Genomic DNA, 144,179 nt, shown 5'->3' with positions numbered 1-144,179 from the left:
ACACGCCTAGCATGGAAGATACTGATAGCCCCCTGGCACCACATGAGCGGTTCGGGCATGCAAAACAGATCATTTCTTGAAGATTTAGAGAGTGGCACATGCAAATTTACTTGGAACGACAGGTAGGTACCACATATAGGTAGGTATGGTGGAATCATATGTAACAACTTTGGGTTTATGGAAATGGATGCACAAACAGTATTCCCGCTTAGTACAAGTGAAGGCTAGCAAAAGACTGGGAATCGACCAACTAGAGAGCGACAACAGTCATCAAAATGCATTGAGATTGACCAACATTGAGTGCAAGCATGAGTATGACATAAATCACCATGAACATGAATGTCATAGAGGCTATGTTGATTTGGTTTCAACTACATGCGTAAACATGCGCCAAGTCAAGCCACTTGAATCCTTCAAAGGAAGATACCATCCTATCATACTACATCATAGTCATCTCAAGATTCATGTTGGCATCCAAGACAAACCATTATAAGATCCTAGCTAATTAAGCATGGCGTCAGAAACTATGATCTCTAAGTTGTCGTTGCAAACATGTTTCTCTCTCAACAAACCTGAATCAGGAACGATGAGCTAGTCATATTTACAAAAAAAAGACCGAGTTCATACCAACTTTTCCAGGCTCAATCACTGCATCATATATCGTCATTATTGCCTTTCACTTGCACGACCGAATGATGTGAACAATAATAAGAGTGCTCGTGCATTGGACTAAGCTGGAATCTGCAGGCAAACACAAAGGAGAAGAAAAAGTAATATGGTCTTTGACAAATAAACATATATGCATGCGAGAGCCACTAAATATTGTAACCACAATCTTCTACCTTGACCCAAAGAAAAAGAAAACTATTTACACGGGAAAGCTCCCAACAAGCAAAAGAAGAACAATAAATATTTTTGGGTTTTCTCAAACTAGACAAACACACGAGAAGAAAACAAGAAAAAGAAAGTAAACTAGCATGGATGATACAGTGGCAAAGTGTAAACACCGACTATCAAAGTGAAAGTGTAAGCATGAATATAAAGTCGGTGAGAAACACGTACTCCCCCAAGCTTAGGCTCTTTGCCTAAGTTGGTCTACTCCCAAGGAGGGAAATAAAAAGCTCCGGGGTACTCCGGAGTGTACTGAGGGTACCACTGTGCTAGTTTTCATCATGTTCATATGATTCGCGTTCGTTACTTTGATAGTTTGATATGTGGGTGGACCGGCGCTTGGGTACTGCCCTTACTTGGACAAGCATCCCACTTATGATTAACCCCTCTCGCAAGCATCCGAAACTACGAAAGAAGAATTAAGACAAAGTCAAACCATAGCATTAAACTAGTGGATCCAAATCAACCCCTTACGAAGTAACGCATAAACTAGGGTTTAAGCTTTGGTCACTCTAGCAACCCATCATCGACTTAATACTTCCCAATGCCTTCCTCTAGGACCAAATAATGGTGAAGTGTTATGTAGTCGACGTTCACGTAACACCACTAGAGGAAAAACAACATACAACATATCAAATTACCGAACGAATACCAAATTCACATGACTACTATTAGCATGACTTATCCCATGTCCTCGGGAACAAAAGTAACAACTCACAAAGCATAATATTATTCATGACCAGAGAGGTAATGAGTAGCATCAAGGATCTGAACATAAACTCTTCCACCATACAATCTAACTAGCATCAACTACAAAGAGTAATCAACACTACTAGCAACCTTACAAGTACCAATCGGAGTCGCGAGACGGAGATTGGTTACAGGTGATGAACTAGGGTTTGGAGATGAGATAGTGCTGATGAAGATGTTGATGGTGATGAGTCCCCTCCAATGAGAGGAGTGTTGGTGATGTCTATGGCGATGATTTCACCCTCCGGGAGGGAAGTTTCCCCGGCAGGATCGTCCTGCCGGAGCTCTAGATTGGTTCTGCTCAAGTTCCGCCTCGTGGCGGCGGCGAAACCACGAAAAAGCTCGTCCCTGATTTTTTCCTGGACGAAACCCTCCATATAGCAAAAGAGGGGGGCAAGTGGGACAGCAGTGTGCCCACAAGCCCCCATGGCGCGACCTGGGGGTGGCTGCGCCGTGCAGGCTTGTGGCCACCCCCTGGCGCTCCTCTGGCACTTCTTCGGCCCAGTATTTTTGATAAATCGGGAAAAAAATCCTCGTTGATTTTTACAGCGTTTGGGGTTGCGCTGAATAGGTATCTGAAACTTGCTCCACTTTCAGGCCAGAATTCCAGTTGCCGGTATTCTCCCTCTTCATGTAAACCTTGCAAAATAAGAGAGAAAATGCATAAGAATTGTACCGTGAAGTGAAATAACAGCCCAAGAAGCGATAAATATCAACATGAAAATATGATGCAAAATGGATGTATCAACTCGCCCAAGCTTAGACCTCGCTTGTCCTCAAGCGAAAGCCTAGCTCAATAAATATGTCCACATGTTTAGGGAGAGAGGTGTCGACAAAACAAGATACGAACATGCATGCATCATGATCATGATGAGAACAGAATTACCAACATATAATCTCTCATGCTAAAGTGATAATTCCTTCACAAAGTAAAGCATGAATCAAGAACCTTACCGAGAAGTAACAACCAATAGCCTTTAGTCATGGAAGAAATTGCAATTTATCACAACATAAAAAAGAGTCAAATAAGAGCTTGTAAAGCAAATCCACATACTCAATCATTATTTCGTTCTCTACAATTGCTACAACTCACGTGGTACTCATGAGATCAAAGTTTCAGCTGGACACAAAGAAAGATAGGGGCTTATAGTTTTGACTCCCAACTGCTTACCTCAAGGGTAATGTCAACAATAATAATTCATGAGTACTTACTTCCAAGTTGACATATGAATATAGATCTTTCCCAAGCATATGCCGTTAGCCAAGATAAAGGTGAGATAAGGAATTGGTGAAGATCACCATGACTCTTTCAAGGGCAAAAAGTAAAGGTACAAGATAGGCCCTTCACAGAGGGAAGCAGAGGTTGTCATGTGCTTTTAAGGTTTGGATGCGTGTCCTCTTAGTGTGGAGGAACGTCACTTTATATTGCCCCCTGTGATAAGGAACTTTATTATACAGTCTGTCGCTTTTATGTCTTCCTCATCACAGGTTCGTACAAAGCTTATTTTCCACACACTAATAGATCATACAAATTAGAGAGCAATTTTTATTGCTTGCACCGATGACAACTTACTTGAGGGATCTTATTCAATCCATAGGTAGGTATGGTGGACACTCATGGCAAAACTGGTTTGAAGGTTTATGGATGCACAAGTAGTATGTCTACTTGGTGCGGGAGTTTTCTCTAATGTGAGGTGGAAGCAATCGTCACATGCTAAGGGATCTCTAACCATATAACATTTTTCAGAACGAAGCAATCACAATTCATTATGTTGTGTTCCTTGTCCAACATCTACTTCTAGGCATGCAATTGTTTAGTGAGTGTTCACAATCATAGATGGTGTGAGAGATGATATATTTATATGTGAACCTCTCCTTGTTTATCACTTCCTATTAATTGCAACCATGACCAAGATCTACGTTTTGCTACCCTCAACAAGTTTCAATCCTCATTCTTTTTATATGTGAAGCCATCACTCCCCATAAGACCATTACATGATCTTTCATGCTTTTGTTCTATTCTCACTCTTTTGATCATGGCAAAAGGCAAAGCCCTTCAACTAAGACACTCTTTATTATATGGCTCACGAGCAAGAATACATCGGGGGTGACACAAAGCAAAACTCAAGATTAAAACACTAAGAATTTTAATCTACTAGAGAAAGAGAAAACTGAAAAGGAAAACTAAAACAAAGGTAAAGGCCAAAGATGTGATGGTGATACGATACCACGGCAACTCCCCCAAGATTGGCACAAGCCAAGGGGATTTCCCATACGAATGCTCAGTTGTATTCCTTTGGCGGTGATGGTGGAGTTGTTGCAACCTTTGATTCCAAGAGGGCCATCACTCTTTGATTTATACCTTGGAGATCTGTGATATGTTTCTCCAGCAAAATAACTTCACGAGTGAGACAAGTATTGCGAGCACGAGTTGTTTCACAAAGCCTCAAGAGTTCAATCAAAGATGGAGACAGTAGGTGGAGGTAGGGTTGGATGAATTCCACTTCTTCAACTTCATCCTTGTTGAGCACAGATTGCACTTCGTCCCATGCCTGATCCTTCTTCTTAGCTTTTCCCTTGGTTTCTTTAGGTAGCCTCTCCTTAGCCTCCATGACCTCCATCCTTTTTAGATCAACATGAACTTCTCCATAGATTTGACGGAGGTTGTTCTCCCGCACAGATTCCTGGGACGACATCTTGACCTAGATCTGCGGCAGAAAACAGGCTCGAAACGAAAAACAGAAGAAATCTGCTTGATGCAGGGGTCACACCAAACAGGAGTATATACAATGATTTTTTCTAGACCAGAAGGAGTACCCTGCATGAAAACGGAGTCCGGGAGGCGCACGAGGTGGCCATAAGCCCTCACGGCGCGGCCAAGGGGTGGGCCCGCGCCGTGCAGGCTTGTCGGCTCCTTGCGCACTTTCCGGACTACTTCCATTTTTTGTATTGTTTCAAATATTCCAAAACAGAGAAAATTTTCTACTGGAAAAGTTTTGGACTCTGTTTTCTTACCGAATCACGTACCTCTTCATTTTCGGAGTCTGAAATAGGCTGATAAATGTCCCTTAGGTATTCTTCTGGAGTTATGGTATTGATAATATTGCTCTCAACATTTATGGGAGTACGTGAGATATAATGCTTGATTGTCTACCCATTTACCACTCTCGGACAATTACCTTCCGTGTTGTTGGTCTTGATAGCACCGGAACAATATACTTCTAAAACAACATAGGGACCTTCCCATTTAGAGAGAAGCTTACCTGCAAAGAATCTTAAACGAGAGTTATATAGCAAGACATAAACACCTACATTGAACTCACGCTTTTGTATCCTCTTATCATGCCACCTCTTAACCTTTTATTTGAACAACTTGGCATTGTCATATGCCTGAGTTCTCCACTCATCAAGCGAGGTAATATCAAATAACCTCTTCTCACTGGCAAGTTTGAAATCAAAGTTGAGCTCTTTGATTGCCCAATAAGCTTTATGCTCTATCTCAAGAGGTAAATGACATGCTTTACTGTACACCATTTTGTAGAGAGACATGCCCATGGGATTCTTATAGGCAGTTCTATAAGCCCACAGTGCATCATCGAGCTTCTTAGACCAATTCTTTCTAGACCTGTTGACAGTCTTTTGCAGAATCAGTTTAATCTCTCTATTACTTAGCTCTACTTGACCACTGGACTGAGGGTGATAGGGAGACGCAATTCTATGGTTGACATCGTACTTAGCACGCGTTTTAAGGAAAGCACCATGAATGAAGTGTGAACCACCGTCGGTCATTAGATATCTAGGGACTCCAAATCTAGGGAAGATAACTTCTTTCAGCATCTTGATAGAGGTGTTGTGATCAGCACTACTAGTGGGGATAGCTTCTACCCACTTAGTAACGTAATCAACAACAACTAAGATGTGAGTATACCCATTGGATTTTGGAAAAGGACCCATATAATCAAAGCCCCAAACATCAAATGGTTCAATGACAAGTGAATAGTTCATAGGCATTTCCTGACGTTTGCTAATATTACCTATTCTTTGACATTCGTCACAAGACAAGACAAACTTACGAGCATCCTTGAAGAGAGTGGGCCAATAGAAACCTGATCGCAATAACTTGTTGCAGTTCTATCTCCCGCATGGTGTCCTCCGTAGGCCTCGGAGTGACACTTCTGTAGGATCTGTCCCTGTTCATGTTCAGGTACACAACGTCTAATAACACCATCTACTCCCTTATAAAGGTGAGGATCATCCCAAAAGTAGTGTGTCAAGTCAAAGAAGAATTTCTTCTTTTGCTGGTACGTGAAACTAGGTGGTATGTATTTGGCAACAATATAGTTTGCATAATCAGCATACCACGGTGCACTACGTGAAGCATTGATGACATTCAATTGCTCATCGGGAAAGCTATCATCAATAGGTTTTGGGTCACCAAGAACATTCTCCAACCTAGACAAGTTATCTGCTACTGGGTTATCAGCACCCCTTCTGTCGACAACGTGCAAATGAAATTCTTGTAGCAAGAGAACCCATCTGATAAGTCTAGGTTTAGCGTCCTTCTTCTCCACGAGGTACTTAATAGCAGCATGATCAGTGTGAATAATGACTTTGGAATCAACTATGTAAGACCTAAATTTTTCACATGCAAACACGACTCCTAAAAACTCCTTCTCCATAGTAGCATAGTTTCTCTGGGCACTGTCTAGAGTTTTACTAGCATAGTGAATAACATTCAACTTCTTATCAACTCTTTGCCCTAGAACAACACCAACAGCATAATCACTAGTGTCACACATGATCTCAAAAGGTAAGTTCCAATCAGGTGGTTGAACAATAGGTGCAGTTATCAAAGCCCTCTTAAGTATTTCGAAGGCTTCCTCACAATCATCGTCAAAAACAAAAGGAATATCCTTTTGCAAGAGATTGGTAAGAGGGCTAGAAATCTTAAAGAAGTCTTTAATGAACCTTCTGTAGAAAGCAGCATGACCAAGGAAACTTATTATACCTTTGATATCTATGGGGTATGGCATTTTATCGATTGCATCAACCTTAGCCTTATCGACTTGAATACCTCTTTCAAAAATTTTATGTCCTAAGAAGATGCCTTCATTGACCATAAAGTGGCACTTCTCCCAATTCAAGACAAGATTGGTGTCTTTACATCTCTGCAAGACTCGATCAAGGTTGTTGAGGCAATCATCAACGGAAGACCCCTAAACGGAGAAGTCATCCATGAAAACCTCAACAATCTTTTCACAAAAGTCAGAGAATATAGCCATCATACATCTTTGAAAGGTTGCAGGTGCATTACATAAACCAAAAGGCATACGTCTATAAGAAAAGGTACCGAAAGGACAAGTGAAAGTGGTTTTCTCCTAATCAGATTGTGCAACTGGTATTTGGGAGAAACCAGAATAACCGTCGAGAAAGCAGAAGTTTGTGTGTTTAGACAGCCTTTCTAGCATTTGGTCGATAAACGACAAAGGGTAATGATCTTTCCTAGTGGCTTTATTCAATTTCCTAAAATCGATCACCATCCTATAGCCAGTAATAATCCTCTGTGGGACCAATTCATCCTTGTCATTAGGGACAACGGTAATGCCTCCTTTCTTAGGGACACAATGCACCGGACTCACCCAATCACTATGAGCAACATGATAGATGATACCTGCTTCCAGGAGCTTTAGTATTTCTTTTCTCACTACTTCTTTCATCTTAGGATTTAATCTCCTTTGATGATCAGCAACTGGTTTGAAATCAGGATTAGTTTTAATCTTGTCCTGGCATAGAGTAGGACTTAATGCCCTTAAGATCATCAAGAGTATATCCAATAGCAACACGATGCTTCCTCAGAGTTTTTAGCAACTCCTTTTCTTCATGCTCTTAGAGGCTATCACTAATAATAACAGGATATACCTCCTTTTCATCCAGATAAGCATACTTAAGAGTATCTGGCAACTGTTTAAGCTTGAACACAGGATCACCCTTTGGTGGGGGTGGATCCCCAAGCAATTCAACAGGCAGATTATTCTTAAGGATAGGATATTGTTCTAACACAACTCTATCTATTTCATCCCTTTGAGCCATATGCATATCATTTTCATGATCAAGCAAGTATTGCTCTAAGAGATGAGTAGGATGCACGGCAATAGAAGCTAATGCAATAGTTTCATCCTTACTAGGCAACTCCTTTTCATGAGGTTGTCTACCAAACTTGGAGAAATTGAACTCATGTGACACACCTTCCAAGCCAACAGTAATAGTTTGCTTCTCACAATCAATATGGGCATTGACAGTGTTGAGAAAAGGTCTACCAAATATGATGGGACAGAAGCTATCTTGTGCGGTAGCAGGAACGAGGAAATCAACAGGATACTTCGTTTTACCACACAAGACTTCAACACCCCTAACAATTCCCACACGGTAGATAGTATCTCTATTGGCAAGCTGAATAGTGACATCAATAGGCTCTATCTCAACAAGTGCAATCTCATCTTTGATTTCATCATGTAAGGATTGAGGTATTGCACTAAGACTAGCACCCACGTCACATAAACCATGGTAACAATGATCTCCTATCTTAACATAAACCACAGGCATGCCAACAACAGGCCTATGTTTGTCTCTAACGTGAGGTTTAGTAAAAACTAGCAGCATCTTCACAGAAGTGAATATTATGTCCCTCAACTTCTTCAGACATAAGATCTTTGATAATAGCAATGCTCTAATTTTCTCAGGGAGTGTAGGTGTTCTAATATAGCTTCTACTATCACAGTTGAAGCTTTAGAATGATCCTTTATCCTAAGAGGTAAAGGTGGTTTCTCAATGTAAGCACTGGGAACAACATGATCATTATAGGCAATGACTTTCTCTTCAACTAGAGTTGGTTTAACTACATTGAGTTCTAAAGTAGGATGATATTGAAACCACTTCTCTTTGGGAGATCAATATGAGCAGCAAAGGATTCACATAGTGAAGCTACTATCTCAGAGTCAAGTCCATACTTAGTGCTAAAGTCACAAAAAGTATTTGTCTCAACAAAGGATTTCATGCAATCAAACGTGAAATTCATACCTGACTCCTTACCTTCTTCAAGCTCCCAATCTTCAGAGTTGCGTTTAATTGTCTCCAATAAATTCCATCTGAAGTCAATATCTCTCTTCATAAAAGAACTGGTACAAGAAGTGTCAAGTACGGTGCAATCATCATAAGAAAGCCGAGCATAGAAGTTCTGAATGATAATTTCCCTCGAGAGCTCATGATTGGGGCATGAATATAGCATTGATTTAAGCCTCCCCCAAGCTTGAGCGATGCTTTCTCTGTCACGAGGCCAAAAATTGTAAATGTAATTCCGATCACGATGTACGAAATGCATAGGATAAAACTTTTGATGAAATTCCAATTTCAACCGATTGTAGTCCCATGATCCAGTATCATCACATAGCTATACCAAGTCAACGCCTTATCCTTCAAAGATAAAGGAAATACCTTATTCTTGACCTCAGCCTCGGGCACACCTGCAAGCTTAAATAAACCACAAACCTCATCTACATAGATTAGATGCAAGTATGGATGTGATGTTCCATCTCCTGTAAAAGGATTAGCTAGCAGTTTCTCAAGCATACACGAAGGAAATTCAAAGCAAATATTTTCAGTAGGTGCAGCAGGTTGAGGAGAAACTCTTTGTGCTTCCGTTCGAGGTGAAGATACCCCGAACAAGCCCCTCAAAGGATTAGTATCCATAGTGACAAGTGACAAAAAATTTCAGCACACTATATGAATGTTTCCTTACCAAGTTCCACTTACCAAAGGCGCTTTACTCCTCGGCAACGGCGCCAGAAAAGAGTCTTGATGACCCACAAGTATAGGGGATCAATCGTAGTCCTTTCGATAAGTAAGAGTGTCGAACCCAACGAGGAGCAGAAGGATCAGACAAGTGGTTTTTCAGCATGGTAAAATCTGGAGGCACTGAAATTGTCGGTAACAAGTGATTGTGTGGTGAGATGATTCATAGCAAGCAACAAGTAACAAAAGTAGCAACGGTACAGCAAAGTGGACCAAGCCCTTTTGTAGCAACGGACAAGCCTGGACAAAGTCTTATAGGAGGGAAAACGCTCCCGAGGAGACACGGGAATTTCTGTCATGTTAGTTTTCATCATGTTCATATGATTCGCGTTCGTTACTTTTATAGTTTGATATGTGGGTGGACCGGCGCTTGGGTACTGCCCTTACTTCGACAAACATCCCACATATGATTAACCCCTCTCGAAAGCGTCCGCAACTACGAAAAAATAATTAAGACAAAGTCTAACCATAGCATTAAACTAGTGGATGATCCAAATCAGCCCATTACGAAGTAACGCATAAACTAGGGTTTAAGCTTCTGTCACTCTAGTAACCCATCATCTACTTACTACTTCCCAATGCCTTCCTCTAGGCCCAAATAATGGTGAAGTGTTATGTAGTCGACGTTCACATAACACCACTAGAGGAAAAAAACAACATACAACATATCAAATTACCGAACGAATACCAAATTCACATGACTACTATTAGCATGACTTATCCCATGTCCTCGGGAACAAAAGTAACTACTCACAAAGCATAATCATATTCATGACTAGAGAGGTAATGAGTAGCATCAAGGATCTGAACATAAACTCTTCCACCAAACAATCCAACTAGCATCAACTACAAAGAGTAATCAACACTACTAGCAACCTTACAAGTACCAATCGGAGTCGCGAGACGGAGATTGGTTACAAGTGATGAACTAGGGTTTGAAGATGAGATGGTGCTGATGAAGATGTTGATGGTGACGAGTCCCCTCCGATGAGAGGAGTGTTGGTGATGACGATGGCGATGATTTCCCCCTCCGGGAGGGAAGTTTCCCCGACAGGATCGTCCTGTCGGAGCTCTAGATTGGTTCTGCTCAAGTTCTGCCTCATGGCGGCGGCCAAACCACGAAAAAGCTCCTCCCTAATTTCTTCCTGGACGAAACCCTCCATATAGAAAAAGAGGGGGGCAAGTGGGCCGGCAGGGTGCCCACAAGCCCCCATGGCGCGACCTGGGGGGTGGCCGCGCCGTGCAGGCTTGTGGCCACCCCCTGGCGCTCCTTTGACACTTCTTCGGCCCAGTATTTTTGCTAAATCGGGAAAAAAATCCTCGTTGATTCTTACGGCGTTTGGAGTTGCGCAGAATAGGTATCTCAAACTTGCTCCACTTTCAGGCTAGAATTCCAGTTGTCGGTATTCTCCCTCTTCATGTAAACCTTGCGAAATAAGAGAGAAAAGGCATAAGAATTGTACTGTGAAGTGAAATAACAGCCCAAGAAGCGATAAAATCCACATGAAAACATGATGCAAAATGGACGTATCACACTGTTGTCTGAGCTCCTCTGGCTCCCACTGATAAACTAGCGTCTGGTACTCGACTGGTAGCTCGGGAACGGGCGCCTGTGGTTGGGCTATGCCCCAATATGTGTAGATGTCCGAGGGCATAATAATGTACCTGCATGTATGAAGATTGAACAAAGAAGGAGCAGGCAAAGTAATAGTCTCACGAGTACCATGACTAAATACCAGGTTATAAATCATCCTTCTATTTATATCTCTATCAAGAAGTCATGGCGAACTATACTATCATAATCTAGATATCTCTCAGGAAGAAGAATCTCTTCTTCCTCGTCCAGTCTAATAGGTATCTCAAAATGTCTAGCAAGACGGGTAGCATAGATACCTCCATAGACAACGCCTTTAGAACAGTTCGTGTTCAACCATTGAGCTACTATAGCGCCCAAGCTATAAGTTTTATCATTATAAAGGGCTTCGCGCAAAACCGCAAGATCTGGGGAGCTAAGGGCCCCCGCTTTCCCACGGCCAATCAAACATTTTCCAATGAATAATGAGAAGTACCGAAGCACGGGAAAATGTATGCTAGCAGATCTAGCACAAGACACTCCTCTCTCCTCTCCTACAGCAATAGTATCGATGAAAGACTCCAAGTCCCGTGGACGAGGATCATGAATATCCCCAACATAAGGTAATTTGCAAACATTGCAAAAATCCTGAAGCGACATGCGTTGGGCGATATCATATAATTTGAACTCAACCAAAGGAGGATTCTTCCTTGGATAGATGTTAAAACTTTGCACGAAAATATTAGTGAGGAGGAGGTATTGCGGACACTTATCTTCAACGAAGGCGGTAAGGCATGCGTTCTCCACCAAGTAATAAAAGTCCTCATAAAGTCTGGCAGCGCGTAAGAACACATCGCTTGGCCACTCGCACGCTCGAACTTCTGCAACACGGGGGACCGGATACTTGGGTTTCTTCTTCTCACTTTCATCATCCTTGGGGTCACGGCTTGAAGAGCCTCTTAAGAGCCTCCTCATCTTTTCCCTTTTCTATCTGTGAAAATTTCTGAAATTTTTAGTGACTATAAGGAAAAGTGAACAAGGCCCAAAGAAACTCGTAGCAACTACTCCCAGAAGTGCCTAGAGGCCATATCACGCATCAAAACTACTTGGGACCAGCTAAAATTAGCATGCCAAGCTCAAGAACATGATCACCAAGGCAGCAAAAATACGCGATGTATAAGGCACTAGAGCAAAAACTAATTGGACCAATGGAGAAGTCACATACCAAGGAGCAATTTCCCCAAAATAGTTTGGTGAATGGTGCTTTGCACAAGGAGATCCAAAATCGCAGCAAGAAGAGCAAGAACACGGGTTTGAGCTGTGAAACGATTTTTTGTGGAGGTAGGAGAAACAGATGGGATCTAGAATGAGTGGAGGGGGTAAACATGAGCCCCACAAGCCTGGTAGGCGCGGCGAGGGGGGTGCCTGCGCTTGTGGCCCACTGGTGCAGCCCCTGACTAGCTCTTCGTCTCAGTATTTTTCAAAAATTCCAGAAAAAATCATACTTGATTTTCACGGCATTCGGAGAACTTTTATTTTCGGGGTACTTTTCTACGGGACGCTAAAAGCAGAAAACAGGGAAAACTAAACTAAATCTATCATTTTTCTTCTAAGCAACCGAAGGTGAAAGCTTGGAACAGAGGTTTGTGGCTCCTCGATTCATCCATCCCATGGTCATCGAAAGAAATCCGTCAATGAGGTTGATCAAGTCTCATTGACAAACTTTTTCGAATCCCATAAAAAGGAACAGAGAATTTTCGAATAGTCACTAGGTTACCTCAACGGGGATGTGCATATCCCCAACAAGCAAGTCATACTTCATCTTAACAGTAGTTATAGGGCATTCAAAGCTCCCAATAAGAATCGATGAAGTTTTTTCGATAGCATTGATGCAATGTACTCGATATTGTTTCTTCGGAAAGTGCACCATATGCTCATTACCATTGACATGGAAAGTGAAATTGCCTTTGTTGCAATCTATAACAGCCCCTGCAGTGTTTAAAAAGGGTCTTCCAAGGATGACCGCCATGGCATCATCCTCGGGAATATCCAGGATAACAAAGTCTGTTAAGATAGTGAGTTAGCAACCAAAACAGTCACATCCTCGCAAATGCCGATAGGGAAAGCAGTTGATTTGTCGGCCATTTGGAGAGAGATTTCAGTGGGTTTCAACTTATCCAGGTCAAGTCTATGATAAAGAGAGAAAGGCCTAACACAAACACCGGCTCCAAGGTTGCATAAAGCAGTTCTAAAGTAATCGCCTTTAATGGAGCAAGGTATAGTGGTCACTACGGGATCACCTAGTTTCTTAGGAGTTCCACCCTTGAAGGTATAATTAGCAAGCATGGTGGAAATCTTAACCTCAGGTATCCTCCTCTTATTAGTCACAATATCCTTCATGTACTTAGCATACGGAGACATTTTGAGCATATCTGTCAAACACATTTGCAGAAAGACACGTCTAATCATTTCAACAAAGCGCTCAAAATCCTCATCATCCTTTTTCTTGGATTGTTTGGGAGGAAAGAGCATGGGTTTCTGAACCCATGGTTTCCTTTCTTTACCATGCTTCCTAGAAACGAAGTTGTTCTTATCATATCTCTAATTCTTAGGCTGTGGGTTATCAAGATCAGCAGGTTCAATCTCCACATCCTTATCATTGCTAGGTTGAGCATCAACATGAACATCACTATCGATATCATCGTTAGCCTCGTGTTCATCACCAGATTGTGTTTCAGCATCAGAAACAGAGACATCATTTGGTCTCTCAGGTGTAACAACAATAGGGTTGCTAGCGTGCAGGTTCCTATCATATTTCTTCTTCTTCCTAGGATGACTAGGTGCATCAGTGCTAACTCCTTGAGAATGTTGTTCAATTCTCTTAGGATGACCCTCAGGATACAAAGGTTCCTGGGTCATTCTACCGCCTCTATTGACGACTCTAATAGAATTGTCATTCAACTCATTGGGCAAGTCATTTTGAGCCTTAAGTACTTGTTCTACTTAAGTAGTAACCATAGAGGCATGTTTACTCAAGAGCTTAAGATCATTGACATTTCTGTCTACACAAGCACTTAAATGACTAAGCATACGAGTATTCTGTTCCAATTGTCTGCTAACATAATCATTGAAACTCTGTTGTTTGGCAACAAAGTTACCAAATTCATCCAGGCATAAGCTAGCGGGTTTATCAAAAGGAATATCACTCTCATTGAATCTAAGCAGAGAATTTACTTCTACTACCTGTATCGGGTTATCAAGACCATGGATCTCTTTGATAGGTGGTAGATTTTTGACATCTTCAGATTTAATGCCTTTCTTTTTCATAGATTTCTTAGCTTCTTGCATATCTTCAGGACTGAGGAATAGAATACCTCTTTTCTTCGGAGTTGGCTTTGGAGGTGGTTCGGGAATAGTCCAAGCATTCTCATTGGACAAGATATTATTCAATAGGATCTCAACTTGTTCTATGTTTCGTTCCCTAAAAACACAACCAGCACAACTATCTAGGTGGTCCTTAAAAGCATCGGTAAGTCCATTATAGAAGATATCAAGTATTTCATTCTTGTCAAGAGGGTGATCAGGCAAAGCATTCAGCAGCTGGACGAGCCTCCCAAGCATGTGGGAGACTCTCTTCTTCAACTTGCGCAAAGATGTATATTTCCTGCAAGGCAGCTTGCTTCTTATGGGCAGGGAAATATTTCTCACAGAAGTAGTGGATTATATCCTGGGGGCTATGCACACAACCAGGAGCAAGAGAAGTGAACAAAGTCTTAGCATCATCCTTTAGCAAGAAAGGAAACAGCTTGAGGATATAGTAGTGGCGAATCTTTTCCTCACTCGTGAATAGGGTGGCTATATCGTGCAGTTTGGTAAGATGTGCTACAACCGTTCCAGACTCATAACCGTGAATAGGATCGGATTCGACCAGAGTGATTAACTCAGGGTCGACAGAGAATTCATAATCCTTGTCGGTCACAAAGATAGGCGAAGTAGCAAACTTCGGCTCGTATTTCATCCTAGCGTTCAAAGATTTTTCTTTCCACTTGCGCAATAATTTCTCAACATCATAACCATCCTTACAAGCAAGAAAGTCATCAGCTATCTCTCCCGCCATAACATAACACTCAGGCATATCAGGCAATGCATATCTAGGAGAGCTAATTCTAACAGGCAAAATAGCAGGTTCTGCTTCAATAGTATCAGCAGTTTCAGAAGTATCATCACATCTAGCAGCAACTCTAGCAATTTGTGCATCAAGGAATGCACCTAGTGGAAAAGAAGTATCAAGCATAGCATCATCACAAGCATCATGAACAGCAGAAGTAGCATCATCAAGCAGAGGCGACATATCAAGATTTCTAGCAGGAGGTGGTGTCACAAACTTACTCATAACTGAAGGTGAATCAAGTGTAGAGCTAGATGGAAGTTCCTTACCTGTCCTCGTAGTTGCGGGCAAGACTTTGGTTTTTGGATCTTTTGGATTCCTCATAGTGATCAGCAGACATAAATCCCAAGTGACTCAGAGAATATTGCTATGCCTCCCCCGACAACGGTGCTAGAAAATAGTCTTGATAAACCACAAGTATAGGGTATCACAAGAGTTTTCGAGGGTAGCGTATTCAACCCAAATTTATTGATTCGACACAAGGGGAAGCCAAAGAATATCCTCAAGTATTAGCAGTTGAGTTGTCAATTCAACCACACCTGAATAACATAGTATCTGCAGAAAAGTATCAGTAGCAAGGTAGTGTGATAGCAACAGTAGCAACAGTAACCAGTAGCAATAGTGACAGCAGTAGCAGCAAAGTAACGTAGCAAGGACCAGTAGTAAAAGACTCGTAGGCATTGTATCGGTGATGGATGATTATGCCGGATGCTATTCATCATGAACAGTCATAACACAGAGAGATATGTAACTAGCTCCAGTTCGTCAATGTAATGTAGGCATGTATTCCGTATGTAGTCATACGTGCTTAGGGAAAAGAACTTGCATGACATCTATTGTCCATCCCTCCCGTTGCAACGGGGTCCTAATGGAAACTACGGGATATTAAGGTTCTCCTTTTCATAAAGAACCGGACCAACGCATTAACACTTAGTGAATACATGAACTCCTCATACTATGGTCATCTCCGGAAGTAGTTCCGGCTATTGCCACTCCGGGATTGCCGGGTCATAACACATAGTAGGTGAATACAACTTGCAAGAGAGGATCAAGAACACACATATATTGGCGACAATGTAATAGGTTCAGATCTGAAATCATGGCACTCGGGCCCTAGTGACAAGCATTAAGAATGGCAAAGTAGTAGCTACATCAATCTCAGAACATAGTGGATACTAGGGATCAGTCCCCGTCCAAACTAACTCGATTACATGATAGATCTCATCCAACCCATCACCGTCCAGCAAGCCTACGATGAGATTACTCACGAACGATGAAGAGCATCATGGAATTGGCAATGAAGGAAGGTTGGTGAGGACGATGGCGACGATCTCCCCTCTCCGGAGTCTAGAACGGACTCCAGATATGCCCTCCAGAGGAAGAACAGGAGGTGGCGGCACCTCCGTATCGTAAAACGCGATAAACTCTTCTCCTTGATTTTTTTCGGACGAAAGGGTCTAAATAGAGCTGAGATTGGAGACGGTGGAGCAACGTTGTCCCCACAAGCTTGCCAGGCGCATCCAGGGGGGGCGCCTGGTCGGCTTGTGGGATCTCAACTCCACCCCTCCGGTTGATTCTTGCGCCAGTATTTTTTATATATTCCACAAAATCCTCGTAAATTTCCAGGTCATTCCGAGAACTTTTATTTCTACCCAAAAACAACACCATGGCAATTCTGCTGAAAACAACGTTAGTCCGCGTTAGTTCCATTCAAATCATGAAAATTAGAGTCCAAAACAAGATCAAAAGAGTTTGGAAAAGTAGATACGATGGAGAAGTATCAACGTACTCAGAGAATCTGAACTAGAAGTTTAGAATCTCATATTTGCAACTCATTGCAAATCTGCCACATACGTTTACTGATGATAAAGGTGTCACTCAATTTTATGTTCCTACACTAAAGTGTCATAAAGAGTGGAGGTGCCTGATAAACCACTCTTCTCCCAAAATGAGAGCAATAGGGGGAGAAATCTGACCACACGAGATATAATCTTGGATCTGCTTCCGCGGAAATAGAGGAAATCAAATCCTCAACTAGTAAATGTAATTCAACATCAAGTTGAAAGACACCTCACTTGATGCTTATCATCCAAAGCCGACATAAATATGCACAAATGTTTTTGTGTCCAGACATCCAAACACCTTGACTCCATTGTTGTAGGAAATCACAAGGAGTTAACAGGAATAAATACATTTCTGCAAATTTCATCAATTCCATCAGAATCATATAAAATAAAGACTACATTTGTCGACATATATTTCTTCTCAAAATTGCTAAAACCTTTTGGGCCCTGAACCAAAATCCAGGGTAGAGTGCCTCTTGCACTCATATTGGTTCACATAAAAGTAAGCAAGTAATGAAGAATTGCCTCGCTCTGTAAATGAGTGGTCTTTACCACAGTAATACCTACTCCTCATAAGTATCTTCCGTATGGAATACTAAAAACTTCTCATTCATAGACAAAGTCAATGAGGTGGTGAGAAAGCAAGGCTTGTAGCAAAAGGGTTCACACAGAGACCCGACATCAAATTATGATGTAACATACCCTCTTGGTATGAGTGAAATTAAGTTTCGATAATAAATACCATTGGCAGTACAAATAATGTTATCCATGCAGTAAATGTATGCAGTGAGTACATACTCATATGCGTTCCTTGTTTCGAAAATTTATAACAAAGTGCCTGAAGGGCTTACAATTACGAATCCAAAATAAATCGCAACATATTTGTGTAAAACTTTAGAAGCTACTCTATTGGTCGAAATAGTTGAAAATCATATGGTACTACCGACTAAATGATTTTCTTCTTCGAAGGATTGCTCAAAGAATGATGATTGTTATGAGTGAATTAATGAATCCCAAATTTGAATTCCTTATATCACCTTAGTTCATATCGATGATTTCGTCATCAATATCTCTACAAGACATAAACATACACAAAATCATCTCAAGATGGAAAATTTGGATTTAACCAAATTTAGCTTAAGTTTATAATTTGAGCATTCTCTCAAGAATACATACCAGTCTACATATGTGCAAAACATATACTAGAAGTTCTATTTGGATATATCATATCAATAAATGACCTGTATGGACATACTGCCCTGATCAGGTACAAATATATTCTTACCTAGGGGTGATAATGAAGTGACATAAAGACCTGAAGTTTAATCTCACTTATATCAAAGCACTCGTATGATTGCAAACTATGTCAGGCCTGACACCATATTTGCTATGTTTGTTTAGAGTGCAACCTCTAATAAAAAGTACATGCTTGATATATGGAATATTATCCTATATCTCAAGCTCACAAAATATCTTGGACAATTCCATCAGAAAATACAGGTTATGACCATGATATGATGTAACGATTTTGGATTTTTATTTGATCCCCAAAATGCCATATGAATGACTAAATTTGCTGGAATAGCCTTCATATGCAAGTCGTCTAAATGGACTTTAATGGTTATTTCCACTTATCATTCTGACATAACTGCTTTATCTAAAAGCACTAAAAAATATGCATGATTTGGCAGAATGATTAACCACACTCAAAATCATGTGGTTGAGATTCACCACAATCACATAAACTTTATTTATCAAGATGCTATAACTTGTGTTACTCAGTTCCTGTAGGTTAGATGAAGAGCAATATCGTAAGGCACATTGCTCAAAGAAATTACTTATCCTCATGAATTATAGAAAAGTCAGGAATGTAAATAATATATTATGAATTATTTGCAATGTCATGATAATGTCAATAGACTAGGTATGACACATCCTCCATATATGGAAAGTTCAGGGGGAGTAATCTCCCAAACTATAACATGTTAGCAATCATCTGATTGCATATATTGTACTCTTTTTCCCTTGATGAGTTTTTCCCTAATGGTTTGTCATAAAATGTTTTTAAGGAGACAATATAAACACTAATGTCTATACATGCCATATCATTTTCTCCTTATATTTTCCCACCGGGTTTTAAAGGACTATTGATTGGCATATCAGATCGCACTTTTTTCCCTTATGAGTTTTCTCTGAAAGTTTCTCATAATGGCTTTTAATGAGGCAATATCTTCTCAAAGATCATGTGTCATACTTTCTATCTTCCCTATTGTGGTTTTTAAAGGAAGTACACAAGACATATCAATTGTTCTGTGAACTCACCAATGAGTTCTCTCCTTCTTCAAAGCTTTTGGTCATATGAGTTAACAAGAGACAATACTCATTATGTGTTGCATCATTTTATCCTTATTATTTTTCCCACTCGGTTTAAAGGAGTTTTAGCAACATATCTGCACAATTCTCCTCATATTTTTCCCACAGGGTTTTTGGAGGAGACTTTCAAGAATATTCAAAGAATTTATCAAGATGATGCATATACACAAGAAGAGTCGTTGTACAAGGGGGGTGTTAAGAATATATTAGTTGCTTATTAATTAAGCTAATTAGGATGAACTTAATTCTTAGACAGGTTACTTAGTCCTCAATAAACCATGCACTACCTTGACTCTCAAGGAAACTATGTAATAACTTGGCCCTTAAGTAACTTCAAGTTACTTGACTCCGAAGCAACATGTGTACTTCTGCTGAGGTATTAATACCCCATTGCTATCATCAACAGAGTCTAATGAATCATCTTTCATTCATCCCTCTCGCTCTTTACTTTTTACTTCAAACAATCCATACCTAGTTCACGTATACATCAACTCCTCCCTCTCTTTATAGAAAAAAATAACCCACCCATCGATCTCGTTTTCTCCTTCACAAAAGCAAACGAGCAGCGCACCATCGCACGTATCGGCGGGCACCATCGCCAGTGGGCAACCCGCGCCGGCCAGGCAACCAGGCGGGTTCCTTCAACCGCCGCCGCCATAGAAGGGCGGCTCCTCATCCGTGTGCGGCCACCCATTATCGGAATACTCCCTCTCTGCCCCTCGTCGGAATCAGCCCTAGCCCCTCCTCGCCGGAACCCAGCCTCCCCACCCCCCTCTTCCCCCCCCCTCTCCGGACCTAGTGCTCCCCACCCACCACTTCTCTCACCTCGTCGTACCCCGACCCTCCTCGTTGGACCCCTGCCGCCACACCCTCCTCTTCTAAACACTCGCCGGACCCCGGCCTCTCCACCCTCCTCTTCTCACCCTCGCTGGACCCCGATCGCTCCTTGCCAGACCCCGGCCTCCCCATTCTTCTCTTCTATGCCCTCACCGGACCCCGGTCTCTCCAACATGCTCTTCACCCCCTCGCCAGACCCCGGCGTGGCCGACCCTCACCAGACTCGTTGTGCGTGAGCCTCCCAAGCCTCCTCCCTTCTGCCCCGAGCGCCAGATCTCTAACCAGGTTTGTATGGCATTCACATTGGATTCATTCAAAGATTATATGATAAACTCTTCGAGGCATGAAAAAACAAAGAGGGATGAGAATTCTTGAACAGGAATTATGAGGAAAAACACAAGTGGTCACGTGCTTACGACGAAGGAGGTTGGAGATACGACGACATGACTAGCAACATGGTTGAATGCTGCAATAATGTGCTTAAGGTTGTTTGTTCTTTGCCAATGAATGCAATATTGAAATATACCTTCTTAAGTTGAACAAGTATTTCCTTAGGCAATCCATGTCAACCGCCAACTAGATAGGTGGGAAATGTAGTATCCAAAGAAGGTTCATGATTGACTAAAATTTCAAGCAGGCAAGTCTTCGCATTAACAAATAATAAGATTTAACGACAAATAAATGATATATCAAGTCGATGAGCCACGTGTCACAAGATGAGATGGTGTTACCAACAGTGGTCTTGCTTATAAGGTGCACCTCAAGAATCGGTGGTGTGCATGTGAGAGGCCTCACGTGTCTCATTGGTCATGCTCACATTTCATGATGACTGGAAAGGCAAGGAACTTACCTGTTACGGATAGAAGGATCGTTCAATTGCGTGAGTTCAGGATGGAATCCACGAGGTTGACATGGGCACCTCGATTCCATATCCTTTCCTTTTGCAGTCTCAATGGATTGAGTACGATGGCCCACATTTCGTGCCTGATCCTGAACTGATGGTACCAACAAAGCGAAGAACAAGAAAGAATGGGTTAAGAGGTCACATAGATGATCTAGCCGGATATACAGGCATGAAATTTTTTGGCAACGGTCATTTCATGGAGCCTCCTCACACCAACAATTGTGGTCAATGTGACATCCCAGGACAAAATAACAGGACATGTAGTACCAGGATAAGAATGACCGATGCCAACACTAGCATGAGTTAGTGAGGTGGCCGTAGAGGCTGGTTTGGTGGTCAACGCGGGGTTAGGAATAGTGGTTGTGGAGGATGGACTAGTGTTATAGGTAGTGCACGAGGAGTCGCTAGATGTGGCCGTGAAAGTCCTCCGAGTGTTAGAGTTACCGGCGATGGTGGTCGTGGTTCCTCTGGTAGTAAGAGACGAAGGATTGATAGAGGACAGACCATTGAGGTTTTTCTCAACCCAAATGATTGATACAATATAAATGGTATATTCCATGCTTTATTTTGTGAACAGTTGCATTTATAGTTATGTATATTGTATTTACATACTAATTTGTTGATACATGTCACTAACAGTTTGCAATGTTTGTAGGCATGGCTTCATCCGATTCCATCCCCAGGCCGTCGTGCGCTAACCAAGAGGACATGCCAAAGAAGTGGAAGGAGGCAACCTATGAAAAGATGAAGGACGAAGATTTGAAAATCCCACCTTGTTGGTGTGGAGGTGTTTTCAAGGTGAAGGTGTCCACTGACCAGAAGAAGTCATGAATGACTAACACATAGGACATCCCCCGTATGTTAATTACGTAAGTTTTTATCATCAAAATTCATTCGTATTAGTAACGAGCAAACATGTTTATACGCAGTCACCCCCTCCTCTTTGCAAGTATTTCACATGGATAGATCATGAAGTGTGAGAAGATGTTCAAAAGGACCAATATTAAGACTTTCTTTGGTGGGAGCGGTTGTTTGAAGAATGTCTTTTGCTACGGTAACAGACAACAGCGCCAGAGATTGACACGTTGACAGAGACTAGGCTTGCATTAGTTTTTCCCTTAAAGAGGAAAGGGTGATGCAACACAGGAGCAGTAAGTATTTCCCTCAGTTTGAGAACCAAGGTATCAATCCAGTAGGAGAATCTTGTCAAGTCCAGGGTACCTACGCAAACACAAAAGAGCTTGCACCCAACGCTATAAAGGGGTTGTCAATCCCTTCAAGATTTATTGCAAAGTGAGATCTGAAGGCGAAAGTGCAACGAAGTAAAAGAGTAAGGCTGAAAATATGATGTGAAGTAGACCCGGGGGCCATAGTGTTCACCAGAGTCTTCTCTCAAAATAGCAAATATTACGGTGGGTGAACTAATTACAGTCGAGCAATTGATAGAACCGCGCAAAGTCATGACGACATACATATAGGCATCACGTCCGAGACAAGTAGACCGATACTTTCTGCATCTACTACTATTACTCCACACATCGACCGCTATCCAGCATGCATCTAGTGTATTGAGTTCATGACGGACAGAGTAACGCCTTAAGCAAGATGACATGATGTAGAGGGATAAACTCAAACCAATGATGAAAACCCCATCTTTTTACCCTTGATGGCAAGAACAAGATGCGTGCGTCGCTACCCCTTCTGTCACTGGGTGAGGTCACCGCACGGTATGAACCCAAAACCAAGGACTTCTCCCATTGCAAGAATCATAGATCAAGCTGGCCAATCAAAACCCACAAATCGAAGAGAATTACAAGGATATGAAATCATGCATAAGAGAGATCAAAAGAAACTCAAATAAGATTCATAGATAATCAGATCATAAATCCACAATTCATCGTATCTCGACAAACACACCGCAAAAGAAGATTAAATCAGATAGATCTCCATGAAGATCATGGAGAACTTTGTATTGAAGATCCAAGAGAGAGAAGAAGCCATCTAGCTACTAGCTATGGACCCGTAGGTCTATGGTGAACTACTCACGCCTCATCGGAGAGGTCATGGTGTTGATGAACAAGCCCTCCGTATCCGAATCCCCCCTCCGGCAGGGCACCAGAACGTGTCCCAGATGGGATCTTGCGGAGACAGAAGCTTGCGGCGGCGGAAAAGGACTTTCGATGATCTCTTGAATTTTTCTGGATTTTTTGGGAATATATAGGCGAAAGACCTAGGGCAGAGGTGGCCCACGGAACCCACAAGCCTGGTGTCGGGACCCCGATCCTAAGCCATAGGAATCTAGCTTGTAACACATCGCATCCCTTTGCGGTGTCACGCACAGTTAACCCCACGGCTCCAGCCTTACCTTAGCCGGGACCGTTTGCGCCTTTTGACTCACGTATGCAATTGTGTCGCTAGCAATCCAATGACAGAGAACCCGGAGCGACATGTCTAGTTATAAACCAAAGTGGCAGTTCTGCACAGGGACAGGCATACATGACCCAGCCAAGCAGGTGTCGGTCACCAGCGAATGTAGATGGGTCGTAGCAAGCTACAAGGACTCCATTACATCGCGTGACATTTCCCCAGAGGGGACAGACACAGCAGCTAAGAAGGACACACGCCGGTCAACCAATGTGTCCGGAGCAGTAGCGCACTACCATGGCCCGATGGATCACAAAGGGGCATTTCCCCGTAAGGAGTGCTACTAAAGTTTTCGGCTAGGTAATCGAACCCCATACATATCAAGTACGACACACGTACGCATGGCATACCGATATGTATAGATACATCGATGGCATCACATAACCATAAACATACAATCTTTATTTAAAAGGCTCGGAAGAGCCACACACATAATATTACACAGTAAGGGTCTCACGACCCATCATAGCAGTCATTCAGTTACAAACCAGCGGAAGTGTTTAAAACTGTCTGAGTACAGACATGTGAAACTAGAAGGCACATGGCCCGACTATACTACAGACCCATCCTAGGGCGAGATCGCAGCTGGGACACCAGCTACTCGTCATCGTCGATGTCTAGGAAGAACCCTCCATTAGGGTCATTAACAACCTCTGCAACAATTATTAAGCAAACATGAGGACGGAGGTACTCAGCAAGAGTTTAGGATAACTATCTACTCATGCAATGTATCTATAAGGAATTGTGGGGTTTCATGCGGAAAGCCAACATTTGACTCATGGCTAGACGACTTACATTTTAAAACAATTTTTAACAACTTGATTTCTCGCACACCAGTCCACTAACACCACAACAGTACTCCATCGTGGAATCATTTCGTCTCCATACGGAAATGCCGTCCACGACACTTACTCTTATCTTGACAATTTTATGAGTAGCCATTGAAGTTATCTATGAACAACATATGTCTCCAAGTAGTCCATATCCGCGGACGCGGCTTTTCGAATAGATCATAACCCTCCAGGGGTGTACTTCATCACACAAGCTCTCGCCACTTATCGCCATGTGCACGTCATGCACCTCCGCAACCTTCAAGCGGAAGCCCAGCGAGGGAGTCGTCCACGACCGTTAATCACACTAGTACCTAGTCCAGGTTTATCGCCTATCTGAGAGTAACCCGCACGGATGTCCGGCCGAGGTTTCCGCCACGGCCTCAAACGATGTGCGCAGCATTCCCAAGCCCACCATCCGGGTGCCACTTGGTACACCGTGCCACTACCTACCGCATCACAGCCCACCTCTCAGGTCAGCGCTATGCACGGCCTCCAGCATGAATATAAACACCAGAAACTACTTGCAACTCCTGGACCGAGTACTAAGCGATTAATAAGTCGAGAGGGTCAATTAAGTATCCCAACGTGTGGTAGTATCTAGTCTTGGATTACATACACGGAACTCAGTTCCTAAGGACGGTTCCAATGAAACAACCCGCCATGTACTCCTACATAGCATTTCACCGGTACCTTTACCAAATCAGGTTCAACACACACCCTTTACTTACTGAACACATTCTCACAATTCGGTTCATCTCCCAGATGACAGACCATACACAACTCTAAGCATAGCATGCATAGCAGGATAAGGCACATCATGGCTCTAGCAACTACTAGGTATGCTAGGTTGCAAGGTTCAGCTATTTACTGTGACAAGGATAGGTCATGCAAAGGAAGTGGGTTTAACTAACGTGGCAAAAGCACTTGAAGCATTTGATCCTAATGTAGTAAGTAAGTGCAGGAGCGAGAACATGGGATTTATCGGGATGACCAAAATGGTTGCTTGCCTTGTTGCTCAGAGGAGGGACAATATCCGTCAGTCGGATATTCGATGGAATCCGGAGGAGCGGAGCCTACCGAAAGGAATGACAACAATCAATAACAAACATATGCAACAAGATGATGCATGAGCATGGCATGAGGATGCAAGGTGGTATATTATTATAGTTAACATTTAGTAGGTTTGAAGTTGATTTGAATCAAACTCAAATATCACTTCAAACGAGGTATTCTCGAATACCATTTTAATTGATTCGACCTGATGCTCAGATCAACTTATTTTTAACATGCATGTTGTGACATGTTAGGTTGCTGTTTGTGATTTGGACAATGTTTGATCATATAATTAGTAGTGAAATTTAAATAATTTCCAAATTCCATCTCCAAAGTATTTATAAGAATTAACTTATTCATTAATCTACATGTTTGGGTTCAGTAACATTTCCAAACATGTTTGAAAATGACATATTCAGATTCCTTGAATATTTCTGATACTTTTTCATATATAAATTATTTTCATTGGAGTTACAGATTAATTTCTATGACTTTTAGAAGTTTTGGCATTTTTCTGGAATTCTTTTAAATCAGAAAACTCTTTACTACATCAGCATGACATCAGCAGGTCCAACTGGCCGTTGAAAGTCAAACCTGACCAGTGGGACCCACTGGTCAGTTTTAGATTAGTTTCAATCTTAATTAGCTAATTAACCTTACTGGACCCACATGTGTGTGACTTATTAGTTTATTTTATTTTATTTTATTTTTATTAGTCCAAATTATCCAGAGGCTGGCCCCACACGTTAGTGGCTCAGGCCAGCCGAGATCCACCGGCGGCGAGGTTGTCCTCGCCGGCGGGGAGCCTCCGGCGACCACCAGTACGGCGGAGGGCATCGGAAACTCACCTCCGATGACCAAACGCACAGCGGAGACCACGGGGAGAACGGTCACTCGACGGCGCGCACGATGGGGCAAACCCGAGGGGCTGGGGTGGCCGGAATCGACGCCGGCGATGAGCTCGGCGGCGACCAAGTTCGGCCATCGTTGAAGTCATCGAACACAGGGTCAAATCGCGCGGGGCTGGGCTCCTAAAGCATTTACGTGCCGTCCTGAGGCTGCTGGTGGCCTCAGACGGACCAACCCTTCACCGGAGGGCTACCGGCGACGAGCTGCAGCAGCGGTCCTCGTCGGGCTCCGGTGGAACTAGGCCTAGAGGAGGAGATCGACGGGGAAAACTTAGGGGAAAGCTGCGGAAGCTCACGAGGAGTGCACAGGAGGGCTTAAACGGCTCGGGAAGCGCTGAGGGCGACGAATCGAGCAGAGCTCGCCGGCGGCCGAAGGTTGAAGATGACGGTGCCGTAGGCGTTGCAGGGCTCGAGGAGGCTTCGGCTTCTGCAGGGATGACCAGCTCGTCTGGGCGGAGCTAATGGCACACTCGGGAGGAAGATCATGTGGCTAGGGGCACGGGCAGCTCGAGCTCGAGCTCCTGTCAATGGCGGCAGTGGGGATCGGAAGAACCGAGAGGAGAGGGGGGAGATGGAGCACGGGAATGGATAGATACGTGCTCGGGGAGGTTATCCCCGTGCTCGCTAGCGCGAAGCGACGGCCAGGCAGGCAGAGAGCTGCGTGGAGGCGCGCGGCATCGCGGCGGCCACCTCCTGCTCCTACTGGCGAGGACGAAGACGACAGCGCGACTGGGCCTGGGCTGAGGTGAGCGACAGGTAATTCTTTCCTCCTTTTTTTCTGTTTTGTTTCTGTTTTGCTAACTATTTGATTTGGTATTTATTTCAGCTCCAAAATAGTTTGTAAAAAGTATTTTGAACACACCAGAATATTTGTTGAAATATATCCAACCATTCCTGGAGTTTTCAACATTTTTGAAAACTTAAAGTTTTTTAATTCAAATTTTAAACTTGAAACCAGTAGCTTTTTGCATTTATATAAATGCCAAAAGTGTTATGAAAATGGTTTTCTTCATTGCTTATTTGCTTCCATGATTTATCAGAAAAGTTGAACTTTTATTGAGGCCATTTTGGGTTCAGTGATTTGAAAAAAATTTATAATTCCTTTGAATTAAGAAGTGGCTATGGTTTTGTGTTTCCCTTCACCACTTACTTTGATCTTGTTGCTATTTTCTTGGATGCAATGCAAAGAAAATATAAGCACAATGCTAAACCTTGGCTAGGATTCCAGGGATGTGACACCTGGGAGGCACGGGCTCCCTTGTACGCGGCTAGGGGGCTTGTGGGGTCCCTGGTGGCCCCCTGCCTTGGTTCTCAAGTACCCCGATCTTCTTCTGTTTTGGAAAAAATATTTTTGCAAGTTTCGTTCTGTTTGGACTCCGTTTAAAATGCTCCTCTAAAAAGGGTCAAAAACATGGAAAAAACAGGAACTGGCACTTGGCACTGAGTTAATAAGTTAGTCCCAAAAAATATATAAAAGGCATACAAAACATCCAAAGTTTGACAAGATAATAGCATGAAACCATCAAAACTATAGATACGTTGGAGACGTAACAGTCTGCAATGTATCGACGACGAGGATCGTCGTGAGAAGGAGAAGAAGGAGCAAAAGGGCGATGTGGAGAGGGCTCGCCAAGAGAAGGAGGCTCATGATTAGGAGAGGGCAAGGAAGCTTGCAAGGGCTTGTGAAGCTTACAAGGAGGATATGGGAAGTTACAACAAGGGAAAGGGTCCCATGTTTCCTTAATGATCTTGTCATTCATCTACAATTCGATTCTAGATAGTATGTTGGACTATTTTATGATCGTGTTGTGCTTTGAACTATTTTATGCTTAAGTTGAAATTATGTATTGAGAGAGACCAATGTTGAACTATTTATGACTATCTATGTTGAATTGTTGGCTTATGCATTATCTTGCAATGTGAATATATATGTATATGTTTACCTTTTTAGCTTTTTCACTGGTTTAAAAAGATTTAGGGATAGGGGTAGCATTGAGAAGGCTACCACCACTAGCAATGGTGGTAGGGAGTGCGCAGCATCAGACACATATATGGCCACTCGCATAATAGTTTGATAGCCTATAGCCATTGCTATTAGAGGAAGGTTATGGTGGGCTACCACCATTGCCAATGGTTGTAGGGAGTGTCGCGTAGCTTCACACATATAGTGAACACATGTCTGTCCGAGCGTGTAAGAATTCAAATGCCTACCGCCATAGACGACGGCAATAGGTTTTGCTATCCTTCCACCACCCCTTAGCGGTAGGGTACGGGAAATGACTATTTTCGATTGTTTACACATCAAGTAGTTCAAATGAAAATTACACATCAATAGTCCAAATGAAAATTACACAACAAGTAGTCCAAATGAATATTAAACATCAAGTTGTACAAATCAAAACTACACATCAAGTAGTCCAAATGAATTCCGCTTGTTCGAAAGACATACAACAACCGATAGTTCAAATGACAAACATGAGCTAATTATGCTTCAAATGATGAAAGACCCCTAAAATGTCTAATGCGTGCAATTTGTTGATCACGCAATGGCATTGGATTCATTCGAAAATCGTTGGATCTTTCCCAATGAATAAGAACTTTCTTCATCTTGCTTACCTAGGCCCAACGAGTAACGTGGCTTGGTATAGATGAGTTTCCTTATTAGATAGCCCAACCAATGACCTGTCCAGGACTTTTTAAGTCAAGCTCAGGGAATTCATTGATGCTGAAAGAAATTGCAATCTCCATTGCTAGGTCATGTCTACATTTCTCTTCATTCTCTTGTAGTTCGTAAAGTTTCCTCCCCCTTTCTTCTTCTACTTTCTCAGCGTCCTTCAGAAAGGGGTACGAATTAAACTCCCTCATAGCTGCATTTGCCTCTTCGCAGATCCTAATCCATCGAACGAACCGATTTGTCATATTACAGTGATGATCTTCTTCGACCCGTTCATATGCTTCGCGAAGGTTGGCAGGTTGGTACACACTACATGATTTTAGTTGATGTACAAGAACACGACGCACTTGGTGATGCAAGTACCAAGTTGATGATGCTAGTACCAAGTTCATGACTTATATATATCAAAGTCACAATATCGTATATAAATTAATGTCAATAATAGTACCAAGTTCAACTTTCACCATTAAACATCGAGTACAAGGACAACTATCGATAAATAATAAGGATCCATGCCATTGTATCTCAAATAACATATATGATAAATATAACATAACAATGCCGTCAATTTCAACCCCTCTTATTTTTCCTGTATTCAAACTTCCTGTGATGTTTTTTTCTTGAAAGAGCTTCTCGCGGTGCATCCAGTATCTTGGCCAACAAAGCTTCACTAGGATCTAGTTCAATATCTGTCACGTCCAAGATGCGACACTTTCCATATTTTGGGGAGAGGCCTTAATATGGAAACAGGTGCATCTTAGCATTTTGCAGGTACAGAAATCATCACAATACCTACATGAAGAGATGAGTATATGGAATGGCTTACACTCGCCACAAGTTAAGTTACAAGCTACATAACATTATTCAATCATCCATAACACAGAATCAGGCTACAGACAAGATAAATGGAAAAAGCAATGAGTCTGTCTCGCTAGCCTAGGAGACAACCAATGTCCTCTAATCATTCGGGTACATCACATACATGCAGCCACTTCATTCATCGAACTCCCACTAAAGCTGTGTAGCGTCAAATGCCTCTGGATCTTCGGTATCTGGACCTATGGTGTTGTACTAATCTATGTGCCATAGGGACTCCGCAATCTTTCAACCATGATACTGGAACTAATCAAGTTATTTGGTGAGGAAGGTTAAGTGTTGAGGTTGTAGACGCACTAAGAATATATGGTGGCTAACTTACGACTTGTCCTCCTGGAAAGTTCGGGTGAAAAAAGCGGTTGGGAATAATGAACCGTTGTCCAAGATTCATGCTGATAATCTGACAATAAAAGAAGAGAACTTTGCAAAATTCCTTTTGAATTGCGAAAAAGAAGAGGTCAAGGCAAAGTCGGAGAAAATGAAGACGCTCCAGGCCGGGAACACGCCTCCCCACCGCCTCGGAAGCCGTGGTTACAAGTGGAAGAGGCACATATGAGCTAAGGAGGACGCCGAACGTGAAAGTCTCAGGATCCCATACCCCTGGGCGGAGTTCATCGTCCCGCTGGAGCGTGACTGGATCAGGGCCTGATACAAGTTGGACAAAGTCAAAAAGATCTTTTACATGGACCTGAACACGAGGGAGTTCATGAGACGTCTGGTAATTGTTATATTACCACATTATCATATTAGCTTCCAATCAATTTGACTGCAAGTTTTGTCACATTAGTAAACCATCCACGTTCCTTTTGCAGAAAGAGCAGCACCAAAAGGCAGCCGGAAGCGACGCATCATCACACTCGTCGGCGAGGCCCATGTGGGACACCCCATTCAACTGGGCCCTGAACATACTGAAAAATGTCCCTGTGGACAAGTTGCCGTCCTATGGACGTGTGCACGGCATCGGAGATGGTGCCTCGTGGAAGACGTGCTACCCCGAGGGTCCAGAGGATAGAAGGAAGAGACGGTTGGTCGTCACTCAGGAGAGCATCGATGAGAAGGTCGCGATTGCGGTCAATAAGACCAAAGCTGAGACCAAAGAAGAGTTGGTCGACGTAGTAAGTGGGTTGGTCACTGACGCGGTGGCTAGCTTGATTCCGGCAATTTTCAATTGGTCAAAGAGCAATCCAAATGCACGGCCGAAGGACTACCCAATTCCTAGCTTTGGCACGAGCAACTCGGCGAACACCACAACACCAACACGTGCCCAAGCAACCGCAAAAGGTCCCGTTCCTATTCATAGCAGCCCGACCTCCGTCTCTGGCATGCTTGGCGGGCCTTCCTCGCTGGCTGAGCTCGACGCCCTCACGATAATTATGCTTCATACCCTTTTCACCAGCATGTCTATAGCCTTCCATTTCGGTTGCCTTTCAGATGTATGATGTCGCAGACATGTCTCCTTCGTAGGCCGACGACAGCACGTGCACCCTACTCTACGACATCAAGGGCCAGAAGGTGGCTGTGGGAAAGGCAACCATCATGAAATCGAAGGACCCCATGTTCCACAACCACAGATGCCCGATGGCGTCTTCAAGGTTAACGTGGCCAACATCTTAGAGGGCTTCGAGAATTTGCCTCCTTCGATACCAGCCGACAATGATGAGACCCCTACGCTTATTAGCGGATGCAAGAACTAGTTCTTGGCTTGGCCGAAGTATCTTATTTGTGTCGAGCAGCCCAGTATCACGCCAATGCAAAGTTCTCAAGAAGGTATGAAGACCAACCCACCTACCAAATTACCTACACCTGTCGTGGAAGATGATGGTAGTGTACGACGCGAGGAAGAGCCTCCATTAGTGCCAGATCATGTCGCCCCCGCTGTCAAAGAAGCAAATGTTGATGATGACACGGAGGAGGATGATGAGGACCCGAAACGGTATTTCAATACCGCCTATGATGGATTGATGGCTCAGGACACCAAAGACTCACGCTATGACCGTGGAGATAATGACTTTATGTTGTCTAATTTGTCGGAGCCGAACTTCCTAAGGCGGAATGCAAAAAGTCCCTCTTCAAGCCATCCTCGCACGAGACGCCTCCAGATGCCGCCTCTACCCAGCAACCCCCCGAGGCCCGTCCATTGTTTAGCCCGAGGACACTTGGGGTGGTGGTTAGGGAAGGTATGGTGGGCTCACTACTGCCACCCTCCAAGAAGCAAAGGAAGAGACCGACCAAGAGACCTAAAGGCGCCATAGGTGCTTCAAGCAGCCAGCCGCCTCTAAAACCGCTGGTGGTAGACAGAATACCTGTCAAATGTAAGCCACGTGTCCACATCGCCGTCGAGTCGATCCTACCTGCCAAAGTGCTAGATCACATACTGAACAATGATCTAAAGAGACTCCATGAAGATGTGCTGGCCAGAGAGAAAAACCTTCTCGACGCAAAACATCCAGGATACCCGCTTTACGCGGCTCATGTGCCGGGTGGGAAGATGTACGTCGATACCTGGCCCGCGAATCACTTCCTCCTACGATTTGACTACATCTACAACATGTTCCACATGACCAAGCTGGATTTCCAATTCATCCGCATGTATGCGTTGTATCTCAACTCCAGCATCAATATGGGGAGAATCAAATATATCTACGTCGCGGACCCATACTATATGCACGAGAACTTCTTGGGATTTTGCAAAGAGCACCTTGACTATGCGAGCAAGTACCTCGGTGATTTCATGATCGCTAATAATGACAAGGGAGAGATTCTCGTGCCTTATCATCCCTCGTAAGTTATCCGCGCATATCCTTTCGTACATGTTTCATTCCTTTGCAAGCATGGAGGCTAATTTGAGGTGTACTTAATTTGGGCAGCGGGGGCGGCGCCGTCCTCATCGTTTTGTACCCGTAATACTCCCATGCTATCTACTTGGACTCGTCGAAGAACCTCAAGAAAAAGGATTACATGCACGTAAAGAGTATTCTCGACTCTTCCCTCTGGACCTTCGGCCTGACTTGTGGATATATCAAGGTGAAAAAGACAAGGAATAAAGCACCGGCTTTTGGCCATAAGACCGACTGCTGCTGCATCCAGCAACCGAACAACAATACGGGTGATGGGTTCTACCTCAGGCATCACCTGATGGAGTTCAGAAGGGATAATCAATGCCTTCACATGTCAGCTACTACCGAAGATGCCGAGATTGTTAGCTGGGCCACAAGCATAGGAATGACACCGGATCATCGAATCCGAGCTTAGTTTTATCACGTACAGTGTGAACTAGCCCAAGTGATCATGAAGCAAGTCCTCGAACCAACTGGGATGTTCTACAATGGGGCAATCACGCGGGTTGATGTCCGATCACTATTAGTCACTCTGTGTCCGGACATGAACCCTTTCACGAAGCTCGGGTGCGTCCTCGCTGACTATGAAGATTGGAAGAGGACCTGAACGACTTATTGTCAATGACAATGTGATGTAACTAAACCGTGGTCCGGAACTAGCGTGCCTTATCACTACTGTCTTTCTATGGCAAATCTTTGAAATCATGCACGGCGAAACTATGTGATGTAACTAAACCGTGGTCCTGAACTAGCGTAGATCGTTCTAGTTAATTAGTTTGGGTATGAGGAACTTCGTCATTTATGTTTACTATCGGTGGCTTTTATTTTGCTAATCATGCCTCTTTGTTTTCTTAAGTACATTATGTTGCATATTATCATTCAAATCAACAACTCACGATGCAGGTACCTACATCAGATAGGGTGAAGGACAACTACGTCGTGTACATTGGGAGGGTTCCAGGAGTCTACGACCACTGGACATCCGCTCAGGCCCAGGTGCACAGGTACCCGGGTGCTACCCATAGAGGGTTCGACAGCAGAGCCGAAGCGGAAAGTAGTTACTTCATGTGGACACTCTAGCATGAGCAGGGGCGGGACCATCGGTACTACATAGTCGCGCTCTTCCTCCTGCTGATCGCTCTTCTCTTGTACATCATGTTGTAGATAGAGATGATGAAACTTGTGGGTGTGCCATGACCATGCAGTTGCACTTATTCGAGACATGACATGATCACACTTATGTATCGCTATTTTCGTGATTGTGTGATGATATTTTGTGTTGAATGATGATGATCATGATGGTATGACGAGACTATTGTATGTCAATGATATGTGAGAATGGTGTATGTCTAATATGATGCAAATTTGTATAGAATCTGTATAAATACATCGCAAACACAAATCTGTGAAAGCAGTAAAAGTTAGAAGTAGCGCTGGTAAATACTTACCTGTAGCGCTGCTTAGCAGCAACACTTACTATGGGAAAGCGCTACTACTATAGTTAGCAGTAGCGCTGGGCAGGCAAGCGCTACTGCTAATACTACTTACCAGTAGCGGTGCCATACCTGTGCTACTACTAGGGTTTAGCTATAGCGCGATAGCAGTAGCGCTCGACCCAGCGCTACTAGTAAGGTTTTCCCTAGTAGTGTTGATATGGTCTCTAATTTTGTTGTGCTTAGATGACTCGTTACCATTGCTATTTATCGTTGTCTACCGCCTGAATATAAGCCTCCAAAGATTGCCATGAAAAGCCTCTAACCCCTCCACAACCTAGAAAATATTGATTGGCTAAGATAGCGCTTGCTCAACCCTCTTATAGCATTGCTAGTTGCAGGTGCAGGCTGATCCATGTGCTAATATGGACTTTTGAATATCACCTTATTACTATTATTTAATTTAATGCACCTATATAGTTGGTACAGGACGGCAGGCTTGGCCTTTTCCTAAGTGTTTTGTTCCACTTTTTCTGCCTTAGTTTCGGCTACCGGTCTTAAGTTCCATAATAAAGCCATCCTAACACGCTTGGGGTGTTATGGGGACCCCCTTGATAACATGTTTTGGTTAAGACTTGTCTGGCAAGACCCAACTTTGGTACTCAATTTGCTAAACAACTTAATAATAAAAAGCATAGGGAAGAGCTACCCCAAGGATAATCAATCAACCTCCAGGGCAGTTCTGCTCATGAATGTTGGTCTAAACAGAGCCACTTGTGGGGCCACTCGTGGCAACTCAAAGGATTTCTATTTGGCCACCGTACGTAGTGCTCATCCTCCGTGTCCTGAGAATGAGACACGCGGCTCCTATCGGGTTCGTCTACACATCGGCCGTTCTTGATGGATTTGTCTTCACCTCCTTGAGGTGTTTTGTGCATTGCGATTCCGGGGATACCTTGGGCTATCTCAAGGTTAAGGTTTTCCACTAAGCAATCCAAAGAGAACACGTGTCTTCTGTGGTCGTGGCTTCCTATGGAGCTTGTGGTGGTTTGTGATAGACTAGTGGGAGCACCCCTGCAGTGTTAATATCTTTTGGGAAGCAGTGTCTGCGGTTATGTGGCAAATTGGGAACTTTGTCTAACATCCGGTTCTAGATAACTTGAAGTTAACATAACTAAAACCTACCAAATGTGTGCGTAACCATGACTTTCTCTTTCACGAGTTCCTTCTCCGACTAAGGACAGAGTGGGTTATGTCTAACGCAAGTAGGTGTTCAGGATCACTTTGTGATCATTATTTAATTCATGACTGTCATGCATAGACCACTCACTTTACTTTATGTTATCGTAAGTTAGCCACCATATACGCTTAGTGCAGATGCAACCTCAACACTTAACCTTCCGCACCCAATAACTAGATTAGTTCCGGTATCATGGTCGCAAAATTGCTGAGTCCCTGTGGCTAACAGATTACTACAACACCACAGGTCCAGGTACCGCAGATCCAGATGCGTTTGATGCTACGAAGCTTCAGTGGGATTTCGATGAAGGCAGTGGCCACATGTACGTGACGTACCCCGATGATTAGAGGACCTTGGTCGTCTTCTAGGCTAGCAAGACAGAGTCATTGCTTTTTCTGTTTACCTTTTCCGTAGACGGACCCTGTGTTATGGATCATTGAATAATGTTATGTGGCTTGTAACTTAACTTGTGGCGACTATAAGCCATTCCATATACTCATCTCTTCATGTATGTATTGCGATGATTTTGGTACTTGCAAAACGGTAAGATGGGCCTCTTTCCATATTAAGACCTCGTCCGCAAATATGGAAAGTGTCGCATCTTGGACGTGAAAAGTAGGTAATCAGAGCGATATGACCACAGGAGCCTTTGATTGATCGAACTTGGCTGAGTCGTGTCTAGCGAAAACTATCTTGAGTATTAGTTATATTGGAGAGTAGGTTTATTTTTACACCTCATCCTTGCTATCGTGAGGTTCACGCCTTCAGAATTTTAATTCTACTCCTGTTCTCGCTCAAAATTTGTTTTAGGACTACGTAGATATTTTGGAATCTATGTGATACCGATGTGACGAAGTTCTGACTTGGTGCTTCCTGTCTGACTTGATTTCTTCTGGGGAGTTGAGCTCCGGGGGACTCTTGAGCACATTGTTATCGTTTAGATTTCTTATTATCTCAGAATGGAGGATGTTCGAAATTGCTTCAATACTAGTAGTGGCAAGAGGAGTCCAGCATCTCCAGTACTTGTGGAGAGAGTTCAGATGTACTACCATACTTGGAATCATTATGATTACGAAGGTTCGAGATAGATGAGTTTCCGAGACTGTGGTTATGTGTTGAAGGATGTTCTACATTGGAGCGTAGTGTCATGTTAGGAGTTGTGTGATGTTTTTCTCCTGGTGTCCATGGGCCCGATTGCATAACTGAATGTTTCGGGAGTTCTCGCGTGGGAATTCCATTAGTCACGTCGAAAATTCTTTCATCGGATGTATGTTGGGATATACATTTGTTCCGAGGAATTCTAGCTTAAACTTGACAATTGCAAGTGTCTTTCAAATCATATGTTGTCGACAATAATTTTGTGGAAGCATTCTGTAACATCCCAAATTTTGGAATGTTAATATAATTATTAGATTGATTGTTTGTTTGTTTGAGTGATTGTAACTTGAGTGAAATTTGAAACTTTTTAAAACTTTTGAAGGAGAGGGAATAAAATGACTTTCCCAAAATTTTCTATTTTGAATCCCTATTCAATTTTTGAGTTTGAATATTTTCAAAACCCTCTGATAAAAAAATCAAATGAGAGGAGAAAAATGACACTCCAAAATCAGAGGCAATGTCTTGATTCGAATCTAAGTATTTGCAATTTATTTGAAATTCAAATTCCTTTTTATTTTAAAGTTATTGCAAAAAAATAATTTTTTAAAAAGTATTTTATTTGGTCTTGAAAATACGTGCATGTGATAGGAAATTTTATTCTGAAAATTTTGATATATAATATGCCTATATAAAATATTCTCTTAATTTTGTTTACATATTTTTCTTCACAATTTTTTTTCAAAAAAGAAACACTATTCATTTGAAATTTTAAAAAAATCAAGGCTCGGCCGAATGGCCTCATGCAGCCGACCGAAGCTTATTGCCCATGCGGTGCTTGCTTCTTTTCTTTTTTCTCCACATTACGTATATGTTTAGTCCCACATTGCCTATCTATTGACCTTTAGACCTTCTTTCCACCTATAAATATAGACCCATAGGAGCATCGAAAAATCATCTATCTCGGGTTAAGTCAATCTTTTGGTCCTATACTAGTATTCCTACACTAGTATTCCTACACTAGTATACGGTAGAGTAATTAGATTTATCAATTAATCTCTGTATTTACACATTAGTCCTAGAATTCTTTTAGACATAGCACTTTTCTTGTGTAAAACAGCTTGACCCTAATTTTTCAAATAGCCATAACTTTTTACTCGTTTATCCGAATAAGATGAACCCAACGCCTAGAGTTTCGTCTTGATCCCACCTATCCGGTGAACCTATCATATCAGCTTTTTGAATTTTCAAATTTCGAAATTTGTTCGCACTCATATTCAAACTTCATCTGATCATATCTTTTTATCCGTAGCTCCGTTTTAGATGAATCCAATTGCGTCGGATTCGTATCAAACTAATCTTCCCGTTTGTATTATTAGTTTTAACTTTTCAACTTATAATTTTGATCAAATCAGATTTATCTATTAGTGCCCAAAATTGTTCACATCGTTCTAAGCTAATTCAATGTTATATTGAAGTATTTGAATCTTTTGATCCCCTATTTCAAATCTAGTAATTCTTTTTTTCTACATGCTCATATTGATCTCCTATATCCAGTAGCATCATTAGTTTCGACCTTTGAACCTTACAAATTTGAGCGATTCGAATTTGTATTCGAACATTCATTTGATCTTACCTTGCAAACAGTAGCACCTTTTGCATTGATTTCCTTTGCCCCTAAACACTCGTGTTATGTACTTTCTATTCATAACAACCATGCTCCAATTCAAATACTTTTGACCTTTATGGAATTGAAATTCTATTCATACTTCAATTCGCCATAAATTGTGTTGTAGTTGTAGTGCTCCATTTCAAGAAATTCTTTCTAGACATAAATTGTTATGTCTTATACTATTTGTCAAACAACATTCATGTTGTTTTCTCAATATTTTTGATCATCTCCCATAGTGTATGCAAGTCGAGCTTATATAGCCATAGTTGATCATCCTTTGGCTCTTTTGAGTTGACCCCTTTCACCTTTCCTTTTACAACACCATAAGGCCCTATCTTTTCTTATTAAATCTTGGTATGTTATTATTTTGCACCAAGACATGTTTTGTTCTTATGTTCTTTTGGTTCTTCCTTTTGGCATGAATGTTTATTGAATGCTATTCGTTTACGATAGATTGCTCGGAGTGTGGCGAGTAGAAATATCAGGATTATGAGAGCGACTATCTTCATCAAGTAATACCAGACAAGTCACGTTGATCATATTATTACCTATGTTTTATATGCATTGTAGTTCTACCTTTCTTCACCCAATTGCATGCAAAGTAGGTACTTGGAAATTTTGGATCTTGTCGTAGTATCATGTGGTAGGAACCCATCACCCTTGTTACTTTGGCCGGGACGTTATTGTGCTATGATTCTGGTAGACGAGGTTTGGTTGAGTGTTTATCATGAGTGTTGTGAGAACTTAATATTCAAGACCTGAAGACTCCAAGACTTGCAAGACCTCAAAACGAAATATACCTCTGGGTGAAGGACGGTTTAGATGGGCTCCCTGGGGAAACTAGTGGATGACCCGGGATGCATGGAGAAGCGCCATGGCATCTTGCGGAAAGCTTTACCCAGGCACGAAGAGATGGATGGATACTTCAAGACCCAAGGCTTACCTACACAGCCACAAGTCATTATGGGATCTGGCTTGGTTGGACAACGTGGTGACTCTGGACACGCGGTGCTACGAGATGTAGAAGAACGGTAGGATAGGATGGGCACCGTCATAGTCTCAAAGGAACCCGTTGAAAGACCATGTTTTGATCATCCGGTTCTCAAACACCCTGAAGTACGAGGACTTCAACGGAAGCGATCAAATCTTGTCGGGAACGTGTGCAAAACTCTGCAGAGTACTCAAACATAATTGATTAGCCGTGTCCGCGGTCATGGACAACTTGAGCCGAAGGAACTGAAACTATCAGGAATTCTCAACACCATTTATTATTGATGTGGGTAATGTTGCTAACTTGGGTATGAGAACTGGTTGGTGGAACCATCTCATTAACAACCAACAATGTAGTAATATTTTGCTTTTAGCCCCTCTCTTGTTGTAGGAGAAAACCTTGCTTTCCGCTAAAAAAACTTATAGCCTCAGCTGCCATATATGCATATAGTATAGATGATATTTTTACCCCTCTCTTTTGTGACTTGCCGACATATTCAATATGCTGACCTACATGGCTGCAACGTCTTATGTTGTAGATACTTTCTTCGACGAGTAAGAGTATGATTCAGGGTTACGGTTTGCACTCAACTTGCAGTTGGTGTTTATTGGGACTCCACTCCCTTGACTGTTTCCGCTGAGATTTTTGAAGTATATATCAGTTTTATGTTATTTACATGTGATTGCACTTTGATATATACATTCATGCACTATGTGTGCTAGCATACTGATCCAGGGATGGCACAGATACACAGAAGCTTGACTTGTTTTGAATCGGGTCGCTACAGATATGGTATCAGAGCACATGTTGACTGTAGGACGTGACCCTAGAAACTGGAAATTTCTTAGGATTGGATCTCTCTAAAATTTAATTTCAAAGAACATCCTTTACTTCTCATCCCTTCCGATTTCATCAAATGTTCTCTCTCACCTCAAATAGTTAGACAATACCCTTATCCCTTTGATCGCATGAAGGATCAACTGAGTCCCACTTCAAAGTAAAGAGGATTTCATCATGCATTTGAAGAATTGAAGTTGTGCCAATTGAAGACTCTCAAGACCAGAAGAATTCGAAGACCCTGAAGCGTTCGAATATTTATATGACCATTAGAAGTCCAAACCCCTGTTATATACCCACGTTAGATACGATGATTTGTGAGCCATCATTGGTGTGTGTTTTCCGACAGCCACAAATAAAACCTATGCTCAAAAATATTGTTTCTATTGTGTGTATCTCCCTATCACTCTTACCCATCTCATACCCAAAACCTCAACCCTAGCAGATGGAGTATGAAGTTGGACTTGTAATCTTTGGACCAATGACCCAGCTGGAGGCTAGTATATGGATTCAGAACATGGAGAACCACTTCGGGAGCAATTTCATGTCAAGGAAGTATGAAGTGGCACACACTCTTCAGTACTTTACCCAAGGTGCTACTATCTGGTGGAAAATCCATCATGCCATACAAGTATTTAGTGGAGCAAAAACCTGGGACAAATTCAAGAAGACACTATTGAGATCCCTTCTCATTCAAAAGTGCTATGATAGCCCGATGAACAAGCCTTGTGCATGCATGATCTGTGGAGAAATAGGACACACCCCGGAAGAACAGAAGGATGGATGCCCTCATTGTGAAGAAAATCACCCAGCGGAGGAATGCCCAACTAGTGAGGTGACTTGTTTCTTGTGTGAAGGAACCACCCACTACCCAGTCCAGTGTTTCATTTACCCCAAGGCGCAACAAGTTGTCAAGCAGCGGGAAGAAGCAATAAAGGAAACACTCAAGAAGAAGATTTTAGAAGAACATGTGATGAAGGAAAATATTGAAGACCCTGATGGACAAAGCCTAAGCAGATTTTTCTCCAATGCCTCCTACTCATGTGGAGAAGTATGACATTTTTCACAGGATTGCATGAAGGAAAGCCAAGAGTGTTTGAGAAACTTCCCAACGGAGAAAGTAGAGTTGGATCCACTTGAAATAGAAGAACTAGCCAGAATGAAGGAGTCCGGAAAGAAGAGAAAGTACACCATCCAGAGTCAAATCCCGACGTATAAAGACCTGAGTCATATCAGATGTTTCAACTGTAAGGATTTGGGCCACTACAACAATATGTGCCCAAGAAGGAAGCCGGAAACCCAAGGGATAAAACCAAACACCAAGAAGCCCCGAGACTTGTCAGAACTCATTTGTTTTCGTTGCAAGGAAGCAGGACATTATGCTAGTAATTGCCCATAGGGGAAGAAAGCTAAAATGGTGTAGTTGATGTTTTGACAATGGCCATAAGTGTAACATGAAGCCCTCTTGTTATCATGAGATTATGGAGTTAAATTCTGTAACAGACGCCTCAGAGATTGTAATAACTTCATGAATCAATGGAATTTTTTGTTATATGATTTCCTATGTTGAGATTGTATGCGTTGTTTCTCTATGAACAAAGACCTCTGACCATTTTCGAGGATATGAGAAAACATGGTGTGTGCAGGCATGACTATATTTCATTTTAAGGGTGGTAGTAATCGATAAACCCACATGATCCAAGGAGTAGGAATGTACCATCCATACCAAGGAGCCATACCCACTCAATACAATTGAAGGAAATACTGGACCATATCAAACTATGGGGGTGACAACAGTTGAATAATGTACCTCGGAATTGGAAATTTGAGGAGAGATTTGAAATGAGGAACAAACACTTTTATTGGTACATGGACCAATGGTAAGGAAAATGAGTTCAAGGAATACAACCGATACCAAGGATGCATCTCAAGATTTCATGAAGGTTGCCCCAAGAGCATGGAGGAATAAGCTATGATGGATTAGCAAACGTTTCTTAGGAGCATACGAAAACCTGAGAGTGGTGAAGGACACGATAGATGTTTTTGTTCAGCTTGCAGAACCAAAGGATTCTTACGAACTTCATTCTTGTACAAGAAAGATTCTGCAAGGCTTGAGAGGATGACCAAGTGTTAGAATGCGAGATTCGCCTTATACAGAGTAATGATTTGGGTGCAGAATGGATTGGTCACTGTCGTGGGTATAAGTCTGACAGTAGAAGTATGAGGTACAAAAGTATGGGCAGAGCCTTAGCTACCGCGAGAATGTATGAGTTCAGGCCACTCTACGGTGGAGGTAAAATCCCTACGTCTCAGTGCTCTTGGGATCTTTGTGTCGCGTGAATTGTAGGATTACACCAAGTGCCAACCCTAGTACGAGTGGTGAAGGGCGGCTTATATAGAGTGCGCTGCCCTTCATAATGGCCCGATGGACTAGGGTGGAGTATTGGCGAGTAAATGCTTACGTTACAAGTAACGTAAGCTTTAAATGCTAATAATGGTGTATGAAAATGTATGACCGTTCCCCTCCTGGGAGGTTACAATGTACAGAGTGGATTCCAGTCGGTACGTTAGATATGCGCCGAGTGGATCGTCACCCACTGGATGATGCGGGCGCCCTCAGTTCAATCGGAACTGTCTAAGGGCCTTGTCTTATATGAAGGGTAGTCCTTGGGTAGGACCTATAGGGCAGACCTATGACCCTACCCTGGGACTATAACCCCATCATTAGTCCCCGAATGGATCAGGGTTGGAACGATGAAGTGATGTCTAGAGTTTGGAACCAACTGGTATTGAGGTGACTTTAGCGTTGTTTGCCTCGATCCATTTTATCCTTTCAGCTAGTGATCCGAGTGAATATGCCAGTGAAACGAACCGTGAGGGACCGAATGCTTCCGCGGAATCTTTCGACGTGACTGGTCGTACTGGCAACGCCGGATTTTCCGAGATCCTCAAATTTCGGTTGCCGCGCGCTTAGCGGGGATGACGACATCGCCATCGAGTAGGTTTCGCCTCCTCGATTACTGCGCCGTTATCTTCTCCACTGATCTTGCAGCGGCTGGTTGGGGGGATTAGATCCTGGGCCCACCTATAGGTGACTCAGTCGGAGGCCTATTAAAGCTTCCCCGGCGGACTTTCCTGTTGCGCTGCTCATACTACTCCCATTAATCTCGCTCCTCCCGCAACTCTCTGCACACCTCCAGCCACCTCCTTCCCCTCCTCCTCTACGGATCCGTCGCCATCGCCATAACGAAGGGGTAGACCAGCAAGCTCGAGGCACAGAAGAAGAAGAAGAAGAAGAAGGGGGCGGCCTCCACTCAGCGGTGGCAGCGGGCGTTGCCGACGGGCTGGCTCCAGGGGGATTTCCTCCCCTCCTCGGTGACGGAGAACGACGTGCTGGAGCTAGTGGAGCATGGCATGGTCGTCAACAAGTCCTGGAGGCTGCCGGAAGGCGGGACGGAGCCGGCGCCGAAGGAGGGGGAGCGCGTTCTGCTGCTCAGCCATGTGGCCACAGCTTTCTCCTTGCCCCCCATCCCTTCTTCCGAGGTTTCATGAATTACTTCGGGGCGCAGCTCCATCATTTTCCTCCGAATGCGATAGCTCACCTTTCCGCATTCATCACCCTCTGCGAGTGCTTCATAGGATGTCCTCCCCACTGGGGGCTGTTTAAATATGTCTTCTCCGCTAGATCACAAACTGTTATGAAGCTTAGCCAGTCGGATGATAAGACACACATCCTCCAGCTCTGCGGGGTTTAGGCTTTCAGAAGAAAACAAAGAGTAGCTATCCTCTCTTCAGCTATCCGAGTCAGTTAGGAACTGGCAATCCTCCGGGTTCTATTGCTAGGACATTGCTTGTCCGAATGCTTCGAGCGGGCTGCCGTCTTTCATTTTAGACCGTCCGGGCCCTCCCAGGAAGCTAGCGCTCTCTAAGGGAGAAAGAACCCAGATCCAGCCTTTGGTCGACGCACTGATAGCCGTCGTCTGGAGGGGAGTCACCGGCATGGACCTGCTGGAGACTTTTTTGGGTCGGCGCATCCAGCCGCTGCAGGCCCGAGACCACGCTATGTGGCATTACACGGGGCCTTCGGATACCACTCGGTCTCATCCACAGGACGTGAGCGGGGAGACTGTGAGTGCGTGGGTCCGCAGCATCACAGGCATGTGTGATAACCCCGTGGGAGCTCGGCGGGTGAAGCCCTTCCGTGCCAAAAATCCCCCTCCGAATGAGGTGAGTACATGTTGTCGAGTGCTTTTAACCTTCTCAGCTTTATTGCTTTTCTTGTCTCGCTGACTGACGTTGCCGACTGTGTTTTGTGCAGGAGTGGACGAACTGGCATTCTGTAGTCTCGAATGGGAATCCAGTCGAGGAAGAGGAAGGCAGCATGGAGGGCAGCACGGATAGGGCCGAGTACGTCTCTGGCAGTGGGGAGACGGAGGAGCAGACGGAAGAGGAGGAGGAGGAGAGTGGAGAGCAGAGCTCGTCACCCTCACCACCAGAGCACCGAACCAAGCGCCGTCATGACCCTGCTACTCCACCGGCTCCTCCCACGGCCCCGGATGCTCCGCCGGCTCCTCCCGTGGCCCCGAGTGCTAGGAGTGTGAAGAGAACCAAGGGTGCTTCTGCCGAGCCCATGAATTAGCCGTCCAAGGTGGCTAAACCCAGCGGGTCTAAGCCTCGGAAAGCTTTGCCTCGGATGAGGATCGCTATTCCGGTCGCCTCAGCATAAGTGTCTTGTTCTTCCATCTTCCTTCAGTATCCGATTGGACTCTTCTTTCTGGGAATTTGTGTTTACCCGTCGAGTGGATTTCACTCAACTGAGTTGCTACCTCTGCCACCTCTCTACCGTGTCAGGATGATGATCCCATGGACACTGATAATGCCGCCACGTCCCAGCAAGGTACGTTGGCACGACTCCGAGAGTTGTATTACTGTTTCGCAAGTGCTGTCTTTGATCTTGACCTTTTTCTGTGTTTTTATTATGTTCAGTCGGGCTTCCCTCGGAGGTGATCCATCTGGACGATGATGACCAAAGGAGGTCGGAACCAGCTTTGGTGCCTGCTTCTGGGGTTATCCAACCTGCTGCCAATCCCGCCATGAGCGTTCCGCCGACTGAGACAGTGGCTCTCACAGCGGAACCGACTAGAGCGGAGCTCGGGATGCCCAGGGAGCCTTCTGCCACGCCGGGTCCGTCGGCTGTTCAATATGATGCCCGACGCCTCCCGGAGGATCAGATAGGAGCCGCCAAGGATGCCATGGTGCAAGTGGAGCTGATGGTGGGCGACGCCACGGGAGCATATGACTCCATCGCGTCTCTGTATCAGAAGAGCTTGGAGCTTCAGGATGATATCCGAGTAAGTGCGCCAGTAAGTGTTTACATTCCTCTTGGTACCCACTGAGGGTTTCAGCGAGATACTCGGACACAGTAGGTTGATTTCTCAGTGGGTTCACTCCGAGTGAACCCAGTGGGTGTAGTCCCCGAGACTTCTGTCGAGTGCTTGCACCGGGATTTGTCTTTATATGTATTTTCCATCAAAGTTGATCTGCCCGAATGGTACAAGTGGGGGTACGCAGAGTGCACCCACTTGGTGTTGTCTCCGAGAGTAGTGTTACTCATAGTGTTGTTGGTTTGCTATGGAGCTCAATGGGACCGACCTGTTCGAGCTTCATACCAGTGGGGTCACTCTCAGTGAACCCACTGGGTGTAGTCCCCAAGACCGTTGTCGATTGCTTGCATCGGCAGGGGTGTTAAGAATTTTGAGTTTTGATTGTTTTGTCATATCTGTCGAGACTTTTTCCTTGTTGAGGGTGCCTGATCCTCCCTTTGTGTCTCTTTGACAGAAGACTTGTGAAATGGGATCGGCGTACAATGCTTTGAAGGCTGAGAAGACTCAACTTGCTGCGGACATGGAGGCGGCTGTGAATGACCTGGCTGGCGTGAAGATGGCTCTCGCTGACCGAGAGAAATCTTTGGAGGAATCTCGGGAGACTAACAAGGCACTGCTAGCCGAGGTAGAAAAAATGAAGAGGGAGAGATCCGAATGGATGGACCAGCTAAAGGTAATGAACAATCGGTGCAGAGCTCAGGAGAACTACGTCGGTGACTGGGCGAAGAAGATGGTCGCACTGCTTGGTGGTAAGTCCTTGCTGATAGCTTTTTGACTTTGGAGTTCACTCCGCGCTTATTTTCTGCTTGTCTTTTCTTTGCAGATTTCTGTCGGGACGTTGAGGCCGAAACAGCCGAAATTGAACGGTCGCTTGTTCCGAATGTCCCACTCGGCGATGAAGCTAACCGGGACATGCTCCGAGTGCATTCTCGCCTTAACAGGGTGGGCCCTTTCATTGGTCGCCTGAGAAGAGTTGTCGGCCGAATCGACAATGAGCTGTGGCCTGAAGATGACTCCCGGAACAAGATAGAGGGGTTGATGACTCGACTGGAGGACGTCCCAAGCAGAGTGCAGGCATGGAAGAAGTCTGCCGCTCGGTGTGGTGCGGATGTGGCACTGTCTCTGGTCCGAGTGCACTGCCAGGAAGCCCGTGAAGACAAGTTGAAGACGTTGCAGGTCGCCAACACCAAGAAGCTTCGATTTGAAGATTTCATGGAGACCTTCCTCGACACAGCTACTCGGATTGCAGATGGAATCGACCTCGACACCTTTGTGGAGCCTGCCAGTCCCGGCGACGCTTGATAAACTTTATGATGAACGCACATTTACCTCGGTATGCCGAGTGGAGTCTGTATTAAACTTTGGCCACTGCTGTTGGCCGGTACATTCGTGGTTCGGTGTGGATAAACTTGATTCACACCGAGCCGACTGATCGCAGATCCAGCTTTAATTCGAATCGGATCTTTTGCTCTTCTTTTGCTGAGTTTTTTTTGACACGATTTTGGCTCGTGGTTTTTATTTGGGCGTCTCTTGGTGAAGCCAATGGCAACCATGCGGAGCATGTAGTTGTCAGTTATCTTCACATCCACATGAGCCTCAATGAGGGTCTGCTAAGCCTCCGAGTGTATCTCGGGTATTCATTCGGAGGAAGCTTTTTACTTAGGCGACTCTGAGTCGCAGCTAAGTCCCCGAGTGTGACTTTTGGTGCACACTCGGAGCATGTTTTTACTTAGGCGACTCTGGGTCGCAGCTAAGTCCCCGAGTGTGACTTTTAGTGCGCACTTGGAGCGAGTTTGTACTTAGGCGACTCTGGGTCGCAGCAAAGTCTTCGAGTGTGACTTTTCGTGCACACTCGGATCGAGTTTTTACTTAGGCGACTCTCGGTCGCAGCTAAGTCCCTGAGTGTGACTTTTAGTGCACACTCGGAGCGAGTTTTTCCTTTGGCGACTCTGGGTGGCAGCTAAGTCCCTGAGTGTGACTTTTAGTGCACACTCGGAGCGAGTTTTTACTTAGGTGACTCTGGGTCGCAGCTAAGTCCCCGAGTGTGACATTTAGTGCACACTCGGAGCGAGTTTTTACTTAGGCGACTCTGGGTCGCAGCTAAGTCCCCGAGTGTGACTTTTAGTGCACACTCGGAGCGAGTTTTTACTTAGGCGACTCTGGGTCGTAGCTAAGTCCCTAAGTGTGACTCTTAGTGCACACTCGGAGCGAGTTTGTACTTAGGCGACTCTGGGTCGCAGCTAAGTCTACGAGTGTGACTTTTCGTGCACACTCGGATCGAGTTTTTATTTAGGCGACTCTGGGTCGCAGCTAAGTCCCTGAGTGTGACTTTTAGTGCACACTCGGAGCGAGTTGTTACTTAGGCGACTCTGGGTCGCAGCTAAGTCCCTGAGTGTGACTTTTAGTGCACACTCGAAGCGAGTTTTTACTTAGGTGACTCTGGGTCGCAGCAAAGTCCCCGAGTGTGACTTTTAGTGCACACTCGGAGCGAGTTTTTACTTAGGCGACTCTGGGTCGCAGCTAAGTCCCCGAGTGTGACTTTTAGTGCACACTCGGAGCGAGTTTTTACTTAGGCGACTCTGGGTCGCAGCTAAGTCCCCGAGTGTGACTTTTAGTACACACTCGGAGCAAGTTTTTACTTAGGCGACTCTGGGTCGAGCTAAGTCCCTGAGTGTGACTTTTAGTGCACACTCGGAGCGAGTTTTTACTTAGGTGACTCTGGGTCGCACCTAAGTCCCTGAGTGTGACTTTTAGTGCACACTCGGAGCGAGTTTTTACTTAGGCGACTCTGGGTCGCAGCTAAGTCCCCGAGTGTGACTTTTAGTGCACACTCGGAGCGAGTTTTTACTTAGGCGACTCTGGGTCGCAGCTAAGTCCCTGAGTGTGACTTTTAGTGCACACTCGGAGCGAGTTTGTACTTAGGCGACTCTAGGTCGCAGCTAAGTCTCCGAGTCTGACTTTTCGTGCACACTCGGATCGATTTTTTACTTGGGCGACTCTGGGTCGCAGCTAAGTCCCTGAGTGTGACTTTTAGTGCACACTCGGAGCGAGTTGTTACTTAGGCGACTCTGGGTCGCAGCTAAGTCCCTGAGTGTGACTTTTAGTGCACACTTGGAGCGAGTTTTTACTTAGGTGACTCTGGGTCGCAGCTAAGTCCCCGAGTGTGACTCTTAGTGCACACTCGGAGCGAGTTTTTACTTAGGCGACTCTGGGTCGCAGCTAAGTCCGTGAGTGTGACTTTTAGTGCACACTCGGAGCGAGTTTTTACTTAGGCGACTCTGGGTCGGAGCTAAGTCTCCGAGTGTGACCTTTGGTGCACACTCGGAGCGAGTTTGTACTTAGGCGACTCTGGGTCGCAACTAAGTCTCCGAGTGTGACTTTTCATGCACACTCGGAGCGAGTTGTTACTTAGGCGACTCTGGGTCGCAGCTAAGTCCCCGAGTGTGACTTTTAGTGCGCACTCGGAGTTAGTTTTTTAGATCGGAGTCTGCAAACGCGGAAGAATTTTGAATCGGCAAGAAATCAATCTGCTTTGTATTACTTCGATGATACTTGTTCTTTACATCGTCTCCGTCGGCGGTTATGTGTAGAAGCGCTTCAGTAGATCTCCATTCCATGCTCGCAGCTCGTCCATTTCCCACATCGAGGTTGTAGAGTCGATATGCTCCGTTGTTCAGCACCTTAGAAATGATGAACGGTCCTGCCCAGGCGGGAGCCAACTTGTGTGGTCTCTGTTGATTCACTCGGAGCACCAGGTCGCCTGCCTGGAACGTGCGGCTCCTGACGTGCCGCGCATGAAATCGCCGCAAGTCTTGTTGATAAATTGTTGAACGGATCAGTGCCATCTTGCGCTCCTCTTGTAAAAGGTCCACTTTGTCTTGCCTGGCTTGCTCTGCTTCGGCTTCGGAGAAGAGTTCGACTCGTGGAGAGTTGTGAAGCAAGTCACTCGGAAGGACTGCCTCTGCTCCATAAACGAGGAAAAATGGGAATCGCCCTGTCGATCTATTCGGAGTTGTGCGGAGGCCCCACAGCACCGAAGGCAGCTCGGTGACCCATGCGCCGGCGGCATGTCCAACTTCTCGCAGGAGTCGAGGCTTCAACTCTTGAAGAATAAGTCCATTCGCCCGCTCTGCTTGCCCGTTTGTTTGGGGGTGCGCCACGGATGCAAAATCCACTCGGATACCTTGGCCTGTGCAAAAACCTTTGAACCTGTCCGAGTCAAAGTTTGTGCCATTGTCGGTGATTATGCTTTGCGGAAGCCCGTATCTGGCGATGATGTCTCTGATAAATTTGATGGCCGTAAGGGCATCAAGCTTCTTGATAGGCTTGGCTTCAATCCACTTGGTAAATTTGTTGACTGCTACCAGCAGATGAGTAAATCCTCCTTGGCCTGTTCTGAATGGTCCAACCGTATCTGATCCCCACACGGCGAATTGCTAAGGAAGAGGAATTGTCTTCAGCGCAGACGTTGGCTTGCGGGACTTGTTTGAATAGAACTAACAACCTTCGCAACGGTCGACCATATCTTTTGCCATTTCATTCGCTTGCAACCAGAAGAAACCAGCTCTGAATGCTTTGGCGATGATTGCCCTTGAGGAGGCATGATGACCGCAGGTTCCCGAGTGAATTTCTTCCAAGATTAATTGCCCCTCCTCAGGAGAGATACACCGCTGAAGGACGCCTGAAACACTTTCCCTGTATAACTGGTCATCAATGACGGTGAAGGACTTCGACCTGCGAACGATCTGCCTAGCTTGGACTTTGTCTTCTGGTAACTCTGGCCTCATGATGCACGCAATGAACGACACAATCCATTCGAGAATGACAGCTAGAATCTCCATGATCAAATCAACCACAACGGGGACCTCGACTTCAGTCTGATCTGTTGAGCTCTTCGGTTGTACTAGTTCTTCTGTAAAAGGGTCTTCTTTTACTGAGGGGAGGTGTAGGTGCTCGAGGCATACATCACTCGGGACCGGTCTCCTAGTGGATCCAAGTTTTGCCAATTCATCTGCTGCTTGGTTTTTCAGTCGGGGAACATGGTGAAGTTCCAGACCTTCGAACTTCTTCTCGAGCTTCCTTATTGTGTTGTAGTATGCAGTCATGGTGGGGTTCCTTACATCCCATTCCTTCATTACTTGATTAACCACTAGATCTGAGTCGCCATAGACCATCAGGCGACGGACGCCGAGTGTGATGGCCATGCGCAACCCGTAAAGGAGAGCTTCGTACTCTGCTTCGTTGTTGGAAGAATCAAAATGGATCTGCAAGACATACTTGAGTTTATCACCTTTTGGGGATATGAGCACTACGCCAGCGCCGGAGCCATTCAACATCTTGGATCCATCGAACAACATGGTCCAATGAGCCGAGTAGATGTGAGTCGGTTGCTGTTGTTCTACCCATTCTGCTATGAAGTCAGCAAGAGCTTGAGACTTTATAGCTTTCTTGGCTTCGAACTTGATGTCGCAGTATAGCATCTCCATTGCCCACTTTGCCACTCGGCCTGATGCGTCCCGATTCTGGAGAATTTCCGACAACGGAGCATCATATATGACAGACACCGAGTGGTCTTGGAAATAATGAGCCACCTTCTTTGCAGTCATGTAGATCCCATAAATAAGCTTCTGATAATGGGGAGACCTCTGCTTGGAAGGAGTCAGGACTTCGGAAACATAATATACTGGCCGCTGAACTTTGTACGCTTTGCCTTCTTCTTCGCGTTCGACTCTCAGAATGGTGCTGACGACTTGATTTGTACCCGCGATGTATAGAAGAAGGGGTTCTTTACTGAGCGGGGCAGTAAGAACCGGCTGGGTGGAAAGCAGGGCTTTGAGGTCGTCGAATGCGATTTGGGCTTCGTCTGTCCACTCGAAGGTAGCTGACTTCTTCATGAGTCGGTACATAGGTAACGCCTTCTCGCCGAGTCGAGCGATAAACCTGCTCAAAGCCGCTAGGCAACCTGTGAGCTTTTGAACATCATGTACTCTTACTGGTCGCTCCATTCGAACAATGGTCCCGATCTTTTCGGGGTTGACATCGATCCCTCATTCGGAAACGAAGAAACCGAGTAACTTCCCGCTGGGAACTCCGAATGAACACTTGGCTGGGTTGAGCTTGATATCGTACCTACGTAGGTTGGCGAATGTTTCTGCCAAGTCAGTCAACAGGTCGGAACCTTTGCATGACTTGACGATGATATCATCCATATATGCCTCCACATTTCGACCGATCTGGTCTAGGAGGCATTTTTGGATCATGCGCATAAAAGTTGCTCCTGCATTCTTCAAACCGAATGGCATAGTGATGTAACAGAAACACCCGAATGGGGTGATGAAGGCTGTTTTTAATTCATCTGGACCATACAGACGGATCTGATGATAGCCCGAATAGGCATCAAGGAAGGATAAGCGCTCGCAACCCTCAGTCAAATCAACAATTTGATCAATGCGGGAGAGCGGGAAGTGATCTTTCGGACAGACCTTATTGAGATGCTTCATATCGATGCACATACGGAGAGACTTGTCCTTCTTGGGCACCATGACAACATTAGCGAGCCACTCGGAGTGGTGTACCTCGCGAATGAAGTTGGCTGCCAAAAGTTTAGCCACCTCCTCTCCGATTGCTTTCGTCTTATGCGCGGCGGACCGATTCACGCGTTCTCGGACAAGCCGAGCAGCAGGATCCACATGCAGTCGGTGCTTAGCCAACTCCCTCGGTACACCTGGCATGTCAGTAGGCTTCCATGCAAAAATGTCCCAGTTCTCACGGAGGAATTGGATGAGCTCGGCTTCCTATTTTGGATCAAGGGTGGTGGAGATGTTTGTCAGGGCCTCGGTGTCGTCCGTCAGATGGATGCTGACTTTCTTCGTGTCTCCCGCCGACTGGAATGCGGACTCGGAAGCTGGCTTCTTTGAACGCATCAGGTCAGCGGGGTCGGCGGTCTTCTTGTACTCATCCAGCTCGAGTATAGCCATATGATGATCAGCAATCCTCGACCCCAGCTGCAGACACTCCTCGGCCCGCTGTCGATTGCCTGTGACAGTAATCACACCTTTGGGACCTGGCATCTTCAACTTCAAATAGACGTAACATGGACGGGCCATGAAACGTGCGTATGTCGGACGGCCCAGAATCGCATGGTATGCACTCTGGAAGTCTACCACTTCGAATGTTAACTTCTCTTTACGGAAGTTCTTGTCGGAGCCGAAGACGACATCCAACGCAATCTGGCCGAGTGATTTGGCCTTTCTTCCTAGGACGACTCCATGGAACTGCATACTCCTCTCGCTAAGTTTGGACATCGGAATGCCCATTCCCTTGAGAGTATCGGCGTACATGATGTTCAAGCCGCTGCCGCCGACCATGAGGACTTTGCGCAGCCTAACTCCTTCCACCACCGGGTCGACGACCGGAGCTTGCCTCCTTGGGGTGGGTACGTGTGCTGGGTGGTCTGACTGATCAAAGGTGATCGCAGTCTGTGACCACTTAAGGAACGTGGGAGTGGATGGGGTTGCCATGTTTACATCCCTGTTAACCATCTTCAATCGATTTTTGCTTTCCACATCAGTAAAAATCATCAACGTTGCATGGACTTGGGGGAACGGATCCTCCTTGTCCTCATCATCCTGCTCGGTGTCCTTCTCACTCGGCTGTCCTTCACCGAATCCTTGGATCAGGAGGCGACACTGCCGAGTGGTATGCTTCGGCAATATGACATTGCCTTCTTCATCCGTCTTCGTGTGGATTGGACATGGTTGATCTAGGATGGAATTTCCTGACTGCGTCTTCTTGGAGGTGTACTGTGCTTTCCCCTTGCCTTTGAACTTGGCATTTGTAACGACAGCTGCCTCTGCCTGCGGAGTGGATTGAGCTTTGTGTTTCTGCTTCCGATTGCTGTTCCCATCTCCATCGGCGACTGACTTATGCTTGCCGCTACGTATGCGGTCCTCTTCTTCACCATTTGCATAGCGCGCGGCTATCTCCATCATCTTGCTCATGGAGATGTCGCCTGTCCGACCAAACTTCACGTACAGATCTCTGTAACGAATGCCTGCCTTGAAGACGCAGACTGCTTGGTGCTCTGTGACGTTCTCCACCGTGTGGTAGAGGGTCGTCCAGCGCTGGATGAAATCGCGCAAGGCCTCGTTTTTCTTCTGGACACAATGTTGAAGCTCCACGAGACCAGCAGGACGTTTGCACGTTCCCTCGAAGGTCCTGACGAAAACTCGGGCCAGATCTGCCCAACTGTAGATGCTTGACGGAGCTAACTGGTTTAGCCAAGCTCGCGCCGAACCGTCGAGCATCAGTGGGAGATGTTTCCTGGCGACATGGTCATCTCCGCCATCGATCTGGACCGCCACTCTGTAGTTGTCCAACCAAGTTTCTGGTTTGGACTCTCCTGTGAATTTGCTGATTCCCGTCGCCAATAGGAAGTTGGGAGGGGTGTCAGCTGAGCGGATGGCCCGACTGAAGCACTCGGGGCCAGAAACAACGGTCCTGCTTCCACTCGGATGGTCTCTATCATGACCATCACGGTGGGCTCGAGTTCTGTCGACCTTCTTCTGGGTGATGTACCCTCTCGCATCAGGTCTTGGATCATGCGCGCCACCGCCTGAACGACGGTCATCGTAATGCCGGGGCCCGTAAGGCCCACTCCGCGGAGGAGTTCGCGAACGGCGACGATCTTCGGGATGAGACCGAATGGAAAGCGGATTCCGACTCGGGTTCCTGGAACGGCTGCACCCTCTGCGTCGCTGGTGAGAGTCGGGACTGAAAACCGACCGATGCGTGTTCGCTTGAACAGAACTGTTGTGGATCTTGTTGTGCGACTCGGAGACCGCCGAATTTTGTTGTTGCGCTGTATGCAACAAGGCACGGAGCTGCTCGATTCCTCTACCAGCCTCTGAATCAGTCGGCTGGAGAGAATCGGCTATCCTGGCGGCTGCAGCCAAGTTGAGGATGGGTGTGCGGAACACCTCGACGTTGCTCTGGCGAGTGCGTCGACTGGAAGAACGATGGTGTTGACGACGAGCGCCGGATGATTCTCCGAACTCACGCTTGTTCCGACCAGTCCCGAGGGGACTTTCGTAGGAATCGGCCATGAGTACTTTGGCTGCAGGCCCGCGACCCGGATACTCAGAAGGTACCTCAGTGGAACTGACTCCAAGCACTGGGATGGCGGCGGGACCACAACCGATTCGAGCACCGCCACTTGAGAGTACGCGTTTTGTCATGCTATGGCATGTCGCACCCAACGATGGAGCCGCGGACGACGGGATTTCTGGAGAAGAAGAACGTCGCAGGAACTGGCACGGAAGTGTGTAGCCCCGCGACTCGGAAGCGCCTCGACATCGAGGGGCGCATCCCGAAGCCATGCCGAATAGTCGGCGATGAAGGAGAGTGCACCGAAGAGGATTTCATGACCCATGCATAGATCTCCGCCGGATGACATGATGAAAAGAGGAAATCGCAAACTCACCGGAAGTCGCTTAGACACCTGCCCCACGGTGGGCGCAAACTGTCGTGGGTATAAGTGTGACAGTAGAAGTATGGGGTACGAAAGTATGGGCAGAGCCTTAGCTACGGTGAGGATGTATGAGTTCAGGGCCCTCTACGATGGAGGTAAAATCCCTACGTCTCAGTGCTCTTGGGAGCTTTGTGTCGAGTGAATTGTAGGATTACAGCAAGTGCCAACCCTAGTACCAGTGGTGAAGGGCCGCTTATATAGAGTGCGCTGCCCTTCATAATGGCCCGGTGGACTAGCGTGGAGTAGTGGCGAGTAAATGCTTACGTTACAAGTAACGTAAGCTTTAAATACTAATAATGGTGTATGAAAACGTATGACCGTTGCCCTCCTGGGAGGTTACGATGTACAGAGTGGATTACAGTCGGTACGTTAGATATGCTCCGAGTGGATCGTCACCGACTAGATGATGGGGGCGCCCTTAGTTCAGTCGGAACTGTCTAAGGGCCTTGTCTTCTATGAAGGGTAGTCCTTGGGTAGGACCTATAGGGCAGACCTATGACCCTACCCTGGGACTATAACCCCATCAATCACCATGACGACTTACTCTTTTCATTGTCTTGCTATTCGGAATGGTAAATCTGAGAGACTTACCCAAAGAGAGAGACGACGTTCTTTGACGCATTTGTTTAAGACTTAGAATGGTATGATGAAAGCCCATGTACATGGAACTTGTTGTCACGCGTAGGAAATTTTACGGCGAGGATGAAATCAAGACCCTTCTCACTACAGGATAACCACAAATGGTAGACCACCATGAGAATAGTCGATAGGTTATTTAGGATGATCACGAGACTTGTCAGTTAAGAAGACCTAGTGACGGAAGAAGCTTATATCAACAGAAGAGCACTCGATTTTGATGGAAAACATTAGGAATATAATGGAAGAGCTTCACCAATGTAGTTACCATGAAGAATGTGAGGAGTCAGATGCCAAGATCCCACAGGATTGTTAATAATTTGAGGGACCGGTAACTCTCATTTTAAGTGTGGTAGCATCCCACTTTGCAGGAGATTGGATTTGTTAGAAGACCCCAAACCCTAACCTTTTCTTTCTAGCCTCTTCGAATCTCGAGGACGAGATTCATTTTAAGTGTGGTAGGTTTGTAACATCCCAAATTTTGGAATGTTAATATAATTATTAGATTGATTGTTTGTTTGATTGAGTGATTGAAACTTGAGTGAAATTTGAAACTTTTTGAAACTTTTGAAGGAGAGGGAATAAAATTACTTTCCCAAAATTTTCTATTTTGAATCCCTATTCAATTTTTGAGTTTGAATATTTTCAAAACCCTATGATAAAAAAATCAAATGAGAGGAGGAAAATGACAGTCCAAAATCAGAGACAATGTCTTGATTCGAATCTAACTATTTGCAATTTATTTGAAATTCAAATTCAAGTTATTGCAAAAAAATATTTTTTTTTAAATAATTTTATTTGGTCTTGAAAATATGTTCATGTGATAGGAAATTTTATTCTGAAATTTTTGATATATAATATGCCTATATAAAATGTTCTCTTAACTTCGTTTACATATTTTTCTTCACAGTTTTTTTTCATAAAAGAAACACTTTTCATTCAAAAAAAATTTAAAAAAAGGGTCGGCCGAATGGCCTGATGCAACCGGCCGAAGCTGATTGCCCATGCGGTGCTTGCTTCTTTTCTTTTTTCTCCATATTATGTATATGTTTAGTCCCACATTGCCTATCTATTGACCTTTAGACCTCCTTTACACCAATAAATATAGACCCATAGGAGCATCGGAAAATCATCTATTTCGGGTTAAATCAATCTTTTGGTTTGACTAGGTTTATTAAATAAAAAATATTCTCTTCTCTTCGGCGGGATTTCTCGAAGTGGTCTCCTCTTTGGAATTAATTCTTACTATGCATTCTAAAGGTATTCTCTTCCTACTTTTTTTACTCCCATAGTTTATTATTTCTAGACTTGTATTCCTACACTAGTATAGGGTAGAGTAAATAGATTTATCAATAAGTCTGTGTATTTACACATTAGTCCTAGAATTCTTTTAGACATAGCACTTTTCTTTTGTAAAACAGCTTGGCCCTGATTTTTCAAATAGCCATAACTTTTTACTCGTTTATCCGAATTAGATGAAACCAACGCCTAGAGTTTCTACACATAAATTATTATGTCTTATACTATTTGTCAAACAACATTCATGTTGTTCTCTCAATATTTTTTATCATCTCCCATAGTATATGCAAGTCGAGCTTATATAGCGATAGTTGATCATCCTTTGACTCTTTTGAGTTGACCCCTTTCACCTTTCCTTTTACAACACCATAAGGCCCTATATTTTCTTATTAAATCTTGGTATGTTGTTATTTTGCACCCAGACATGTTTTCTTCTTATGTTCTTTTGGTTCTTCCTTTTGGCATGACTGTTTATTGAATGTTATTTGTTTACGATAGATTGCTTGGTGTGTGGCGAGTAGAATTAGTAGGATTATGAGAGCGACTATTTTCATCAAGTAATACCAGGCAAGTCACGTTGATCATATTATTACCTATGTTTTATATGCATCGTAGTTCTACCTTTCTTCACCCAATTGCATGCGAAGTAGGTACTTGGAAATTTTGGATCTTGTTGTAGTATCATGTGGTAGGCACCCATCACCCTTGTTTCTTTGGTTGGGACGTTATTGTGCTATGCTCCTAGTAGATGGGGTTTGGTTGAGTGTTTATCATGAGTGTTATGAGAACTTAATAATCAAGACCTGAAGACTCCAAGACTTGCAAGACCTCATAACGAAATATACCTCTGGGTGAAGGACGGTTTAGATGGGCTCCCTGGGGAAACCAGTGGACGACCCGGGATGCATGGAGAAGCGCCATGGCATCTTGCGGAAAGCTTCACCCAGGCACGAAGAGATGGATGGATACTTCAAGACCCAAGGCTTACCTGCACAGCCACAAGTCATTATGGGCTCTGGCTTGGTTGGACAACGTAGTGACTCTGGACAGGCGGTGCTACGAGATGTAGAAGAACGGTAGGATTGGATGGGCACCGTCAGAGTCTCAGAGGAACCCGTTGAAAGGCCATGTTTTGATCATCCGGTTCTCAGACACCCTGAAGTACGAGGACTTCAACGGAGGCGATCAAATCTTGTGGGGAACGTGTGCAAAACTCTCCAGAGTACTCAAACCTAATCGATTAGCCATGTCCACGGTCATGGACAACTTCAGCCGAAGGAAGTGAAACTATCAGGAATTCTCAACACCATTTATTATTGATGTGGGTAATATTGATAACTTGGGTATGAGAACTGGTTGGTGGAACCATCTCATTAACAACCAAAAATGTAGTAATATTTTGCTTTTAGCCCCTCTCTTGTTGTAGGAGAAAACCTTGCTTTTCGCTAAAAAAACTTATAGCCTCACCTGCCATATATGCATATAGTAAAGATGATATTTTTACCCCTCTCTTTTGTGACTTGCCGGCATATTCAATATGCTGACCTACATGGATGCAATGTCTTATGTTGCGGATAGTTTCTTCGACGCGTAAGAGTATGATTCAGGGCTACGGTCTGCGCTCAACTTGCCATTGGTGTTTATTGGGAGTCCACTCCCTTGACTGTTTCCGCTGAGATTTTTTAGGTATATATCAGTTTTATGTTATTTACATGTGATTGCACTTTGATATATACATTGATGTACTGTGTGTGCCAGCATACTGATCCAGGGATGGCACAGATACACAGAGGCTTGACTCGTTTTGAGTCAGGTCGCTACACATTCTTACTAATTATAGTTCGAGTGCAATTTTCTAAGACTTTATGTTGCAATATTTCAAACCCTTGATTCATCTTATCGCCTTCATCTCAAGGATGGCTCTAGCAACTCGCCATAATCCAAACCTTGATGGAGAGTAGGATGACGCCCCACCACCCTTCCTCCTCCTCCTAAAAAGGCGTGGCAAGCTTTGATTGGTGCGACCAATGCAAAAACTCAAATGCTGCTTCAAATTATGCAAGAGAGGAACCAAGGGCAGCAAGGGAATATCATCAACCACCAGCAATTTGCATGTCTCAATCAATTCTTGGCAAATCAGCCCAATTCCTTCACTTGATGTGAGCATCCGTTTGATCGTTATGATTGGCTATGTGACATGAGTATGAATTTAGAGTGTAGCAATCTCAGGCATGAGGACAATGTCAGATTTCCTAATATGCAGCTGAAGGGTCGGGCAGCCGAGTGGTGGCAGCGGCTCAAGGATTCCAGAGGTGATTGTTTGATTAGTTGGGATGACTTCTGCCGTTATTTGAGAGCCCATCATATTTCGGCAAGCTTTGTTGAGAGCATGTGTGAGAAGTTCAGGTGTCTCAAGAAAGGGCGTCCATCTGTGTACAGTTAGAACATTGAGTTCCAGAACATTGCACGCTATGCCAAGCAAGATGTTCCATATGAGAAGAGAAAGATATATCAGTTGCGAGGTGGTCTCAAAGAAGATTTGCACCTTTCTCTTGCTCTGCATGACCCTCCTGAGTTTGATTAGTTCTATAACTTAGCTCTCAGTGTTGAGTCAGCTTTGCTCAGGGTCGAGAATTCAAGGAAGTACCTCAAGGACACTAATTTCTCTTCATCCTCTCCTAAGATTGTCCCAAAGCAGCAGAAGTTCCGGGTTCCTCCTCCGCCTTGTCAGCCTCAGCAGTTCAAGTAGTTTCGTGATCGTGGATCTTCCCGCCTGCCTAACCCAGCTTTTCAGTAGAATTTTCAGCCGCCTAACTCAGGAGCTCCTCCAACTCTCTTTTGTCCGCTGTCATAGGTGACTTGTCACAAGTGTGGTCAGAAGGGCCACTATTCCAACAAGTGCACCAACCGGAGGCGTCTTCCGCCTCCTCCTCCAATCAGCCCCCATGCAATGCAATGGTGAAGCATAATCCCAAGGCAATAAGGGTGAACATTGTCGATGCAGGTGAATCAGAGGAGTCCTCAGATGTGATCACGGGTAATCTATTGGTTAATACTTTTCTTGCAAATGTTTTATTTGACACCGGCGCATCACATTCATTCATTTCAAGGCCCTTCATTGCTAAGCATCATCTAGTAACACATGACACTCCTAAGACTTTAAAAATCATTTCTTCGGGTATGCAAATGACTTCAAATGTGTTTGTTTCGGATGCTTCTGTCAAGATGGGCAGTTATTCTTTTATGGTGTCCCCAATTGTTCTTGGTAATTCCGCTATTGATCTTATTCTTGGCATGAATTTTCTGGCGATGAACAAAGCTTTTGTTGATTGTGAAGCCAAACAAGTAAAATTGACTCATCCTTCTGAAGACGTGATCATTTTTGCAGTTCACGATGACACGATTTGTCTATTTTCTCTGAATGAGAAGGGTGAAATTTAAGCCATTTCTCAAGGGCTTGTTGTTTGTGAGTATGAAGATATCTTTTCAGAAGAATTGCCAGGAATACCTCCTCATCAGCCTATAGAGTTTGTAATTGAACTCGAGCCTGGAACAAAACCGGTTTGAAAGCATCCTTATAAGCTTGATCGCATAGAGCTGAAATAGTTGAAGAAACAACTTTATGAACAAGAACATTTCGGTCTGATCAGACCAAGTTCTTCTGCTTGGGGTTCTGGTGTTATATTTGCAAAGAATAAAGATGGCACGGACCGGCCTTGTGTTGATGACCGTCCATTGAATAAGAAGACAATCAGAGACAAGTATCCACTTCTCAATATCAATGAATTGCTTGAGCAATTTAAATGGGACAAAATTTCCTCTAAGCTTGATCTTCGGATGGCCCATCATCAGATCCACATTCGTGAATAAGATATTCCCAAGACTGCTTTCACGACAAGTTTTGGCTCTTATGAGTACACAATGATGTCTTTTGGTCTTGCCAATGCTTCTCCTACTTTATCCCGTGTGATGAATTATGTATTCTCTTCCTTCAAGAATGAATTCATCTTGGTGTATCGTGATGATATTCTAGTCTTCTCGGAGACTGAAGAAGAACATGAAAAACATGTCCGACTTGTGCTCGATAAGATAAGAGAGCATAAATTCTATGCTAATTTCTCAAAGTGTGAGTTTTGGCTCAATGATGTGGTGTACCTTGGACACATCATGTCTGCCGAGGGCATCAAGTTAGATCTTGAAAAGGTTCAAGCCATTGTTTAGTGGGATCCTCATCAGAATATGAAGCAGCTTCAAAGCTTTCTCGGGATTGCAAGCTATTGCAGAAGATTCTTTGAGAACTTCTCGAAGATTGATAAGCCTCGGTCCAACCTTCTTCAGAAGAGCGTAAAATATGTCTCGTCTCCAGAGTGTGAATTGGCCTTCAATACAGTCAAGGGTAAGCTCACCACAGCTCCTGTTTTGACTCCTCCTTATGATTCCAAGACATTTCAAGTGTTATTTGATGCCTCTCTCCATGGTCTTGGTGGTGTTCTGATGCAAGAGAAGAAAGTGGTTGCTTATACCTCTACGCAGTTGAACCCGAGTGAGAAAAACAACCCCACTCACGATCTTGAGTTGGCCGTAGTTGTCCATGCTGTGGTGACCGGGAGAGACCTATTGTTGGGAAGATATGTTGAAGTGTACAATGACCATAAGAGTTGCAGCTGAGTGTGTGTGTCTTTTGAGTTGCATTTGACTATAAATAGATAGGTTGATGTGTACAATGACCATAAGAGTTGCATTTGAGTAGAAATATTTTGCTTCATGTCTTTTGCATCATGGCATCGTACAATTATTCCATAAGTTGCATCATGCTTTGTTTGAAGTGATATGTTGTATGGTCTACTTGCAGCTGAGTGTGTGTGGATCCTCTCCATAAACCCTTTTGCAAAACTTGTCAAAACCCCCTCTTAATCCTAATAAATATATGTCTCGTTTTCTACATGCTCTAATCAATTAATAAAAATGTTCCATGGTTGACAAATATTTAGTAGGTGATTTCAAAAGTAACACTTGGCCATGTGTGGCTATTTTTTGTGACTTTTGCTAAAAACATATTCCTATATTCACTATATGTGAATTATTTTGTTTTCTCTAAAAATTCCAAAACATTTTTATTAAATGGACCTCATTTTGTGAGTGCAAACTATTCTTTCTCTTCTCAAAATTTCTCTTCCAGACTCTATGGGTTTTAGTTGATTGTTGCTAGTTATTTTTAAATATTAAACCTTTGTTTTCTTTCTGGTTGCAAGGCTAGCCTCAGCCAGCCACTTGGGCCTCTACCTTGCCTAGGCAGTAGCAGCACAGCAACACCCGAGCGCGGACCAATAGCATAGCAGGCCAGAAGTGCAGCACCTCGCGCCAGCGCGCCTAACTAGAAGACCATGTGCTCCCCTAACGTCGTCGTCCCCGTCGGAGGAAGTGTGTGGAGAGAGCGCCTGCTCCTGCCCTGATCCTTCGTACGTTGAGGCAGGGGCCCTATAAAGCAAGCACACCTTCCTAGGGTTCCCCTCTCCTCCTCCTTCTCCCTCGCGCCACCACAACTCCCTGCTTCCTCTCCTCGTGCTAGTAAGTTTCTAAAATAAAAGGTAGCTGTCAGGGCCAGCCTTCTCCATCGACGTCGACGCCTCCGGTGGCTAATTCTCCTCATTTCGGGATGTCTAGGAGGTTCCTCGTGCCGCCCACATCTAATTCTCGACGATGATTGGTTGGCAAGCCCTCCATCGCCTTAGGCCGTTCGTCGTCCTTGTCGCAGTCACTCTGCTACAATAGTCTGCTCTGCCCCCTGCTTTGTCTCGCGTCGGTTCCCTCCTCCCTCCAAAACCCCTCGGTGAGTAGTCATTCCACCAACCCAAATCCTGCTGCTCGTTTCCCGTGCTTAGCTCCGATGTCGTTGCATTCTGTCCGACGCAACTATGCCTTCCCGAACCGTGCATGAGCACGTGCTTGAGCTCCTTGTAGTAGTGCACATGAGTGCTAGTAGCAACGGGGATGGACTCCCCTCGCGTCCTGCAACCCCCGCCGGTGGTTGCCGCTGTTTCCGACGACCACTGTCGATTGTTCCTGTTGTTGAGTGGATGTCGGCGCTTGAAGAAGTGACAAGAGGCATCGATCCCCTCCTCTGTCAAGCCGACATGCCTGATTGCGCCCTGCGCCTCCATGGGGGGAGACCTGGGTTCGAATTTGCCCCCGGCACAACTAAAACCCATTTTTCTCCTATTGGGTGTAGGGCACTGACAATGGGCCCTGGGTCCTTATGGGACCCTAGTATCTATGTCAGGTGGGCCCCGCTACTCTTTTTTTAAATTCCTTTCCATTTAAGGAAAGAGTCCAAATCTAGACAAGGTCGGATTTGGCAGCTGTCATATTTGGCACATATTAACTTATAACTTGTAGGGGGTATTTTGTGATATGTTTTGTGGTTGATTTCCCTAGAGTAACCTATGCTTGTGATATATGAAATTGGGGTAGAAAATGCGAGTGAATCCATTGGTGGCATTGGTTTTTTCATTTGAGAAATTTTGCAAAAATGTTATTTTGTGTTAAGATGTCATTATGCCTTTTTCACATGATTTAATTATTTCATGATATGATGAACATGTCAACATGAATGTGGTAGTGTTTTCAGGGTACTAGGCCCTGGTAATTTTCTTCGCATTGATAAGCTTGTGGATTTGTGTGTTTCCTGTTGTAAACATGCTATGATAATGTTGTTGTTTCACATGCTCAAATAATTCTAAGTGTTAGAATCTGTTATTTTCTTGCCATGTTGTCTTGGTGATTCCCATGAATATATTGTTACTTTGTGGTTAGTCCAGTGGCATGAATTGTAGTGCTTGTTGCCCTCTATCAAATGGTGCCTTCACCTTGCCAAATAAGTTTCCGCATCTTAGAGTTTCATCCTGTCAGATATGCTATGATGTTTTAAACAGTTGTAATTCTCTTGGTTAAATATGACCAAGTCTAATCTACTATTATTTTCATGCCATGTTTAGGGGATGCTACCATGAATTATGTGATGTTTTAGCTCATGCTTAGTGAGAGTGGTTTGTAGTACTTTTTGCCCTCTACAATTATTTTAAATTTCATGCCATGAAACTTGCTGTAGAATAGAGTTTTATTGCTATCAATATGTCAACATATTGACAACTGCAAGTGCAATCTGAGATTTTCACTAAGTCATAATCTGTGATATTTCTTGCCATGTTGAGAGGTTATTTGCCATTGTATCATGAACCTATCAATGTTTCTGTTAGTTAGAGATTGTTTTGATCTTTGAGAGCTTCAGATAATTGTCTTGGTTTGACTTCTTGAGTGGTTGTAGCTTCTAGTTTTCACATGTTCCAAGTGGTTTGTTGCTGGTTTTGGAAAGATTGGTTGTGGTTTTGTTTTGTGCCTTGTGTGAGTTGTGTATATTTGTATTGCATGTATTTTAGGTCTATTGCACCTATAATTTCATGCCCTGTTGTCACACCCCAAAATTTTAATAATATTTTGATGAAATAAAATATTGCCTAGACCAAAAAAATTCTAGAAATAAATTGCTTCATGACTTTTCTCTAGGTCTCTTTACAAATGACTTTCTCTTCAAGTGGTTTTTTTGTCATTTAGTGCTTGAGACCTTACTCGAGACCATTTTGAATAACTTATTTATCGAAATTATGAATTTCTGGATTTTAATTAATCTTTGAAACACTCATTTCTCTTTTATAAAGATGCTTTCCCTAAGTGAATGTTTTTGAAAATTTATGTGGGAACCTGAAGTACTTGCATACAAACATTTATTTTCTTCTGGAATTTTCATGGGAGATTTTATTTAAATATTTTTGACAAGGTTTCCTTTATTCAAAAATGACATATATTTTCTTTAAGGGCGTGTTTTGCACTACAACCTTGTGAGCACTTTTTCTGAAAATTCTATAAAAACTTGAAGATGACCCATGATGTTCCTCGATCATATTTTTGCAAAAACTTAGCCAAGTGTTTTGAAAAATTTCAGCACATTAACTTCTTTTCTAATCTAGTCCAGGTTTGAGTTTGTACTACAACCCCTAGAAATAATCTTTCAAAAATTAAAAAAAAATGTGGATGACAAGAGATTCTTGACATAGGCTTTTATGCAAAAACCCCACTATGTGCTTTGTAAAAATTTAGGAAAACAAACATTTTTCTCTTCTGGTCGAGTCTGGTACTTTGCACTACAACCATATTTTCCATGCTCTAATTGCTTTGATATATTGCATGCTTGTATGACACCCTACCAAAACCTTAATCTCAGGAGTTGAGCCCCATTGGATGAAATAAGTGCATGTGATATTAGCTTCAAGATTCTGTCCAGAAATGTGTTTTTCAAAATCTTGCATTAGCTAATTTTATTTTTGCCAAACTAACTTAATTATCTTGACTAACACCTAGAGAGATCCTGATCTGGAGAATTGGGTTGACATCAAAGCTCATTGGAGGCCTCTGGCAATTCAACAAGCACCTTTGGTGCATGGCCAAGTTTGGCAGGACCTTGAACGTGCACTTTGGAGTTGCCTCCCCAGCCAAACCCTCATGTCCAGTGGCTTTGCCTTACCTTCTAACCCACCCTTATTAAGTGTTAGCTACAGCAGATCATCATAGACCACCCCAGCATTTCATAGAGCACCCAGTGAGCGTTCTCTACACGCGCCAGAACACGCAAATGGTGTGCCCCAGAGCGCACGTGTTGCACGCGCTTGTTCGTGCCGCCGCGTCACCATGCACCTTGCCAGTTTGGTCAACTTCTAGAGCCGCGTCGAGCCCCCTCCCCCGAAAGTTGGTCGCCGCCCCTGTGCGCGAGCAGTGCAGCGGGAGCGCGACGGCCGTGGCTTCTTCTCTGTTGCTGAAGTGGCCGGCGCCGCCCAAGCAGCCCGAGCCAGCCACCTGCCCCCTCGACCACCTCTCCTGCACTAGCTGCTCGCTGCCCTGCTGCCCCCGATGCCTTGCTGCCATTGCTGTGCGCCTGAGCCACCAGCAGCTCTGTCTCTAGCGTTCTTATCCGAAGGCCGCAGCGGAACCGACCTAAACCAGATATAAAAGGAGTCCTCGAGCCCCTCTAAGCTCCTCAGCAGCCTCCCTTGACTCTTAACCCCCTCCCCCTCGCCTCAATTTTGCCGGAGCTCCTCGTCTCTCATAGTAGCACCGCCACAACCCTCCGATGAGCTCCGCCGCAGCCGAAGCCCATAGCCACACCCCACCGCACCAGCCGCACTCCATGGACCCTCTCGAAGCTACGCCGCCTCTCGAGCTCGATGACAAGGCGCTGTAAGCCGGACCAACCGGACCGGAAACGTCGTCCGCCATTATTAAAGCTCCGCCCAGCCCCGAGCTCCTTTCTTCTCCTAACCACGGAAAATGGATGCGGCGTGCCCCCACAAGCGCGTGCATAGTTGGAGCACGACGGGAGGTGCCTTGTGCTGCCCGTGAGCCTCACCGAAAGATCGCCTCTGCTCTGCCCAGGATCGCGCGGGAAGAAGCACGAGGATCCGACAAGCGGGTCCCGCCTGTCGGCGAGCCAGCCTCAGCCTCGAGTGGAGGTGCGCTACTGGTGCGCCTCCCTTCTAGGTAAACGCCTCCCATAGAATGTGTTTTCAGTTCTAGAAAGCGCATTGGTTTCCGAAAAGTTTTCTTTTATATTGGATTTTAAAAACAGAGTTGACCAGAAAGTTTGACTGGCTCTAACTTTTAAAATACAACTCCAAATCAATTGATTCTTTTTCCTACCTGTTTAGAATTTCATCTAGTATTTTAAGATTTATTTAAAAAATTCAAACCACTTTTTTGTGCTGTTTTATGTTTGTGTGTTAATTCAAATATTTTTTAAAAATAGGATTTTGAAGAGAGGATACCTACTCCAAGATGTGGGGTACACATCACTCTCCTCAAACCCTAAGGCAAGCATCTTGAATCCAAATTTGCATAAAGTTGTGTGATGATTGTGGTGGTGCATATACTGCGTGATTTTAGATTATGTGGATAGAAATCTCGCATGAAATAATACCTTGCATAATAGCATGTGATGTATACTGTTGTTGCGAAGTTTGTGGAAGGCAAGTGGTGAGTGGTTACTACCTCATACTTTGTATGCTATGTTGGTCTGGACAACCTCGGAGTAAGGTGTGTCTGGTGGAAATGAGATCATAGCCTGACGCCTCATGGGACGAGAGTGGTCAGTGAAAGCATGTTGGGGTGTGATGGTAGTAACCCGTAGATAATCTCTTCAGCAAGATGGTGTGGTACTAATCCTTGCAGGAAAAACATTAAACCACCTTAATCGACCGTAGATTGAGTCTTGTCTGTGTGTCACCTGACCCTTCGTGCTACCACAGTTTCCTGGATAATGGATTCGGTATAGTCGGTTGTAGACCTATTATTAGTCACACACCAAGTAGAGGGCCGAGATGAAGGTATTCAGGGCCCTGGACTAAATCCAGTCATCCTGTCAGGGGGCATGGGTGTTTCCGGTCTGGGACCGGAAGGGAGAGCACTCCCCGTTGGCACGCGATATAAATTTTGATCCCATGCTAGTCGAGGTCGGAGCCTCTCTGTCTTATGGTTTTACCTTGGCAGCGTACTCCTGGTGAATTCGGGCTTCGTGGAGGTCAAATTGATGTGTGCTTGTTCTGAGAATCTGCTTCTAAAATACCGTACTCGGGATTAATCCGGGTGACTATTGAAACCCGTGAGATGTGGGTAAAGAGTACCCCCTCTACAGAGTCAAAACTATTTGAGTAGCCGTGTCCACGGTCAAGGACGACTGGTTGAGTAGTGAAGTGTCGGTCTGAGTGTTGGTCTTCGGAGGTAGTTAAAGAAGTATGAGACTAATCAGGAAATATGGTGGACGATTATGAACATTATTTCTGTGGACTAACCCCTATGATTATGATTGTTTAATATCCCTGGGATGGTTGTACCTCCTGGATGTGGTTTCTCTTAACCGCCCGACTGTGGCATGTTTATTGTCTCATATAATCCCTTTATGTGGTGTCGTTTAGATGCCCGACTGTGGCATGTTTATTGTTTCATATAAGCCCTTTACATGGTGTCGCTTAGACTCCCGACTAAGGCATGCTTATTATTATTATTATTTCTTTATAAGCCCTTCCTGAGGTATCGCTCCGACACCCGACTGCGGCACGCTTATTGTTACTTACTCATTATTACCTTCCTTGCTTGTTTATAAAACATTGGTGGAAACAATGTGTATCTATATGAATTTGTTCATGAATTAAACTCTAATGGAATGATATAATTGTTAGTGGAATTTGCATGCATCTCACCTACTTACCTTATCTGTTTTCTTGATGTTTGCAAGTACATTCAAAGTACTCACCGGCTTGTCCCTGGCTATTGTCTTGGCTAGATTGCGTTCGGAGAGGAGCACGATGCCGTCAACCCCGGAATCTAGGAATTAAGGATAGGAGCCTTGTGAGATAGGAATATAGCCAGGTCAGCTGTTCCTGTGGGAATGGAGTCCCATAGACACTGGAGAATTCCTCGAGTCGCTTCCACCATCAACCTCAGACTTTTGTCCAACCCAGTAGACCTTCAAGGTCTTGTAACCCAGATTTTGTATTTTGCTTGGATATTCTGTATCAAGCGAGTGTCTACCAGTTAATAGTAGTCCTGGGGCTGGTGACACACAGACCTGTTTTCTGAAAATTATTTTCGGAAAACCACGTCGCTACACCTGTCCATTGGCATACTTGGAGTACCAAGAAAATGCCCATAGCTCACTCCCAAATGCTATTTAGTCATTGTTGCCTTCAGTATCTTGTTTTGTGATTTCCGAGAGATATGTGGCATGGTTTGCGATGTTCTTCATATGTTTTTGCACCATTTTCTGATGATGCATCCATTTCTGCCATGTTCGTGCATGTTCAAATAAATAAACTTGAGGTTCTGTCTAGAATGCTAACAACTTAATAAATGCATGAGAAAGATGACTAGAGAGCATTGCCATGCTCCATTCTTTCCCACACTCATCCATCATGTTGTTTGAAGCATTGCACCTTGCCGTGTGTTCATTTGATGTGTATTTTCTCTGGGTAGCAACGGGAGCTGAGAAGGAGTGTGAGGATCACGTTGAGTATGTTCCAGAAGAGCAAGGGTTGTACCCGTCAGAATAACCAAGAGGCAAGATGATTGTGACCTTGATATCATCTCTAATTTTGTTGTGCTTGGATGACTCGTTACCATCACTATTTATCTTTGCCTACCATTTGAATATAAGCCTCCAAACATTGCCATGAAAATCCTCTAACCCCTCCACCACCTAGCAAATATTGATTGGCTAAGATAACACTTGTTGAACCCTCTTATAGCATTGCTAGTTGCAGGTGCACGTTGATCCATGTGCTAACATAGGCTTTGGAATATCATCTTATTACTAGTATTTAATTTAATGCACCTATATACTTGGTAAAGGGTGGAAGGCTTGGACTTTTGGTGAGCTTTTTGTTCCACTTTTTCCGTCTTAGTTTCTTCTACCGGTGTTAAGTTCCATATTCAGCACTCCTAACACGCTTGGGGTGTTATGGGGATCGCCTTGATTATTCGTTTTGGTTAAGACTTGTCTGGCAAGACCCAACTTTGGTACTCAATTTTCTAAACAACTTAATAATAAAAAAGCATAGGGAATAGCTACCCCGAGGATAATCAATGAACCCCTGGGCCAGTGCTCCTCATGAGTGTTGATCCAAACAGACCCACTTGTGGGGCCACCCGGGGCAACTCGGGTGATTTCTATCCGGCCACCGTATGTAGTGCTCATCCATCGTGTCGTGAGAACGAGTTACGCGGCTCCTATCGGGTTTGTCGACACGTAGGTTGGTCTTGCTGGGTTTGTGTTCACTTCCTTGAGGTGTCTTGTGCATCGGGATTCCAGGGATACCTTGGGCTATCTAAACGTTGAGCTTTTCCACTAAGGAATTCGAGGATATCACGGGACTTGTGTGGTCGAGGATTCCTATACAGCTTATCGTAGTTTGTGATGGACCATTCGAGCAACCCTATAGGTTTAATATCTTCCAGAAAGCCGTGCACGTGGTTATGTGCCAACTTGGAAAGTTCGTTTAACATCCGGTTCTAGATAAGTTGAAGTTAACTTGATTCAAACCTACCAACTGTGTACATAACCGTGACAGTCTATTTTACGAGTTCCTTCTCCGACCGAGGACACGCTGGGGTTATGACCGACGAAAGTCGGTGTTCAGGATCACTTAGTGATCCTTATGTACATCACGACAGTCATACGTAGACCACTAACTTTACTTTATGTTATCGGTGAACGTCACCATCACCTTCTCGTTTATCTTTGTCATGATGGGGTCGTCCCATGGCTCTTTATATTCCTTTTTATTCCGGCCGGGGAACATGAACCTATTGTGCAACTTCTTTAGGATCATGTGCTCCATATGTGGTATCTGCTTAAACCTATCATCGTTGATGTTGGCGGTTTCCTTGAGGATGCATCCAAGTTGATTGCCCCAGCACTTGCACGCTTCCTCTCGCGTCGTTGGCTCTAACTTCAAGGGGTGAATCTCCGTGACCACAATTTGTCCGATGCCAAGCTCGTTTGGTTTTCGTGTCCTCTTCTTCTTCGGTGCTTTACCGGCTACGACATCATCTTCGCAGGTCTCGGGTGCGGTTTCGGTGCTAGTGCCGGTGTCGGCGTCGGGGTTTTGACCACTGCAGCCACCATGCAACCCCATCTGGTGTTCGTCCAGGTAATCAAAATAGTGATTTCTGCCTCCACGGGGTCTACGGAGTGAGCAGAACCACCCACGACTTCGGCGTCGGTAGACATGTTTCCTATGCAACAATTGTAAATAAAAGATATAATGAAGAGAAAAAAGGGGCCTATATTTGGTCAGAATGTTGATTCTTTCACCTACCGGCAAATCCCGGTTACTCCATATGTCCTAGTTTCTAGCACAATTCATGCCGAAAATTTCGGCATGACCTTTGCTAAAAAGTGGACATATGGAGCGCTTGAAATTTGCGGGAACGGAAATGAATCAACGTTCCAGCAAAACATAGGCCACTCGAATACCATGAGGATAACAAATGGAATTATCTTGACACCATCACAAGATTAATTATACAAATATAAACAGAAAATAATAAATGCAATTCTCTTGACACCATCACAAGTACTAGCAAAGGGATGCAATGACCTACGCCGAGTCTGAGAAAGGAAAATTGTTTCAGTAGGGAAAAATATTTTCTTGCCACATTTTTTGTTTTTGAGGACCATCCTTGATTCTGGCAAATCTTCTCATGGAACACTCTAAGTTCAAAACACTATCTACACAAGTTCAAAACACTATCTACACTAGTTAAAAAATTCCATCAATCACTATCTACACTAGTTAAAAAAATTATGCCGACTAGTTCAAAACATCAAACTTTCTGCCCACTAGTTCAAAATTAGTGTATCAAACTTGCTGAAATGAATTTGTAGAAATAATAACTAGATAAGAAATGCTAGACATCAGCCATATGCATGCATACCAAAGCAAAACATTTCAAGTTCAGCAAGCTTTGGACCTAGCCGGGGGGTGGGGTTGGGGGGGGGGTCGGGTACCTGCTGCCGAAGAGCACCTTGCCGGGGGGGTCGGGTACGTGCTGCCGAAGAGCACTGTGAGAGAGAGAGAGAGAAGGTGGGTGCTCGAGTACCTGCCGGGGCCTCACCTCAACCCTAGCCGACAGGGAGGGGTGGCGGCACCGATGGGAGAGATCGGGGGGGCGACGGCGACGCTGGGTGGAGTCAGGGGCGGCGCAGGGAGGAGTCAGGGGTGGCGCTGGGGGTGACGGTGAGACTGGGTGGACACGGGCGGCGGGGGGAGGAATTGGGGAAGAAACAGGGGCGGCAGGGAGGAATTGGGGACTTAGCGCGCGCGGCGGTTAACTCAAAATAGCGGTAGCGCTTTTTTACTTCGAGCGCTACTGCTATAGCAGTTAACAGTAGCGCTGGTTCTAAACCAGCGCTATTGCTAAGTAGGAGTAGCGCTTGTGCCGACCGAGCGCTACTGCTAACTTTCTTTCCTTCATTTTATTTATTACTTTGTTTTTATTATGTTTCTTTATTACTTTCTATTTATTAATTTTCTTTTCTTTTTTATTATTTTTTCTTTCCTTTTTTGTTTACTTTACTTTACTTTTTATTATTTGTTTTCTCCCGACGACGACGGTGTCTCCCTCTCCCCCAACGCGCGAATATCATCGGAACCATGCATGTGGTAAGATATCAGTTGACCGATAACACTTACTTAAGTGCGTACACAAAATAGATACAAATATATAAATGTAGGTTTCTGATCAGCTGCGTCGACGATGTTTCACATTGAGCTTCTTCCCTTTCTTGTTCGTTGCCGAGTAATTGAGCCCCTCCTTGTGACTTTTCCGGAGCCATGGAGTACGATCTTTCCGCTACCATGTAGTCTCGATTCTTCTTTTCACGTATGCTTCATCGTCATCTTCCCTCATCGGGTTGTCGTATTGATCTTAGACTTCCTCGTTAGCGACTCCATCCATTCCGACGATGCTCCTTTTGGATCTCCTCACGACAACACGGCTGTGATTGGCGGGGTCGGTTATGAAGAAGCATTGTGTCACGTGCTTAGCGTGCACCCATGGCTCATTTTTGGCGATGATGTTAACGTTCACGGGAGTGCTCTTTGCGTCGGGTATAGATATGGTGGTGAAATACTTGTTTTCTCTTACAACGTCCTTGGCCCATCTGACACGGAGCATTCCAGTATAGTCAAGCTCCCAGATCTCTTCGACCCTTCCGTAGAATCTTTTATTTTGCCGTTGGCGCGGCCACGCATTGAATTCTCACCCCGGAGTTCTGGTAATCACTGTCCATGTCTTTGGCCTCCGTGTAGAACGTGTACCCATTGATACCGTAGGACTGATAGGTCGCTAGCTTGGTTGCAGGGCCATTTGCTAAGGTGTGTATGAGCAATCTGTGCGAACTACCCTCTTCCACGGGATTTTCAAGAACTTGATCTTTGAACCAACGCAAGAAAGTAGGGTTGTGCTCTACAGTAACTTCGTCGTCCGTCTTGAGCATCCCCTTATCACGGTACTTCTTTGTGATGCTTTCTTTGTATCGTGCCACATAATTATCTACCACATCTAGGTGTTCTAGCACTACTAAGTTAGCCCTATCAAAGTCGTTCCGTCGATCCGAGTAGTTCACGTGCAATTCCCTCCGGCCGTTGTTGTGACCATCTCCTTTCGAGCTTTAGATCGTGCTTCTTGACGGGCAAACCAACAACAGGGTTTGCGACGCTTATATAATTCTCGCAAAACGAGACGCACTCATGCGTCAGATACCCCTGGACGATGCTCCCTTCGGGACGGGACTTGTTACGAAAGAATCCTTTGATGACCCCATTCATCCTCTCGAGCGGCATCATGCTGTGAAGGAATGTTGGCCCGAGGTCGATGATGTCGTCCACGATGTGGACATACAGATGCACCATGACATACAGAACGCAGGCGAGAAGTAAATCTCAAGCTCAAATAGTATGACAACGATATCTTCCTGCAGCCTTCGGAGCTGCTTCACGCTTATGGACTTTTGAGAGATAACGTCGAAGAGTTGTAGAGACCAATAACCGTGTCACGGACGTGCTTGTCCATTATCCCTCTAATGGCAACCCGGAGTATCTGCGTCATCATCACGTGACAGTCATGAGACTTCATCCCGGTGAACCTTTTCTTCTTGGGGTCTAGAAATCTGCTTATCTCCCCATAGTCACCGGAAATGACTTTGATTCCCATAAGGCACTTGATGAATTGATCGATCTCCTTCAGACTTAAGGTGAAGCAATAAGGGGGTAATAATTCTCCTCCTTGTTGACTTTTTTGTCCCTTTCCCCCTCCTCTGTCTTGGTCTCTGTCTCCTCCATCGACTTTTTACGGTGGATGTCTTTCCTGATCTTCAAATCTTCCAAGTCTTTCCTTGCCTTCGGTCAATCCTTGGTCTTCTCCGGCATGTTCATCACTGTGCCAAGCAAGCTCTCGAGGACATTCTTCGTGATATGCATTTGATCAAGGCAATGAGGCGTGCAGTGATTGGGCAAGTACTCCAAGTACCAGAAAACAGACCTTGTTTTACATACCTTTAGCAGCGGCTCTGGCGCCTTTGTGATCTTTCCCGGCACGGGGCATTGTTCCCACTTTCTCAACAGCTCGTCGATTTCGGCGCCGCTCCTCTTACGTGGAGGTCCTCGAAGCTCAACCAGCCGATTGAATAGATCTCCACGCTTCCTCCATGGGTCATCCTTCTCGATCCATCTACGATGCCCCATGTACATGATTTTCCCAGACCCGCCATCTCTCGTTGATGTAAGCTGCTGAGATGTTGTATCATCCATGCACCACGTGCATCCGCAGTATCCGTGGCACACCTGGCCTAAGGTGTACCCGTAACCGAGATAGTCGTGCACCGTCGTCATCAGCGCAGCTCTCATATGGAAATAGTCTCGTTTGCTGGCATCTCATGTCCATGCCGGTCATTTCCGTAATGTGTCTAGCTCCTCTTGCAGAAGCCCCATATACAGGTTAATACTATTTCCCGGTTGTTTCGGCCCTTGAATCAGCATGCACATGTGTATGTACTTTGTCTTCATGCACTTCCATGGGGGGAGTTTGTACATCCATACAAACACGGGCCATGCGCTGTGGTTAGTGTTCTGGTTTCCAAACGGATTCATGCCATCGGTACTCGCACCAAGAATGATGTTCCTTGGATCTTCTTTAGCAAATCCATATATGATGTTGAATGCTCTCCACTGGCTACCATCTACGAGGTGTCTCAGCATCGGATCATCTCCATCGTCGGGCTTCTTCCTGTCCGCGTGCAAGCACATGAGCTTTGCTTCCTTAGGATCTATGAAATACCGGTGTAGACGGGCAGTGATCGAAAAGAACCATACAACTTTCTGAGGAGCTTTCTTTCCTGCCTTCTTGTATTGAGAAGCATTGCACACTGGACATTTGGTTTTTTCCGCGTGCTCCCCACGATAAATGATGTAATCGTTGATGCATGTGTGGTACTTAATGTGCGGCAAATCAAAAGGGCAAACGATTTTCTTGGCCTCCTCGACACTACTAGGACACAAATTCCCCGTGGGAAGAACTTTATTATGTAGATACGTCAAATGCTCATCGAGGCTTCTGTCTATCCATTTGTTTTTGGCCTTCGTCTTTAGAAGTTCGAGCGTGAAACTCAAGCGGGTCACCTCGGGATCGCAACCGTCATACAATGGAGTCCTCGAGTCCACTTCAAGTTGAGCCAGCTTGGCCTCCTCTCTAGAAGCAACTCTCTCGCTAGTCATACTCTTGCGAAGGAGGTCTTGAACATGAGGGTCTTGCACGACTACACTTAGTCGCGTCGAAGACTGCGGCGTGACCACCACCTCTTCTCCGCCATGTTCGGACTCTTCTTCGCCGTGTCCGGAATCTTCTCCGCCGCCGTCATTTCCGGAATCTTCCCCACAGCCATGTCCAGCACCATCGTCTTCGTGTCGATCGATCATCTGTTTGTCTAGCCCCATGTCATTATTCCCTGCCATTTGGACGTCCTCATCTTGTTCTTCACTTATCCAATGAGTATAGCCATCCATGAAACCATTTATCAGCAGGTGCGCCTTCAAAGTGCCATGATCAAAAGGGTCAAAAAGGACTCCTTCCTTGCATCTTGCACACGGACATCTAATCCTAGTTCGATTATTTGCATGCATGTCCATCACCGCGGATTGCATGTACCGCTCCACCTTCCATCCACTCACCTTCATGACTGACTGCACGGTATAAAAAGCAAAAGGGTTATAAAATAAATAATGCATGCATGCTTCAAAGTCATATAACATTTTGGCATGACCTTGCCTAAAAATAGGACATATTGAGTTTGCTCGAAATTCACCGAAACGAAAATAAATCGACATTTCGGCAAAACATAAGCAACTCGATCGGAGGGCATGTCACACTCGCACAAATCTCTCAACATATATATATATATATATATATATATATATATATATATATATATATATCCCAAACACACATATTGTCATTCACACACATATTCCCATTCTTTAAGTGAACAACTTATTACTCACCTATATATCTCCCGAGAGAGACCGATCGAGTGAGATGATGAGAGAGACCGATCGAAAGAGCATGCATGGATGGCTAAATAGCTAGCTAGATCTAGTTGTTGGGGAGGAGAGGTGAATCAAGCTATCTAACTAATGGAGAGGGAGTTATGGTGGAGGGGGGAATTAATATAAAGGGGAGAGGAAGAGAGGTGAGACAAAGAGAGATGTGAGATAAGTCATTTATGAAGGAGAGTTATGGTGGAGGGGGACATTAATGTGGAGAGAAAAGAGGTAGGAGGAAGAGAGAATAAGAGCAACAATGGTGTGGAGAGTGTGGAGAGGGGAGAGGAGGGTGAGAGAGGTGAAAGTGGGGAGGGGAGGGGGGTAAAAAGGTGGCAGTCCCAACTAGCAGAAGCGCTGGATAACATGGAGCGCTGCTGCTATTCTATTAGTAGTAGCGTTGCAAACAAGCGAGCGCTAGTACTAAGTGGGGACAACTAGCAGCAGTGATGCTGCAAAACAATGCGCTACTGCTAAACACTTAGCAGTAGCGCTGGATTTTGGACGACGCTGCTACTACAACTATTGTCGGTGGCATCGTCTGGTTCCACATAGTAGTAGCGACTTTTCAATTAGCAGCGCTACTGCTAAGGTGTTATTAGCAGTGCTTTACTGGATCAGCGCTGCTGCTAATTATTAGTAGCGTGTTTTTTATTCCAGCGCTACTACTGAGGTCATGCCTATAAGGTTTTTCCTAGTAGTTCAAGGTCACAATCATCTTGCCTGTTGGTTCTTATGATAGGTACAACTCCTGCTCTTCAGGAACATATTCAACGTGATCCTCGCACGCGTTCTCAGCTCCCGTTGCTACGCAAAGAAAATACAAATCCAATGAACACATGAGTAGGTGCAATGCTTCAAACAACATGATGCATGAGTGTGGGAAAGAAAGGAGCATGACAATGCTAACTAATCTTCTCATGCATTTATTAAGTTGTTAGCATTGTTGATGAAACCTCAAGTTTATTTATTTTAACATGCATGAACATGGATGAAACGGACGCATCATGAGAAAATATTGCAGAGAGATATAAAAAACATTGCAAACCGAGCTACGGATCTCTCCCAAATCACAAACAAGATACAAAAGGAAACATTGACTAAACATCGCTAGGGAGTCAGCTATGTGCATTTTCTTGGTACTCCGAGTATGCCAATGGATAGGGAAAGAAATTCTAGGTGCAATAGACCTAAAATAAATGCAAAACAAATATACACAACTAACACAAAGCATAAAACAAAACCATAACGACCAATATACCACTTTGAACATGTGAAAACTGGAAGCTACAACCACTCGACAAGTTCAACCAACGCATGGATATGAAGCTATCAAAAAGCACAACAATCTCTAACTAAAAGAAACATCGATAGGTTCATGAAACAATGGCAAACAAGCTCTCAACATGGAAAGAAATATCACACATTAGGACTTGCAGTTTGCACTTGCAATTTGCACAATGACAAACAAACTCTCAACAATCTTAGTTTGCACTTGCAGTTTTCAATATGTTGACATGTTGATAGCAATAAAGCTCTATTTGACAGCAAGCTTCATGGCATGAAATTTAACAGACTTATAGAGGGAAACAACTACTACAAATAATTCTCACTAAGCATGAGCTGAAACATCATAGAATTCATGGTAGCACCCCCTAAACATGGCATGAAAATAACAACATATTTCTATACTTAGTCAAATTTCAACAAGAGAATTACAGCAGATTATAACATCATAGCATATTTGACAGGATGAAACTCTAAGATGAAAAACCTATTTGGCAAGGTGAAAGCACCATTTGACAGAGTGCAACAAGCACTACAATTCATGGCACTAGACCAACCACAAAGGAACAATATATTCATGGGAATCACCAAGACACATGGCAAGAAAATAAAAGATTCTACCACTTAGAATTATTTGAGCATGTGGAACAACAACAATATCATAGAATGTTTGCCAGAACAAACCCACCAATCCGCAACCTTATCGTGGCAAAGAAAATTACCAGGGCCTAGTACCTTCAAAACACTACCACATTCATGTTGACAAGTTCATCATATCATGCAAGAATTAAATCATGTGAAGAAGAAAAATGATAACTTAACATAAAATAACATTTTTTGCAAGATGATAAAACTAATGTCACCAATGGATTCACTTTATTTTTCTACCCCAATTTCATATATCACAAGTATATGTTACTGTCGGAAATCAACCACAAAACACATCACAAAATACGTGCCAAAGATGGTAACTGCCAAATCCGGCGTTACTGTCGGGAAATCAACCACAAAACACATCACAAAATACGTGGCAAAGATGGTAACTGCCAAATCCGGCCTTGTCTAGATTTGGACACTTTTGTTAAATGGAAAGGAATCTAAAATGAAATAAAACACACACAAAAATTACAATAAAAAATAGTACCAGGGCCCACCTCCCATAGACACCAGGGTCACATAACGGGATGACATGTGGGCCCAGGTCCTTGTGTCATTGCCCTACATAGAAGAGGGGAAATGCATTTTAATCACGCTAGGAGGGGTGTAGATTTGAACCCGGGTCTCCTCGGATGGAGACGCAGGGCGCAACCACTGGACTAGGGATGGGGGCTTGATAGAGGTGGGGCTCGACGCCTCTTGCCACTTCCTCGAGGGCTGACGGCCACTCAACAACAGTAACAATCGTGGGTGGTCGGCAACAACAACCGGTGAGGGGGACCACCGGCGGGGTCGTGGGTTGCGAGGGGAGTCCACCCCCTCTACTACTAGCACTCATGCGCGCTGCTGCGAGGAGCTCGAGCACGAGCTCATGCTTGGCTCGGACACGCACGCTTGCGACGGCCGGAACGCGATGTCATCTCATCTAAAGAGGGGAAATGAGCCGGAGGTGGTGGAATGGTCAAAAGGATGCTCACCGAGGGGTCTCGCAGGGACAAGGGAACTGACACTAGGTGAAGCAGGGGGTTGGAGGAGCGTGTTGCAGCGGAATCTCCAGACTGCGACGAGGACAATGACCGACCTGAAGCGATGCAGGGCTTGTCGGCCAGTTAGCACCAGGAATCGGATGCACGCGGCACCAGGGATCTCCTGAACATCCCGGAAGGAGGAGGGGAAGCCATCGGAGGCGTCGAGAATGACGGAGAAGGCCGGTGCTGACACCTACCTCTCTCAGTCACTTCCTTTTCTCTTATAAACTTACCAGCAGCAAGAGAGGAAGGAGGGAGTTGCGGTGGTGCGAGTGGGAAGGAGGAGGTAGGTGAACCCTAGGGAGGCGTGCTCGCTTTATAGGGGCCCTGTCTCGACATTCGTGAAGGACCACGGTGCAAGCTCACGCTCTCTCCACACGCTGCCTCTAATGGGGACGACGATGTCAGGGAAGCACGTGGCCGGCTGGTTAGGCGGGCTGGACAAGCTGGGGCACTGCTACGCTCCTCCTTCCTAGGCAAGGCATATGCCCAAGTGGCGAGCTGAGGCTTGCCTCACACCTAGAAAGAAAACAAAGGTTTAACCTTTAAAACTAACTAGAAACAATCAAATAAAACCCACGCAGTGTGTTAGAGAAACTTGAGAAGAGAAAAAAATAGTTTGTTCTCGCAAAATGAGCTCCATTTAATAATAAAGTTTTGGGATTTTTTAGAGCAAACAAAATAATTCACATATATTGAATATTGGAATCTATTTTTAGCAAAAGTCATAAAATAAAATAGCCACACATGGCCAAGTGTTACTTTTGAAATCACCTACTGAATATTGGGATTTAGAAGGGTTTTTGACAAGTTTTGCAAAAGGGTTTTTGGAGAGGATCCACACACACATACACTTGCAAGTACACCATACAACATATCACTTCAAACAAAGCATGATTTAAGTTATGGAATGATGGTATGATGCCATGATGCAAAAGACATGAAGCAAAATATTTCTACTCAAACCACATGATGGCATTCATTGAAGGTTCAAACATGGAATGTATTACTAATAAGGCAAGGGGATGCACTTGGGTTGTTATAATATCCTTGGATGTTCCAGAGCGCAAGCCATGACACCCTCCACCTCACATACCGAATCCCAAAGCGCAACCAATCTTGGAATCGACGACATTCCTTGCTTGATTGCCCAATCAATGATCTTGCGAGGCCTTGTTAAGTTGAGTTGGGAGAATTATTACTTCGTTGCACAAAACGAAATTTGCCTTACTACAATACCTCTACAAATCTTTTTGATCCTCTAGAGCTCACAAAGGTTTTTTTTTCTTTTTCCAGAACAAACTCTTCTGGGTAATCATCATCTTTACAAAAAGAAAACCTTTTAAATTCGCTCCCAACTGCATCCACATCATCGAAACTTCTAACCAACTTCTCCATCACTTCCTTGATACCTAGACATTCAATTTTCCCGCCAACACTTTAGCCTTCTCACACCAGAAAACAATAGGCATCCTATAGTTTGATAATTCATAATTACCATCAACTAAATGATTATCCTACTTGTTACAATTATCTTATCATTAACCTAACCATAATGAAAATCCTAAACACAAATCTCGTTTTCACTATAATGTATCACCTCCATAGACTTGACACAATATTGTGCACATCTACAACCATAGAAAGCAAACAAATATCGAAAACCAACACAAATTTTCCAAAACTAAGTTTTACAACAAAAGGGTGGGAGAGTGATATATCTCCGAAGTATTGATAATTTATGAAGAATTCTTGCCATGATTGTGTATGTTTACAAAACTTTTATATGGTTTGATGCACTTTATATGATTTATTTAGAACTAACCCAGACTGACATTGTTTTCACAAGAATTACCGTGGTGTTGTTTTTCGTGCTCAAAATGAAAGTTCTTAGAATCGTCCGGAACTTTTATATATATCTTTCTGGAGGAAATAAGCAATATTGGAGTGAAGAACCACCGGAGGGGAGCCACCAGTGGGCCACAAGCCAAAAGGCCTCGACCCCCTAGGCCATGGCGTCATGTCTTGTGGGGCCCACGTCGCTCCGTTTGACGTGATTTCAATGCTAAAAATCCTGTATATACTAGGAACTCTAGAAATAAGTAGAGAACTTCCGCTCCATCGTCGCAACTCTCTCTTTCAACGAAAAACAAATCTGGAGACATTCTAGTACCCTGGTGGAGAGGGCAAATCATCTCCGGCGACCATCTACATCATACTTGCGGAGGCCATGACGAGGAGGAAGTAGTTCACCCTTGGAGATGAGGTTATGTACCAGTAGCTATGTGTTTAATCTCTCTCTCCCTCTCTCTCTCGTGTTCTTGAGATGTCACGATCTTGATGTACCATGGGCTTTGTTAATATAGTTGGATCATATGGTGTTTGTACCTTGATATAGTTGTGATGAATTGAATCTCTCACTATAAGATCTCGTTATGTTGGATTGAATATTCAGGTTAGAGAATACTTGATGTTGAAAGTACATATGCTTCGTGGGTGGTTTTGATAATTCATCACAAAATACATTGTCTCTTGGACTAGCACTTTTACCTAGTATATTTCAGGTATAGTCCACACAGATCTTTGGCTATAGGATTGTGAGGAGAATCCCCTTGATGAAGGAAGGAATAAGATTGGCTCAAGATTCAAGCAGGAAGACTCTTCATTTTATACTTTGTGAGAAATCACTTTGACTCCATATGAAAGCCAATACTATTAAAAGGTGATGAGGTATTATGATGAATTGGTTTCTCAAGTTCTTAGAAGTAGCAACCAAAAATACTCAGCCATTCTCCCACAAAATATCCCTGTCCAAGACCAAACCAGCAAAATCGGTGCCACCAACAATTTCCACCCGGCCCTACCAATTTTACACTTGACAGATCCTATGCCAAACCCTACCATCTCGGTACCACCAACATTCCTATCGGTGCCACCGAGATTCAGTGACCAACTTTCTGTTGAGAAGATTTCAAGAATCAAAATTTCCGAGTTTTGAAATCGGTCTCACCGTGTTTGGGAAACTGGTCTAGGTCATCGTAGGGGTTCCAGTGAGATTCCTATATCGGTCTCACCGAGAATTCTAAAGTTGCCAGATTTAGTGCATCTCCGTAGCACCGGGATTCTTCTCGGTGTCACCGAGTTGGGCAATAGTGTTGTAATGATTGGATTCCGGGGGATGCCTATATATACCCATCCACCTACATCTCATTCACATAGGAAGTACTCAGAACACACTTACACTTGCGAGATTGATTTTTCTGAGAGAGAGCCACCTACTCATGTGTTGAGATCAAGACATTCCATTCCAACCATTGGAACCGTGATTTCTAGCCTCCCAAGTTGCATTCCACAAGAAAAATCTCTACTACCCCTGCCAAATCTGAGAGAGAGTGATTGAGTGTTGAGTACACTATCTTTAGAAGCACAAGAGCAAGGAGATCATCGTTCTACCGCATCTATTACCTTTTGGAGGGTGGAGCGTCCTAGATTCCATAGGTGTTGCTTGGGAGCCTCCTACCTCATGCTGTGGAGTTGAACCAAGATGTTTGTAGGGCAAGGAGATCGCCTACTTCATGAAGATCTACCGTGAGTGAGGCTTGTCCTGTGTGGACGGAAGCCGTGGTGGAATAGACAAGGCCGCTTCTTTGTGCAACCCTTGTGGGTGGAGCCCACCGCGGAATATCACAGCCATTAACCTCCGTGGGTTGAAGTCTCCACTAACACGGACGTACGATAGCGCCACATATCGGAACCATGACAAAATCGTCGGGTCAACTTCTTTGCGTCTGATATTCCTAAACTCTACTCCTTACTACATGTACAAAGTCCTTACTTTCTGCTGCCATATTACTTGACTAACATGTGTTGGGTGCACTAGACTTGTTAGAATCGCTAAAATCTTCCAACCATTAAAGTTGGGAAAAGGATAGCATTTTAATTTATGCAAGTAGTCTCTTCACCCCCCCCTTCTAAACACCTCCTCTATTGATCTCACAGTTGGTATCAGAGCAAGGTCTCCATAACCTTGGTTTAAACACCATTGGAGGAAGACAGATGTGCCTAGTATGGGGAATATTAGTTTTAGAGTGACTATTCTTGATGGGGAGTATTTCGACAATGGAAAGATGAAATGCTTGATATATTTGATAAATTACATTTGCGCAAGTATGTTGAATCTCCCTATGAGCCTCCCATTGATCCTTTGAATCCTTCGCATGATGAAGAACTTGATATCCTTGGTAATCTTAAAACTATAAATCTAAACATTAGAGGACTGCCGAGAAATGTTCTTAATCAATTGTAGAATTTTGAGTGTGCTCATACTTTTTGGAAAAACTTAGAGAAAAGATATCCTGACTATGCACTGAAATTTTTCAAGATCATTTTCCATAAATGCATTACCTTCCACAAAATGAAGCCAATCGATCCTAATTTAAATAAATGCCTATTTGAGCTTCATGGCCTCATGCGTGCTATAGGAGATGTCATTACCATTAACAATGTCATTCTTGAAGCCATTCGCATGCATAAATATGAACATTGTCATAGTCAAAATCTGATGAAATTCTTGTTTCTTATGACGAGAATATTTTGCCCGACGATGACAACATGGAGCATGGCTACTATGATGAAGATGAAGAGTTTGACATCGAGTATGAGAATAGCATGAGGAACCTTAGTCTTATGGCGAACCTTGGAGACTACAGGGCCGGAGGAAAGGAGTGGATACTTGACAGTGGATGCACCGATCACATGACCGGAGATGAAGACATGTTGCATGAGATCACACCAAACCATGGACCTCGAAGGTATGTGACCTTTGGAGACAACTCCAAGGGTAAGGTACTTGGTCTTGGTAAGGTGGCCATATCTCATGATAGTTCCATTCAAAATGTCATGCTTCTTGAATCCCTTGGGTATAATCTTCTTTCCGTATCTATACGAGCAGACTTTGGTTTCAATGTCATATTTACCAAGGTTGACTGACACGTGTTTTGTAGCGACAATCATAACATGGTCTTTACTGGTTTCCGCAAAGGTAGTCTATACATTGTCGATTTCACTAAAAAAATACAAACCCCGTACATGACTATTCTTTCTTAATGATAAGTCGCTGGTAGAAAAGATCTTCAAGAACTTTGCTCGGAAAGCCCAAAATCAGTTTAAAGTGAAGATTAAGAAAGTTCGGAGTGATAATGGAATGGAGTTCAAGAATACTAATGTGGATACTTTTCTTGACGAAGAAGGTATCTCACAAGAGTTTTCGGCAACATACACACCTCAACAAAATAGAGTTGTAGAGTGGAAGAAGCGGACTCTCATAGACATAGTGAAACGATGCTTGACGAATGCAAGATGCCAAAACACTTTTGGTAGAAGCTGCGGGAACAACTTGTCACGCCATAAACCGACTCTAATTACACAAGCTTCTCGATAAATGACATACAAGGTAATCACCGATAACAAACTCCAAGTTGGATACTTCCGAGAATTCACCTCTAAGTGCTACATTCTTGATAAGCATCATCGCACTAAATTTGCTCCTAAATCTCATGAAGGTTTCCTACTGGGTTATGGATCAAACTCTCACACTTACTATGTCTACAACAGCTTCACTCGAAAGTTGAAGAGACGATAGATGTGAAGGTTGATGAATATAATGGTTCACAAGTCGAACGACTGCCAAATGATGTAGGAGATGAGTAACCTTCAGAAGCCATCCAAGTTCTACATATCACCAAGATTCATCCCATGGAGGTGAAGGAAAGTACTTCACTAATTCAAGTGGAAGCTCCTACTTTGCGTTAAGGCGAACCACAAAACGACATGGAGCCATCCACAAGCGGTACACGAGATGATGAAAAATAGGAAGAAGTACATCATGATGATCCACCTCAACCTTCCTCACCACCACCTAAAGGAGATAAAACCGTCAACGACAACATGCAAGAAGAGGATGATTAAGAAGCTCCACCATCCAACAAGGAGAAGTTGTCACGACTTCGAGCATGAGTGGACAAAGATCATCTGCCGAATCAAATCTTGGGTGACATGCAAACCAGGAGAATCACTCCGCTAAATCTCGTTTAGCTAACTTTTGCGAGCATGACTCTTTCGACTCTTGCATTGAGCCTTTGAAGGTAGAAGAAGACCTTCTAGACCCGGATTGGGTAAATGCCATGCACGAACAACTACAAAACTTAGAGAGGAATCAAGTGTGGACAATTGTTGAGAACCCCGAAGACGAGCACAGCGTCATCGATACAAGAAGGGTGTTTTGGAACAAGCAAGATGAATATGGACAAGTTGTACGCAACAAGGCGCGTCTCGTAGCCCAAGGTTACACGCAAGTTGAAGGTATGGACTATGATGAGACTTATGCCCCGTTGCTAGACTTTAAGCCATTCACATTCTTCTCGCTTTTGCTAATCACCATGACATTACTCTTTACCAAATGGGTATCAAAAGTTTCTAAATGGTGAAATTGAGGAGGAGTTTTATGTCAAACAACCTCCTGGCTTTGTAAACTCCAAGAAACCTAATCATGTTTACAAACTTCGTAAAGATTTATATGGTCTCAAACAAGCCCCTAGAGCTTGGTAGAAATGCCTAACGAAGTTTCTCACTGAAAAGGGTTTTGAGATTGGTAAAATTGATGCTACCTATTCACTAAAAGAGTTAATGGAAAACTATTTGTGTGCCAAATATATGTGGATGATATTATCTTTGGTTCTACTAACCCACATTTTAGTGAGATATTTGGAAGGTTGACGTCAGAGAAATGTGAGATGTCAATGATGTGCGAGCTGAAATTCTTCCTTGGATTACAAATCAAACAAACGAGAGAAGGTACGTTTATCTCTCAAACCAAGTACACCGAGGACTTAATCAAGAAGTTCAACATGCAATATTGCAAAGGCATGAGAACCCCCATGCCTACTAGTGGACATATTGACCTCACTAAGGAGGCCAAACCGGTTGATCAAAGAGTTTATCCATCAATTATCAGTTCATTGCTATATCTATGTGCCTCCCGTCTTGACATCATGTTGAGTGTTTGCATGTGTGCCCAATACCAAGTGGCACCTAAAGAGTTTCATCTTTTGGCTGTGAAAAGAATCGTGAGATACGTGATATGTACACGAAACTTTGGTATATGATATCCCAAAGGATCTTCTTTTAATCATGTTGGCTATTCCGACTCGGACTATGCCGTAGATAAGGTTGATAGAAAATCGACCTGGCTACATGTCAATTTCTTGGGAGATCTCTTGTGTCTTGGTCATCCAAGAAACAAAACTCGGTATCTTTATCTACTACCGAAGCTGAATATATATAGCCCCAGATCATGTTGTGCCCAGTTAGTATGGATGACTCAAACTATAAAGTATTATGACATGCATGTTAAAAATGTTCCATTATTGTGTTCCAATGAAAGTGCTATTAAAATCGCCTATAATCTTGTGCAACATACTCGAAGGAAACATATTCAAGTGCGACATCATTTCATTCGTGATCATGTTGGTAAAGGAGATATAGATCTTAAGCATGCTCGCGCCGACAAACAATTAGTTGATATGTCTACCAAACCACTTGATCAGAAAGTATTTTGTCATTCGAGGAGTGTGTTTAACATCATTGATTCTTCAAAACTTGAGCTAGACTCACTCGGATGCATGCAAGGGCATGAGCTTGATTGTCTATTCCATGATGCCATTGATATGATACTATCTTATATCTCGGAAATTTATGCTCCCTTGTATTGCATCTAACGTTTTGTAGGTACTTGGAAGAACTACACTCCACAATATTTCCATCAACTCACATCAAAAGAAATCTTGACATGGCCAAGTATCAACAATCCCTTTTTCGGAGATGCAGGAAGAAGACAACAAAATCATACCCTTGACAATTATATGATGATGAAGATCACTCATGTCATTTGGATATATTATGTTCTTCCTTGCATGACTAACCGTTGTAGGTGAAAAGTGGAAAAAATGGTAACCCTAGTTTGCACTTAACGATGAGTATGACCTATGATCAAACATTCTTGCTTGAATCCTCAAGTCAAATACTCTAATATAGGTGACCTAGTCACCGCCCCACATCTAGTTGAAGATTCTTGAATGGTTCACATTTGTCATTGCATGCTTTCTTGGAACCTTTCAACTATCATCTATATCTATGTATATATTTTCAAAAACAACAAAAATATTATTTGTGTTGTTCCTTTTAATCTTTAGATATTTCCTTTTTCAAAGTTTGTGGATATTTTCTATCTACTTTAGTTTAGGGTATGATTTTCAATGCAACTCAGTTTCACCGATCTAGGAAACCCGACCGAACAGATTTCTCCCAGAGGCATGCTGTCATTCTCGGTTCTATAGAACCATATAGCATCGGTGAATCCAAAATTTATCACTGCCTAAGATTTTCAGATATTTTCTGGACTTTTCCCTTAGGGGGAGAAAGATTATCAATGATCCCAAATTTTATTACCTCCTAAGATCTTATTGAACTTTTTGGGAAACAAAATTAGTTTTACCATTATTTTCAAGGGGGGGGGGGGCTTCTCTAGGGGGAGAAAACTTCAGTGATCCCATACAATATCAGAGGGAGAAACATCAAGGATCCCTAACATAGGGGAGATATATCAAGGAACTCTTATCTATTCTTAAGGGGGATAAAAGTCAAATTCAAGGAACCCTTATCAAAGAGAGAAGAATCAAGGATCCCTTTCTCTCAATGAGCCCTTACCCTATAACCTTCTTTGGAAATTAATGCCAAAGGGGGAGAATATCAAAGCTTCCAATAAGCTTACACAAAATGGGGAGAAATATCAACAAGGGGAGATATTTGTTCCTAAGGGAAGGTCTACCTAAGGGGAGACATATCAAACCTTACATATTGAGGGGGGGCAACACCATTAAGGGGGAGAGAGATAAAATTGTTTCAGATATATTGCTTTACTATCACTATCTTTGGATTGAACTTGTTTTACCCTACTTAATCCCAATATCTACATGATATGATTCAGGGGGTGGGTAATCTTACTTATTAATCCTTATGGGAGAAAGTTCTTAATTCTCTTGGAGACATGTCTATTATCAAATCCTATTTTCAATATGTGTTCAATATCTTGGTACTTTTGAAGCTCTTTGCATCTTTACAATAGAGTAATCTTGTGTTATCTAACATTTGTTTTCACAAGTGTACTCCTACTTCTAAGATACTCAAGGACCTCAAGTTAAGTATACACATCATATACTTTTTGATGATGACCTCTTGTCTCTTGCACATATTGTTTGCAAGAGTGAGACTTGAACATGGAAGTTCTTCATTCACATATGTTTGAGACTTGTCCTTCTACCTTGTGTGTGCCCATGTAGTCCAAAGAAACTATCCTTTACAAGGGATTGCCCACATTTAGGGGGATCTTGTACCAGTCATGTTTCTTTCAAAGCTGTGATATTCTAATGCCTATCTTTATTTGAAGCTTTGTTTGTATGTTGTCATCAATTACAAATGAGGGGGAGATTGAAAGCACATATGCTCCCTTGGTGGTTTTCATAATTCATGACAACATACATTGTCTCTTGGACTAACACTTTTACGTAGTATATTTCAGGTATAGTCCACAGAGAGCTTTGGCTATAGGATTGTGAGGAGAAGCCCTTGATAAAGGAAGGAAAAGGATTGGCTCAAGCTTCTAGCAAGAAGACACTTCATTTTGTACTTTGTTAGAAATCACTTTTAGTCCATAGGAAAGACAATACTATTAAAAGGGGATGAGGTATTATGATGAATTGGTTGCGCGAGTGCGTAGATGTAACCACCAAAAATACTTAGCCATTCCCCCAAAAAATATCACTGTCCAAACCCAAACCAGCAAAATCGGGGCCACCAACAATTTCCACTCGGCCCTAGCGATTTTACACTTGACAGATCCTATGCCAAACCCTACCATCTTGGTACCACCAACATTCCTATCGGTGCCACTCAGATTTAGTGGCCAACTTTCTGTTGAGAAGATTTCAAGAATGGGAATTTCCGAGTTTGAAATCGATCTCAACTAGATTTGGAAGTTGGTTTACGCTATCGTATCAGTACCAACGAGATTCCTATATCGCTCTCACCGAGAATTCAAAAGTCGACACATATAGTGCAATTCGGTACCATCGAGATTCTTTTCGGTGTCACCGAGTTGGGCAATAATGTTGTAACGGTTGGAATTTGGCGGATGCATAGATATACCCCTCCACCTACCTCTCATTCCCAGAGGAAGCACCCAGAACACACGCACAATGGCGAGATTCATTTTTCTGAGAAAGAGCCACCTACTTATGTGTTAAGATCAAGAGATTCCATTCCAACTATTTGAACCTTGATTTCTAGCCACCCCAATTTGCTTTCCACAAGATCAATCTCTCCTACCCCTGCCAAATCTGAGAGAGAGAGAGAGAGAGTGATTGAGTGTTGAGGAGACTATCTTTAGAATCACAATAGCAAGGAGTTCATTATTCTACCGCATCTATTACCTATTGGAGGGTGGTGCCTCCTAGATTGGTTAGGCGTCGCTTGGGAGCCTCCTACTTCGTGTTGTGGAATTGAACCAATATGTTTGTAAGGGCAAGGAGATTGCCTACTTCGTGAAGGTCTACCATGAGTGAGGCTAGTCATGTGTCGACGGAAGCCACGGTGGAATAGACAAGGCCGCTTCTTCGTGGACCCTTTATGGGTCGAGCCCTCCGTGGACTCTCGCAGTCGTTACCCTCCATGGATTGAAGTGTCCACTAACCTGGACGAACGATAGCGTTACCTATCGGAACCATGCCAAAATTGTTGTGTCAACTTCTTTGCGTTTGATCTTCCTAAACTCTACTCCTTACTACATGTGCAAAGTCCTTACTTTCCGCTGCCATATTTGTTGACTAGCATCTGTAGGGTGCACTAGACTTGTTAGAAATGCTAAAATCTGCCAACCGTTAAAATTGGGAAAAGGCCAAGATTTCAATTTATGCAAGTAGCCTATTCACCCCCATCTATACTCCTCTTCTATCAATCTCACAAATGTATGTCTTTCATGCGGATACCCGTAGTGACATTGGGGTATTCAATTGATTCATTTGATATGTGTTATTGCACCACCTTGGGAATTTATGCATACAGTTTGATTGCACGTTTTCATAATATGTCCTCCTATAGAAATCCTGGGGTGCTCCTTGAAGTTCTTTGTGTTGGATTGAATATGAAGAATCTGAAATTATTTGATGCATGTACTAGAACTAGCACACGGATACTTGAGGTGACATCAAAATGTCTAGGTGACATTAGGGTTGATTGATATTTATCATGGATGTTATTTCAGTATGAACTCTAGGGTTGTTAGTGACACTTATAGGAATAGCTCAAAATATTGATCACAAAGAATAACTTTGAGGTGGTTCTACTACCTACACCAATTTCATATTATTGTTCTCCGATAGACAGAAACTTTAGAGTGATTCTCTGTTGCACGTTGAGGGATGATCATATGATTCTACTATGTTATCATTGTTGAGATATTGCACTAGTGAATGTATGAACCCTAGGCCTTATTACCAAGCATTTATATAACATTTTGCTCGCTATTTTACACTTGCTACCTTTCAGTTTTTATATTTTTAGATTAACAAATCCTATATCTACTATCCATACTACACTTGTATCAACAAATCTTTGTCGAACTAGTGTACCTATACAATTTACACTTGTATTGGGTGTGTTGGGGACACAAGAGATATCTTGTATTTGATTGTACGCTTGTTTGAGAGAGACCATGTTCATTCCACGGATTGATAAACCTTAGGTCATCCACTTGAGAGAAATTTGGTGTTGTCCTACAAAAGTCTGCACTTGGAGGCCCAACGATGTCTACAAGAATAAACTTGCGTAGTAGACATCAATCTCTTTTTTGGCGCCGTTGCCAGGGAGATGAGTGATTGAAGGTATATCTTTAGATCTTGCACTTAAATCTTTTAATTTCTTGGTTTTCTCTAGTTTGGTTTTATAAAAGAAAACTACAAAAAATGTAGTTTAGGCTGCCTTATTTGCTTCATCTCTATAATGTCTTTCGTGAAAATGATGGTTCAAAAAATTGTGCTCAATTCCTAGAGGAAGAATTTATGAAAATGTTTAATGTGAAATCCTTTAATGATGAGCATAATAGCAATATTGTTTGTATGAATTCTCTGGATTTCCATGATGCTAATGATATGCAAAGCCACAAGCTTCGGGATGCTATGTTTGATGAATATGCTATTTTTAGTCCCCCAAGTTTTGATGAGCAAATTTATTATGATGAAATCATGCCTCCTATATATGATGATTATTGTGATGACATGTATGCTATAAAGAATAAGGATAACCATGATACTTGTCATCATGATTTTAATTTTCACATGGATTATATCAATCAAGTATCTGATGATAGTTATTTTGTTGTGTTTAGTCCCACTACTATGAATGATAAGAATTTGGCTTGTGTATGAAGTAATAAAAATTATATGCTTGTGCCGCATGAAAACAATGCTTTATGTTATAGGTATATTTTTGAATTAGTTCATGATGCTACTTAAAAGTATTATGACGGAGGAACATATGCTTGTGGGAATTGCAATAATATCAAGCTTCCTCCCTATGTGTTCAAAGTTTTGAAGTTATGCTTGTTCTGCCTTTCCTATGCAAGTTTATTATTGCTACAATAAATTTTTTATTGAAAAACACCTATGCATAGGAAATGGGTTAGACTTAAATGTGCTTGTAATGTGCTTAATGATGCTCTCTTGCATGTTTCAGTTACAAATTTTTATGTGAACATCATTGAAATCATCATGCCTAGCTAAAAGTCATTAAAGAAAAGCGCTTGTTGGGAGAGAACCCAACATTTAACATTTCTATTTTTATGTGTTAACATGATTAAGCTACTCTAATAATCATGTTTTGTTTCATTATTTCAATAAAGTTAATTTAAAGCCTTTGGGGCAGTGTGGGTACTTTCTAGTTTGATTCCGTTTAAAAACAAAAACTTTTACGTCCAGTGTAGAATTTCTGTATTTATACTAGGGCGTCATACAATTATGAAATTCTTACATGGTTTTCATATGCAAATTTTCTGCGTTTTCATAAGTTTTCATAATTTTTGGATATAAGGAAATATGGATTTTATGCAGGTCTTCACAGACTATTCTGTTTTTGACAGATTCTGTTTTCATGGATAGTTTGCTTATTTTCATGTTTCCGTATCTTATATTTGTTGATGTAAATTATGGGAATTATAGGATACAATAGGTATTATGTGAGAATAATTATAAATCTTGTCTTGGCATTACTTAACTTATTGATCTATATTTATCATACCAACCTCACAAAGTTTCGTTATGTTTTGTGTGATTGGAGTTTTCATGTTTTGGGTGAGATACCAATATGAGGAGAATAAGGAGTAGCCAGAAACTAAGCTTGGGGATGGCTGCGGCAACCCCAAAGTAACATACAAGGAAGACTCAAGCGCATAAGCTTGGGGATGGCTGCGGCAACCCCAAAGTAACATACAAGGAAGACTCAAGCGCATAAGCTTGGGGATGCCCCGCAAGGCATCACATGTTTCATCTCCAACATTATCGGTATATCTTACTTTGAGATATATTGTTGTTCTTTAGATGATATGTATTTTTTTGAAGAGTCATTATATTTTGTTTTTATCTGTTAGATATTATTTATATTCGTGTTTTTCAATAAAAATCTCCAAGGATTGCCTTTAGAATGCTTGAATTGCATGTGTGATGTGTGTTGTACAAAAACAGAAACTTTTGTTGTAGTATTTGCATTATCAGATTTCCCTTGTAAGTGGAAAGTTTCTGAAATTTTTACACAGTACTTTCATATAAATTATATATCCTGGCCTAAATGTTCAGAATATTTTGAGTTAGATAGGTAACATTTTTGAATTAATTTCTACAGACTGTCCTATTTAGACACATTCCTGTCATAGTTTTGTTATCTACTTATCCTATAGTTTCCATAGTCTATATTGGTAGATATAAATTGTGGAAATGATTGTACAAAGTAAATAATGTTTGAAAAATATTATGAAACTCGTCTTGGCAGTACATGAAGTGTTGATTTATTCCTATGTGCACTAACCTATCTCACAAGTTATTTTCATGTTTTGTGTGGATGAAGTTTTTGAGACTTAGGTGAAACTAGGATATTCGAGGATTGAACGAGAGAAAAAAGCTCAAGTTTGGGGATGACAAAGGGACCCCAAGTAAATATTTCAAGAAATCCCAAGTGTCTAAGCTTGGGTATGCTACGCATCCCACCTCTCTTCGTCAGCAAATATCGGTTAGCCTATGTTGAGCCTAAATTTTTATTTGTCCACATAATATGTGTTATTCTTGGAGTGTATTTTTGTTTACTTTGTTGTTTGAAATAAAATATCAGATCTGAGAATCTTTATTGAGAGAGAGTCCTCACATAGCTACTTAATTGTTTAACTAGTCATTGATCTTCACTTATATGTTTTTGAGAGTACTTTAATGTTTACTCTTGTGCTTCACTTATATCCTAAGAGCAAATTATGGATGAATGAAATATCATAAATATGAAATTATCAATGTGCTTCATGTTTGGTAGTAGGTTCACATCTGGTTTATATAGTAAAATCTATTGAAGTTTGACAATCACTGTATTGGTCATATGAGCAATTCGTGAATGATTAGTATAAGAAAGAGAACTTTCACATACAAATATATTATCTTCGACATCTTTTATGATTGAGAATACCCATTAATTATTTTCAAACTTGAACAAATAATTGAAGTTGGACAAGGAAGACAACGTAATTGTCATGTTTTGATATATTTTCATAGAAATTATATTGTTATGGATCCTCGAACATGTGGTGATTGTTTAGAACCTTTTGCTAGCCAAAACTTCATACTAAGTAGAGATACTACTTGTGCATACCAATCCTTAAGCTAAGTTTCTTCCATGAGAGTCCACTATACCTACCTATATATGGTATTTCACTGCCATTCCATGTAAATTTGCATGTTCCACCTCTAAAACATTCGAATGAACGTATGTTTTGTGTGCCCGTACTGCTCATGGAGCGACGGGGCGGTCATTATATTCCATTCTAAGCGAGGTATTCTCAAGATGAGTGTTTACTCACTTGTCATTGCCCTGAAGAGGCTAGTAAAAAGGATGCACAGTCCTACGTAATACAAAAATAATCAAACAAGTACCCCCCTAGAAATTTGATTGTGTTTGAATGGTGGAGTGGGAGTAAAATTTAAATTCTATTTGGAACCACCAATAATATGATTAGTATGGAAGATGTTGAAAACTCTATTGTGACGTTGACACGAAAGGCACACCACCCAAAATTATATATTCATCTCCATTTTAAAAAGAATGAGCTCTATCACCTCTGCAAATCCCTGCTTCCCTCTACGAAGGGAGAATCTATTTACTTTCTGGTTACTTGCTTTTGATGTTGAGTCAACTTCCAACTCCAACCTCAATCTATTAGTTGGCAAGCACCATGTGGTCGGGAAATACCCAAACATATATATCGAGTTAAATATATTTGATCATGATCCATTATTGTTGACAATTATCTTTATGATAAGTATGTTGGGAGGTGAAACTTTAAGCCCCTATCTTTCTCTGTGTTTGGTAGATGTTATTTACTCTAAAAACATGCTTTGAGTAGAAGCAATCATAGAAGACTATATGATAATTCAGTATGTGGAACTCTTACTTAGACTTGATGATGCATAAAAATTGTATCAAGACTAAGAACATATGTTGTTAAGTTTCAAGAGAATACATTGTTTGAACCGTGACATGTGAATTAATTGCTACTCAGCCATGATGATTTTTATGAATAAGTTGCTGGTTGTGATGCTAGAAAAAGTGATTGGAATTATCATTCATCAAACTTATATACTATGCTAGCATTCACACTTCATAAGTTATTTTTGTATTATTTACCTACTCGAGGACAAGTAGGAATTAAGCTTGGTGATGCTCATACGTCTCCAACAGACCGATAATTTATTAAATATTCAAGCCATGATTGCCTATGTTTCCAAAAAAAAATATGGTTTTGATGCATTTTATATGATTTATTTAGAACTAACCCGGACAAACGATGTTTTCAGCAGAATTACCATGGTGTTGTTTTTTGTGGAGTAAATGAAAGTTCTCAACGTCTCAGACTTTTCAAAACAAATTCTGGAGGAAATAAGCAATATTGGAGCAAAAACCACCGGAGGGGAGCCACCAGTGGGCCACAAGCCAACAGGCCACGACCCCCTCCCCTAGGTCGTGGTCTGATGGATTGTGGGGCCCAAGTGGCTCCGTTTGTCGTGATTCCGATGCTAAAAAAATCCTATATATACTAGAAACTCCAGAAATAAAGAGAGAACTTCCGCTCTGTTGCTGAAACTCTCTATATCAATGAAAAAACAATCTGGAGATATTCCATTACCCTATTGGGGAAGGTAAATCATCTCCGATGGCCATCTTCATCATCCCGGTGGAGGCCATGATGAGGAGGAAGTAGTTCACCCTCGGGCTGAGGTTTTGTACCAGTAGCTATGTGTTTAATCTCTCTCTCTCTCTTGTGTTCTTGAGATGTCACGATCTTGATGTACCACGGGCTTTGTGTAACGACCAAGATGCGGTCCTTTCCGATCCGGGGGTCGAGGCCCCCGAATAGGAAAGAAGCGCATCTAAGCGTTTTGCACGCAAGTAACATAGCAAAAATAATAATACAAGTAGACAATTCGGGATTCAACTATCTTCTTATTAATAGCTCAGAGTACATCACCGATACAATCAAGATAGTTCTGCTACGGACTACAAAACATCGAAATGTTATGCTACCCTGCCTGCAGGCCCACGATCACGACCACGCCTCAGTCCTCTGGATAGTTCACGTCGAGGCGGTCTGTCTCCTCGTCGTACTGCCACGCCAGCTGAGTGTCGTTGGGATCATCTTTCTCTGGGGTACCTGTACCTGCTGGGAGTTTCGGAGGAATCCGTGAGCCACGGGGACTCAACAATCTAAGACCTTGGTGCCAGAACTAGTCATGTTATTAGGTAGGGTATGGGTGAAGTGTAAAAGGATGCAGCATCCTAAGCTTGATTAAGTGGCTAACTTACACAAAGTAGAAGTGAAGGTGGTCTACACTAACGGTCGGGTTTACTTGATCACTAAGTAATCCTGAACACCTACCTACGGCATACATAACCCCACCGTGTTCCCGATCGAAGAGACAGTCACGGTAACGCACACAGTTGGCGGTTTTTATTAGTTTATGTTTAAGTTCTCTAATACCGGATCTCAACAAAGTATTCCAAGTTGGCACATAACTGCGGGCACGGCTTTCCGAAAGATTAAACCCTGCAGGGGTGCACCAACTAGTCCATCACAAATGAAGATAGGCCGGAAAGGCATCCTCTATCACGAATCTCGTGATCTCGTCGGATTCCTTAGAGGAAAACCGCAACTCTGGGGGAAACCAAAGCTTCAGTTGGATTCCTATACGCAAGATATACCGCTAAGGTAAGGCAAGACTAGCAGGACCTCCGGACATGTCGACGACCCCGATAAGAGCCGCGTATCTCAGTCTCAGGACACGCCGGATGAGCTACGCGTACAGTGGCCTGATAGAAATCTCTCAAGTTGCCCTGAGTTGGCCCCGCACAGTGCTCAGTTTGGACCAACACTCATTAGGAGCACTGGCCCAGGTTGTTGATTAAAGTCCTCGGGGTAGCTATTCCCTATGCAGTTTATTATTAAGTGATTAGCAAATTAACACCAATGTTGGGTCCTGCCAGACAAGCCTTAGCACTACGCGATTTATCGAGGGGGTCCCCATAACAACCCCGAACGTGTTAGGAGCGATCATTATGGAATCAAACACCGGTAACCGGTCACTATGGCGGCAATAACGGAACAAAACACCCGGCAAAAGGCTAGGCCTCCCGTAATTTACCAAGTATATAGGTGCACTAATTAAATAACAGAATTTAATATAATGATATCAAGCTCATGTTTATCACATGAGTCAAATCACCTACAACTAGCAACGCTAACATTAGAAGCTGAGCAAGCCTACTTACCCATACAAGTTTGCTAGGAAGGAGAACGGTGTTTGGGCTCAAGGCATATGAAGAGGCAATTTAATTTCAGTGGTAGGCAGCGAGCAATATGACATGGAAACGAAAACTAGCATAACAAGTCTAGAGATGGAATCAAGGTCATATCATCTTGCCTGTGATATCCTCAGCTTGGAATGGTTCTGGTTTGTCCTGCACGTACTCTCCTGACTCCACGTATTCTTTCTCCGATCCCGGTGCTACCCTACATGAGAAAAACAACCAATGAACAGCAGCACCACAAGATGCAACAATCACATGATGCATGAGATGAAAAATGGGCATGCATCACTAATTCTATCACTAGCACAAGCAAAAGAAGCTAATACAAGTTCCTGGACAGAACTGTACCCTAAGCTATTTTGACATGCATGAGGATGGAATGAACAGATGCGGCTCGTGAAAACGATGCAAATCCATATAAAGAACATTGCAAACGGAGCTATGGATCAACGGGAATCAACGAAACAAGATATGAAGTTCTACGTGGAAGATTCAACACCACACTCACAATTGGCACAACTCTGGTATTCTCAGGTTGCCAAGACATGTATCATTCCAACATGAATGGAATGGAGCAAGGAATAACACCACAACACCCCCTAAGCTCACACAATGACCAAAATGACAAAACTACATAATCTGCCATAATATGCATCTTAGCTCTTTCAGAGCTACATGCAACATAGCTACAGGCCTCCAAACATGACAAATAATATATGTGGCTGTTGCCAACCAAGGCCACAAACCACAAACTCTAGAAAATTCATGCACCTGAGTTTCTGTCTTTGTTCTGAAGCTTTTTGACAGCAAGAAAAACACAACCTACTGGACTCCAAATGATTTGAAATTTGACAGGGAGTTTCACAAACATATCAGGTTCAAAATCCTAGCACTGAACTAAGACTAGTTCTCAACAGAATGACCAGCATATCCTCATCTATAGGGGAAGAAAATGTTTCCGGAAATCCCAGACTTAGTGAAATTTCAGATTTCTCTAAGATGGACTTTTTCACCCACATGCCCACTTTGTCTAGGCATAGTTTGCACACACATAACACCAAGTGATAAATGACACCACTATGGTGTAGAGAAAAACACCTACTACTATCACACAAAAACTCATGCCCTTGGGCTCCACCTATTCCATAGAATCAAGGATCAAACTTGCAACAAATTTGAATATGTCAACTCCATAAAGTCTCCTAAAGGCAAAACAAACTTCACCACTGGATTCCTTGGGAGATTCTACCCCAAAATGATATATAATATGTGGGCACTTACTTGGAACAAGTGGCCACAAATTAAGGAAGAGGAAACTACTCCAAATCATGCCTAGTAATTAGTGCATCATTTCATGTAGTTCCTACTAAGACAACAACTACAAAGGTTGAGTTCATGTGCACAATGACAAAGTGACATGGGGGTTTGAACCCCATGTTTGTGTCATGCACATCAACAACACAAATACTTCTCACAAGTCACCCCCACACACACAACACCATGCCCTCTCACATATGGACATGTGAAGGTGCATAGTTTGCAAAGGTGAGAAGTTCCACACACACACATATATCATCACCACAAACCCCATCACAAACACTTAAACCCAAGAACAACATGAGGGGGTAACCTACTATGCAAGTAACATGGAAACATCACCTCTCAAACACTTATAGTAGGTACCACATGTGGTGTGCACTCACTACACACATATCTCCATACCTACACCATCATCATCACTCACAACTCCTATGCACACATGCCTACATGCAATTACACCACAACATATACTAGCAAGATCACATACACAAACACATCACTACTCACAAGACCACACACACACACATATAACACTTATCCTAGTGTGTGCAAAACGCACACACAAATACAACCTGCACCTAGCTACACTAGGAGGAAAAAGAATTTAAAAGGACACTTTGATGTATATGCATTAGAAAATGAAATAGAAAAATAAAAGAAAAACCAAAATATGCAACAGGATCTCCTGGGAATCGAACCCAGAACCTCTGGTTCACAGCAACAACACCAAGCCACTACACCACTGCCACTTTATCGACAGGGTAGGGGAAGTAAACAGGGTAACTAGTTCCTGTTGCTACTGTGTAGGGGAAAAACAAAAACTAAAATAGCGCTGAGGGGGATCGAACCCACGCCCTCTCCACAGGCAGCAACACCACACACCACTAGGCTACGAATCGATGTTTGAACTATAACGCGCAAAGAAACAACTTAAGGGGTCCTCTCTGCTTATCTGCTACCGGCGGCTGACCGGAACAGGGGAGGGGTCTCGCCGGCGATGCGAGCCAAATCCAGCTCTGGCTCGTGGAGGGGAGGAAGCCCACACACACATGAACTCATTCCCACAATTATCTATGCCCAAGGGGCTCTACAGCGACGTGGCCATGGCGACCAGCGGCTCTGGCGACAGGGACAACTCGCCGACGATCTCTACTGCTTCAGCGCCCGATCTAGGACAGGGGGGAAGGAGGAGGTGCACTACCTCACGTACGCGTCGAGGAGGGAGCGGCCGTAGAGGAAGTAGCAGGAAGAAGAGCGCGGTGCGGCGAAGCTCGTCGGAGATGCGTTGCTGTCAGGAAGTACTGGAAGCAGAGCGGGGGAAGGGGATCCAGCGGTGGGAATGGGCTCCTGGAGATGCCCTCGAGTTGCTGGCGTGTTCGAAGAGGAAGCAGGGGTAGCCGAACGGCGACGGCGACGATCTTCACCCGTCGGCCATGGCGGACCCGAGCTCCTCCTACCTTGCTGCGACGAGAGAGGGAGAGGGGGTCGAGATCTGGACGGTGCGGCAGTGGGGTGGAACCCTAACGGTTCTGCGCGGACGCCAAGGCCTATATAGCGTGAGAGGGGGAGGCGAGGGACGTGCCGTCGGCCATGTGCGCGTGCTCCTCTCGGTGGAACAGAGGGGAACGGGACAGAGAGGATGACAGGTGGGGCCCACGGGCGCCGCGCTGGAACGGAGGTAGACGACGCCGTGCGCGTGCTCCTGCGCGAAGGAAAAGGAAATGGGCTGCTAAGTGGGAGCAAGCCCACTTAGGAGCGCCAAATAGAAGGAAAGAGGAATTCCCTCATTTCCTAATATAGAAAAACACAGAGAAGAAAAATAAAGCACAGACTAAAACACTCGGGATAAAATCAAACAAAAATATCCCCTGGTCATAGAAAAATATGACCTATTTAAATAAAACAAAACAAGATTTTTAGGAGCAAGTAATTATTTCACAAAACAGAATTAGGTGACTCTGTTTTGTATTTATTGCACCTGTTTAAAACACTTTTAAAATCACCAAACTTGCACAACTAAACACCCACAATATTTAGTAAACAGAGGACATTTTAAAACCAGGTAAAAGCAAGTGAAATTTTTAGCTTGGGGATAAAAGAGAGAAAAGGTTTGAAACTACCAAGGGGGTTTGAAAATAATGCCAAGCACCACACTCCACTACTTCACACCACATCATCACATGTGCATCAACACATGAAATCACTAGATCACAAAATCACACCTAGCAAGATCACATGCAATCATAACATGACATAGAATCATAAGGTATGGCAAGGATGGTACGACATGGATGCATGCATGCAAAAGAAGAATACAAGGTGACACATGAAATCATACATGCATAGATAGCTCTGATGACAATGTCAAGGTGGTCCCACATGGAAGGTTACAAAAAGGGAAAGTTTTACACTTGTGGCACTAAAAATTCTCCCACACTACAAAGAAGAGCTCGCCCTTGAGATCTAAGACTGAAAGAAATCGGGAAATTCGGAACGGAGGTGGTCCTCGCGTTCCCACGTAGCCTCTTTATCGGAATGGTGAGACCACTACACTTTGAGAAACTTGACAGTCTTGTTACGGGTCTTGCGCTCAGTCGCCTCGAGAACCGCAACTGGATGCTCACAATAAGAAAGGTCAGGCTGAAGGTCGATATCTTGAAGATGCATAGTGCGCTCGGGGGTCTTGAAACACCTCCGAAGCTGAGAAACCTGGCACACATCATGGACATTTTGCAAAGGTTGACGGAAGCTCGAGCTGGTACGCAAGGTCGCCCCTCTTGCCAACCACTCTGAACGGACCAACGAAACGAGGCGCAAGCTTGCCTTTGATGCCAAATCGCTGCATACCCTTCATAGGAGACACCTTGAGATAGACAAAATCATCAAGCTCATACGCCATGTCACGGTGCTTGCTATTGTAATAGCTCTTCCGACGGGACTGAGCTGCTCTGAGGTTGTTGCGAATGATCCGACACATCTCCTCAGCTTCTTCTATCATATCATTGCAATGGATCTGACGCTCGCCTGTCTGGGACCAGTTGAGCGGAGTACCACACTTCCTGCCATAGAGAATTTCGAACGGAGCCTTGCCAGAACTAGCTTGATAACTATTGTTATACGAGAACTCCGTGAAAGGCAGACAATCTTCCCACTTCATGCCAAAAGAGATAACACAGGCTCTCAGCATGTCCTCAAGAACTTGATTCACTCTCTCCACATGACCACTAGTCTGAGGATGGAACACTGTGCTGAAGCGGATCTTCGTGCCCATAGCAGACTGAAAGGAGTCCCAGAACATGGAAGTGAAGATACTTCCGCGATCAGACAAGATCATTATAGGTACGCCGTGCAAAGAGACAATCCTGGAGGTGTACAACTCTGCCAACTGAGCTGCTGAAATGGACTCCTTGACTGGAAGGAAATGCGCTACTTTACTCAATTTGTCGATGACGACAAAGATAGCGTCATTGCCCTTCTTCGACTTCGGAAACCCGGTGACGAAGTCCATCTCAATGTGATCAAAATTCCACTCGGGAATCGGCAAAGGCTGCAAAAGGCCCGCTGGTCTTTGATGTTCTGCTTTCACCCTTCGACATATATCACACTCGTTTACGAATTGTGCAATTTCACGTTTCATACGAGTCGACCAGAAAGTCTGCTTCAAGTCATGGTACATTTTGGAACTTCCAGGATGAATAGAGAGCAGAGATTTATGAGCTTCTTCCATGATCACCTTCCTGAGATCACCTTTCGGGGCGACAAGGCGATCCTCGAAAAACAACGTGTCCCTGGCATCAACAGTAAAACACTTATACTTGGGGAGACTCTTTCCCACGCCAATCTTGACCTTCTTCACCATAGCGTCAAGTAGCTGAGCTGCTCTGACCTGATCTTCCAAGGTAGGAGAGACCTGAAGGTTCGCAAGAAAACCCTGAGGAACTAGCTGAAGATTGAGCTTCCTGAAAGACTCAGAAAGACCCGGCTGGAGAGGTTGCAGAATCAGACTGTTGCAATATGCCTTCCTGCTCAATGCATCTGCCACAACATTTGCCTTGCCTGGCGTGTACTCAACACTCAGATTAAAATCCTGGAGCATTTCCACCCAACGTGTTTGCCAAAGATTCAAGTTAGACTGAGTGAAGATATACTTGAGACTCTTGTGATCGGTGAAAACTTCAACCTTACGTTCCAACAAGAGATGTCTCCAAGTCATCAAGGCATGCACAATAGCTGCTAGCTCGATATCGTGCACAGGATAGTTCTTCTCCGCAGGCTTCAGCTGCCTGGAGGTATAAGCAACCACCTTCCTATCTTGCATCAAGACTGCACCGAGACCCTGGAGAGAAGCATCGCAAAAGACCTGGTACGTCTTGGAATCATCCGGAGGGGCCAATACCGGAGTGGAGATAAGCTTCTCTTTGAGTGTATCGAAAGCCAGTTGACACTCTGGAGACAAAACATACTTGACACCCTTCTGAAGAAGACTAGAGAGCGGCTTGGCGATTTTGGAGAAGTTCTCAACGAATCTTCTGCAATATCCGGCAAGCCCGAGAAAGCTTTGAAGCTGCTTCACATTCTGCGGAGGTTCCCATTCAACAGTGGCTTGAACTTTGGACGGGTCAACCTTAATGTCCTCGGCAGAGATAATATGCCCAAGATAAACCACTTCTTTCAGCCAAAACTCGCACATGGAAAACTTAGCATACAGCTTGTATTCTCTCAGTTTATCAAGCACCAACCTGAGATGTCTCTCATGTTCTTCCTCATCCTCAGAAAAGACTAGAATGTCGTCGAGATAGAGCAAGACAAATTCGTTCTTGTATGGTGAGAAAATATAGTTCATCAATCGACAAAAACTCGGAGGAGCATTAGCCAGACCAAAATACATGACCGTATACTCATACGAGCCAAAACTAGTCCTGAAGGCCGTCTTCGGAATGTCTTCCTCGCGAATGCAAATCTGATGATAGCCCATTCTAAGATCAAGCTTGGAGAATATTTTAGCACCTTTCAACTGTTTGAACAACTCAGTTATGTTCGGAAGTGGATATTTGTTCTTGATTGTCTTCTTGTTCAATGGGCGGTAATCGACACACAGCCGGTCCGAACCATCCTTCTTCTTGACAAATAGAACACCACATCCCCACGGAGACGAGCTTGGTCTGATCATACCCAAACCCTCCTGCTCATCGCGTTGCCTCTTGAGTTCCTTCAATTCATCTGGACCCAGCTTGTACGGCCGTTTGCACACTGGCTCTGTGCCTGGCTCAAGCTCAATGACGAACTCCACTTCACGGTGCGGAGGCATGCCTGGTAGCTCTTCAGGAAACACATCTTGATATTCGCAGACTACTGGAACTTGCTCAATAGGATTGTACATGCCTCGATGATTTGGAGACATCTCTTGTTGGAACGTAAGGTTGAAGTTTTCACCGATCACAATAGTCTCAAGTATATCTTCACTCAGTCTAACTTGAATCTTCGGCAAACAAGTTGGGTGGAAATGCTCCAGGATTTTAATCTGAGTGTTGAGTACACGCCAGGCAAGTACAATAGCTGCTAGCTCGATATCGTGCACAGGATAGTTCTTCTCCGCAGGCTTCAGCTGCCTGGAGGTATAAGCAACCACCTTCCTATCTTGCATCAAGACTGCACCGAGACCCTGGAGAGAAGCATCGCAAAAGACCTGGTACGTCTTGGAATCATCCGGAGGGGCCAATACCGGAGTGGAGATAAGCTTCTCTTTGAGTGTATCGAAAGCCAGTTGACACTCTGGAGACAAAACATACTTGACACCCTTCTGAAGAAGACTAGAGAGCGGCTTGGCGATTTTGGAGAAGTTCTCAACGAATCTTCTGCAATATCCGGCAAGCCCGAGAAAGCTTTGAAGCTGCTTCACATTCTGCGGAGGTTCCCATTCAACAGTGGCTTGAACTTTGGACGGGTCAACCTTAATGTCCTCGGCAGAGATAATATGCCCAAGATAAACCACTTCTTTCAGCCAAAACTCGCACATGGAAAACTTAGCATACAGCTTGTATTCTCTCAGTTTATCAAGCACCAACCTGAGATGTCTCTCATGTTCTTCCTCATCCTCAGAAAAGACTAGAATGTCGTCGAGATAGAGCAAGACAAATTCGTTCTTGTATGGTGAGAAAATATAGTTCATCAATCGACAAAAACTCGGAGGAGCATTAGCCAGACCAAAAGACATGACCGTATACTCATACGAGCCAAAACTAGTCCTGAAGGCCGTCTTCGGAATGTCTTCCTCGCGAATGCAAATCTGATGATAGCCCATTCTAAGATCAAGCTTGGAGAATATTTTAGCACCTTTCAACTGTTTGAACAACTCAGTTATGTTCGGAAGTGGATATTTGTTCTTGATTGTCTTCTTGTTCAATGGGCGGTAATCGACACACAGCCGGTCCGAACCATCCTTCTTCTTGACAAATAGAACACCACATCCCCACGGAGACGAGCTTGGTCTGATCATACCCAAACCCTCCTGCTCATCGCGTTGCCTCTTGAGTTCCTTCAATTCTTCTGGATCCAGCTTGTACGGCCGTTTGCACACTGGCTCTGTGCCTGGCTCAAGCTCAATGACGAACTCCACTTCACGGTGCGGAGGCATGCCTGGTAGCTCTTCAGGAAACACATCTTGATATTGGCAGAGTTGTACACCTCCAGGATTGTCTCTTTGCACGGCGTACCTATGATGATCTTGTCAGATTGCGGAAGTATCTTCACTTCCAAGTTCTGGGACTCCTTTCAGTCTGCTATGGGCACGAAGATCCGCTTCAGCACAGTGTTCCATCCTCAGACTAGTGGTCATGTGGAGAGAGTGAATCAAGTTCTTTAGGACATGCTGAGAGCCTGTGTTATCTCTTTTGGCATGAAGTGGGAAGATTGTTTGCCTTTCGCGGAGTTCTCGTATAACAATAGTTATCAAGCTAGTTCTGGCAAGGCTCCGTTTGAAATTCTCTATGGCAGGAAGTGTCGTACTCCGCTCAACTGGTCCCAGACAGGCGAGCGTCAAATCCTTGGCAATGATATGATAGAAGAAGCTGAGGAGATGTGTCGGATCATTCGCGACAACCTCAGAGCAGCTCAGTCCCGTCAGAAGAGCTATTACTATAGCAAGCACCGTGACATGGCGTATGAGCTTGATGATTTTGTCTATCTCAAGGCGTCGCCTATGAAGGGTATGCAGCGTTTTGGCATCAAAGGCAAGCTTGCGCCTCGTTTCGTTGGTCCGTTCAGAGTGGTTGGCAAGAGGGGCGACCTTGCGTACCAGCTCGAGCTTCCGTCAACCTTTGCAAAATGTCCATGATGTGTTCCAGGTTTCTCAGCTTCGGAGGTGTTTCAAGACCCCCGAGCGCACTATGCATCTTCAAGATATCGACCTTCAGCCTGACCTTTCTTATCGTGAGCATCCAGGTGCGGTTCTCGAGGCGACTGAGCGCAAGACCCGTAACAAGACTGTCAAGTTTCTCAAAGTGCAATGGTCTCACCATTCCGATAAAGAGGCTACGTGGGAACGCGAGGACCACCTCCGTTCCGAATTTCCCGATTTCTTTCAGTCTTAGATCTCGAGGGCGAGATCTTCTTTGTAGTGTGGGAGAATTTGTAGTGCCCCAAGTGGAAAGCTTTCCCTTTTTGTAACCTTCCATGTGGGACCACCTTGACATTGTCATGAGAGCTATCTATGCATGTATGATTTCATGTGTCACCTTGTATTCTTCTTTTGCATGCATGCATCCATGCCATACCATCCTTGCCATACCTTATGATTTTATGTCATGTTATGATTGCATGTGATCTTGCTAGGTGTGATTTTGTGATCTTGTGAATTCATGTGTTGATGCACATGTGATGATGTGGTGTGAAGTAGTGGAGTGTGGTGCTTGGCATTATTTTCAAACCCCCTTGGTAGTTTCAAACCTTTTCTCTCTTTTATCCCCAAGCTAAAAATTTCACTTGCTTTTACCTGGTTTTAAAATGTCCTCTATTTACTAAATATTGTGGGTGTTTAGTTGTGCAAGTTTGGTGATTTTAAAAGTGTTTTAAACAGGTGCAATAAATACAAAACAGAGTCATCTAATTCAGTTTTGTGAAATAATTACTTGCTCCTAAAAATCTTGTTTTGTTTTATTTAAATAGGTCATATTTTTCTATGACGAGGGGATATTTTTGTTTGATTTTATCCCGAGTGTTTTAGTCTGTGCTTTATATTTCTTCTGTGTGTTTTTCTGTATAAGGAAATGAGGGAATTCTTCTTTCCTTCTATCTGGCGCTCCTAAGTGGGCTTACTCCCACTTAGCAGCCCATTTCCTTTTCCTTCGCGCAGGAGCACGCACACGGCGTCGTCTACCTCCTTTCCAGCGCGGCGCCCGTGGGCCCCACCTGTCATCCTCTCTCTCCCGTTCCCCTCTGTTCCACCGAGAGGAGCACGCACACATGGCCGACGGCACGTCCCTTGCCTCCCCCTCTCGCGCTATATAGGCCTTGGCGTCCGCGCAGAAGCGTTAGGGTTCCTCCCTGCCGCCGCACCGTCCAGGTCTCGAACCCCTCTCCCTCTCTCGTCGCAGCAAGGTAGGAGGAGCTCGGGTCCGCCATGGCCGACGGGTGAAGATCGTCGCCGCTGTTGTTCTGCTACCCCTGCTTCCTCTCCGAAGACGCCAGCACCTCAAGGGCATCTCCAGGAGCCCATTCCCGCCGCTGGATCGCCTTCCCCCGCTCTACTTCCACTACTTCCCGACGGCAACGCATCTCCGACGAGCTCTGCCTCACCGCACTCTTCTTCCTGCTACTTCCTCTACGGCCGCTCCCTCCTCGACCCGTATGCGAGGTAGTGCACCTCCTCCTTCCTCCCTGTCCTAGATCGGGCGCCGAAGCAGTAGAGATCGTCGGCGAGTTGTCCCTGTTGCCACAGCCGTTGGTCGCCACGGCCACGTCGCTGTAGAGCCCCTTGGGCATAGATAATTGCAGGAATGAGTTCATGTGTGTGTGGGCTTCCTCCCCTCCACGAGCCGGAGCTGGATTTGACTCGCATCGCCGGCGAGACCCCTCCCCTGTTCCGGTCAGCCGCCGGTAGCAGATAAGCAGAGAGGACCCCTTCAGTTGTTTCTTTGCGCGTTATAGTTCAGACATCGAATCATAGCCTAGTGGTGTGTGGTGTTGCTGCCTGTGGAGAGGGCGTGGGTTCGATCCCCCCTCGGCGCTATTTTAGTTTTTGTTTTTCCCCTACACAATAGCAACAGGAACAGGTTACCCTGTTTACTTCCCCTACCCTGTCGACAAAGTGGCAGTGGTGTAGTGGCTTGGTGTTGTTGCTGTGAACCAGAGGTTCTGGGTTCGATTCCCAGGAGATCATGTTGCATATTTTTGGTTTTTCTATTATTTTTCTATTTCATTTTCTAATGCATAGACATCATAGTGGCCTTTCAAATTCTTTTCCCTGCTAGTGTGGCTAGGTGCTGGTTGTATTTGTGTGTGTGTTTTGCACACACTAGGATAAGTGTTATATGTGTGTGTGTGTGGTCTTGTGATTAGTGATGTGTGTGTGTATGTGATCTTGCTAGTATATGTTGTGGTGTAATTGCAAGTAGGCATGTGTGCATAGGAGTTGTGAGTGATGATGATGGTGTAGGTATGGAGATATGTGTGTAGTGAGTGCACACCACATGTGGTACCTACTAGAAGTGTTTGAGTGGTGATGTTTCCATGTTACTTGCATAGTAGTTCACCCCCTCATGTTGTTCTTGGGTTTAAGTGCTTGTGATGGGGTTTGTGGTGATGATATATGTGTGTGTGTGTGTGGAACTTCCCACCTTTGCAAACTATGCACCTTCACATGTCCATATGTGAGAGGGCATGGTGTTGTGTGTGTGGGGGTGACTTGTGAGAAGTATTTGTGTTGTTGATGTGCATGACACAAACATGGGGTTCAAACCCCCATGTCACTTTGTCATTGTGCACATGAACTCAACCTTTGTAGTTGTTGTCTTAGTAGGAACTACATGAAATGATGCACTAATTACTAGGCATGATTTGGAGTAGTTTCCTCTTCCTTAATTTGTGGCCACTTGTTCCAAGTAAGTGCCCACATATTATATATGATTTTGATGTAGAATCTCCCAAGGAATCCAGTGGTGAAGTTTGTTTTGCCATTAGGAGACTTTATGGAGTTGACATATTCAGATTTGTTGCAAGTTTGATCCTTGATTCTATGGAATAGGTGGAGCCCAAGGGCATGAGTTTTTGTGTGATAGTAGTAGGGGTTTTGCTCTACACCATAGTGGTGTCATTTATCACTTGGTGTTATGTGTGTGCAAACTATGCCTAGACAAAGTGGGCATGTGGCTGAAAAAGTCCATCTTAGAGAAATCTGAAATGTCACAAAGTCTGGGATTTCTGGAAACATTTGCTTCCCCTGTAGATGAGGATGTGCTGGTCATTCTATTGAGAACTAGGCTTAGTTTAGTGCTAGGATTTTGAACCTGATATGTTTTTGAAGCTCCCTGTAAAACTTCAAATCTTTTGGAGTCCAGTAGTTTGTGTTTTGGTTGCTGTCAAAAGGCTTCAGAACAAAGACACAAACTCAGGTGCAGGAATTTTCACTAAGTCCCTGAGATCTGATGGTTTTGGGAAAGTTTATGGCCTTAGGGTACAGTTCTGTCCACGAACTTGTATTAGCTTCTTTTCCTTGTGCTAGTGATAGAATTAGTGATGCATGCCCATTTTACATCTTATGCATCATGTGATTGTTGCCTCTTGTGGTGCTGCTGTTCATTGGTTGTTATTCTCATGTTGGATAGCACCGGGATCGGAGAACGAATACGTGGAGTCAAGAGAGTACGTGCAGGACGAACCAGAACCATTCCAAGCTGAGGATATCACAGGCAAGATGATATGACCTTGATTCCATCTCTAGACTTGTTATGCTAGTTTTCGTTTCCATGTCATATTGCTCGCTGCCTACCACTGAAATTAAATTGCCTCTTCATATGCCATGAGCCCAAACACCGTTCTCCTTCCTAGCAAACTTGTATGGCTAAGTAGGCTTGCTCAGCTTCTAATGTTAGAGTTGCTAGTTGGAGGTGCTTTGACTCATGTGATAAACATGAGCTTGATATCATTATCTTAAATTCTGTTATTTAATTAATGCACCTATATACTTGGTAAATGACGGGAGGCCTAGCCTTTTGCCGGGTGTTTTGTTCCGTTATTGCCGCCTTAGTGACCGGTTACCGGTGTTTGATTCCATAATGATCGCTCCTAACACGTTCAGGGTTGTTATGCGGACCCCCTCGATAAATCGCGTAGTGCTAAGGCTTGTCCGGCAGGACCCAACATTGGTGTTAATTTGCTAATCACTTAATAATAAACTGCATAGGGAATAGCTACCCCGAGGACTTTAATCAACAACCCGGGCAGTGCTCCTCATGAGTGTTGGTCCAAACTGAGCACTGTGCGGGGCCAACTCAGGGCAACTTGAGAGATTTCTATCAGGCCACTCTACGCGTAGCTCATCCGGCGTGTCCTGAGACTGAGATACGCGGCTCTTATCGGGGTCGTCGACACGTCAGGAGGTCCTGCTAGTCTTGCCTTACCTTAGCGGTATATCTTGCGTATAGGAATCCCAGTGAAGCTTTGGTTTCCCCTAGAGTTGAGGTTTTCCTCTAAGGAATCCGACGAGTTCACGAGATTCGTGATAGAGGATGCCTTTCCGGCCTGTGTTCGTTTGTGATGGACTAGTTGGAGCACCACTGCAGGGTTTAATATTTCGGAAAGCCGTGCCCGCGGTTATGTGGCAACTTGGAATATTTTGTTGACATCCGGTATTAGAGAACTTAAAAATAAACTAATAAAAACTGCCAACTTTGTGCGTTACCGTGACTGTCTATTCGAAGATCTCTCTTCCATCGGGAACACGGTGGGGTTATGTATGCCGTAGGTAGGTGTTCAGGATCACTTAGTGATCAAGTAAGCCCGGCCGTTAGTGTAGACCACCTTCACTTCTACTTTCCGTAAGTTAGCCAGTTAATCAAGCTTAGGATGCTGCAGCCTTTTACACTTCACCCTTACCCTACCTAATAACATGACTAGTTCTGGCACCAAGGTCTTAGATTGCTCAGTCCCCGTGGCTCACGGATTCCTCCGAAACTCCCAGCAGGTACAGGTACCCCAGAGAGAGATGATCTCGACGGCACCCAGCTGGCGTGGCAGTAAGACGAGGAGACACACCACCTCTACGTGAACTATCCAGAGGACTGAGGCATGGTCGTGATCGTGGGCCTGCATGCAGGGTAGCATACCATTTCCATGTTTTGTAGTCCGTAGCGGAACTACCTTGATTGTATCTGTGATGTACTCTGAGCTGTTAATAAGAAGACAGTTGAATCCCGAATTGTCTACTTGTATTATTATTTGTGCTATGTTACTTGCTTGCCTTGATTGGTTCTGGTTCGTCCTGCACGTACTCTCCTGACTCCACGTATTCGTTCTCCAATCCCGGTGCTACCCAACATGAGAATATAAACCAATGAACAGCAGCACCACACGATGCAACAATCACATGATGCATGAGATGAAAAATGGGCATGCATCACTAATTTTATCACTAGCACAAGCAAAAGAAGCTAATATAAGTTCCTGGACAGATCTGTACCCTAAGCTATTTTTACATCCATGAGGATGGCATGAACAGATGCGGCTCGTGAAAACGATGCAAAACCATATAAAGAACATTGCAAACGGAGCTACGGATCAACGGGAATCAACGAAACAAGATATGAAGCTCTACGTGGAAGATTCAACACCACACTCACAATTGGCACAAATCTAGTATTCTCAGGTTGCCAAGACATGTATTGTTCCAACATGAATGGAATGGAGCAAGGAAGAAGACCACAACACCCCCTAAGCTCACACAATGACCAAAATGACAAAACTACATAATCTGCCATAATCTGCATCTTAGCTCTTTGGGAGCTACATGCAACATAGCTACAGGCCTCCAAACATGACAAATAATATATGTGGCTGTTGCCAACCAAGAACACTACAAGCACCAGCAAGAATCACAGCAAAAGGAATTAAACTCTAGAAGATACAAGGCCACAAACTTCCCCAAAACCATCAGATCTAAGGGACTTAGTGAAAATTCCCGCACCTGAGTTTCTGTCTTTGTTCTGAAGCTTTTTGACAGCAACCAAAACACAACCTACTGGACTCCAACTTGTCACGCCCAAGATGCGACCCTATCCTCAATTTGGTACGAGGGCCTCTCAGGGATAGAAGCGCATCTCGTCGTGTCGCAAGAATGGATATCGTTACAAATACATGTACTGAAAAGAAGAGATATATAAAGAGTTGGCTTACACTCGCCACAAGCTACATCAGAGTCACATCAGTACATAACATAAACATCAAGAGTAAGATCAGGGTCCGACTACGGACGAAAAACAAACGAGAAAATAAGAACGACGTCCATCCTTGCTATCCCAGGCTGCCGGCCTGGAATCCATCCTAGATCGATGAAGAAGAAGAAGCAACTCCAAATGAATAGTCAACACACTCGCGTGAAGTAACCTTTACCTGTACCTGCAACTGGTGTTGTAGTAATCTGTGAGCCACAGGGGACTCAGCAATCTCATTTCCAAAGGTATCAAGACTAGCAAGGCTTAATGGGTGAGGCATGGTTAAGTGGTGAGGTTGCAGCAGTGACTAAGCATATATTTATAGTGGCTAAGCATATATTTTCTTACGAGTACAAGAAAATAAGACGGGGAAGATCTACGCATAACGAACGTGAACTACTGATGATCAAATGAGTGATCCTGAACACCTACCTACGTCAGACATAACCCCACCGTGTCCTCGATCGGAGAAGGAACTCACGAAAGAGACAGTCACGGTTACGCACACAGTTGGCAAGTTTTAATTAAGTTAACTTCAAGTTATCTAGAACCAGTGTTAAACAAAGTTTCCATGTTGCCACATAACCGCGGGCACGGCTTTCCGAAAATATTTAACCCTGCAGGGGTGCTCCAACTAGTCCATCACAAATTACCACAAGCCGGATAGAAATCCTTAATCACGAAGCTCGCGATCTCGTCGGATTCCCTAGTGGAAAACCTCAACTCTGAGATTACTCAAAGTATCACTGGAATCCCGATGCACAAGATATTCCGTCAAAGGTAAAACTAATCCAGCAAGGCCGCCCGGCGTGTCGACGATCCCGATAGGAGCCGCGTATCTCGTTCTCAGGACACGGCGGATAAGCTACGCGCACGAGTGCCAAACCTCGAGTTTCTTCGCGGTGGCCCCACACGGTGCTCTGTTTTGGACCAACACTCATGAGGAACACTGGCCCGGGGGTTGATTAAATTATCCTCGGGGTCCGGAAAGTCCCGATGCAGGTTTATTAGGTGATTAGGCAAATGTAGTACCAATGTTGGGCCTTGCCGGACCAGCTTTAATCTAAAACGAATTATCAAGGGGGTCCCCATAACAACCCCGATCGTGTTAGGAGCGCTCATTTATGGAACATAACACCGGTAGCCGAAACTAAAGGGGCAATGGTGGAACAAAACACCAGGCTAGAAAGGCCGAGCCTTCCACCTTTTACCAAGTATATTGGTGCATTAAATTAAATAGCATTAATATGGTGATATAAGAAGGAACCCATGTTATCACATGGAAGCCACTGCACCTACAACTAGCAATGCTATCAATAGGGTTAAGCAAGCAGTAACATAGCCAATCAGTCGTTTGCTAGGTTGAAGGTTTTCATGGCATTGTTGAGAGGCTGATATTAAACATGTGGTAGGCAACAAGACATAAACGATAGAAGCGATAAGCTAGCATGGCAATGATAGTAATGGTATCTGGGGAAATGGTCATCTTGCCTGAGATCCCGCTTGGAAGAAGAACAACTCGGTGGAGTCGGCAAACCATCGTAGTCGAACGGGTCCTCACATTCCGACACGCTTGCGGAAGTCTATCGAGACGGAGCAAACCGGAAACAAACATCAACACAGATATTCACCACACGATGCACAACATGATGCATACCCTAATATGATGCATGATCATCTCATCGATGCACGGGATGGCATGGCAATTCACCTCACGCAAACACTACACATTAAGTGAAGCTCGATATGCAACGATTATTAAATTGTTGTAACCATGGCAAGGGTGTAGCGATGATCCTACATGGCATCTTAGTCGGTTAACACGCGGAGCATAGACCGGATGCTACGGCACAAGAGACATGCAACACAAGATTATATGCCATGAATGCATCATGCACGCGAGTTCATAACACCACGGGCAAGAAGAGAAAGAAACAGGTGTCGCCACGGCGAGCGAGAGGGAACCATGGCGGCAAAACGGAAACGATGCCACGATAACGTTCCTATCCCGATACTCAACGAGATATTGTGCCAACGTATACAAGCGTGTGCGGAAACGTTAAATAAAGAATGGGGTGATCCCGTATCTCGGGTTCCCATGTGTCGAGGCACGAGAAAGAAGACAACGGGCAACGGGCAACATACGGTGCATACATACATATATTCATACATCACTTGTACACGGTACACGACAATGTATCAACGTTATACCTTCGGAGCGTGCACAACGGAGCGGTTTGGTTCGGTGAAGGAGTACAACGGTCGTCGAGGAAGTAGTTGTCGTCGTGGTCTTCGTGGAAGTCGAGGTCATAGTGGAAGTCGTCGTGGTACATGATCTCGTCGATGGTAGTCATTCTCTTGCGTCGGTACACGGTCTTCGGCGTCGGTAGTCGATCACGGGTCTTCGGCGACGTCGAGGAAGTCGTACTCGTTACCGGGGCCGTCGAGGACATCGTGGTGCTCGGTGAATTTGTCGTCTACCCACGACAAGCGGGGATGGTGCTCGTGGTCTTTGGCGACGTAACCAGCGACAGCAAACACAACACGACGCAAGCAGCAAGGCGGCAGCAAAGCAACAGCTACAGCAGCAACAGCTAAGGCAATCTAGCAGCAGCTACAATAACTAGCCTAGCATGCAACTAACAGCAAGGCAAGCTAGCCACCACACGGCTACAGCAAGCAGGCACGGTAGCAGCATGCTGGCAACACGGCATGGGCAGCAAGGGCATCTCCAAGCAGCAGCTATACGACACAACAACCAACAACACTAGCAGCAACTAGCGGCGGCTAGCATTAGCACCAAGCAGCTAGCAAAGCAAGCAAACAGCAACAACAGCTAATAGCTTCTAGCAGGCAAGCAAGCATCATCTAGCAACTAGGAGCAGCAGCCGGCAGCACGAACAACAGGAGCAGCAAAACGGCAACGGCTCCAGCTAGCTAGCTAGCAGCAGCAAAGCAACGACGACATCACATACATCGGCAACAACAAGCTACATACAGGCAAACACAAGCAAGCACAGCGGCAGGGGATCGCGGGGGACGACAGCACGCCAGGCAGGAGCAAGCAGAACAGCGTCAGGCGACGCGAGGGGAACAAGCGGCAGCAGCGGCTACGGCGAGCACCCGGCGACGTAGCGAGGCCGGCGGTAGCTTGCTCAGCAAGGGCGAGGTCGGGCAGCAGGGCAAACCGGTGCGGGGCAGGCAAAGCATGGGAGGCCAGGGCGACGACGCCAGGACGGCGGCCGGCGAGGGCTTGCTGCAGGCGAGGTCGGCACGGCACGAGAGACGGCGGCTGCGGCCACGGCGAGGCACAGTAGCAAGCTACGGCGCGGCATGGGGGCTTGGGCACCCCGGGCTGGTCGGGGCGACGGGCGAGGTGCGGCCTGGGGGCAGGGAGGCGACGCAGGGAACGGCAGGGCTGGTGGAGCACGAGCACGCGGCGAGCACGAGGGCGACGTGCGGGAGATGCGTGGAGGCGGCAAGGCGGGCGCGGGACGCGGGGAGGCTGGCGACTACACGGGTGCAAGGGATGGCGTGGCGGTGGAGGAGCACGCGGGGAGAAGGAGACGGTGGCAGGGGACCTCGCGGGAGGCGGCGGCCATGGCGGGGGCAATGGGATCGAGGCCGTGGAGGGGGATGCGGCTGCGCGAGGGGAGGGCAACGGCAAGACGGGGGAACGAGGCGCTAGGGTAGGCATGAAGGCTGGGTTGCGGCCCATGTGGGCCTAGGCAGGCTCCTCCTCTCTCCCCATCTGTTTTTCCCTTTTTTAAAAAACAGGGAAACACACCAAAACAAAAGGTTTAAAAAAAGTAAAAAATACTCTTTGGCTCCTTTAAAAACAACACCCTAAATATAAGAAATAGTTGGGCATTTTCAAAAGAAATAAAATAAAACCTTTGAAGGATTAAAATTTAAAACCCGTTTACAAAATAATAAAAATCAAACCCCTTTGAAGAATTAAATAAAACCTCTTTATTTAAAGAATAAAATAAAAGCTTTTTAAAAGGGAAAATAAAATGGGAGGGTTTTAAAATAAAACAAACAGAGAAATAAAATAAAAACCTAAGGGTTGCCCCCACATTTAACAAAAGGGTTTTAAAAGAAGATGAATCTTTTGACGGGGTTAAAACGGAAACTTTAGCAAACCGCACAATAAATAAAAGAGGGGTGAGAAGGTTTTAGGTCCGCGGTGCAACAGGGTTTAGCGGTGGCTCTCGCAGACCCTCTCTGAACGCTCCAATAAAACAACGCCACTCACAAGGCACTAACACCCAACAACACGGCAACAAGCAACACCGACAAAACACGGTTGACATGATGCCATGCATGATGCTATGATGCAAACTAGATGACGATGCAACGAATAAATCTAATCACACGACGGAAACGGAATAGAAGGGGAAATCTTCTGGAACGTCGGCATCGGGCTGTCACAACTCTCCTACACTACAAGAGGATCTCTGCCCGAGATCCAAGAATGAAAGGGGGAGAGGATGAGAAAGAACAAGAGGTAAAACTTAGTCGCTTCTTTGACAAACGAGTGAAACCAACGACCCTTGAAGGTTGCAAAGAGATGAGGAATGATATGAGAAAGAGGCAAGAATTCACGGAAAATTTCGGCAGCACTTCGGTAGGAAAAACGGACAAAAAATTCGATAAGATGAAAGAAATAGACAATATTCATAACAAACAACTAAATAGAACAAAGGAACACGATGATCTTGATAGAACAACATAATAGACCCAAAAGAGCCACATCACAATGCCTCCGGAACAATAGAATAGGAAGTAGCTCATACGGAAGAAGATAATGAAGAAAGAATGACAACTACTAACTCCAATGAACTTGGCAAGCATCCTTGCAAGAAGAATTGGACGGAGTTGTTGGACAATAACAACGAAAAGAAAAAGATAGAAGTGGGCTTATGGAAACCTTTCAAACTAATGAAGTGACAACCAGCACTAAAAGAAACAAGGAAAGATTGGGATAAACAAGATATGAACAATTCTTACACGAAGAGGATGCATTGAGAACTTGGATTAATGACAAATACCATGATAGCAACCATCCATAGGAAAAGCTTTAGGTGAAATCCAAACCAAGATAGCTCAACGAAGAACTCATGGGTTGAAATATCTCATGACCATAGAATTGGTGGGTTTAATTATCTCATTCTTGAAAGGAAAACTCTTCGAGACTCCTACACTAACAAGAATGCTGTAATACCACCTCAAAGGATAAAGGAAGAACAATTGCACATAGAAATGCAAGAGAAAGGATACTTGAGGTTCTCCAACAAGAATCTTGAAGAACACTAGAGAATGGATTGAAACCTTGATGAACCACCAAGAAGGACCACCGTATACAAATGAATGATGCAAAGACATGAAGGTAGAACAGAATAAGATTATGGCCTTGCCAAGATTTAGATGAAGCTTCACAAAGAGATACTTGACAAAACTTGGAACTCCGGAAAAGAAAAGATAAGAAACACTTGAGAAAAAGGAATTGATATTATGAGCCACTCCGGAAGAAGAATTGAAATATCTTGGAAGAAGGAAGAACAAGCATAAGGATTATGTTATGCTCATCCTTCATCAAATTAAATTGATGACAAGCAACGGATCTAGTATACAACTTATTCTACTAGAAATGAATCTTGAAGAGGCACAAAGAGATAAGCACCACTTGAAGCATAATTGAAGAAAGCACCGGTAAGAATTCACAATTGCATAATTGAAGAAAGCTCCACGGATGAATGGAGATACAAGAGAATGAAGAGATCATGAGCCACCTGAGAGAAGAAAAACTGAAACAAGGCACCGGATAATCGAGAGACGAACGAAGAGACAACAATGGAGAAGAATTGAGGATGAAAGCTGAAAGCTGAGAACGAAGAATTCGTCTGAAATGATGGCCTTCGGAGGATCGAGAATGAAAACAACTCAGAAATGCACCGAATAGCACGAAAAAGGGATTACTCATGATTGACAACAATTGTGAGGATGCACGAAGCTGAAATGATGAATATCCAAGAGAATGGACCAAGATTCGAGAGAAACACTCCTTCGGATTGCAAGCCGAGAATGATGACGAGGAACAACACCAATAAAGCCGAGAAAGAAGAATGAAAGGTTGAACCAAGTATGAGAATTAATTCAAATTGATCTTGAAGAAGGAATATGACTGATGAAAATCACACTTACGTCATAGTTGAGAAGAATTAAAGATCTCCGGAAAGATTAGAAGAGACATATAAGATCCTGGGAAAAACCTGTGGGTTATGGGCCCACTCAAAGAAATCACCGTTAGAAAAGATTACTTAGAAAGATAGATATTGCACCCGTAGAAATGAAAACTTGATGAGGTTGAGCACCTCAAAATAATTAAAGAATTGAGAACAAGAATTCTGAGATAACTTCAACGCTCCGGATAGAATAGAGAGAAATGACAACAAGAAGATAGACTGATAAAAATTTTGCAACATAGGAAAGAATTACAAGGATGAAAAGGATAAGATGACACGGTCGCAAGAACCTGGCTCTGATGCCAACTTGTAACGACCAAGATGCGGTCCTTTCCGATCTGGGGGTCGAGGCCCCCGAATAGGAAAGAAGCGCATCTAAGCGTTTCGCAAGCAAGTAACATAGCACAAATAATAATACAAGTAGACAATTCGGGATTCAACTGTCTTCTTATTAATAGCTCAGAATACATCACAGATACAATCAAGGTAGTTCCGCTACGGACTACAAAACATGGAAATGCTATGCTACCCTGCCTGCAGGCCCACGATCACGACCACGCCTCAGTCCTCTGGATAGTTCACGTAGAGGAGGTCTGTCTCCTCGTTGTATCATCTTTCCTGTGATATCCTCAGCCTGGAATGGTTCTGGTTCGTCCTGCACGTACTCTCCTGACTTCACGTATTCGTTCTCCGATCCAGGTGCTACCCAACATGAGAATAACAACCAATGAACAGCAGCACCACAAGATGCAACAATCACATGATGCATGAGATGAAAAATGGGCATGCATCACTAATTCGATCACTAACACAAGCAAAAGAAGCTAATACAAGTTCCTGGACAGAACTGTACCCTAAGCTATTTTTACATGCATGAGGATGGCATGAACAGATGCGGCTCGTGAAAACGATGCAAAACCATATAAAGAACATTGCAAACGGAGCTACGGATCAACGGGAATCAACGAAACAAGATATGAAGCTCTACGTGGAAGATTCAACACCACACTCACAATTGGCACAAATCTGGTAATCTCAGGTTGCCATGAAATGTATCATTCCAACATGAATGGAATGGAGCAAGGAAGAACACCACAACACCCCCTAAGCTCACACAATGACCAAAATGACAAAACTACATAATCTGCCATAATCTGCATCTTAGCTCTTTGGGAGCTACATGCAACATAGCTACAGGCCTCCAAACATGACAAATAATATATGCGGCTGTTGCCAACCAAGAACACTACAAGAAACAGCAAGAATCACAGCAAAAGGAATTAAACTCTAGAAGGTACAAGGCCACAAACTTTCCCAAAACCATCAGATCTCAGGGACTTAGTGAAAATTCCTGCACTTGAGTTTCTGTCTTTGTTCTGAAGCTTTTTGACAGCAACCAAAACACAACCTACTGGACTCCACATGATTTGAAATTTTACAGGGAGCTTCACAAACATATAAGGTTCAAAATCCTAGAACTGAACTAAGGCTAGTTCTCAACAGAATGACCAGCACATCCTCATCTATAGGGGAAGCAAATGTTTCCAGAAATCCCAGACTTTGTGAAATTTCAGATTTCTCTAAGATGGACTTTTTTAGCCACATGCCCACTTTGTCTAGGCATAGTTTTCACACACATAACACCAAGTGATAAATGACACCACTATGGTGTAGAGCAAAACCCCTACTACTATCACACAAAAACTCATGCCCTTGGGCTCCACCTATTCCATAGAATCAAGGATCAAACTTGCAACAAATCTGAATATGTCAACTCCATAAAGTATCCTAATGGCAAAACAAACTTCACCACTGGATTCCTTGGGAGATTCTACATCAAAATCATATATAATATGTGGGCACTTACTTGGAACAAGTGGCCACAAATTAAGGAAGAGGAAACTACTCCAAATCATGCCTAGTAATTAGTGCATCATTTCATGTAGTTCCTACTAAGACAACAACTACAAAGGTTGAGTTCATGTGCAAAATGACAAAGTGACATGGGGGTTTGAACCCCATGTTTGTGTCATGCACATCAACAACACAAATACTTCTCACAAGTCACCCCCCCACACACAACACCATGCCCTCTCACATATGGACATGTGAAGGTGCATAGTTTGCAAAGGTGGGAAGTTCCACACACACACATATATCATCACCACAAACTCCATCACAAGCGCTTAAACCCAAGAACAACATGAGGGGGTAAACTACTATGCAAGTAACATGGAAACATCACCTCTCAAACACTTCTAGTAGGTACCACATGTGGTGTGCACTCACTACACACATATCTCCATACCTACACCATCATCATCACTCACAACTCCTATGCACACATGCCTACTTGCAATTACACCACAACATATACTAGCAAGATCACATACACACACACATCACTACTCACAAGACCACACACACACATATAACACTTATCCTAGTGTGTGCAAAACACACACACAAATACAACCTGCACCTAGCCACACTAGCAGGAAAAAGAATTCAAAAGGCCACTTTGATGTCTATGCATTAGAAAATGAAATAGAAAAATAAAATAAAAACCAAAAACATGCAACAGGAGCTCGTGGGAATCGAACCCAGAACCTCAGGTTCACAGCAACAACACCAAGCCACTACACCACTGCCACTTTGTCGACAGGGTAGGGGAAGTAAACAGGGTAACCTGTTCCTGTTGCTACTTTCCAGGGGAAAAAAAACTAAAATAGCACCGAGGGGGGGATCGAAACTGCGCCCTCTCCACAGGTAGCAACACCACACACCACTAGGCTACGAATCGATGTCTGAACTATAACGCGCAAAGAAACAACTGAAGGGGTCCTCTCTGCTTATCTGCTACCGGTGAGTGACCGGAACAGGGGAGGGGTCTCACCGGCGATGCGAGCCAAATCCAGCTCCGGCTCGTGGAGGGGAGGAAGCCCACACACAAATGAACTCATTCCCGCAATTATCTATGCCCTAGGGGCTCTACAGCGACGTGGCCACGGCGACCAGCGGCTCCGGCGACAGGGACAACTCGCCGACGATCTCTACTGCTTCGGCGCCCGATCTAGGACAGGGAGCAAGGAGGAGGTGCACTACCTCGCGTACGGGTCTTGGAGGGAGCGGCCGTAGAGGAAGTAGCAGGAAGAAGAGCGCGGTGCGGCGGAGCTCGTCGGAGATGCGTTGCCGTCGGGAAGTAGTGGAAGCAGAGCGGGGGAAGGCGATCCAGCGGCGGGAACGTTCTCCTGGAGATGCCCTCGAGCTGCTGGCGTCTACAAAGAGGAAGCAGGGGTAGCAGAACAACAGCGGCGACGATCTTCACCCGTCGGCCCTGGCAGACCCAAGCTCCTCCTACCTTGCTGCGACGAGAGAGGGAGAGGGGGTCGAGACTTAGACGGTGCGGCGGCGGGGAGGAACCCTAACGCTTCTGCGCAGACGCCAAGAACTATATAGCGCGAGAGGGTGAGGCGAGGGATGTGCCGTCGGCCATGTGCGCGTGCTCCTCTCGGTGGAACAGAGGGGAACGGGAGAGAGAGGATGACAGGTGGGGCCCACGGGCGCCGCGCTGGAAAGGAGGTAGACGACGCCGTGCGCGTGCTCCTGCGCGAAGGAAAAGGAAATGGGCTGCTAAGTGGGAGTAAGCCCACTTAGGAGCGCCAGATAGAAGGAAAGAGGAATTCCCTCATTTCCTAATACAGAAAAACACAGAGAAGAAAAATAAAGCACAGACTAAAACACTCGGGATAAAATCAAACAAAAATATCCCCTCGTCATAGAAAAATATGACCTATTTAAATAAAACAAAACAAGATTTTTAGGAGCAAGTAATTATTTCACAAAACAGAATTAGATGACTCTGTTTTGTATTTATTGCACCTGTTTAAAACACTTTTAAAATCACCAAACATGCACAACTAAACACCCACAATATTTAGTAAACAGAGGACATTTTAAAACCAGGTAAAAGCAAGTGAAATTTTTAGCTTGGGGATAAAAGAGAGAAAAGGTTTGAAACTACCAAGGGGGTTTGAAAATAATGCCAAGCACCACACTCCACTACTTCACACCACATCATCACATGTGCATCAACACATCAAATCACAAGATCACAAAATCACACCTAGCAAGATCACATGCAATCATAACATGACATAGAATCATAAGGTATGGCAAGGATGGTATGGCATGGATGCATGCATGCAAAATAAGAATACAAGGTGACACATGAAATCATACATGCATAGATAGCTCTCATGACAATGTCAAGGTGGTCCCACATGGAAGGTTACAAAAAGGGAAAGCTTTACACTTGGGGCACTACACTTTGTTAATATAGTTGGGTCATATCATGATTGTCCCTTCTATTATTGTGATGAATAAAATATTTCGGTTTAAGACATCTTTATGTTCGATCGAATGTTCAGGTTTGAGAACACTTGATGTACGTCTTGCATGCAAATACCCGTAGTGACATTGGAGTATTCAAGTGATTCACTTGATATATTTTAGGGCATCAACTTGCCGATTCTGATGACCTTGGGAATCTATGCATAGGGGTTGATTGCATGTTTTCGTACTATGTTCTCCGATAAAAATCATGGGGTACTCCTTGAAGTTCTTTGTATTCGATTGAATACGAAGAATCTGAAATTGCTTGATGTATTGGGTATAATTAGACGACAGATACTTAAGGTGACATTAGAATATCTAGATGACATTAGGGTTGATTGATATGTATCGTGGGTGTTATTGTAGTACGAACTCTAGGGCTCTTTGTGACACTTTTAGGAATAACTCAAAAGATTGATCGGAAAGAATAACTTTGAGGTAGTTGTACTACCAACACCAATTTCATATTATTGTTGTCCGATAAATGAAAATGTGGAGCGATTCTTTGTTTCATGTTGAGGGATGATCAGATAATTCTACTATGTTAGCATTGTTGAGATATTGCACTAGTGAAAGAATGAACCCAAGGCCTTATTACCAAGCATTTATACAACATTTTGCTCTCTATTTTCTACTTGCTACCTTGCTGTTTTTATATTTTATGATTACAAAATCCTATATCTACTATCCATACTACACTTGTATCACCTATACAATTTACCATTGTATTTGGTGTGCTGGGACACAAGTTATTTGTTGTATTTGATTGCAGGATTGTTTGAGATAGAGCATCTTCATCCTACACCTCCCACGGATTGATAAACCTTAGGTCATCCCCCTTGAGGGAAATTTTTTGTTGTCCTAGGAAACTCTGCACTTGGAGGCCCAACAACGTCTACAAGAATAAATTTGCATAGTACACTTCAGAGAGATGATGTAATGCATAAAAAATTAGAAGGGTGGGAGAGATACCTTGACCAATTAAAATAGCATGGATTCATCAGAAAAATCTTAAAGAACGAAGACGGATTTGTGGGGCTCGAGTGGGGGTGCGTGAAAGAGAGAGGAATATCTCGGGCGAGGAGGAAGCAAGCAAGTGAATGACTAGAAGTGGGGTAGTGGGGGGACTGGGACATGCCAGCTACTTAAGAGCTTTAGTACCCTACCGCCAGAGGGAGTGGTAGTAGAATATGCACACCTACCACCACACAGAGTGGCAGTAGGCTCCTATTGCTCAACCAGAAGCAAGAATTCCACAAAATATGCATCACCAAATAGTTGACAGTGAAAATTGATACTTGAAGGCAGCAAATATGCATCATAATTAATAGGAATATATAGTTAAATATCACCATTGCACATTAGAGTTCAACATCACCATAAAATTTCAACAACAAGCTCAAAAAATTGCAAATTCGACATGAAGAAATAGTAAAAGTTTAACATCACCGAATAGTAGTTCAACAACACCAAGTACTTTCACATCAAGTGGTCGTATCACTACTTAGTTATCAAGTGCCCGCATCACTTTCTTCCTCTCTTTGGGCGCCCCTTGGTCACGATTTTCTTGCGGCGATGAGGCGCCGCTTTTTGAGACGGACTCGGGGAAAGTACATCCACATGAGGGTGAGAAACACTTTTCTCTTGGGAAACCGGTGGTGCATCCATCGTTTGTGAGATATTCATCTCCTCCTGGCCCTCGTCCTGCGAGTCCTCCCCTTCTTCGTCATATTCTTCAATATGCGTAGAAGATCCTCCGGTAGGCTAACTAGAAGAAGCTCCAGCTCCAAAGTGGCTAGTAGAAGCGTCAGTTCCACTTTCCTACATCGATGTGCCAGGAGCATGCACATCAATGTTGGCAGGGGTTGCACACCCAAGCATGGTGACTAGCCTCCAGTAGTGTGTTAGGAAGCGCTGCAATACAAAAACAAAGTTAGACAAAAAAATTGAATGCAACGTTAAAAATTTATGAAGTAAATAGTAGAATAAGGAGTTCGAGTGCTTACTTTCATAGTGTCCCTGAATGTAGTACCAGACTCCATGAGTGTGTTAGATCATTTGATGATACTTTTGTTGAGCTCATAAGTCTGCAAGTTCAAAGAATAGCTCAAAAGTGTGCATAATCTACATGAGATCAAAACCATTCTCGACATAATTTCAAAAGACTTACCACTCAGTTAGTCATTGGTGCATACTCTCTATGTTCACCTTTTGTACTTATCACCATGACGTTCAACTCATCTTCCGAGTAAGTGTTTAAGTGAGCTCATTGAGATATGTGTCAGTCCACCATGGTATCAAACACAACTCAAATTGCCTCCCATTGTCATACCACTTCACATGTGTTTGCTTGAATTCCCTCTTATCCAACAATGCCATATCACCCTCCACATCTCCACATAACTTGCATGGTGTGTTGTCCCCGCTCAGTCACATTATGATTATTGTGTCAGCTCAGACTTCGTAGAACAAAAAACAACAAAGCATAACAAACAAATGAAGACCGTATGGTGTTGGTTAAAAGAGATTGGTTATGTAACTCACTCGTGGGACTTGATTCCACCCGTGCTAGCTTTCGTTAGTGGCATGTTTGGTCTCCTACCAAATTGCAATGCCACTCGATGAGGTAGACGCCACTCAACAGAAAGAATGCATATCACGGGGCACCTAATTCAGCAATGATGATTGTCCCTCGTACACATCTAGTTCAATGAAAAACCCCTTTGTGCCTTGTAAGGCCTCTAGTTAACCGGTAAAAGTGCTAATTAGTTGATCCAATGTATTCCACAGAAAGGTGAGAGGAATGTGATGGATATATATACCTGATGATATACGAGACTGTCCATCTTGTTGATGAATCTCCCGTACAAGGACTTCTTCTTCCTCCCAAAGATTTTAACTTTGTCCCACGAGTACGCCATGGTGGGGAGTCAAAAAACATATTTTTCATCATCAAGGCCTACCCATGGTATCGATGAATCAAGTTCCCTTTCACGACATCCAACCCGCAAATGCTCGAACATCCAAATAGATAGGCCCCAAATACACCCGCCCATGCATGGTTGCTGTGTGGTTTTCCTTGAGCTGCCACTACTACAGGATGATCCTAATGCGACAGTACAATGAGAGACCCTTCGACGAAACTATGTGTGATGCATGAATTGCAAATGGTATAGTTCAAGCTCTCTCACCAATAACAAAAAATGTGTGCGATGGCAGATCCATCAAATACAATTCAGATAAGAGTTGCGTGTGTGATCTATGGCAGACAGTTGACCCGCACAAACTGTTTGTGATGGACCAAATAATGCGAATAGTTAACTAAATACAAGTGTGTGTGATGTATGACATACAGTTCATCTGAATGAACCATTTGCGACGAGGCAAAATAACGCAAGAGTTTCGGTGGTTGAAGTTTTGTGAGATACCACGTAAACAGGTCGCTCGAACTAACAATTTGCGATGACAAAAGTAACACAAATAATTCAATGTAACAAGACGTGTGTGATACTCGGCACAGAGATTAGTAATCAGAATTGTATGGGAAGACACACTGCTAGAAAAATGGTTGTTAGTGGCGCACCTATTTTGGCTATTAATGCCACACTATAGGTGCGCCACTATTATCACGCCACTACTAATAAATAGTAATGGCGCACGCCTGGTGAGTCACTGTTAATCTACATAACAGTGGCGTACCACCTCGTGCGCCATTACTATCCCAGACACTAATGGCGAACTTTTAGATAATGCGTCACTGGTGTGTTTATTCATGTGCGCCACTAAAGTGTAATTTGGTGCGCCACTACTATGAATATTAGAGATTTTTTTTGGCTTTTCTGATATTTGAACAGCTTACAAAATACATTACAACACAGAATATAAATTGCACAACATATAAACAGCAGATTTATCGAATACAATAGAAGATTAGTCTCCGAATACAATTCATCATATTAGTCTCCGAATTCAAAATACCGAACAAAGTTAGAACATTACAAGTCTCGAGACCGCGAGTAGCGAGTTTGTCTTCACATTACAAGTCGATATCTAAACTACCATCACATAGAAGAGGGTTGCGGTCATGATGAGCATCATCGCAATGAAACTGATCTTCATCTGGTTCCTCCTCTGCTCCCACCTCTCTCCCGCTAGATAGCGCGCGTATCTAGCTTCCGCCTCCGCCCTAGTGGTGTACCCTTTGTAACTGTTACCGCTGAAACGGTGAACCTGTCTCCGACACTCCTGCTAGTCGTCGTAGACTCTGGGAACCTCACCCTTGTACACGACATACGACGGCATCTCTATGCGCTAGACAAACAAAACGTTAGTAGCAATTCACAGATAATATATAAGCAATATATAAGTGTGCAACAAAAGGATTGGAAGAGAAAAGTAACACATTAATAGCACGATTCATGGTCCTACTAATAAATAGCATTGATTACATATAAGTTGAATGACTGTCCAAACTAAACAGACATACAAGTTCGTTAAAGTTTAATTACAACATGAGCTAATCGATATTTCAGAACTACATAGCATCAATACTTTTGACTCGACTCAGGGACCGGAGCATGGATGAAGCCGCCGTCTTTCGTGATGGTCATGAATGTGCTGTCGTTGTCAGCCTGCATTTGTAGCGTTGTGGCTATTTCACTTTTGGACGGTTGACAGTTGAGGTAGAACTGCCCCGATCTAGGAAGGACATCTTGATAGATGATTTCCGCAAACTCCGACTGGATGCGAAAGAATTCTTGTCTGATGTCCTTGTCCTGGATTACCGACAAGCGTGCGGCCTATTCTTTGAGATCATTCGGTAGCATACAGTGATGCTAGTCCCGTATGATCGCCCGCATGTGATGGAGGGCGTAGTAGGCATCCTTCTGACTGCCAGGCGGCTGCTTGATGCAGGGGAATGTCTTTATGTGGGTGAACACGTGCTTGCCGTACTTACGAATTGGCCTCCTGAAGGTGCCTCCAGATTTGGCGTAGCCGGGGAGGGCATCATCAAGAACTTTCTTGATATTTGTGTAGTCTTTCTTCAACTGACGGTCCGAGCCGAAATTCGTGGCCATGGAATATTTCGGGCTTAAGAGGATGAGTGTGCATGTGTGTCACTGCACAAAACACGGAATGTTAGAAAAAAAGAACGATCAAAATCTAAGAAATCATATGTTACGGGGCGGTGAGGGGATGACTTACTCAGAAAAGTAAGGCACGAGGAAGTTATCCTTATCTGCGTTCGCCTCAATGACGCCTTCAAGGTATGAACTAGCGACTTTCCGGTCCCGTGCGTTGCCCGAGATCTTGGCACGCATGTAGAAGGGGTCGACTATCATGATGTTCGGGGTCTTGTCTCTAATGATCCGCATCTCCATAGTGAGCGAAAATAGCCGAATGAAGGTGTAGTGCAGCGGATAAAGGTTAAACATAGCGAAGATGTCATCAAACCGCATGACGATCATACGCCCGATGGTGCTATCGACAAAGCCCTCGCCCTCTGGCACCTTGGCCACGAAAATCGGGTATGACAGATCATTCTGGGAGAGACGCCACTTCTCCATATAAAGAACACCGTCATGTAGACTCCGCATAGCACTGGTTGCAGCATTGAGAAGATTAGTCGGTAGCATCGGCCTAACCGCCACATGCACCCTCCTCGAGATATCCTTAGATATTGGTGGCCCGTCCTGAGCATCGATCGTACTCGGTGCCAGCTGGCTCGCACCCTTGTTATTTTTTCTTTTCCGTCCCTTCTGCTTCTTCTGCTGTAATGGGATCGAGTTATACTCAGAGACCACCTTCTTGAGTGTGTTGGGGCTGATAATATTTCGCACCTCGGCTATTTTAGTCTCGGTGAAGGCGGCAGCTCGAGGCATCTCCTGAGAACTGAACATACGACGCATGTTGCAATTCGGTCTCTCCATGGTACCAGCTAGATCGCGATCGTCTTTTGCAGGGTTGCATTCTTGAGAAGGAGGCTCCAACAATTCGTCACCGCATCCATGTTTGTTGATGTACTTATCAACGTTGGAAAATGTACTGTCGTCATCGTCCGGATCTTGTGCCATATGCATGTCCGGATCAGCTGACGGCGGTAGCGTTGCGGCGGTCTTGCCATGGCTTGGCGCCGGCACGACTGGTGGTGTTGTCTGTGGGGTGGTGTCCCCCACCCCCAAACGAATCTGGCTCTTCGGCCAAAGCATGGATCAGATTAAGCAGGCGCTGAGGGTCATCACATCATCTTCGTCGGCCCCAGGGGGTCGATACGGAGGTAACAAGTCGTCGCAGCCTCGCAGCACCCGAACCAATTGAACCCTATACACGGTGGGTGGCATCGGATTACCGTGGAACACGCGGTTGCCCGGTTCAACTATTTTGTCCTTGGCCACATCGATCAACTCGCCGTACACGAAGTGCAGGAGAGTGCATGGAACGTTGGCGGCACCCTGCAAAAACATGTAGGGCGTCAGGGATGCCCAGTCAAAGGCAAGGAGATGAAGTCATCGGCCGAGGCTTAGTTACCGTGATGGCGTCGAGCACAGCTAATGTCGAGGCACCGCCAACGTCGGGCGTGCAACAGACGGAGGGGCCGCTTGCTGCCGAGGTGCCGGCAGGCGTATTCTTCCCACACACGCGTGCATTAAGCTCCAATACCGGCGCCGACGCCGGAGACACCTGCAATGCCGCCTCCGCCGGAGACACCGATGCCGGCGCGTTGTGCGAGTTGCTGCCCGTGAAGCTGGGAATCAGGGGCGGCCCCTGTTGGCCGCCCGCAATCCACCCCCACAGCCCCTAAAGCAAGAAAGGCATAATGGCGGTGATCATCGCTCCTAGTTAGTCTAGCACTTGCTCTTGGACTATCTCCGGAATCTGCACCACTTGTGCCTTGAATTCTTTAACCTCGCGCTCCTGGCTTTCCGAGCTGGTCCTTCTCTCCTTTCGCCCAGCCTTATAGTATTCTGACCATTTCGCGGACAAGCCTTCGCCGGCCACACGACCAACTGACGACGGCTTACTGAACTTATCCTTGTGTTTCATTACGTTCAACGCCCTATTTAAAGTCGTGTCCCAAGGGGCAGACGGGGAGCTCTGAGACCCCGCGCTACTGCTTTTAGTTTCCAGCGGAAGGAACGTGAACCATTTAGAAATTTGGCCTCATTAATTAGAATGCAACCATATGGAGCTAATTGCGCGGGGGTGTATTCCTTACTAGAACACGCTCAAGCTCCTTCACCTTTGGATCCGTGGTCAGCTCGTTTGTTACCGAGTCCACCTTGTACCAGGCCCTTACATAGTTCCTAGTCTGCTTTTCATGGTATTTATCGAAGAGGGGCGGTAGGCCTTGCTCGGCACGCTCCGCGTCCTCCTTGTCCCATTTAGGTTCCACCACTCTGTAACCGCCGGGACGGAGTTTGTGGACCCCTAAGTTCAAGTCCCACATATCTTTCCCCCACTGACTTGATTCCACAGATGCGTTTCTCTCTTCTCATAACTATCACCTCTTAGACTCCTTCTCTTCACGGCGGCTCTCTAAGTAGCCAGGGCCGTGCTCATCTTCGTGAGGGGCGGCACTATTCACTTTATTCCCTGAGAGGCATGCGTTTGCGACATTATCGGGGAACTTGTATCGTTCATGCAGCTTCGTGAAGAGGAGGTTGTGCAAATTCCCTCGGTCATGATGCCTTAGGTTCTCAGTGTTCATCGAGACGGTGCTCCGGAGAATGCACCCGAGTTTTCCCGCGTACCCACTGACTAATTCTTTGGGCAACGTTGGATGCCCACTGGAGGACACTTGAGTAAATTCCTCCTTGACGGCGCCAAGCACGTTCGGGCGCTGGTCGTTCCGTTGCCTCTTCGCTTGGCTGCCATCTGTGCGTTTGCTGCCATCATCAGTGGTGGCATCCCCGGCAGCACCATCAGTGGTGTCATCCCCGACGCCACTAGGGGTTGTGTAGTCGGGAACGGTGTCTTCCGCGGCGTCCTCATAGCGGTGAGGTTCTTTCTCCATCTCCTGGGACAGCTCCCAGAATGGCATGCCCGAACCGTCGGCCTCATCGTTGTTGACCATGTTCGCTCTAAATAGGAAAAAAGGCTACTAGAGATTATTGGATGAGATCAGGGTAGTGTTTATTCTTCTCAGATTTAGAGGAAAACTGAGAATAAAACCCAATCCATCCGCCTTCCCTCCACATTATCTACTCCTGCTTTTGCACTTAGAGGTAAATAGACTGCACCAATGATTCACAAACCAAGCATACTACTTCTACTCTTGCTTTTGCACTTAACATAACAAATTAAATAAATATGTTTTTCATGCACAAGAGCTAGGATTTCATGACATTGAAAGGGAGAAATAATACTTTGCATGTTTGTTCAGCAACTTTTCAAATTTATTTGTGATAAAATTCAAAAAAAAAGTCATAAAAACAGTCATCAAATTTTTTTCACCACTTATCCATATACTTTTTATAAGGTTTCTGCCGCAACGCGTGGGGTGTCGTCTAGTTATCTAAATTTTCTGAGACGTATTGCATGCACATGTCTTAATAACCGAAAAGTAATGGAATAGCCCAACGGTTTACACCTAACCCATCCATAAAGCTCAAGGAGAGAGACACTTACAAAAAATCATGTTATGAGGTGATATCACATTGTGCAAAGATATAGAATTAGATGACATGGTTGAAATCAAGTGACATGAAATAACAGTCGTCAAAGATTGAGCTTGCCACTGACACACACACGCGGCCGACACGTCGTGATTCGATCTTAGCTATCTTTTCACAATGATCTTCTTGCCCTTCTTTCTCGTGGTTGAATAATTTATCCCAGGAACCCCTTGAATTCTTCTCTTGAACGGACGTGTCCTTTAGGTAGGGTGGTCCAGCTTCTTCTTGTGGTGTGTGCTACTTCGTCGTCGTCGTCATCCTCCATCGTCGGGTCGCCGTACTTGTCGAAGTCTTGCTCATTGGCGACTCCATCCATTCCGATTATGTTCCTTTTGCCTCTCCTCACGACAACATGACTGGGCTTTGACGGGTCGGTAATGAAGAAGCATAGGTCCACTTGGCAAGCCAGTACCCATGGCTCATTTTTTGCGGTGACGTTTGCGCCCGTGGTCTTGGATTTGGCTTCGTGTATAACCATGGTGGTGAAATAACGGTCTTCTTTTAGGACGCTCTTTGCCCATCTGACACGGAACATCGGGACCTTCTCTCCAGCGTAGCTCAGCTTCCAGATCTCCTCGATCCTTTTGTAGTGTCTATCCTTGTCGTTACTGGTTTAGGATTCCATCGTTACCCCGGAGTTATGATAATCGCTCTTCATGTCCTTTTCCTCGGTGTAGAATGTGTAGCCTTTGATATCGTACGCCTCATAGGTCATCAGGTTGTGCTCGGCGCCCTGTGACAAGCCGAATATGAGTTTTTCTTCCGCGGAAGAACCCTCATGTAAAGGGTACGACAGAAGCTTGTCCTTGAACCAACGCGTGAAACATGAGTTGTGCTCTTTGATTATATCTCCGTCCGTCCTGTGTTGGCCTCGGTCATTGTATGTCTTCGCAATAAGGGTTTTGTGCTCTACCACCCAAGGATCGACCACGTCTATGGGTTGTAGTGCGACTAGGTTTGCTCTTTCAAAGTCGGCGAGTTGACCCTTGAAGTCGACATGCATTTCGCGGCGACCCTCGCGGTGACCCCATCCAGCGAGCCTGCTGAGGTGCCTGTTGACGGGCAGACCAACGGAGTTCTCGATGCCTAGATAATTCATGCAGAAGGAGATGCACTCTTCGGTGATAAAGCCGATGGCTATGCTTCCATCAGGACGTGCCCTTTCTGAACGTATCCTTTGATGACACCATTCATCCTTTCGAATGGCATCATGCTGTGCAGGAACGTCGGCCCGAGTTGGATGATATCCTCCACGATATGGACCAGTAGATGCACCATAACGTCGAAGAATGCAGGCGGGAAGTACATCTCAAGCTCGCATAGTATCATCCCGATCTCTTCCTGTAGCCTTCTAAGTCACCTCACGCCAACCGACTTCCTAGAGATGACGTCGAAAAAGTTGCATAGGCCAAATAGCGTTTCACGGACGTGCGCATCCATGATCCCACGGATTGCAACTGGATGTATCTGCGTCATCACCTTCTGATAGTCGTGAGACTTCATCCCACTGAACTTCTGCTTCGCTGAGTCTAGGTATCTGCTTATCTTCCCCGCGTAACCGTAATGAAGTTTTACTCCTACGAGGCAGGTGAAAAACTGCTCAATCTCCTTCTGACCTAGAGTGAAGCACGCGGGAGGGCAGTCATATTCGATCTTCTTGTCCTTTCTGCCTTTGCGACGACTTTCCGTGTCCTTCGCCTCATCATCATCATCATCATCATTAGGGCGTTTTGCGTGAAGCTCCTCCCTGATGCCCCTTGATTGCAAGTCTGCCCTTGCTTTCGGCCCATCTTTGGTCCTCTCTGGCATGTTGAGCAGGGTACCAAGCAGACTCTCGCACACATTCTTCGTGATATGCATGATATCAAGGCTGTGAGGCACACGGAGGATCTTCCAGTACGGCAAGTCCCAGAAAACAGACCTCATTTTCCATACCTTCAGCAGCGGCTCTGGCACCTTTCGCTTCTTTCTCGGCGGGGTGCACTCTTTCCAATTTTTCAACAGCTCATATATTTCATCGCCGCTCCTCGTACGTGGGGGTTTTCGGGGTTCGGTTTCACCATCGAACAGATCCTTGCGTTTTCTCCATGCGTCATCGTCGCGAAGCTACCTTCGATGTCCCATGAACACGGTTTTCGAAGACCCGGGATCTCTATCTAACTGGTGATACATTGTGTCATCCATGCACCTGACGCATGCACAAAATCCGTGGACCACCTGCCCCGCGACATATCCGTAACCGAGATAGTCGTGCACCGTCGTGAGCAGTGCGTCTCTCATAGGGGAATATTGTTTCGCTGCGGCGTCCCACATATTGGCTGGCGTTTTCCACAGCGTGTCTAGCTCCTTTTTCAGCAGCCCCAGATACAGATTGATGTCGTCCCCTGGTTGTTTTGGCCCTTCAATTAGCATACTCATGTGAATGTACTTCCTCTTCATGCACATCCAGGGGGAAGGTTGTACATCCACACAAACACAGGTCAAGTGCTATGTGTGATTCTGTGGCTGCCAAACGGATTGACTCCATCGGTGCTCGTGCCCAGCATGATGTTCCTTGGATCGTCCCCAAATTCTGGGTTTTCGAACTTCAACGCTTGCCACTGGCTCACATCTTTAGGGTGACTCAGCATCTTGTCTTTTTTATTTGTCTCCGGATCATTTCTGTCATCTTCTCGCTTCTTCTCCTCCCTGTCCGCGTGCCAACGTAGTAGCTCTGCTTGCTTAGGGTCCACGGAATACCGCTGCGACGAGGAGTGATCGGAAAGTACCACACCACTTTTCGAGGAGTTGTCTTCCTTTCTTGTATCGAGTGACGCAGCACACCGGACATATGGTACACTCTGCGTGCTCGTCCCGGTAAATAATGCAATCGTTCATGCACACATGGTAGTTCCCGTGCGGTAAATCCAGAGGACACACGATTTTCTTCGCCTCCTCGAAACTGGTCGGGCACTTGTTCCCCTTGGGAACACGTTCGTGGCAGAATGGCAAGTTGTCATCGAAGCATGCGTCGGTCATTTTGTGTTTTACCTTCATCTCCAGAGCCATGAGCGTTACTTTCAGGCGGGTATCCTCGGGCCTGCATCCTTCATACAATGGAGTAACCGCGTCTATCTCCAGTTGATCCAGCTTGGCTTTTTCTCGGGCGGCAGCTCTTGCGTTACCCGTCTCCTTGAGAAGCAGCTCTTGAATATGAGGGTCCTGCACCCAGCCCATCGATGGTCCATCGTCGTCTGCTCCGGCATCTTCATCTTCATGATCATTCCCTTCGTCTTGATATTCCTCATCATCATGTCCGGCATCTTCTATATGATGAATGTGTCCTGCATCTACTTCGTGATCATGTCCTGGAGATTCTTCGTCTTCTCGCCCGCCCTCGCCGCTACTGTCTTGCTGCCCTTCCTTATTTCTTGCCCGGCCCCCATGGACAACTTTATAATCATCTTCATCACCTTGCCACCGATAGCCATCCATGAAACCACGCACGTGTTGGAATTGTGCCCTAGAGGCAATAATAAATATAATTATTATTATAATTCCTGTATCAAGATAATCGTTTATTATCCATGCTATAATTGTATTGAATGAAGACTCATTTACATGTGTGGATACATAGACAAAACACCGTCCCTAGCAAACCTCTAGTTGGCTAGCCAGTTGATCGAAGATAGTCAGTGTCTTCTGATTATGAACAAGGTGTTGTTCCTTGATAACTGGATCATGTCATTAGGAGAATCATGTGATGGACTAGACCCAAACTAATAGACGTAGCATGTTGATCATGTCATTTTGTTGCTACTGTTTTCTGCGTGTCAAGTATTTATTCCTATGACCATGAGATCATATAACTCACTGACACCGGAGGAATTCTTTGTGTGTATCAAACGTCACAACGTAACTGGGTGACTATAAAGATGCTTTACAGGTATCTCCAAAGGTGTTAGTTGAGTTAGTATGGATCAAGACTGGGATTTGTCACTCCGTGTGACGGAGAGGTATCTCGGGGCCCACTCGGTAATACAACATCACACACAAGCCTTGCAAGCAATGTAACTTAGTGTAAGTTGCGGGATCTTGTATTACGGAACGAGTAAAGAGACTTGCCGGTGAACGAGATTCAAATAGGTATGCGGATACTGACGATCGAATCTCGGGCAAGTAACATACCGAAGGATAAAGGGAATGACATACGGGATTATATGAATCCTTGGCACTGAGGTTCAAACGATAAGATCTTCGTAGAATATGTAGGATCCAGTATGGGCATCCAGGTCCCGCTATTGGATATTGACCAAGGAGTCTCTCGGGTCATGTATACATAGTTCTCGAACCCGCAGGGTCCGCACACTTAAGGTTCGACGTTGTTTTATGCGTATTTGAGTTATATGGTTGGTTACCGAATGTTGTTCGGAGTCCCGGATGAGATCACGGACGTCACGAGGGTTTCCGGAATAGTCCGGAAACGAAGATTGATATATAGGATGACCTCATTTGATTACCGGAAGGTTTTCGGAGTTACCGGGAATGTACCGGGAATGACGAATGGGTTCCGGGAGGTCACCGGGGGGGCAACCCACCCCGGGGAAGCCCATAGGCCATAAGGGTGGCGCACCAGCCCTTAGTGGGCTGGTGGGACAGCCCAAAAGGGCCCTATGCTCCATACAAAGAAAAATCAAAGAGAAAGAAAAAAAAGGGGAGGTGGGAAGGAAGGGAAGGACTCCCACCCACCAAACCAAGTCCAACTCGGTTTGGGGGGGGAGCCTTCCCCCCTTGGACGCGGCCGACCCCCTTGGGGCTCCTTGAGCCCCAAGGCAGGGTCCCCTCCCTCCCACCTATATATACGGAGGTATTGGGGCTGATTTGAGACGACTTTTCCACGGCAGCCCGACCACATACCTCCACGGTTTTTCCTCTAGATCGCGTTTCTGCGGAGCTCGGGCGGAGCCCTGCTGAGACAAGGTCATCACCAACCTCCGGAGCGCCGTCACGCTGCCGGAGAACTCTTCTACCTCTCCGTCTCTCTTGCTGGATCAAGAAGGCCGAGATCATCGTCGAGCTGTACGTGTGCTGAACGCGGAGGTGCCGTCCGTTCGGTACTAGATCGTGGGACTGATCGCGGGATTGTTCGCGGGGCGGATCGAGGGACGTGAGGCCGTTCCACTACATCAACCGTGTTCACTAACGCTTCTGCTGTACGATCTACAAGGGTACGTAGATCACTCATCCCCTCTCGTAGATGGACATCACCATGATAGGTCTTCGTGCGCGTAGGAAATTTTTTGTTTCCCATGCGACGTTCCCCATCAGTGGCATCATGAGCTAGGTTCATGCGTAGATGTCTTCTCGAGTAGAACACAAAAGTTTATGTGGGCGGTGATGTGCGTTTTTCTGCCCTCCTTAGTCTTTTCTTGATTCCGCGGTATTGTTGGATTGAAGCGGCTTGGACCGACATTACTCGTACGCTTACGAGAGACTGGTTTCATCGTTACGAGTAACTCCGTTGCTCAAAGATGACTGGCAAGTGTCGGTTTCTCCAACTTTATTTGAATCGGATTTGATCGAGGAGGTCCTTGGATGAGGTTAAATGGCAACTCATATATCTCCGTTGGGGTGTTTGCGTAAGTAAGATGCGATCCTACTAGATACCCTTGGTCACCACGTAAAACATGCAACAACAAAATTAGAGGACGTCTAACTTGTTTTTGCAGGGTATGCTTGTGATGTGATATGGCCAACGATGTGATGTGATATATTGGATGTATGAGATGATCATGTTGTAATAGAAATATCGACTTGCACGTCGATGGTACGGCAACCGGCAGGAGCCATAGGGTTGTCTTTATACTAACGTTTGTGCTTGCAGATGCGTTTACTATTTTGCTAGGATGTAGCTTTAGTAGTAATAGCATGAGTAGCACGACAACCCCGATGGCAACACGTTGATGGAGATCATGGCGTGGCGCCGTTGACAAGAAGGTCGTGCCGGTGCTTTGGTGATGAAGATCAAGAAGCACGTGATGATGGCCATATCATGTCACTTATGAATTGCATGTGATGTTAATCCTTTTATGCACCTTATTTTGCTTAGAACGACGGTAGCATTATGAGGTGATCTCTCACTAAAATTTCAAGACGAAATTGTGTTTTTCCCGACTGTGCACCGTTGCTACAGTTCGTCGTTTTGAGACACCACGTGATGATCGGGTGGGTTAGACTCAACGTTCACATACAACGGGTGCAAAACAGTTGCGCACGCGGAACACTCGGGTTAAGCTTGACGAGCCTAGCATGTGCAGACATGGCCTCGGAACACATGAAACCGAAAGGTCGATCATGAATCATATAGATGATATGGTTAGCATAGGGATGCTTACCACTGAAACTATACTCAACTCACGTGATGATCGGACTTGAGCTAGTGTAAGTGGATCATGAACCACTCAAATGACTAGAGAGATGTACTTTTTGAGTGGGAGTTTAGCGAATAATTTTATTAAGTTAAACTCTAATTATCTTGAACAAAGCCTAAGTCCACTTTGAATATATTTGTGTTGTAGATCATGGCTCACGCGACAGTCATCCTGAATTTTAATACGTTCCTAGAGAAAGCTAAGTTGAAAGATGATGGAAGCAACTTTGTAGACTGGGCTCGTAATCTAAGCTAATCTTACAAGCTGGGAAGAAGGATTATGTCCTTAATGCTGCGTTAGGAGATGAACCACCCGCTACGGATGATCAGGATGCTAAGAACGCTTGGTTAGCACGCAAGGAGGACTACTCAATAGTTTCAATGTGCAGTCTTGTATGGCTTAGAACCGGGACTTCAACGTCGCTTTGAGCGTCATGGAGCATTTGAGATGTTCCAGGAGTTGAAGTTTATCTTTCAGAAGAACGCCCGGATCGAGAGGTATGAGACCTCCGATAAATTCTATGCTTGCAAGATGGAGGAAAACTCATCTGTCAGTGAACATGTGCTCAAAATGTGTGGGTACTCAAACCGTCTAGCTGAGGTGGGGATTGAACTCCCGCAAGAAGCTATCACTGAAAGAATCCTTCAATCACTGCCGCCAAGCTATAAAGGCTTTGTGTTGAACTACAACATGCAAGGGATGAACAAGTCTCCCAGCGAGTTGCTTGCGATGCTGAAAGTCGCAGAGTCTGAACTCCGTAAAGAGCATCAAGTGTTGATGGTGAATAAGACCACTAGTTTCAAGAGAAACGGCAAAGGCAAGAAGGGCAATTCGAAGAAGAGCGGCAAGCCTGTTGCCAATCCGACGAAGAAACCCAAAGCTGGACCTAAGCCTGAAGCGGAGTGTTACTATTCCAAGGGTATGGGTCACTGGAAGCGCAATTGCCCCAAGTATCTGGCAGATAAGAAGGCGACCAAAGAAAAATCAGGTATATTTGATATACATGTTATTGATGTGTACTTAACCGGCTCTCGTAGTAGTGCCTGGGTATTCGATACCGGTTCTGTTACTCATATTTGCAACTCGAAACAGGAACTACGGAATAGACGAAGGCTGGCGAAAGATGAAGTGACGAGGCGCGTAGGAAATGGTTCCAAGGTTGAAGCAATCGCCGTCGGCACAGTGTCACTTCAGTTACCGTCAGGATTAGTGATGAACTTAAATCATTGTTATTTAGTGCCTGCGTTGAGCATGAACATTATATCTGGATCTTGTTTATTGCGAGACGGTTACTCTTTTAAGTCAGAGAATAATGGTTGTTCTATTTCTATGAGTAACATCTTTTATGGTCATGCACCGAATGTGAGCGAATTGTTCATATTGAATCCAGATAGCGATACGCATATACATAGCATTGAGACCAATAGAGTTAGAGTTAACAATGATAGCGCCATATTTTTGTGGCACTGCCGTTTAGGTCATATTGGTGTAAAGCGCATGAAGAAACTCCATGCTGATGGACTTTTGGAGTCACTTGACTTTGATTCACTTGACACGTGCGAACCATGCCTCATGGGCAAGATGACTAAGACTCCGTTCTCCGGAACAATGGAGTGTGCAAGTGACTTGTTGGATATCATACATACCGATGTGTGTGGTCCGATGAGCGTGGAGGCACGCGGCGAATATCGTTATTTTCTCACCTTCACTGACGATTTAAGTAGATATGGTTATGTCTACTTGATGAAGCACAAGTCTGAAACATTTGAAAAGTTCAAGCAATTTCAGAGTGAAGTGGAAAATCATCATAACAAGAAGATCAAGTTCCTACGGTCTGATCGTGGGGGTGAATATCTGAGTTTCGAGTTTGGTACTCACTTAAGACAATGTGGAATTGTTTCACAGTTAACACCGCCTGGAACACCACAGCGTAATGGTGTGTCCGAACGTCGTAATCGTACTCTATTAGAGATGGTGCGATCTATGATGTCTCTTACTGATTTGCCGTTATCGTTTTGGGGTTATGCATTAGAAACAGCTGCATTCACTTTAAATAGGGCACCATCAAAATCCGTTGAGACGACACCATACGAACTGTGGTATGGCAAAAGGCCAAAGTTGTCGTTTCTTAAAGTTTGGGGATGTGATGCTTATGTCAAAAAGCTTCAGCCTGAAAAGCTGGAACCCAAAGCGGAAAAGTGTGTCTTCATAGGTTACCCAAAAGAGATAGTTGGGTACACCTTCTATCTCAAATCCAAGGGTAAAGTGTTTGTTGCTAAAAACGGAGCTTTTCACGAGAAGGAGTTTCTCTCGAGAGAATTGAGTGGGAGGAAGATAGAACTTGACGAGGTTGTCGAACCTCTCATCCCTCTAGATGGTGGCGCAGGGCAAGGGGAAACCTCTGTCATTGCGACGCCGGTTGAGGAGGAAGTTAATGATGATGATCATGAAACTCCAGTTCAAGTTTCTGTCGAACCACGCAGGTCGACGAGACCACGTGCTGCTCCGGAGTGGTATGGTAATCCCGTCTTATCAATCATGTTGTTAGACAACAATGAACCTGCAAATTATGAAGAAGCAATGGTGGGCCCAGATTCCAACAAATGGCTAGAGGCCATGAAATCCGAGATAGGATCCATGTATGAGAACAAAGTGTGGACTTTGGAGGTACTACCTGAGGGCCGCAAGGCCATTCAGAACAAATGGATCTTTAAGAGGAAGACGGACGCTGACGGCAATGTGACCGTTTATAAAGCTCGACTTGTGGCAAAGGGTTTTTCACAAGTTCAAGGAGTTGACTACGATGAGACTTTCTCACCCGTAGCGATGCTTAAGTCCGTCAGAATCATGTTAGCAATAGCTGCATTTTTCGATTATGAAATCTGGCAAATGGATGTCAAAACGGCGTTCCTTAACGGTTTCCTTAAGGAATAGTTGTATATGATACAACCCGAAGGTTTTGTCGATCCTAAGAATGCTAACAAGGTGTGCAAGCTCCAGCGATCCATTTATGGACTGGTGCAAGCATCTCGGAGTTGGAACAAACACTTTGATGAGGTGATCAAAGCATTTGGGTTTATACAAGTGGTTGGAGAATCTTGTATTTACAAGAAAGTGAGTGGGAGCTCTGTGGCGTTTCTAATATTATATGTGGATGACATATTGCTGATTGGAAACAACGTAGAGTTTTTGGAGAGCATAAAAGGTTACTTGAATAAAAGTTTCTCTATGAAGGACCTAGGAGAAGCTGCTTACATTCTAGGCATTAAGATCTATAGGGATAGATCAAAACGCCTGATAGGACTTTCACAAAGCACATACCTTGATAAAGTTTTGAAGAGGTTCAAAATGGAACAGTCCAAGAAAGGGTTCTTGCCAGTTCTACAAGGTACGAGATTGAGTAAGACTCAGTGCCCAGCAACTGATGAAGATAGAGAGCATATGCGCTCCGTCCCCTATGCTTCAGCCATAGGTTCTATCATGTATGCGATGCTGTGCACTAGACCGGATGTTAGCCTGGCCATAAGTATGGTAGGTAGGTTCCAGAGTAATCCAGGAGTGGATCACTGGACAACGGTCAAGAATATCCTGAAGTACCTGAAAAGGACTAAGGAGATGTTTCTCGTGTATGGAGGTGACGAAGAGCTCGGCGTAAAAGGTTACGTCGATGCAAGCTTTGACACAGATCCGGACGACTCTAAGTCGCAAACCGGATACGTATTTATTCTTAATGGGGGTGCGGTAAGCTGGTGCAGTTCCAAGCAAAGCGTCGTAGCAGATTCTACATGTGAAGCGGAGTACATGGCTGCCTCGGAGGCGGCTAAGGAGGGTGTCTGGATGAAGCAGTTCATGACGGATCTTGGAGTGGTGCCAAGCGCACTGAATCCAATAACCTTGTTCTGTGATAACACGGGTGCCATTGCCTTAGCAAAGGAACCACGGTTTCACAAGAAGACCAGACACATCAAACGACGCTTCAACCTCATCTTCGACTACGTCGAGGGAGAGGACGTAAATATATGCAAAGTACACACGGATCTGAATGTAGCAGACCCGCTGACTAAACCTCTTCCACGGCCAAAGCATGATCAACACCAGAACTGTATGGGTGTTAGATTTATTACAATGTAATTCACATGATGATGTGAGGGCTAGATTATTGACTCTAGTGCAAGTGGGAGACTGTTGGAATTGTGCCCTAGAGGCAACAATAAATATAGTTATTATTACAATTCCTGTATCAAGATAATCGTTTATTATCCATGCTATAATTGTATTGAATGAAGACTCATTTACATGTGTAGATACATAGACAAAACACCGTCCCTAGCAAGCCTCTAGTTGGCTAGCCAGTTGATCGAAGATAGTCAGTGTCTTCTGATTATGAACAAGGTGTTGTTTCTTGATAACTGGATCACGTCATTAGGAGAATCACGTGATGGACTAGACCCAAACTAATAGACGTAGCATGTTGATCGTGTCATTTTGTTGCTACTGTTTTCAGCGTGTCAAGTATTTATTCCTATGACCATGAGATCATATAACTCACTGACACCGGAGGAATGCTTTGTGTGTATCAAACGTCGCAACGTAACTGGGTGACTATAAAGATCCTCTACAGGTATCTCCGAAGGTGTTAGTTGAGTTAGTATGGATCAAGACTGGGATTTGTCACTCCGTGTGACGGAGAGGTATCTCGGGGCCCACTCGGTAATACAACATCACACACAAGCCTTGCAAGCAATGTAACTTAGTGTAAGTTGCGGGATCTTGTATTATGGAACGAGTAAAGAGACTTGCCGGTGAACGAGGTTGAAATAGGTATGCGGATACTGACGATCGAATCTCGGGCAAGTAACATACCGAAGGATAAAGGGAATGACATACGGGATTATATGAATCCTTGGCACTGAGGTTCAAACGATAAGATCTTCGTAGAATATGTAGGATCCAATATGGGCATCCAGGTCCCGCTATTGGATATTGACCGAGGAGTCTCTCGGGTCATGTCTACATAGTTCTCGAACCCGCAGGATCTGCACACTTAAGGTTCGGCGTTGTTTTATGCGTATTTGAGTTATATGGTTGGTTACCGAATGTTGTTCGGAGTCCCGGATGAGATCACGGACGTCACGAGGGTTTCCGGAATAGTCCGGAAACGAAGATTGATATATAGGATGACCTCATTTGATTACCGGAAGGTTTTCGGAGTTACCGGGAATGACGAATGGGTTCCGGGAGTTCACCGGGGGGGGGGCAACCCACCCCGGGGAAGCCCATAGGACATAAGGGTGGCGCACCAGCCCTTAGTGGGCTGGTGGGACAGCCCAAAAGGGCCCTATGCGCCATACAAAGAAAAATCAAAGAGAAAGCAAAAAAAGGGAGGTGGGAAGGAAGGGAAGGACTCCCACCCACCAAACCAAGTCCAACTCGGTTTGGGGGGGGAGCCTTCCCCCCTTGGGGCTCCTTGAGCCCCAAGGCAAGGTCCCCTCCCTCCCACCTATATATACGGAGGTATTGGGGCTGATTTGAGACGACTTTTCCACGGCAGCCCGACCACATACCTCCACGGTTTTTCCTCTAGATCGCGTTTCTGCGGAGCTCGGGCGGAGCCCTGCTGAGACAAGGTCATGACCAACCTCCGGAGTGCCGTCACGCTGCCGGAGAACTCTTCTACCTCTCCGTCTCTCTTGCTGGATCAAGAAGGCCGAGATCATCGTCGAGCTGTACGTGTGCTGAACGCGGAGGTGCCGTCCGTTCGGTACTAGATCATGGTACTGATCGCGGGATTGTTCGCGGGGCGGATCGAGGGACGTGAGGACGTTCCACTACATCAAGCGCGTTCACTAACGCTTCTGTTATACGATCTACAAGGGTACGTAGATCATTCATCCCCTCTCGTAGATGGACATCACCATGATAGGGCTTCGTGCGCGTAGGAAATTTTTTGTTTCCCATGCGACGTTCCCCATCAGAACGAGCAGGTGGTCCCGCACCTGTGTGGAATCCGGGTCCATTAGGCTCTTCAGCTTGCATCTTCGACACGGACATGTTATCTCGGTTCTTTTGAAGCATCTCGGTTCGCGGAGCTCAAAAACCTATTCACGATGCCTTCGGTCATTGTGTGGACCATGGTCGCCTGCGGGGTAGAGCAAAACGATATTTTAGAACCAAATTTTTTTGGCATGAATTTGCCTAAAAATAGGACCAAAAAGAATGCATAGTGCCAAATTCTCGCCGAAACGGAAACGAATCAACATTCTGGCAAAATATTGGCAACTATCACATTTCAAATACCGGTACGTGCAAACACAAACATATGCAACACCACAAACATACGTAGATCTAGACCATAAAAAGTGTGTATGTTGGAGGGAGAAAAAAGTAGATCTAGAACAAAAAAAA

This window comes from Hordeum vulgare, chromosome 4H, assembly GCF_904849725.1.
Source record: "Hordeum vulgare subsp. vulgare chromosome 4H, MorexV3_pseudomolecules_assembly, whole genome shotgun sequence".
NCBI classification, from domain to species: Eukaryota; Viridiplantae; Streptophyta; class Magnoliopsida; order Poales; family Poaceae; genus Hordeum; species Hordeum vulgare.
Note: the sequence above shows the minus strand (reverse complement) of the source record.